The 144,179-nt window shown below is 42.5% G+C and overlaps 3 protein-coding genes, 1 long non-coding RNA gene and 1 other non-coding gene across 8 annotated transcripts; 4 read left to right on the top strand and 1 right to left on the bottom strand.

The window, feature by feature from the left end:
• Window positions 1-27,130: 27,130 nt before the first annotated feature.
• On the bottom strand, window positions 27,131-70,575 carry alg8 (ALG8 alpha-1,3-glucosyltransferase). Of its 2 annotated transcripts, none has more exons than XM_045716814.1 (13): window positions 70,426-70,575; window positions 69,663-69,741; window positions 68,053-68,246; window positions 57,194-57,303; window positions 56,657-56,724; window positions 46,224-46,350; window positions 45,851-45,954; window positions 41,382-41,502; window positions 38,926-39,065; window positions 33,042-33,181; window positions 32,677-32,774; window positions 32,468-32,540; window positions 27,131-27,810 (listed from the first exon to the last, which is right to left on the bottom strand). In XM_045716814.1, exons 3-13 carry the CDS (start codon window positions 68,154-68,156, stop codon window positions 27,585-27,587), a joined length of 1,311 nt encoding a protein of 436 aa, XP_045572770.1. In that variant the 5' UTR covers window positions 68,157-68,246; window positions 69,663-69,741; window positions 70,426-70,575; the 3' UTR covers window positions 27,131-27,584. The 2 variants fall into 2 exon arrangements, with proteins under 2 accessions (XP_045572770.1, XP_014051243.1); XM_014195768.2 differs by lacking the exon at window positions 70,426-70,575 and adding an exon at window positions 70,078-70,365.
• ccdc90b (coiled-coil domain containing 90B) lies at window positions 70,275-92,103 on the top strand. 3 transcript variants are annotated; one of them, NM_001141680.1, is made up of 9 exons: window positions 70,275-70,672; window positions 84,640-84,759; window positions 84,952-85,055; window positions 87,630-87,731; window positions 87,866-87,907; window positions 90,865-90,936; window positions 91,058-91,111; window positions 91,327-91,441; window positions 91,688-92,103. In NM_001141680.1, the coding sequence occupies exons 1-9, from the start codon at window positions 70,576-70,578 to the stop codon at window positions 91,741-91,743; spliced, it is 762 nt and encodes a 253-aa protein (NP_001135152.1). In that variant the 5' UTR covers window positions 70,275-70,575; the 3' UTR covers window positions 91,744-92,103. The 3 variants fall into 3 exon arrangements, with proteins under 3 accessions (NP_001135152.1, XP_014051158.1, XP_014051157.1); XM_014195683.2 differs by lacking the exon at window positions 70,275-70,672 and adding an exon at window positions 83,886-83,905; XM_014195682.2 differs by lacking the exon at window positions 70,275-70,672 and adding an exon at window positions 83,903-83,921.
• LOC123742441 (uncharacterized) lies at window positions 70,706-73,173 on the top strand. The gene is made up of 2 exons (XR_006769596.1): window positions 70,706-72,491; window positions 73,027-73,173. It is a non-coding gene; the product is annotated as an uncharacterized lncRNA (long non-coding RNA).
• Window positions 92,104-94,079: 1,976 nt separating the features above from the next.
• pcf11 (PCF11 cleavage and polyadenylation factor subunit) lies at window positions 94,080-135,749 on the top strand. The gene is given in 16 exon segments (XM_045716813.1): window positions 94,080-94,448; window positions 96,747-96,872; window positions 97,351-97,533; window positions 97,793-98,008; window positions 98,281-98,655; window positions 98,657-99,267; window positions 100,342-100,519; window positions 109,465-110,083; window positions 110,285-111,795; window positions 125,087-125,153; window positions 125,691-125,952; window positions 126,199-126,382; window positions 126,585-126,740; window positions 134,245-134,337; window positions 134,452-134,487; window positions 134,618-135,749. Coding segments are annotated over 16 exon segments (5,073 nt in total). The 5' UTR covers window positions 94,080-94,208; the 3' UTR covers window positions 134,834-135,749.
• On the top strand, window positions 133,999-134,132 carry LOC123742649 (small nucleolar RNA SNORA57). Its single transcript, XR_006769799.1, has one exon. It is a non-coding gene; the product is annotated as a small nucleolar RNA SNORA57 (small nucleolar RNA).
• Window positions 135,750-144,179: the final 8,430 nt, after the last annotated feature.

Here is a 144,179-nt window from a genome sequence, read left to right as displayed (position 1 = left end):
CTTCATTAAGTCAGGATTCCTATTTGACTCAGCCATGCCTCACTGCAACCTTAAAGGTCCTAAATGATGTCCCCATTGCCCTTGATTCGAAGCAATGTTGTGCTGCTATTTTTATTGACTTGGCCAAAGCTTTTAATTCCGTAGACCATTCCATTCTTGTGGGCCAGCTAAGGAGTATTAGTGTCTCTAAGGGGTCTTTGGCCTGGTTTGCTAACTACCTCTCTCAAAGAGTGCAGTGTATAAAGTCAGAACATCTGCTGTCACAGCCACTACCTGTCACCAAGGGAGTACCTCAAGGCTCGATCCTAGGCCCCGCGCTCTTCTCAATTTAAATCAACAACATAGCTTAGGCAGTAGGAAGCTCTCTCATCCATTTATATGCAGTTGATACAGTCCTATACTCAGCTGCCCCCTCCCCGGATTTTGTGTTAAACACTCTACAACAAAGCTTTCCTAGTGTCCAACAAGCTTTCTCTGCCCTTAACCTTGTTCTGAACACCTCCAAAACAAAGGTAATGTGGTTTGGTAAGAAGAATGCCCCTCTCCCCACCGGCGTGATTACTACCTCTGAGGGTTTAGAGCTTGAGGTAATCAACTCATACAAGTACTTGGGAGCATGGCTAGACGGTACACTGTCCTTCTCTCAGCACATATCAAATCTGCAGGCTAAGGTTAAATCTACACTTGGTTTCCTCTATTGTAATCGCTCCTCTTTCACCCCAGCTGCCAAACTAACCCTGATTCAGATGACAATCCTACCCATGTTAGATTACGGAGACGTAATTCATAGATCGGCAGGTAAGGGTGCTCTTGTGCAGCTAGATGTTCTTTACCATTCGGCCATCAGATTTGCCACCAATGCTCCTTACAGGACACATCACTGCACTCTTCTGTAAACTGGTCATCTCTGTGTACCCGTCGCAAGACCCACTGGTTGATGCTTATTTATAAAACCCTCTTAGGCCTCACTCCCCCTATCTGAGATACCTACTGCAGCCCTCATCCTCCACATACAACACTCATTCTGCCAGTCACATTCTGTTAAAGGTCCCCAAAGCACACACATCCCTGGGTCGCTCGTCTTTTCAGTTCAGTGCAGTTAGCAACTGGATCGAGCTGCGAAAAACACTCAAACTGGACAGTTTTATCTCCATCTCTTCATTCAAAGACTCAATCATGGACACTCTTACTGACAGTTGTGGCTGATGTATTGTTGTTTCTACCTTCTTTCCTTTGTGCTGTTGTCTGTGCCCAACAATGTTTCTACCATGTTGTGTGCTGCTACCATGTTGTGCTGCTACCATGTTGTGCTGCTGCCATGTTGTGCTGCTGCCATGCTGTGCTGCTGCCATGCTATGTTGCCGTCTTAGGTCTCTCTTTATTTAGTATTGTGGTGTCTCTCTTGTTGTGATGTGTGTTTTGTCCTATATTTTTCTTTTTTATTCCCAGCCGTCCCAGCAGGAGGCCTTTTAGTAGGACGTCATTGTAAATAAGAATTTGTTTTTAACTGACTTGCCTAGTTAAATAATGGTAAAAAAATATATGTTTTTAATTATGACACCGTTGACCTTAACAGGGGCCCTAGGATCAGTGGAAGCAAAACAGCCCCATAACATCAGAGTTCCACCACCTTATTTTACAGTAGGTATGATATTTTATTCTGCATAAGCATCTTTCTTTTGACACAAAACCCAGCACTGGAGTGTGTGGCCAAAGAGCTCTTTTTTCATGTCATCCAACAAATGTAAATACCTGGAGTTTGCTTAACAGCATTGGCACTTGAATTGGAACCGGCGCTATGGTCAGATGACATAAAAATATAACTCTTTGGCCATGCACACCAGTGGTGGGTTTTGCAAGTTGAGGAAGCTAAACTCCTAGGTATAACATTGGATGGTCAATTGTGACTGACCGCCTTGATTCAGTCGTATGTAGCAAAATTTGAAATTGTGTTTTTTACATTGGATAAAAGCAGAGACACAGAGCTAAAAAAATGGTATATCATACACTGCATCTGAGGAACAATGGGAAAGCAATTCTGCTTTGAAAGTTGATAAACTTGTAACCCCACTTTTGAGAAAATGGCCTTTGAATGTTTTGGTACCAACTGGAGAGCTCATCTTTGTCTACACCCACTCAGCATCGTTCACATCCTCTTAAGCTTTAGCCCGATCTTTAAGGGTTGATCCGAGGGTTCTGTACCAACAGCAGCAGTCAAGCACCGAAGCTAATTCGCTAACTTGCTAGCTACTTCCAGACACAAATTAGATAACAGCTCACTGAACATTACTCTCCCTAGCAGAGCTGGCTAGGCTGTTTTTATGTTATCCAGAGCGTTGGTGACTACAACTGTGCTGTCAGATTTTCCGTCTGTAAATTCAGAGGGTTGCGCTCTCGGAGCATTCAGAGAGCACACTGGACGCACTGGCCGATGAGTAGGGTTGATCCACGTGTTCTGACCTCACAATGGTAGCCAAGCACCTAAGCTAACATTGGCTTGCTTGCTAGCTACTTCCAGACACAAATGAGAGAACACCCCACTCTGACCATTTTACTCGCCCTAGCAGAGCTGGTTAGGCATTTTTCATGTTATCCAGAGCATTGGTGGCTGTAACTGTGCTGCTGGCAACAATTTAATTACACTTTTTTGCTGACGTTTACTGACACCAGCCATATTCAACAGGTGTTGAGTGTTTGTAAATTCATCAGTTATTCTGCGCTCTGGCACATTCAGACGAGAGTGCTCTGAAATCGGAATAGATGGCCCGACTGAATTTACGAACGCACGTTACTTGCATAGTGGAGTCTTTTGTTAAGACATGCAGCTAGATAGCTAGGTAAACAATCAACCATAATCCCAACTCATGACGTTACTACCCTCCATGAATCTGCAGGTAGCTAACCAAACAGGTTCAATGTTAGCTAGCTAACATTAGGCTATAACTAGCCAAGAAAATGGCTCTGACATATGAATAATAAGATCATACATGTAACATTAGCTAGCTAGCTAACAGTGCACTTTAATTTGAAATGAATACAACTTTGTCAAAATTATAAACATGTAATTTCTGAAAATGTAGCTAGCTAGACTATCTTACCCGTATACATCATGGTTGGACGCTTCTAGCTGTCACGGACGCCATGGTTGCCGCCCTTAGTGTGAAGATGTAATCCAGAGACAGGTGTTTTCTCTATCTCCTTAGCTATCTTGCTCTAATTCCACTGGTTTCAAAACTCGGTTCTCCAGAAAGTGGAGCGCAACACTTATGCAGTTCTACGAATCAATATATTTTTAAAAAGACAGAAGCGTGCTATATGGCAGACCAATCTGAACTCATCTCTCGGCATGTCCATCCCACTCATTATCTCAGGCAATGATGGCTAGCGGGAAGGTTGCTGTTTTTTTCTGTGACTAAACCAACTGGACTCATAATTTAACAATTGTATACGTATTTACAGATGGCATACAAGTTTCTTATTAAGGCACATGAAAGTTCACATGTTCCAGAAAGCATTTCTGGCAAAAAAACGCATTTTGATTAATAAAAAAAAAGATTACGTTCAAATGGCTCTCATGTGAAGTAGTGACCCACGACATACGCCTAGTTTCCTGAAACGGGTCACAATTATCATGGTCAAGTCATATTGACAAAGTTGTTGTGAAGATGTGGAGGGGTATGTCTGTTATATAAAAAAAAATCTGTGTATTTGACACAGATCAACTGTACAAGTTGTTCAGGCTCTAATATGGTCCCATTTTGATTACTGTCCAGTAATATGGTCAAGTGCAGCAAAGGAAGACCTAGCAAAGCTGCAGCTGGCTCAAAACAATGCAGCACGACTTGCCCTTAACAGCACATACCAAACTAACATCAACAACATGCATGACAGTCTTTCATGGTAGAGGGTTGATCAGAGATGAATTGCTTCTCTTATAGTTATGAAAAATATGATTATTTGCATTATCAAATAACATTCAGCTAAAATACCCATACATACCCAGCAAGACATGCTACCAGGGGTCTCTTTACATTACCCAAGTCCAAAACTAATTCACGGCAACGCACAGTATTATACAGAGCCATGATCGCAAGGAACTCCCTTCCATCTCCAATTACTCAAGCAAATAGCAAAATCTCTGGTGTATTTTGAACATTGAGACCAGGCTCCTGTAGTTAATAATACAATAATAACAACATTTACGTAATTCTATATATTTTTTTGCATCTTGGGCTCAGCCCCTGTCTCGCACAACTGACCAGTCACATTTATTTATTATTTAAACATGCAACATTTTCAAGGATTTTACAGTTCATATAAGGAAATCCTAAATGCAGTATCTGGTGTGACCACCATCACAACACATCTCTTTCGCATGGAGTTTCAGGCTGTTGATTGTGGCCTGTGGAATGTTGTCCCACTCCCCTTCAATGGCTGTGCGAAGTTGCTGAATATTGGTGTGAACTGGAACACGCTGTCATTAACATCAATCCAGAGCATTCCAAACATGCTCAATGGGTGACATGTCTAATGAGTATGCAGGCGATGGAAGAACTGCGACATTTTCAGCTTCCAGGAATTGTGTACAGATCCTTGCGACATGGGGCCATGCATTATCATGCTGAAACATGACGTGATGGCGGCGGATGAATGGCACGACAATGGGCCTCAGGATCTCGTCACGGTACCTCTGTGAATTCAAATTGCCATCGATAAAATTCAATTGTGTTCATTTACTGTAGCTTATGCCTGCCCATACCATAACCCCACCGCCACCATGGGGCACTCTGTTCACAACGTTGACATCAGCAAACCGCTCACCCACACAAAGCCATACACGCTTTCTGCCATCTGCCCGGTACAGTTGAAATCGGGATTCATCCATGAAGAGCACACTTCTCCAGTGTGCCAGTGGCCAGCAAAAGTGAGCATTTGCCCACTGAAGTCAGTTACGATGCCGAACTGCAGTCAGGTCAAGACCCTAGTAAGGTCGACGAGCATACAGATGAGCTTCCCTGAGATGTTTTCTGGTTCTTTGGTTGCACAAAACCACAGTTTCCTCAGCTGTATGGGTGGCTGGTCTCAGAGGATCCCGCAGGTGAAGAAGCTGGATGTGTATATCTTGGGCTTGCGTGGTTACACGTGGTCTGAGGTTTTGAGGTCGGTTGGACGTACTACCAAATTCTCTAAAACAACAATGGAGGTGGCTTATGGTAGAGAAATGAACATTAAATTATCGGGCAACAGCTCTGGTGGACATTCCTGCAGTCAGCATGCCAATTGCACGCTCCCTCAAAATTTGAGACATCTGTGGCATTGTGTTGTGTGACAAAACTGCACATTTTAAAGTGGCCTTTTATTGCCCCCAGCACAAGGTGCACCTGTGTAATGATCATGCTGTTTAATTAGCTTCTTGATATGCCACACCTGTCAGGTAGATAGATTATCTTGGCAATGGAGAAATTTGTGCACAACATTTGAGAGAAATAAGCTTTTTGTTCGTATGGAACATTTTGGGGATCTTTTATTTCAGTTCATGAAACATGGGACCAGCATTTTGTGTTCATATTTTTGTTCAGTATAGAATCTATGGTCTGTGGGGCTTTTTATCACTTCTAACTCTGTCACACCACCAATGCAATGAGGTCACCACCAATGAGGTCATTCCACCATTGAGGTCACAGCATGGGAGTTCCTTCCTGTCTCTCTCTGTGTGAGGGAGGGATTAGTTGAGCTCATCTCCACAGATTAAATAAGTGGCCTTGTTTCGTCCAATTTCAAGTTCAATCCAACTTACTTCTTTGAATGAATCTCCCTTGATGCCTTCTATTTTGACCATTTCAAAATAACATTTGAGGATTAGATTGGATGCCATTCAACTTTTTCCAGGAAGTTGTTAAATTAACCATTACTTTTTATGTCATGGGAAGTCACCAACCTGGTGTTTTTTGAAGTTTTTAAGACATGATGTTGATTCATGTTTAGAAGCCCTGATAAGCAGTGTTGTTGTACACTACTTGTTGTGGATATGGTTAGCAAAATAGAATAGCATTAGCCTTGCATGGTGATGTCACCCTGTCTTGAAGTCAACTAAGGCTAAGCTAAGCCTCTTGCAGCTTGCTCTAGTCATGCACACAGTAGGTTTCATAGTGCTGATGGGAGCATGGTAAAGAATCCTGGCAGGCCTCGTACATCCAACAAATACCTGTCCTTTACCTAAATTATTTAGTCAATTAGCATAAGACGTCAAGTAGCCTATATTACCGTGAATATGGTCTCCAACTCATCCTTGTCGATTTTCCCGTTGCCGTCCTGGTCAAACAATTTGAAGTACCACTTGAGTTTCTGGTTGATTTCTCCCTTCAGCATCAGACTGATGGCTGCGATGTACTCTACAAAATCTATGTACCCGTCCTAAAACAGAGATAGAGAAAGAGAGAGAAAGGGTGAGGAAAGGTTACAAACAACAATACTTCTGCATGCCATTGCAGCCATTTTGTCAAAACAATGTCTCCTCAGTGCACAGAATAATATATTTGATTTAATATATCTCACCTTCTGTAATTACATATATTAGATACATACAGAGCCATACTGTATTTCTAAATATATCTCTGGACACATGGTCTTAGGAACACTGGATGCACCATAAAGTTTAACCTAGTTTACCTGTCCTACTGTAGGTGGGTGTCATGTCCTGGGTTTACCTGTGTTCTGTCCGTCTTGTTCAACACATCCACCCACAACCCACCCCTGACGACAGCACCACCACTAAAGCTCTCTCCATCTGTACGAAGCTTTCCATTGAGCCCGTGCCAACTAAGAGACTTAGCTAATGACATACTTCGAGAACGGCACACTTAGATCACTCACCTGGTGGGAACAACCCCTGAAGGAGGAATCATAGTTTATCATACCAACATGTCCAGTCTGTTCTTGACAATGTCAGCGTACTGTAGGTCAATTAACTGTAGTCGGGTATGATCCCCAGATTACCTACAGTACATAGGTAGTTAAGGTAATTAGCAGGTTAATCTATTAAGTGTCTTTCTGTGATAACGTTAGAGCTGTGTCACTCCCTCAGCACGCAAATTTAAAGATCACAATCTCTGCTCCTACGTCTACTCAGCAGTTTTTGTGTCAGAAATTCTACTCCACTTGCCTGGTGCCAGTCTGTTTTTGCTCTCTTGCCAACTCCTTATTTAATTGCAACGTGGTCTCAAGGCAATTCATATTATTCTGTATGTAAATCTGTAACACTCCTTTTAGAATGATATCCTGTTAGGGCTAGGGGGCAGTATTTACACGGCCGGATAAAAAACGTACCCGATTTAATCTGGTTATTACTACTGCCCAGAAACTAGAATATGCATATAATTATTGCCTTTGGATAGAAAACACCCTAAAGTTTCTAAAACGGTTTGAATGGTGTCTGTGAATATAACAGAACTCATATGGCAGGCAAAAACCTGAGAAGATTCTGTACAGGAAGTGCCCTCTCTGACCATTCCTTGAGCTTCTTGACTCTTTTTATTGAAAACTTAGGATCTTTGCTGTAACGTGACACTTCCTACGGCTCCCATAGGCTCTCAGAACCCGGGAAAAAGCTGAATGATGTCGAGGCAGCCCCTGGCTGAAAAACATTAGCGCGTTTGGATAGTGGTCGGTCAGAGTGCTATGAGACTGAGGCGCGTGCACGAGGCGACCCCATGTTTTTATTTTCTCTCTCTTTGTACTAAAACACAGATTCCCGGTCGGGAATATTATCGCTTTTTTACGAGAAAAATGGAATAAAAATTGATTTTAAACAGCGGTTGACATGCTTCGAAGTACGGTTATGGAATATTTAGAATTTTTTTGTCACGAAACGCGTCGTGCGCATCACCCTTCTTTACACTTCGGATAGTGTCTTGAACGCATGAACAAAACAGAGGATATTTGAACATAACTATGGATTATTTTGAACCAAACCAACATTTGTTATTGAAGTAGAAGTCCTGGGAGTGCATTCTGACGAAGAACAGCAAAGGTAATAACATTTTTCTCATAGTAAATCTGACTTTGGTGAGGGCTAAACTTGGTGGGTGTCTAAATAGCTAGCCCTGTGATGCCGAGCTATCTACTTAGAATATTGCAAAATGTGCTTTCACCGAAAAGCTATTTTAAAATCAGCGAGTGCATAGAGGAGTTCTGTATCTATAATTCTTAAAATAATTGTTATGTTTTTTGTGAACGTTTATCGTGAGTAATTTAGTAAATTCACCGGAAGTTTGCGGGGGGTATGCTAGTTCTGAACGTCACATGCTAATGTAAAAAGCTGGTTTTTGATATAAATATGAACTTGATTGAACAAAACATGCATGTATTGTATAACATAATGTCCTAAGATTGTCATCTGATGAAGATCATCAAAGGTTAGTGCTGCATTTAGCTGTGGTTTGGGTTTATGTGACATTATATGCTAGCTTGAAAAATGGGTGTCTGATTATTTCTGGCTGGGTACTCTGCTGACATAATCTAATGTTTTGCTTTCGTTGTAAAGCCTTTTTGAAATCGGACAGTGTGTCTTTAAAATGGTGTAAAATAGTCATATGTTTGAGAAATTGAAGTAATAGCATTTCTAAGGTATTTGAATAACGCGCCACGGGATTCCACTGGCTGTTACGTAGGTGGGACGAAATCGTCCCACTGGCCCTAGAGAAGTTAAATTACGTTAGGTTACATTAGGAAAGTAATAGCTGTAGTACAATACCATATGAATTATAGTAGACGGTCATTGTAAAATAAGAATTAGTTCTTATCTGACTTGCCTAGTTAAATAAAGTTGAACAACGAACTCTTCATTGAGACAATGCTGAAACATCAATCCAAGGGCTAGGCAGTGACACATTTTAATTTGTGCCAAAATCAAAATGATAGAAAAGTTATCTAGCAAATTCAGAAGACTATGGTGTGAAATAGGCTTTTAGAAATACAGTCTTTATTTTATTACTTATCGTTAATGCCATCTTTGGTGTGCACCTTTTTTCCCACTCATATCGATATATTTGTTATTATTAGTCATACAGAAGTGTTACATTGCATGAAGTTTCAAATACATTCTGTCGTTGTGTAATGTGACATATTTTAACATTACCATTTTTTAACACACAAAAATAAAATGTATAAAATAATTAATCAGATGTCTTCTGCAAATGAAGGTGATGATGATGCAATCTTTGCAAGAGGGAGCTTGATTTAGATTTAGTTGGTCCTCAACTGGCGGATCAGCAGTTTAATTCAGGCTGATCTGGTGGACTCAATAAAATCCATGCTTCTTTTGTCAATTATGTCTGTTGGAGTGTTCCCCTGGCTATCCATAAATAAAAAATTAAATCGTGCCATCTGGTTTGCTTAATATAAGAAATTGAAATGATTTATATGCAATGATCGGGTCGTGGGCATGTGGGCTGGATTGAAATAAATCCAACCCAAGGAAAACTGTTACGGTACCCTTCATTCTGTGACATACCATTTTTTTCTTAATGATCTCACAAATCGCAGTTTGGACGAGACTGACTTTATGACAGAAATTATCCTATTTACACGTACTACATTTTGACTCTAGAATAAATGTTTCTGTCAAATATCAATGCCACATAGGCCATTTTCTACCAAATAAGTTATTGCCTTCAGTTGCTTTAACTCAGCTCATTCCTCACACATTCTCCTACAGAAAACACACCACACACAAATCTACTTAGAACACTATAAACACACACAGGCTCCGCTGAGGTATATTGGCCCTACACAGTGGCTCTGTAAGCACATTGGTGTGTGAGCCAATGGAAGCTCCTGTTCTCTCAGCTGACCGTTCAGCTCTTAGCTCTATATTAAAGCATGTTCGCATATTAGTGTTATAAGTGGCTCTGCCATCTTCCACATCTCACATGCTATAGTCTACAATTGAAAATGTCATCCACTCTGAAAATGCACTCCAATGCATTAAAACTGCAGATGACAGCAATTGCATTTCTGCATCCAATTCAATAGTGCAGTCTGCAGAAAGAAACTATGGCACACCTACTGTAAGGTCCTGCAAGCCTGAGTGCTAGTCTATTTATGCCTACTCCTTTTCATTAATTGTAATGCCAAACACATCATGCATAAACAGATCTGGGACCAGGGACCTGCAGCTCCAGTGAAAGCTAAGCAGACTGAGTAAGAGACAAAAGAGATAAAATAATAGAGAGAACTTAGAACGTAGCACCTGCAGTAACTCCAAACTCAAGACTGACCCAATTACCCCTGCTCTTCTCCCAACACACAGAATAGAATGTCAAAATAAAAGTCACATGATGTCACAATAGAGGTCCCACATTAACATACACTTGAAATACATTACTTATATTGGCTTTATACCATCCTAATGCACTGTCACTCCCAGTCCCTCTATAAACGTGTGTGTCTTCATCATCATCATCTCACCCCGTCCATGTCGAAGGTGAAGAAGACTTGGTCCACGTAGCTGGTAGCGTTCTCGTTCATCCCCCGCAGACCCAGCATGCCCTTGAGTTCGAACAGCGTGATGAGTCCTGACGGAGACTCCTTCATAAACTTGTTGTACCAGTGGTGCATATCCTCTGCCAGGATATCATCCAGGTTAGAGCCGTGGTTCCCCATGTCTGGGAGGTGGCGCTGGGCTGAGAAGAGGGACGGTCGATGGAGCCTCTCGCCTTCTGAGGGATGAGTACTGGTTACCGGAAAGCTGGGCTGAGATCAATGACCTGTAGAGGTAGAGTAAAGCCTATTTTCTCTGGCTGACTCTGCTGTCACCCTTTTGGGTGAGATAGGGTAGTTCTGCTGGATTAGGTTGGGTTCTGGAGAGCTGATGGATGCAGAGGTCCTGAGGTTCTCCCGTAGAGAAGGTAGGTTGCTAGGGGACTGAGGGAGCTGCAGTCCCTGTCCAACTCCCTGGCTCTGTGTCCCTCAGAGAACCAAGAGACAGAAGAAAAGAGTAGAGAAGATGTTGCAATGTTGCGTGAGGAGCTGCGTCCTGGCTGTGATCAGTCACTCCAGTCTGGCCCTGTACAGTACAGTATGGGACTTCAGGAAGGACATAGAACAGGACTCTTTAAACCTCTTAGTGTTGCTGCAGGACACAGAGCAGGAGGGAAACACATAACACCCTAATGAGATAACCAACCCATCCCAACCCCTTGCTAGACTTTGACATGCAAGGGAAGGATGGGGTACTGGCACTGAAACAGGGGTGATTATATAACTAACTAGCTACAGCAGCTGGACACAGAAGCTCCCCTCTGCTCTGCTCAGAGACATGACCTTCCGTCTCTACAGACCAAACAGACAAGACAATAACAGGAAGATATAAGACAAGGAGACAGGTACAGGGAGAAAGACCAGACAGGGAGAGAGACCAGACTGGGCAACAGGGACACAAGGAGACAGACCAGACAGGGAAACAGGGAGACAGGTACAGGGAGTCAGACCAGACAGGGAGACAGGTAGACAGACCAGACAGGGAGACAGTCCAGACAGACCAGACAGGGAGGCAGTCCAGACAGACCAGCCAAGGCGACAGACCAGACAGGAAGAATGGGAGACATACCAGACAGGGCAACATGGAGTCAGTCCAGATAGAGAGACAGGTACAGGGAGACAAGTAGACAAGTACAGGGAAATAGGTAGACAGACCAGACATGGTCAAAGACAAGACAAAGACACAGGTACAGGAAGACAGACCAGGCAGGGAGACAGAGCAGACATATAAGGGAGCACCCCTGTCCAAGTTAACAATGATATAAATTACAGTAATCAGGCTATTCCTAGAGGACCAATCAGTGCTTTACCTGGATCAAACATTACGTTATGGAGAAATTATGGTGACATTATGACAAAAGCTTATGTTAAAAGGTAAACGTTTGTAAGGTTATGGTGTTGGATATTATGTTGACATTATTTTGATGTAATGGGGACAAAATGGTGATGTTATCGGTACGTTATGAAGGCGTTATGGAGACATTATGGTGACATTATGACATAGGCCAAAGGTTATGACATTATGACAAAGGCTTATGTTAAAAGGTAAACGTTTTTAAGGTTATGGTGTTGGATATCATGTTGATGCAATGGGGACAAAGTGGTGATGTTATGGGGACGTCATGTTGATGTTACATAAAATGACCTTTAACAGAGAAAGCATGAAGTATTATCTCTTCTTCCCAGTCTAGCCCCGGTGCATTATTGAACAAACTGAAGGCACGTTATTCATCCACTCTTGAAGGAAAATGGCATCAAGCCTCAGAGTGCTGATCTCACACGAGAGGTGAAAAGGTGAAAGAAGTGCTGATCTCACTGCAGGGAAAGGTGAAGAGGTCACAGTTGTGACCTTGATGGGGTTGATGCTATAACAACAGCTTGTGGTCAAACAGAGTTAGTTCTCAACTGAAGATGTTTGTGATCCTACTCTTTCAGCACACACCCCAACTCAACTCTCAGATTATCCCTATGGGATCCTTGTATCTGGATTATATCCTTCCTTTTGATTTAATCACATCTGAACCTGTGGGTTTCCTCATGGCCAGGGATAGATATGTCACTACAGGGATCAGAAATTGTAGAATTATACTTAAGTTTGAAGCAGGAAACTGTAGGTGAGAGAGGAGAGAGAGGAGAGGGTGAGGAGGTGAAATACACATGGTTAGCAGATGTTATTGCGAATGTAGCGAAATGCTTGTGCTTCTAGTTCCGACAGTGCAGCAATATCTAACAAGTAATCTAACAATTCCCCAACAACTTCCTAATACACACAATCTAAGTAAAGGAATGGAATAAGAATCTATAAACTCAGCAAAAAAAGAAATTTCCCTTTTTCAGGACCCTGTCTTTCAAAGATAATTTGTAAAAATCCCCAAAATCTTCACAGATCTTCATTGTAAAGGGTTTAAACACTGTTTCCCATGCTTGTTCAATGAATCATAAACAATTAATGAACATGCACCTGTGGAACGGTCGTTAAAACCCTAACAGCTTACTTAATGTCACAGTTCTGAAAATTTAGGACACTAAAGAGGCCTTTCTACTGACTCTGAAAAACACCAAACGAAAGATGCCCAGGGTCCCTACACGTGAACGTGCCTTAGGCATGCTGCAAGGAGCCATGAGGATTGCAGATGTGGCCAGGGCAATAAATTGCAATGTCTGTACTGTGAGACGCCTAAGACAGTGCTACAGGGAGACAGGACGGACAGCTGATCATCCTCGCAGTGGCAGACATTTTACATTTACATTTTTGTCATTTAGCAGACGCTCTTATCCAGAGCGACTTAAAGTAGTGAATGCATAGATTTCATTTAAAAAAAATCCGTACTGGTCCACCGTGGGAATCGAACCCACAACCCTGACGTTGCAAACACCATGCTCTACCAACTGAGCCACATGGGACCATGTCTAACAACACCTGCACAGGATCGGTACATCCGAACATCACACCTGCGGGACAGGTACAGGATGGCAACAACAACTGCCCGAGTTACACCAGGGACGCACAATCCCTCCATCACAACTCAGACTGTCCACAATAGGCTGAGAGAGCCTGGACTGAGGGCTTGTAGGCCTGTTGTAAGGCAGGTCCTCACCAGACATCACCGGCAACAACGTCGCCTATGGGCACAAACCCACCGTCGCTGGACCAGACAGGAGGCCTGTACACCGAGGCCTGTACTCTGGAGCGAGATCGATTTGGAGGTAGAGGGTCCGTCATGGTCTGGGGCGGTGTGTCACAGCATCATCGGACTGAGCTTGTCATTGCAGGCAATCTTAACGCTGTGCATTACAGGGAAGACATCCTCCTCCCTGGTACCCTTCCTGCAGGCTCATCCTGACATGACCCTCCAGCATGACAATGCCACCAACCATACTGCTCGTTCTGTGCGTGATTTCTGCAAGAAGAATGTCAGTGTTCTGCCATGGCCAGCGAAGAGCCCAGATCTCAATCCCATTGAGCACGTCTGGGACCTGTTGGATCGGAGGGTGAGGGCTAGGGCCATTCCCCCCAGAAATGTCTGGGAACTTGCAGGTGCCTTGGTGGAAGAGTGGCGTAACATCTCACAGCAAGAACTGGCAAATCTGGTGCAGTCCATGAGGAGGAGATGCACTGCACTGGTGGCCACACCAGAAACTAACTGTTACTTTTGATTTTGACCCCCCCATTTGTTCAGGGACACATTATTCCATTTCTGTTAGTCACATGTCTGTATGTAAACATTATTAAAGTGGCATTATTAAAGTGACTAGTGATCCATTTATTAAAGTGACCAATGATTTCAAGTCTGAATGTAGGCAGCAGCCTCACTGTGTTAGTAATGGCTGTTTTACAGTCTGATGGCCTTGAGATAGAAGCTATTTTTCAGTCTCTCGGTCCCAGCTTTGATGTACCTGTACTGACCTCGCCTTCTGGATGGTAGAGGGGTGAACAGGCAGTGGCTCGGGTGGTGGTTGTCCTTGATTATCTTTTTGGCCTTCCTGTGACATCGGGTGCTGTAGGTGTCCTGGAGGGCAGGTAGATTGCCCCAGGTGATGCGTTGTGCAGACCGCACCACCCTCTGGAGAGCCCTGCGGTTATGGGTGGTGCAGTTGCCGTACCAGGCGGTTATGATGCTTTCAATTATGCATCTGTAAAAGTTTGTGAGGGTTTTAGGTGACAAGCCCAATGTCTTCAGCCTCCTGAGGTTGCACAGGGTGGGGTTGAGACCCAGGGCCTCAAGCTTAATGATGAGCTTGGAGGGTACTATGGTGTTGAATGCTGAGCTGTAGTCAATGAACAGCACTCTTACATAGGTATTCCTCTTATCCAGGTGCAATATGGCAGTGTGCAGAGTGATGGCAATTGCATTGTCTGTGGATCTATTGGGGCGGTACGCAAATTGAAGTGGGTCTAGGGTGACAGGTAAGGTGGAGGTGATATGATCCTTGACTAGTCTCTCAAAGCACTTCATGACGACAGAAGTGAGTGCTACGGGGCAATAGTAATTTAGTTCAGTTACAGGCCATTTTGAAGCATGTGGGAACAACAAACTGGGATAGGGAGAGATTGAAAATGTCTGTAAACACACCAGCCAGCTGGTCTGCGCATGCTCTGAGGACGCGGCTAGGGAGCTGGCAGCCTTGCCAGAGTTAACATGTTTAAATGGCTTACTAACGTCGGCCACGGAGAAGGGGGGGGGCGCAGTCCTTCTAAGCGGGCTGCGACGGTGGCACTGTATTATCCTCAAAGCGGGCAAAGAAGGTGTTCAGTTTGTCTGGAAGCAAGACGTCTGTGTCCGTGATGTGGCTGGTTTTGTAGTCCGTGATTGTCTGTAGACCCTGTCACATACGTCTTGTGTCTGAGCCGTTGAATTCTGACTCCACTATGTCTCTTTACTGACATTTTGCTTCTTTGATTACCTTGCAGAGGGAATAACTACACTGTTTGTATTCAGCCATATTCCCAGTCAACTTTCCATGGTTAAATGTGGTTGGTGGTTCACGCTTTCAGTTTTGCGCGAATGCTGGCATCTATCTACGGTTTCTGGTTAGGGTAGGTTTTAATAATCACAGTGGGTACAATATCGCCTATGCACACTGTTTGTATTCGGCCATATTCCCAGTCAACTTTCCATGGATATAAACGGTGGTTTGCGCTTTCAGTTTTGTGCGAATGCTGCCATCTATCCACAGTTTCTGGTTAGGTTAGGTTTTAATAGTCGCAATGGGTACAACATCTCCTGTGCACTTCCTAATAAACTCACTCACCGAATCAGCGTATAATCAATGTTATTGTCTGAGGCTACCCGGAATAGTCCCAGTCCACGTGATCAAAACAGTCTTGAAGCATGGATTCCGATTGGTCAGACCAACGTTGAATAGTCCTTGTCACAGGTACATCCTGTTTGAGTTTCTGCCTATAGGAAAGGATGAGAAAAATGTAGTCGTGGTCAGATTTCCCGAAGGGACAGCGAGGGAGGGCCTTGTATGCATTGCGGAAGTTAGGGCAGGCAGAGCACTACTCGGACACCTCAGGTGAGTCCGCACCAGGCTCTCCCAGAGCTCCCTGTCGGCCATATGCATGTATTGGTTTCTTTTCCTGAGTTTTCCCCTCATTCCCAGCATAAGGCGCTAGTCGATTCAGGCGCAGCAGGGAGTTTTATGGACCGTGGGTTCGCGATTAAGTTAGGGATTCCTTTGGTTCAGTTGGACCAACCCTTCCCCGTGCACGCCCTAGATAGTCGACCACTCGGGTCAGGGCTGGTCAGGGAGGCCACGGTTCCACTGGTCATGGTAACGCGGGGGAGTCATGAGGAGTGGATTAGCCTCTTCCTCATTGATTATCCTGCGTTTCCAGTGGTGCTGGGGATTCCCTGGTTGGCTTATCACAATCCCAAAATTTTGTGGAGACAGGGGGCTCTTAAGGGGTGGTCAGAGGAGTGCTCGGGTAGGTGTGTGGGAGTTTCCATCAGTGCGACTACGGTGGAGAGTCCGGACCAAGTCTCCACTGTGCACATTCCCTCTGAATATGCCGATTTGGCTAACGCTTTCTCTAAAAAGAGGCCGACCCAATTACCACCTCATCGACGAGGAGATTGTGCGATAAACCTCCAGGTTAACGCTGCACTTCCCAGCAGTCACGTGTATCCCCCGTCACAGGAGGAGACGGTGGCTATGGAGACATATGTCACTGAATCTCTGAGGCAGGGATACATTCGGCCATCCACGTCACCCGTCTCCTCGAGTTTCTTTTTTGTGAAGAAAAAGGAGGGAGGTCTGCGTCCGTGCATTGACTATAGAGGTCTAAATTCCATCACAGTGGGGTTCAGTTACCCGCTACCTCTCAACGCCACAGCGGTGGAGTCATTTCACGGAGCACGCTTCTTCACAAAACTGGATCTCAGGAGCGCGTATAACTTGGTGCGTATCCGAGATGGAGATGAGTGGAAGACCGCGTTTAGTACCACATCTGGCCATTATGAGTACCTAGTCATGCCGTATGGGTTGAAGAATGCTCCAGCCGTTTTCCAATCCTTTGTAGACGAGATTCTCAGGGACTTGCACGGGCAGGGTGTGGTGGTGTACATCGATGACATTCTGATCTACTCCGCCACACGCGCACGTGTCTCTGGTGCGCAAGGTGCTTGTGCGACTGTTGGAACATGACCTGTATGTCAAGGCCGAGAAATGTGTGTTCTCCAAACAAGCCGTCTCTTTTCTGGGGTATCGCATTTCCACATCTGGGGTGGTGATGGAGTGTGACCGCATTTCGGCCGTGCGTAATTGGCCGACTCCGACCACGGTAAAGGAGGTGCAGTGGTGTTTAGGGTTTGTCAATTACTACCGGAGGTTTATCCGGGGTTTTGGGCAGGTGGCTGCTCCCATTACCTCACTGTTGAAAGGGGGGCCGGTGCGTTTGAAGTGGTCGGGAGAGGCGGAGAGAGCTTTTGGTCGTCTGAAGACTTTGTTTACCAATGCTCCCATGCTGGCGCATCCGGACCCTCTTTGCCATTCATAGTGGAGGTGGACGCGTCCGAGGCTGGTATTGGAGCCGTGCTATCACAGCGCTCGGGCACGCCCCCGAAGCTTCACCTCTGCGCTTTCTTTTCAAGGAAGCTCAGTCCGGCGGAGTGAAACTATGATGTGGGGGACAGGGAGTTGCTGGCTGTGGTAAAAGCTCTGAAGGTGTGGAGACATTGGCTAGAGGGGGCGCAACAGTCTTTTCTCATCTGGACTGACCACCGTAATCTGGAGTACATCCGGGCGGCAAGGAGACTGAATTCTCGTCAGGCTAGGTGAGCGATGTTTTTCACCAGATTCCGTTTCACCATCTCTTATAGACCAGGTTCCCGTAACGCTAAGGCCGACGCACTGTCTCGTCTCTATGATACCGAGAAGCGGTCCATCGATCCCACCCCCATACTTCCAGCCTCTTGTCTGGTGGCACCGGTAGTATGGGAGGTGGACGCGGAAATCGAGCGGGCGTCACGGTTAGAACCTACTCCACCACAGTGTCCTGCGGGTTGGAGGTACGTCCCACTTGGTGTTCGCGATAGATTGATCAGGTGGGCTCACACGCTACCCTCCTCTGGTCATCCGGGTATTGAGCGGACGGTGAAGGTCTTGGAGGGAAGTACTGGTGGCCCACATTGGCAAGGGACGTGAGGGTTTATGTCTCCTCCTGCTCGGTGTGCGCTCAGTGTAAGGCTCCTAGACACCTGCCTAGAGGGAAGTTACAGCCCCTCCCCGTTCCACAGCGGCCTTGGTCCCACCTATCGGTGGACTTCCTCACCGATCTCCCTCCGTCACAGCGGAACACCACGATCCTGGTCGTGGTGGATCGGTTTTCTGAGTCCTGCCGTCTCCTCCCTTTTCCCGGTCTCCCTACGGCCCTACAGACCGCGGAGGTCCTGTTTACACACGTCTTCCGGCACTACGGGGTGCCTGAGGACATAGTTTCTGATCGGGGTCCCCAGTTCACGTCCCGGGTTTGGAGGGTGTTTATGGAGCGTCTGGGGGTCTCGATCAGCCTGACCTCGGGTTTTCACCCTGATATTCCGTTGCTTCGCAATTCCCCAGGAGTCATTGTTTCTGTTCCAGTTTCATGTCTGTGCATTGATTGTGTTTCTTGTTTTCATTAATAATATTACACTTCACTACATTACAACGGCTTGAGTTGTTTGATCTGAGCAATTCTTCTTAGCTAGCTACATAGCCGTCTTTGCATCAAAGATAATTGTGTAGTTTAGAGTAATTGAGTAATTATCGAGGCTAGCTATCTTCGTCCTCCTAACGTAGTCAACACTGCTAGCTGCTAGCTAGCTAGTCATCACTGCTAGCTAGCCAACTTCTACCGACTAGCAGCACTGTAGAAACTATTACATTACAACGTAACGACTTGATTAGTGTGGTGTTAGTGTTAGTTAGCCAGCTACATAGTTGTCTTTGCTGTCTCTGTATCTAAGATAATTGTGTAGTTTGAGTAATTATCGAGGTGAGCTAGCCAGCCGCGACGCGGCGCCAGACTTAGTCAACACACCTAGTCATCATTAACCCACTGCTAGCTAGCCAACCGTTACCGACTAGCAGCGCTGTAGATACTAATACTTTACAACGGAACGATTTGACTAGTGCAGTGTTAGCTAGCTAGCTACTTAGTTGTCTTTGTCATAGCTTGATAATTGTGTAGTCTAGTAATTACCGAGGTTAGCTAGCCAGCCATCGAGGTTAGCTAGCCAGCTATTTCCGTCCCCCGCGACGCCATTTTTCCTAACCCAGCCAACTATTACCGACGAGCATTGTAGATACTAAATACATTACAAGGAACGTCTTGATTAGTGTTATGTTAGCTAGCTAGCTACAAAGTTGCTTTGTATCATGACAAGGTGTAGTACTGAAACTATCGAGGTTACCTAGCCAGCTACACGTTCAAAGTCAACAACGCAGCCACTGCTAGCTAGCCTACTCCACCAGCCAGCAGTACTGTATCATTTTAGTCAATAAGATTTTTGCAACGTAAGCTTAACTTTCTGAACATTCGAGACGTGTAGTCCACTTGTCATTCCAATCTCCTTTGCATTAGCGTAGCCTCTTCTGTAGCTTGTCTACTATGTGTCTGTCTATCCCTGTTCTCTCCCCTCTGCACAGGCCATACAAACGCTCCACACCGCGTGGCCGCTGCCACTCTAACCTGGTGGTCCCAGCGCGCACGACCCACGTGGAGTTCCAGGTCTCCGGCAGTCTCTGGAACTGCCGGTGTGCGGCCAACAAGGCTGAGTTCATCTCAGCCTATGCTACCCTCCAGTCCCTAGACTTCCTGGCGCTGACGGAAACATGGATTACCACAGATAACACTGCTACTCCTACTGCTCTCTCCTCGTCTGACTACGTGTTCTCGCATACCCCTAGAGCATCGAGCCAGCGGGGTGGTGGCACTGGAATCCTCATCTCTCCCAAGTGGACATTCTCTCTTTCTCCCCTGACCCATCTGTCTATCTCCTCATTTGAATTCCATGCTGTCACAGTTACCAGCCCTTTCAAGCTTAACATCCTTATCATTTATCGCCCTCCAGGTTCCCTTGGAGAGTTCATCAATGAGCTTGACGCCTTGATAAGTTCCTTTCCTGAGGATGGCTCACCTCTCACAGTTCTGGGTGACTTTAACCTCCCCACGTCTACCTTTGACTCATTCCTCTCTGCCTCCTTCTTTCCACTCCTCTCCTCTTTCGACCTCACCCTCTCACCTTCCCCCCCTACTCACAAGGCAGGCAATACGCTTGACCTCATCTTTACTAGATGCTGTTCTTCCACTAATCTCATTGCAACTCCCCTCCAAGTCTCCGACCACTACCTTGTATCCTTTTCCCTCTCGCTCTCATCCAACACTTCTCACTCTGCCCCTACTCGGATGGTATTGCGCCGTCCCAACCTTCGCTCTCTCTCTCCCGCTACTCTCTCCTCTTCCATCCTATCATCTCTTCCCTCTGCTCAAACCTTCTCCAACCTATCTCCTGATTCTGCCTCCTCAACCCTCCTCTCCTCCCTCTCTGCATCATTTGATTTCCTCTGTCCCCTATCCTCCAGGCCGGCTCGGTCCTCCCCTCCTGCTCCGTGGCTCGACGACTCACTGCGAGCTCACAGAACAGGGCTCCGGGCAGCCCAGCGGAAATGGAGGAAAACTCCCCTCCCTGCGGACCTGGCATCCTTTCACTCCCTCCTCTCTACATTTTCCTCTTCTGTCTCTGCTGCTAAAGCCACTTTCTACCACTCTAAACTCCAAGCATCTGCCTCTAACCCTAGAAAGCTCTTTGCTACCTTCTCCTCCCTCCTGAATCCTCCTCCCCCTCCCCCCCTCCTCCCTCTCTGCGGATGACTTCGTCAACCATTTTGAAAAGAAGGTTTACGACATCCGATCCTCGTTTGCTAAGTCAAACGACACCGCTGGTCCTGCTCACACTGCCCTACCCTGTGCTTTGACCTCTTTCTCCCCTCTTTCTCCAGATGAAATCTCGCGTCTTGTGACGGCCGGCCGCCCAACAACCTGCCCACTTGACCCTATCCCCTCCTCTCTTCTCCAGACCATTTCCGGAGACCTTCTCCCCTACCTCACCTCGCTCATCAACTCATCCTTGACCGCTGGCTACGTCCCTTCCGTCTTCAAGAGAGCGAGAGTTGCACCCCTTCTGAAAAAACCTACACTCGATCCCTCCGATGTCAACAACTACAGACCAGTATCCCTTCTCTCCTTTCTCTCCAAAACTCTTGAACGTGCCGTCCTTGGCCAGCTCTCTTGCTATCTCTCTCAGAATGACCTTCTTGATCCTAATCAGTCAGGTTTCAAGACTGGGCATTCAACTGAGACTGCTCTTCTCTCTGTCACGGAGGCTCTCCGCACTGCTAAAGCTAACTCTCTCTCCTCTGCTCTCATCCTTCTAGACCTATCTGCTGCCTTTGATACCGTGAACCATCAGATCCTCCTCTCCACCCTCTCCGAGCTGGGCATCTCCGGCGCGGCCCACGCTTGGATTGCGTCCTACCTGACAGGTCGCTCCTACCAGGTGGCGTGGCGAGAATCTGTCTCCGCACCACGTGCTCTCACCACTGGTGTCCCCCAGGGCTCTGTTCTAGGCCCACTCCTATTCTCGCTATACACCAAGTCACTTGGCTCTGTCATATCCTCACATGGTCTCTCATATCATTGCTATGCAGATGACACACAATTAATCTTCTCCTTTCCCCCTTCTGACAACCAGGTGGCGAATCGCATCTCTGCATGTCTGGCAGACATATCAGTGTGGATGACGGATCACCACCTCAAGCTGAACCTCGGCAAGACGGAGCTGCTCTTCCTCCCGGGGAAGGACTGCCCGTTGCATGATCTCACCATCACGGTTGACAACTCCCTTGTGTCCTCCTCCCAGAGTGCTAAGAGCCTCGGCGTGACCCTGGACAACACCCTGTCGTTCTCCACTAACATCAAGGCGGTGACCCGATCCTGTAGGTTCATGCTCTACAACATTCGCAGAGTACGACCCTGCCTTACACAGGAAGCGGCGCAGGTCCTAATCCAGGCACTTGTCATCTCCCGTCTGGATTACTGCAACTCGTTGTTGGCTGGGCTCCCTGCCTGTGCCATTAAACCCCTACAACTCATCCAGAACGCCGCAGCCCGTCTGGTGTTCAACCTTCCCAAGTTCTCTCACGTCACCCCGCTCCTCCGCTCTCTCCACTGGCTTCCAGTCGAAGCTCGCATCCGCTACAAGACCATGGTGCTTGCCTACGGAGCTGTGAGGGGAACGGCACCTCCGTACCTTCAGGCTCTGATCAGGCCCTACACCCAAACAAGGGCACTGCGTTCATCCACCTCTGGCCTGCTCGCCTCCCTACCTCTGAGGAAGCACAGTTCCCGCTCAGCCCAGTCAAAACTGTTCGCTGCTCTGGCACCCCAATGGTGGAACAAGCTCCCTCACGACGCCAGGACAGCGGAGTCAATCACCACCTTCCGGAGACACCTGAAACCCCACCTCTTTAAGGAATACCTGGGATAGGATAAAGTAATCCTTCTAACCCCCCCTTAAAAGATTTAGATGCACTATTGTAAAGTGGTTGTTCCACTGGATATTATAAGGTGAATGCACCAATTTGTAAGTCGCTCTGGATAAGAGCGTCTGCTAAATGACTTAAATGTAAATGTAATGGGCAGGTGGAGAGAGTGAATCAGAATGTGGGCAGGTTTCTGCGGTCCTATTGCCAGGACCGGCCAGGAGAGTGGGCGAGGTTCATGCCATGGGCCGAGATGGCTCAAAATTCACTCCGCCACGAACCTGTCACGTTTCAATGCATTTTGGGTTACCAGCCGGTCCTGGTACCATGGCATCAGAGCCAGACCGAGGCTCCTGCGGTGGAGGAATGGGTGCAGCACTCAAAGGAGACCTGGAGAGCCGTCCAGGAATCCCTCAAGCGGGCCGGGGGACGGCAGAAGGAGAGCGCTGACCGCCACCACAGTGAGGCCCCCGTGTTCGCGCCAGGGGACAGAGTCTGGCTCTCAAACCAAAACCTGCCCCTCCGCCTGCCCTGCCGGAAGCTAGGTCCGCGGTTTGTGGGGCCATTTAAAGTCCTGAGGAGAATAAACGAGGTGTGTTATAGGTTACAGCTCCCCCCTTACTACCGTATTAACCCCTCGTTTCATGTGTCTCTCCTCAGGCTGGTGGTAGCTGGTCCACTGCAGGACGTTGAGGTGCGGGAGGTCCCTCCGCCCCCCGGACATCGAGGGGGCCCCAGCGTACACAGTCCATTCCATCTTGGACTCTAGGCGTCGGGTGGGGGGCCTGCAGTACCTCGTGGATTGGCAGGGGTACGGTCCGGATGAGAGGTGCTGGGTACCGGTGGGGGACATCTTGGACCCTTCACTGCTGCGTGAGTTCCACAGCCTCCATCCGGATCGCCCTGAGCCTCACCCTCCGGGTCATCCTCAAGGCCGGCGTCAGCATGCTGCGGGAGACGCGCGTCAGGGGGGGTACTGTCACGACTTCTACCGAAGGTGGCTCCTCTCCCTGTTCGGGCGGCGCTCGGCGGTCGTCGTCGCCGGTCTACTAGCTGCCACCGATCCCTTTTCCTTTTCGTTTGGTTTTGTCTGTCTTGTGTGTTTCACCTGTTTTGAGTTTAGGTTCATTAGTGGGTTATTTATTCTCGCACTGCCAGTTTGAGTTCGTGCGGGATTGTTTTGTTTTACCTGTCGTGGTTTTGGGTTGCGTTGTATTTTCTGTGTCTTTATGTGGACAGGCGCTCTTTCTGGACTGCATTCCGGACCTTTTTGGTGGACTCTATTTCGGGTCATGTGCCTGTTCATTTTTGGTTGGACTCAGGAATAAACGTTCTTCTCTTGCATATTTGGTCTCCTGAGCCTGACTTCACCCCCCCCTACCTCTCCTAGGGAGAACTGACAGAGTATGTTACAATCCCTGATGTCTCTCTGGAAAGCAACCCTTGCCGTAATTTCGTCTACCTGATTATCTAGAGACTGGACATTAGCAAGTAATATACTCGGAAGCGGTGGGTGGTGTGCTCGCCTCCAAAGTCTGACCAGAAGGTCGCTCCGTCTACCTCTTCTGTGGCGACATCGTTTTGGGTCAGCCTCTGGAATCAGTTCCAATGCCCTGGGTGGTTCGGACAAAGGATCCGCTTCGGGAAAGTTGTATTCCTGGTCATAGTCCTGGGTAAGTTGACGTCGCTCTGATATCCAATAGTTCTTCCCGGCTGTTTGTAATAACACTTCAGATTTTCTGGGCTGACAATGTAAGAAATAATACATAAATAAAACAAAATACTGCAAAGTTGCCTAAGGACTAGAAGCGAGGCAGCCCTCTCTGTCGCCGCCATCTGAGATTGGGAATGGATGAGTTCAGGGGTTGAGGTGAATGGGTTGGAAAGATAAGGAAGGGAAGGTGGGAGGGAAGCATGTGCAGAAAGAGGCAGAGGGATGAGAAGTGAGTGAGTGAGTGAGTGAGTGAGTGAGTGAGTGCTGGAGGCCAACCTCACATCAATTTGCAGCCGAGCTGTTTCCTGTCTGTCCTTGATGCTATGTCATTGAGAGGAGTTTCTGAGAAAGCAGACTCAGAGAAGGCAGACTCCTTGGTAGTGTATTAGGAAGTGTATAGTATTAGCCTTGGGAGCTGGGTTGTAAGGGCGACCCCTTGGCAGTGAGCTAGGTACAGTGCATTGGGTACAGGACAGTGCTGGCAGGCTTTCTCATGGCTGGGTGTTGGCAGGCTGTCAAGAGCTTTGCTCTTAGCTCTCAGCACGGCCACTGTTTCTATGCACACACACACTCTTCACGGGAACCCAGGGCACCCAAACTGCACAGTACAGTGGAACACCAACACAAACACTCATGCATACGGTCAGGTCCAAAATGATTGGCACCCTATTAGCAAAAAATACAAAAATAATTGAGATTGGAGAACACATTGGGAGGAATTTTTACATTTACATTTAAGTCATTTAGCAGACGCTCTTATCCAGAGCGACTTACAAATTGGTGTATTCACCTTATAGTATCCAGTGGAACAACCACTTTACAAAAGTGCATCTAAATCTTTTAAGGGGGGGGGTTAGAAGGATTACTTTATCCTATCCCAGGTATTCCTTGAAGAGGTGGGGTTTCAGGTGTCTCCGGAAGGTGGTGATTGACTCCGCTGTCCTGGCGTCGTGAGGGAGCTTGTTCCACCATTGGGGTGCCAGGGCAGCGAACAGTTTTGACTGGGCTGAGCGGGAACTGTGCTTCCTCAGAGGTAGGGAGGCTGAATCTTAGAGCATTCCTCCATTCAGAATATTTCCAGATTCTTGATATCCTTCGTCTGTGCTTATGGACTGCCCTTTTCAATTCAAACCAAAGGTTTTCAATGGGGTTCATGTGCGGAGACTGATATGGTAATAAAGCTCTTTGGCCACGCACACCAGTGGTGGGTTTTGCGTAGAAAGAAAGATGCATATGCAGAAAATAATCCCATACCTACTGTAAAATAGGGTGGTGGAGCTTTAACGTTATAGAGCCATTTTGCTTCCACTGGTCCTTGGGCCCTTGTTAAGGTCAACGACATCATACATTTTACCCAGTCCCGGGACATTTTAGCCAAAAACCTGGTTGCCTCTGCCAGGAGGCTGAAACTTGGCCCGCAAGTGGATAGGAGGTCAGAGACCTGGTCGTGTGGTGCCAGGACAACAAATTCTCCCTCAACGTAATCAAGACAAAGGAGATGATTGTGGACTACAGGAAAAGGAGGACCAGGCACACCCTCATTCTCATCGACGGGGCTGTAGTAGAGCGGGTTGAGAGCTTCAAGTTCCTTGGTGTCCACATCACCAACAAACTATCATGGTCCAAGCACACTAAGACAGTCGTGTAGAGGGCACAACAAAGGAGACTGAAAATATTTGGCATGAGTCTTCATCGAGAGCATCCTGACTGGTTGCATCACTGCCTGGTTCGGCAACTGCTCAGCCTCCGTACGCACTACTACAGAGGGTAGTGAGTACGGTCCAGTACATCACTGGGGCCAAGCTTCCTGCCATCCAGGACCTCTATATCAGGCGGTGTCAGAGAAAGGCCCTAAAAATTGTCAAAGACTCCAGCCACCCTAGTCATAGACTGTTCTCTCTGCTACGCACGGCAAGCGGTACTGGAGTGCCAAGTCGAGGTCCAAAAGGCTTCTTAACAGCTTCTACCCCCAAGCCATGAGACTCCTGAACAGCTAATCAAAGGGCTACCCACACCCCTCTTTTACGCTGCTGCTACTCTCTGTTTATAATCTATGCATAGTCACTTTAACTCTACCTACATGTACATATTACCTCAATTATCTCAACTAACCGTTGCCCCCGCACATTGGCTCTGTACTGGTACTCCCTGTATACAGCCTCGCTTGTTATTTTACTGCTGCCGTTTAATTATTTGTTACTTTTATTTTCTATTAACTTAAAAAAAATCTTAACTTCTTAAAGCCTTGTTGGTTAAGGGCTTGTAAGTAAGCATTTCACTGTAAGTTCTACACCTGTTGTATTCGCATGTGACAAATAAAATGTTATTTTATCTTCGGGCAAGACAATAACCCCAAGGACATATCAAAATCCACAAAGAAATGGTTAATTGACCACAAAATCAACATTTTGCAATGGTCATATCAGTCTCCGGACATGAACCCCATTGAAAACCTATGGTTTGAATTGAAGAAGGCAGTCCATAAACTCAGACTAAGGATATCAAGGATCTGGAAAGGAATGGTCTAAGATCCCTCCAATGTGTTCTCTAATCTCATAAAACATATCAGAAAAGGCTCAGTGCCGTTATCCTCGCAGGGTGAAGTATTGAAAACAGGGGTGAAAATAATTTTGACCCCTGTCTTTGTTTAACAAGTATTACTGAGCAATTGTATTAGTATAAAATAATATAATCTTCCCTCTTTTTGCATTAGACATAGCTCAGTATTTGTATTATTTATTATGTACAGTCTTTTTTGCTCATCTTTATCAAGGGTGCCAATATTTTTGGATCTGACTGTACATACAGTTTACGCACACACTGTGCACACAAAATAATCATAATACAAAATTCTGTTTATTATCTTTTTATTTGTAAACATAAGAAATACAGCATAAACTTCATCCCATTTCATACTATTTCCCCACTTTTCCATTGTCATTTGAGTTACATTTGGTCCAAGTTGTTTTTGTTTTCACACATTCAGACAGACATAATATTCATGCTATGATACATCCCCCAAGAGGATAAGTGACTGTTCCTTGGTGTTTCCCATCCCAAATCTACACTTATAGATGCACACTTGAAGATCTGCTCTGCATGGACACGTAACAGCATCGCAGAAAGTTTGAAACGCCACCTTTTTTCTTTACACACCAATGTAAGACAAAGAGTGCATCACAAATGACATTCTATATGGCCCTGGTCAAAAGTAATGCACTACACAGGGAATAGTATACTATTTGGGATACAACAAAGGGGTTGATTGTGAATTGGTCACTACTCACTAGTGTCTCTCTCTGTCTCATAGTTGTTTGTGTTTGTCTGTCCCGTCCTGCCTCAGTAGAGAGACGTAGAGGCGTATGAAGGAGTAAGAGACTCCCAGAGAGCAGTACACTGATGTCACCAGCAGGGGCACGAAGGGCAGGGTATGCTGCCACGGCGACAGAGGGTAAACAACCTCACAGAGGATCTCCACGGCAACCAGGCCCAGGAGGTAGGTGGTTTCCAGAGGGTTAAGGATGGAACCCCTGTAACAGAGTTAAGATCGTAGTGTAAACTCAAACAGCTTGAAATGTTTCTACTTGTGTTATTTCGATGGTGCAACTGGCTAGTACATTTTCAAACGGGCGGTCACATGTACCCGAGATCAAAACTGGTAAGGATTTGTGAGTGAGGAAGCTATAATGTTAAGCAGCACACAGTGACACTGGTTATACCAAGATAGGAGCTAATTATGCTCTGTCAAAAAGCAGTGCTCTTAGACAGGACCCAAACGCAAAAGGTATCAGTATTAGTAAACATGAATATTAAGTAAACTTACTTGCAGATTATCTCCTGATATACTTGACCAATATTGAAAACTCAATGCCTTCCCTTGCTAAAAATATTTTCAGAATTCTCTAAAATCTCATGAACGAAGAAAAAAACAAAATAACGGCAATAGGAAAAATAAAAAGAATAACTCATGATCTACAGCAATCCTTTAAGTGGACCACAAACAACAAATATATAAAGATAACTTTATCCCATTACTCAACAATATGAAAGCAGATCTAATTTAATGGAACAATCGTCACATACATTTTACAGGTAGAATAAACCTCTTCAGAATGGCATAGCTCCCAAAGCTTTTATATTTATTCTTGGTAATACCAATATCCCACCAAAAACATCCTTTAAAAAAAGTATACCTCAGTCATAACAGACTTTATATTGACAAATAAAAGTCATAGAATAAAAAATAAAAAAATGTCCCATCATCCTAAGTCTGAGGGTGGTTTTAACCTTCCACACTTGGAATTGTATCAACTCGCCACCCAAGGCTTTTACTTGCAACATATAGTTAAAAGCACAAAAGAGGAACAATAGGTACATATTGAAGATGTGCATGCTCATTCACCGAATCTTTTCAAGGGTCTATTTTAGGATAAAGTTAAGAACATTAACAACTTCATAGTTAAGAACACTATAACAACATGGAAGAAAATAAAACGGTTTCTACAAGAACCAATATCACTCCCTTAAAGCACAACCCTATGGAACAATCCTTGAATAGCGTTTCAGAATTCACTGATAAATTGGTCCACATGGAAAACTAAAGGCATAGAAAATGATTTGATTTGACATGGAAAACTAAAGGCATAGAAATTGTAAATGTCTTGGTAATAGGAAATACATTTATTTCCATGACAGAATTCAAAAGCAATTTGGACCGATCAATGTAGATATTTTCAAATACATGCAATTTAAAAGTTTGATATCACGGTTTTTCGATTTGAAATCTTTTAGACATCAGAGTAATCTTGAGGGAATCCTATGAGTCAGAAAAGGATATTCAAATGATAGATAAGACATACAAAACCTTGCAGAGAGCCTATCCAACTGACAACCTCTTGGAAAAAATATAAACTTAAAAAGAACTGATATTGGCAGAAGATGGAGGGAATGTTGGAACATAACTAACTAAATTACTGTTAACTAAAATGTACGCTTAATCCAGTATAAACTAATTTATAGAATGTATTTTACAAGAGACAAAAATCACAAATTTTACAGCACAACGACAGAGTCATGTCTTAAGTGTAAAACTATCAATGAGTCAATAATTTATGCCTTCGGGGAATGCTATGAAGTCCAAAAGTTGGCTGTCAGAAGTATCACAATGTAAATTAACTTTTAATCTGTCGGTCTCCATATTTCAAGACATGACATATGAGGGTGCAGTGAGATACCCAATGGGTTGGAAACTACTTTTCTCGTCAATCATCTTGAAAAAACATACACTTAAAAGCTGGAAAGGTCAAATGCTTTGTTATTTAAATGTTGAAAGGGCGTGGGCGATGGAATGAAGCAAAATGGTGTAGTTTGAGGCCTTGTGGCGGAAAGTGATGCGGGCGCTGGAGATGGGGGTGTGAGCAGGTGGGTCTGGGCAGGTGTGATGTCCTTGATGTTTGTGTGCATTTGTATGCTGTCATTTGTATGTGTAGAGTATGTTTGTATTGACTGAAAATTAAAAAAATAAAATAAAAGCAATGTTCTCAGATCAGGGTCCCAAACTCACAGGGCGCGCAGGGTTTGTTCTAGCACTTACACACCTGATTGAACTGTCAACTAATCATCAAGGACAGTGGTGTAAAGTACTTAAGTAAAAATACTTTAACTGGGCCCGAATGCATAAAGCATCTTAAGTGTCTCCTTTAAGGAATTATTTATTTATCTGTATACCGGGGAAATGTAAAAGGGTGTTATATAAAGCCCATCAAACATTTCCTAGGGTAAGGGCATCATTTAAGGGTTTTACGGTAGTTTGAAAGCATGGCAGCAGAAAAAGTATCTGGTTACCATGGAGATGACCTGATTCACTTAATGAACATCTCCTCAAAGATATATATTTATTTTGGGAGATAGCAAAATAGAACTTCTACATTTAAGACAGGAGAAACAAATAAATTCATAAGATAATAAAATACATTTCTTTGACTTACTTTTTCTCAACTTGTTTATATTACTTTCTTGCACGACAAGATAACTTACGGAGTAGGTAGCTTTGTAGCCATGGATTGTGTACCTTCCATTGTTTAGCAAAGTAGCTACCTAGCTAGCTAGGTGTTTTTCTTTTGAAAATAGGGCAGAGGACAGCAACATTTACCTCCATAAATGTTGTTTACATTGATATCCATACTGAATGAAGCACTTAAGGGACGTCATGGGCACCTATAACTTTTCACTTAATTTAAGGGGGACATTTTCCTTAAACTGACTTAAAACTTTTCCTTTAAAGTTAAGAAAGCTCATTACATTTTGAATGCTTAGCAGGACATATCATTTATTATTATTTTTTAAATGGTGCCATCTGGTTTGCTTAATACAAGGAATTTAAAATGATTTATACTTTTATTTTTGATACTTAAGAATATTTTAGCAATTACATTTACTCAAGTAGTATTTAACTGGGTGACTGTCACTTTTACCTCAGTCATTTTCTATTAAAATATCTTTACTTTTACTCAAGTATGACAATTGGGTACTTTTTCCACCACTGATCAAGGACCACCTTGACTGAGAGCATTACAAATGTATAATGATATAGTTAGTTGTCATCAGCTTGACATACAGTGCATTTGGAAAGTATTCAGACCCCTTCACTTTTTCCATATTTTGTTATGCCTTATTCTAAAATCAATCAAATAAAAAAAGTTCCTCATCAATCTACACACAATACCTCATAATGAAAAAGTGATAACAGGTTTTTAGAAATGTTTGCACATTTATTAAACCTAAAAAACATAAATAACTTATTTACATAAGTATTCAGACCCTTTGCTATGAGACTTGAAATTGAGCTCAGGTGCTTCCTGTTTCCATTGATCATCCTTGAGATGTTTCTACAACTTGATTGGAGTCCACCTGTGGTAAATTCAATTGATTGGACATGATTTGGAAAGGCACACACCTGTCTATATAAGGTCTCACAGTTGACAGTGCATGTAAAAACCAAGCCATGAGGTCAAAGGAATTGCCCGTAGAGCTCCGAGACTGGATTGTGTCGAGGCACAGATCTGGGAAAGGGTACCAAAACATTTCTGCAGCATTGAAGGTCCCAAGAACACTGTGGCCTCCATCATTCTTAAATGGAAGAAGTTTGGAACCACCAAGACTCCTCCTGGCCGCCCGGCCAAACTGAGCAATTGGGGGAGAAGGGCCTTGGTCAGGGAGGTCCAAGAATCCGATGGTCAATCTGACAAAGCTCCAGAGTTCCTCTGTGGAGATGGGAGAACCTTCCAGAAGCACAACCCTCTCTGCAGCACTCCACCAATCAGGCCTTTATCGAAGAGTGGCCAGACAGAAGCCACTCCTCAGTAAAAGGCATGACAGCTCACTTGGAGTTTTTCAAAAGGCATATAAAGCACTCTCAGACCATGAGAAACAAGATTCTCTGGTCTGATGAAACCAAGATTGAACTACTTGGCCTGAATGCCAAGCGTCACGTCTGGAGGAAACCTGGCACCATCCCTACGGTGAAGCATGGTGGTGGCAGCATCATGCTGTGGGGATGTTCTTCAGCGGCAGGGACTGGGAGACTAGTCAGGATCGAGGCAAAGATGAACGGAGCAAAGTACAGAGAGATCCTTGATGAAAACCTGCTTCAGAGCGCTCAGGACCTCAGACTGGGGCGAAGGTTAATCTTCCAACAGGACAACGACCCTAAGCACACAGTCAAGACAACGCAGGAGTGGCTTCGGGACAAGTCTCTGAATGTCCTTGAGTGGCCCAGCCAGAGCCCGGACTTTAACCTGATGGATGATCTCTGAAGAGACCTGAAAATAGCTGTGCAGCGACGCTCCCCATCCAACCTGACAGAGCTTGAGAGGATCTGGGACTGGGAGAAACTTCCCAAATACAGGTGTGCCAAGCTTGTAGCGACATACCCAAGAAGGAAGGAGGCTGTAATCGCTGCCAAATGTGCTTCAACATAAATTTGCAAACATTTCTAAAAACCTGTTTTTGCTCTGTCATTATGGTGTATTTTGTATAGATTCATGAGGGAAAAAAACAATTTAATCCATTTTAAAATAAGGCTTTAACGTAACAAAATGTGGGAAAAAAACAATGGGGGTCTGAATCCTTTCCAAATGCACGTATCAATACCACCCAAAATCTACTCTAACATGGAAGTTCACCCACCTGAACAGTTTCTTTAAGGAGGTGAAGCTGTAGAGCGTGAACAGCAGCATCAACAGGACCTTGATGGGCAGCTCTGTGACAACAAAGATTGAGAAACAAACATTAAGATCCTCATCAAACAATATGAAATTTCTAATTGCAAATAACAAAATGCCTTCTCAGAGGGAGCCCAAATGGCTCCAGTGGTGGCTAGTTGCAGAGGCTCTTACCTGCTGCAGTGAAGAGAAGTGGAAACAGAGAGTAATGCCCTGTGGTGGTCAGCATCAGGAAGATCCCAGCATCCTCTCTGCTCTCAACTGCCAGTATGCTGCCAAAAACAACACAAAACCCATTATAACAGGAAGAGGAGCTGTACAATAAAGACGTAACCAACTATGCCACAGAGTTGTATTCATTAGGCACCAAACAAAATAACATTTACTTAAACAGGGAGGGACTACCAGAGATGTCCAATAAGAAAGCCCAGTTTTCAGTTGCAAAACATTTTGCACCAGTGTACCCCAATGAATATGACCCAGTTTCAATCAACGGGTCAATGATAGCAGAATCTGATATCAACATGTCAGCAGTTCACCTGAAGGGCAGTATGGCCATGATGATGGCCTTCTCGTGGACATGCCAACCGAACATGAAGGAGCCCAGGGCACAGACCACCAGGCAGCGCAGGAACCCCCGGGCACCACGCGGACGATGCCAGATACTCAACACTGCAGGCTGAGGGGGTGGGGGGCAGGGAGAGAGGGTGGTATATTAACTTTAAACCTTTTACTTTAGGCTGGTGCACATTATCCAAAGCCATATATTAATTTCCAAATATATACAGTACCAGTCAAAAGTTTGGACACAGTTACTCATTCAAGGGTTTTTCTTTATTTCTTTTATTATTTTCTACATTGTAGAATAATAGTGAAGACATCAAAACTATGAAATAACACATATGGAATCATGTAGTGTCCAACAAGTGTTAAAAAAAATCTAAATATATTTTAGATTTTAGATTCTTGAAAGTAGACACCCTTTGCCTCGATGACAGCGTTGCACACTCTTGGCATTTTCTCAACCAGATCATGAGGTAGTCACCTGGAATGCATTTTAATTAACAAGTGGCCTTGTTAAAAGTTAATTTGTGGAATTTCTTTCCTTCTTAACCTGTTGGGGCTAGGGGGCAGTATTTGCACGGCCGGATAAAAAACGTACCCAATTTAAACTGGTTACTACTCTTGCCCAGAAACGAGAATATGCATATAATTAGTAGCTTTGGATAGAAAACACTCTAAAGTTTCTAAAACTGTTTGAACGGTGTCTGTGAGTATAACAGAACTCATATGGCAGGCCAAAACCTGAGAAGATTCCATACAGGAAGTGCCCTGTCTGACAATTTATTGTCCTTCTTTAGCCTCTCTATCGAAAATACAGCATCTCTGCTGTAACGTGACATTTTCTAAGGCTTCCATTGGCTCTCAGAAGGCGCCAGAAAGTGTAATGAGATGTCTGCAGTCTCTGGGCTAAGTACAGCAGCTCTGTTTGTTACTGGTCAGGCTGAGGACAGTGACACTGGAGATGCGCGTTCATGTGAATTCTCCATTTTGTTCTTTCAGTCTTTGAATGAATACAACGTCGCCCGGTTGGAATATTATCGCTATTTTACGAGACAAATCGCATAAAAATTAAACAGCGTTTGACATGCTTCGAAGTACGGTAATGGAATATTTTGAAATATTTTGTCACGAAATGCGCTCGCGCGTCACCCTTCGGATTGTGACCTGAACGCACGAACAAAACGGAGCTATTTGGATATAACTATGGATTATTTCGAACCAAAACAACATTTGTTGTTGAAGTAGAAGGGAGTGCATTCTGACAAAGAACAGCAAAGGTAATCCAATTTTTCTTATAGTAAATCTGAGTTTGGTGAGGGCCAAACTTGGTGGGTGTCAAATTAGCTAGCCGTGATGGCCGGGCAATCTACTCAGAATATTGCAAAATGTGCTTTCGCCGAAAAGCTATTTTAAAATCTGACACCGCGATTGCATAAAGGAGTTTTGTATCTATAATTCTTTAAATAATTGTTATGTATTTTGTGAACGTTTTATGCTGAGTAATTAAGTAAATTCACTAGAAGTTTGTATTGTGTAGGCTAGTTGCTAGTTCTGAACATCACATGCTAATGTAAAAAGCTGTTTTTTTATATAGAAATATGAACTTGATTGAACAAAACATGCATGTATTGTATAACATAATGTCCTAGGAGTGTCATCTGATGAAGATCATCAAAGGTTAGTGCTGCATTTAGCTGTGTTTTGGGGTTTTGTGACATATATGCTTGCTTGAAAAATGGCTGTTTGGTTATTTCTGGCTATGTACTCTCCTAACAATCTAATGTTTTGCTTTCGCTGTAAAGCGTTTTTGAAATCGGACAATGTGCTTAGATTAACGAGAGTCTTGTCTTTCAAATGGTGTAAAATAGTCCTATGTTTGAGAACTTTGAATTATGACATTTTGTGGTTTTAAATTTGGCGCGCTGATGTGTCACTGGCTGTTGAATAGGTAGGGGTGGTATACAGAAGATAGCCCAACCATAGTATGGCAAGAACAGCTCAAATAAGCAAAGAGAAACGACAGTCCATCATTACTTTAAGACATGAAGGTCAGTCAAGCAGGAACATTTTAATAACTTTGACAGTTTCTTCAAGCGCAGTTGTAAAAACCATCAACCGCTATGATCAAACTGGCTCTCATGAGGACCGCCACAGGAATAGAAGACCCAGAGTTACCTCTGCTGCAGAGGATAAGTTCATTAGAGTTACCAGCCTCAGATTGCAGCCCAAATAAATGTTTCACAGAGTTCAAGTAACAGACACACGTCAACAACAACTGTTCAGAGAAGACTGCATGAATCAGGCCTTCATGGTCAAATTGCTGCAAAGAAACCAGTACTAAAAGGATACCAATAAGAAGAAGAGACTTGCTTGGGCCAAGAAACACGAGCAATCGTCTGATGAGCCCAAATTTGAGATTTTTGGTTCCAACCGCCATGTCTTTGTGAGACGCAGCGTAGGTGAACGGATGATCTCCGCATGTGTGGTTCCCACCGTGAAGCATGGAGGAGGTGTGATGGTGCTTTACTGGTGATACTGTCTGTGATTTATTTAGAATTCAAGGCACACTTAACGAGCATGGCTACCACAGTATTCTGCAGCGATACGTTATCCCATCTGGTTTGCGCTTAGTGGGACTATCATTTGTTTTTCAAAAGGAAAATTACCCAAAACACCTCCAGGCTGTGTAAGGGCTATTTGACCAAGGAGAGTGATGGAGTGCTGCATCAGATGACCTGGCATTCACAATCACCCGACCTCAACCCAATTGAGACGGTTTGGGATGAGTTGGACCGCAGAGTGAAGGGAAAGCAGCCAACAAGTGCTCAGCATATGTGGGAACTCCTTCAAGACTGTTGGAAAAGCATTCCAGGTGAAGCTGGTTGAGAGAATGCCAAGAATGTGCAAAGCTGTCTTCAAGGCAAAAGGTGGCTACTTTGAAGAATCTAAAATAAAAAAATAATCTAAATATATTTAACACTTTTTTGGTTACTATGTGTTATTTCTTAGTTTTGATATCTTCACTATTAATTTAGAAAATAGTACAAATAAAGAAAAACCACTGAATGTGTAGGTGTCAAAACGTTTGACTGGTAATGTAGCTCTGATATTATCTGTTCAAAAACAACTGCATTATTACATGAACATACAGTAGATTAAGTTTGCTTGGTTGGGCTGGGGTTGGTGTCACGTCTGCTCCCGCTCTTCCCCCCTTGGCGCTTGAGGGCGCCAGGCTGCCCTGCATCACTCACTCCTATCATCTATTACGCACACCTGCCTTCCCTCGTCACGCGCATCAGCGATAATGGACTCACCTGGACTCACTCATCTGTTTATTTCCTCCCCTATATTGGTCAGTTCCCTTGCTCTGTTCCCTGCTGCTGCATTAATTGTTTTTTTTGGTTTGTGTTACCAGTTAGCTAACGCTGTTCCTGTCTCGTTCTATGTCCGTTATATACAGTTGAATTCGGAAGTTCACATAGACTTAAGTTGGAGTCATTAAAACTCGTTTTTCAACCCCTCCACAAGTTTCTTGTTAACAAACTATAGTTTTGGCAAGTCGGTTAGGACATCTACTTTGTGCATGACACAAGTAATTTTTCCAACAATCGTTTACAGACAGATTATTTCACTTATAATTCACTGTATCACAATTCCAGTGGGTCAGAAGTTTACATACACTAAGTTGACTGTGCCTTTAAACAGCTTGGAAAATTCCAGAAAATTATTTCATGGCTTTAGAAGCTTCTGATAGGCTAATTGACATCATTTCAGTCAATTGGAGGTGTACCTGTGGATGTATTTCAAGGCCTACCTTCAAACTCAGTGCCTCTTTGCTTGACATCATGGGAAAATCAAAAGAAATCATCCAAGACCTCAGAAAAAAATGTAGACCTCCACAAGTCCAGCTCATCCTTGGGAGCAATTTCCAAACGCCTGAAGGTACCACATTCATCTGTACAAACAATAGTCCGCAAGTATAAACACCATGGGACCACGCAGCCGTCATACCGCTCAGGAAGGAGACGCTTTCTGTCTCCTAGAGATGAACGCACTTTGGTGCGAAAAGTGCAAATCCATCCCAGGACAGCAGCAAAGGACCTTGTGAAGATGCTGGAGGATACAGGTACAAAAGTATCTATATCCACAGTCAAACGAGTCCTATATCAACCTAACCTGAAAGGACACTCAGTAAGGAAGAAGCCACTCCTCCAAAACTGCCATAAAAAAGCCAGACTACAGTTTGCAACTGCACATGGGGACAAAGATCGTACTTTTTGGAGAAATGTCCTCTGGTCTGATGAAACAAAAATAGAACTGTTAGGACATAATGACCTTTGTTATGTTTAGAGGAAAAAGGGGGATGCTTGCAAGCCGAAGAACACCATCCTAACCGTGAAGCACGGGGGTGGCAGCATCATGTTGTGGGGGTGCTTTGCTGCAGGAGGGACTGGTGCACTTCACAAACTAGATGGCATCATGAGGGAGGAAAATTATGTGGATATATTAAAACAACATCTTAAGACATCAGTCAGGAAGTTAAAGCTTGGTCGCAAATGGGTCTTCCAAATCGACAATGACCCCAAACATACTTCCAAAGTTGTGGCAAAATGGCTTAAGGACAACAAAGTCAAGGTATTGGAGTGGCCATTAGAAAGCCCTGATCTCAATCCTATAGAACATTTGTGGGCAGAACTGAAAAAGTGTGTGCGAGCAAGGAGGCCTACAAACCTGACTCAGTTACACTAGCTCTGTCAGGAGGAATGGGCCAAAATTCACCCAACTTATTGTTGGAAGCTTGTGGAAGGCTACACGAAACGTTTGACCCAAGTTAAGCAATTTAAAGGCAATGCTACCAAATACTAATTGATTGTATGTAAACTTCTGACCCACTGGGAATGTGATGAAAGAAATAAATGCTGAAATAAATCACTCTCTACTATTATTCTGACATTTCACATTCTTAAAATAAAGTGGTGATCTTAACTGACCTAAAACAGGGAATTTTTACTAGGATTAAATGACAGGAATTGTTAAAAACTGAGTTTAAATGTATTTGGCTAAGATGTATTTAAACTTCCGACTTCAACTGTATTAAATGTTTTACTCCCCTACCTGCTTCGTCTCTCCAATGTGACAGTTGGAACCAAAATGATTTTCCAATTGTTTCTTTCTGAACAGAACCATTATTATTTTTGTTCTGTTCCATTGTTCCGACTTGTAAAATAAAGTTCTGAACCGGTCCCAACCCCCAAAAAGCACTGGTTTATATCGTTCCTTTCTGTTCCTTTTTAAACCTCTGAAATCGTCATTAAATTACGTCACCAATCAGTGCGGATAGAGCAGCTTGCTATTGGGCTACCTAAGTTGTTTACATGCACAATGTGACTGAAATTTTGCGGGTGGGGAGAGAGCGAGAGAGGGTGGAGGGTGAGGCTTGGGTTGAAGCGCTGGGCACCTTGTTATGACATGCATTATCTGAATTAGGCCCACATAATTATACCTACGGAGGAGCGGCTTCTATGGAGGAACTTTGAATGTCTACACATGCACACACACTGGCAAAGATTTTCAGCCGGCAGGCAGACACAGAAAGTAGATGCCTTGTTATGTTTTTTTTGTGGGACTGAAAAAATGCCTGGAACGTAAAATAATGTTATTAAACGGTTCCCATTCAATGAAAATAATGGTTCTGTTCCGGAACAGTATAGCTAGATCACTTTCGTTTCCGGTTCTGATTCTGTTCCTCGAAAAATGTTGACCAGTTTTTGATTCTGATCCCTGAACCAGTTCCAACCCCTGGTCTTTAGTGGTGATTCTGAACAAGGCTGCAGAATTATAGCCTGAGATAATGCTCACCATTATGGAGAGCAGAGTGCAGATGAGTGTAATGGAGGGAGAGACGGAGGGGAGGATGGAGTGCTGGAACTCCTGCACCAATCCACCAGTCATTGAGGCTTTGGGAAGCTTTGCCACATCCAACAGCTTCAGACGCACACCTGAGAAACACACCAGCCATTAAACCCCTGTTAAATCCCCTCAAATACCTTCAAACCAGTAATATTATTCCATGAGTCGGTGACTCTCCAGCCCATAATAAATACAAATACTCTCCAGCCCATTAATAGGCTACTTTCTAGCAATCCAACATTTTCTCTGACAAGCCCCTATTGAATTTGGCCTTTACTACTATATCCCATTGAAACACATTGAATAACACATTCATAAATGTAAAAAGAAGGTATTGAAGTGTCTAGGAGATATAAGAAAGCTCAATAAAATATATATTTTTTACTGTATTTTACCTCTTTTTATGGGTAAGCACAAAACTACCTACATACTTCTATTCATTTTTTAAAACTGGTACCGGTTACTTTCAGACGAGTCCCCTTTCCACAGTGGGGTCACATTAGTTTGTAGCCCAAACGGTTTGGACGCTACAAACAGAAGTTGGCACATCGACGGTACCGACTTCAGATGAGTCCCCTGACACTTGTGGGGGTCGCAGAGCAAAACGGAGACCACCGTTGTGTTCGTGATTCATAACACTACAGACGTTTTTGTGAGAAGACCGATTTTCGAGATGTCTCATGGTCTGACGAACACCGCTCTAGCTCTGCCACCTTTCACCGCAAATGCGGTGCAACATCAGAAGTTCCACATCGGCAGATGTGCTGGATTGAGATGCATCCGATGCAAAACATATCTCTAGCTTAACTTCTCTTGGGTAGGGGGCAGTATTTTCACGGCCGGATGAAAAACGTACCCAAATTAAACTGCCTACTACTCGGGCCCAGAAACTAGAATATGCATATTATTAGTAGATTTGGATAGAACACTCTGAAGTTTCTAAAACTGTTGGAATGATGTCTGTGAGTATAACAGAACTCATATGGCAGGCAAAAACCGGAGAAAAATCCAACCAGGAAGTTGAAAATCTGAGGCTGTAGTTTTTTTTAAAATTAATTCCCTTTCCAAACTACAGTGACTTAGGGGTCATTTTGCACTTCCTAAGGCTTCCACTAGATGTCAACAGTCTTTAGAAAGTTGTTTGAGGCTTCCATGGTGAATTTTGAGGGAATAACAGCCGGTTCAAGCAGTGGACTGTCTGAGGTCATGTAGTTACTTCATGCGCGGGTACACATGGCTAGCATTTTTTTTCTTGTTCTGTAATGAATACGCTATTGTCCGGTTGGAATATTATCGATTATTTATGTTAAAAACACCCTAAGGATTGATTGTAAACATCGTATCGTGCCTTTGGAATAGTGTTCTGGACGAGCCAACAAAACGGAGGTATTTGGACATAAATGATGGACTTTATCGAACAAATGAACATTTCTTGTGGAAGTGGGAGTCCTGCGAGTGCATTGGGCCGAGGATCAGCAAAGGTAAGGAAAGATTTATAACACTAATTTTGAGTTTTGTTGATGCCAGAACTTGGCGGGTAACTGTATAGCTTGAATTGATGGCTGAACTCTGTACTCAGAATATTGAACAATGTGCTTTCTCCGTAAAGTTATTTTGAAATCTGACACAGCAGTTGCATTAAGAAGTAGTATATCTATAATTCTTTAAATAATTGTTATATATTTTGTCAACGTTTATGATGAGTATTTCTGTAAATTAATGTGCACATTCACAGGAAGTTTTGGGAGGCAAACATTTTCTGAACATCATGCGCCAATGTAAAATGCTGTTTTTGGATATAAATATGAACTTGATCGAACAAAACATACATGTATTGTGTAACATGGTGTCCTATGAGTGTCATCTGATGAAGATCGTCAAAGGTTAGTGCTTAATTTTAGCTGTATTTCTGGTTTTTGTGACGCCTCTCCATGCTAGGAAATTGGCTGTGTGGCTTTTCTTGTTTAGGTGGTGTCCTAACATAATCTAATGTTTTGCTTTCGCTGTAAAGCCTTTCTGAAATCGGACAATGTGGTTGCATTAAGGAGAAGTGTATCTTTAAAATGGTGTAAAATAGTCGTATGTTTGAGAAATTTGAATTATGAGATTTTGGTCGTTTTGAATTTGCCGCCCTGCTATTTCACTGTCTGTTGTGAGTGTGTCCCGTAGGTGGGACGGTCACGTCCCACATACCCAAGAGAGGGTAAACTGACTGATTTTTTATATATATATATATAAAACTTAGATTGACGCACCGGTGTGTCAATCGACTCTAGGGGTTAAATCATAATGCATAAGATTATATGGACAGGGAGGACCTGATCCTAGATCAGCACTCCTACTCTGAGACACTTTGTGAATACGGGCCCATACTGAAGTCATAGAGAGAGTAAACAGTGCCTTACCCAGCACAGACAGAGCTTTATCCACCATGTTGTAGAGGGCCCAGACGTTAGGGGCCCAGTAGGCGTGGCACAGGCCCCTCTTAAAGGGGAAGAGTCTGGAAAGGACCTGGGGTAACTGGCCCTGAGAGAGAGAAATTACAGTCACTAAACTATCCCTTTATTAAGACAGCAGCAGATACCCAATCACATTCACCAGTACATTAATTATTTGAGCTGGCTCAGTGCGTCACTAATACAAAATAACTGACAGAGCAGTTAGATAAAGTACAACAAAAAGTTAATATATTTTATGTAATCTTTATTTTATCAGAGTCATACTGAGACCAAGGTCTCTTTTACAGGAGCCCTGAATTACATAAATTACAGAAAATACACATCAATAGAAATACAAAATGCAAACAGAAAAAACAACATGGTCATAAAAAACAAACACATTCATCAGTTATAAAGGTACTCAATCAGCTTTCTGAATTCCCCTAGAGGCACCAAAACATCAAATTTAAGAACAATTTTAAGATTTCTTACACCTTACTGGTGGAACAAACTAAAAGCTGATTTGCCTAACTCAGTAGAGACCAAAGGAATTTCCAGAGTTAGCCATCCCGGAGACCGGGTGCGGAACTCGTATGTCTAAAGTTTAGTAAAGATGTTAGGTACAAGGGCTTTATAAATGAAAACAGCAATGTATCAACTTACGTGAAATCAAATAGGGCCAACCAACTTTCTGGTAGAGAATGCAGTGATGAGTACTAAAATTCCCACCTGTAATAAACCGCAGGCGCTATGATAAACTGCATCTAATGGCTTTAATGAAGTGGCAGCTGCGTTCATGCAGATGATGTCGCCATAGTCTAGCACCGATAGGAACGTCGACTGAATAACTACTTTCTACTATTTAGCGAGAGCCAGTACCTACTTCTATAGAAGCCCAATTTTATTCTCAGCTTCTTTACTAACTCATCAATATGCTTTTTAAAAGAGAGCTTTTTATCTATCCAGACACCCAGATATTTGTAAGCAGGGACACAATCAATATGGACACTATCTAAAGTATATATTTTTTGCGCTCTAGAGAACAACATATACTTACTTTTACCTGCATTCAGTACTAATTTCAGGTCAATAAAGTTTTTCTGTAATAAAATGAAGGCAGACTGTAGTTCAGATAGATCCTGGTCAACTGTGGGGACAATAGCATGCACAACAGTATCATCGCATACAAGTGCAGGTGACAACTTTTTACAGACAAGTCGATATTGTTAAAGTGAACAGTCAAAAATACAGGACCCAGAATCGACCGCTGTGGGACACCTTTCGTAATAACCAGGAAACCTGATTTAACACCATCAGTATAAAGAACTCAATATGCATCTGTCAAGTCATTTTTAAACCAGTTACATGCAGCCTGGTCTAGGCCAATTGAGGAAAGCTGCTGAATTAGCAGTGAGTGATCAACAGTATTGAAAGCCTTTGACAGGTCAATGAAGAGGGCAGCACAATGTTGACTTTTATCCATACAGTTAACCACATCATTTATAACTAGGGATGCAGCAGAGATCTGGTCTAAAACCCGACTGATGTACATTTAGAATACATTTCAAAGACAAGAAATATCTTGGCTGAGAATGAATTAAGGATTGTAATATTTTAGCTAGGCAAGAAAGTTTAGAAATAGGGCAATAATTATTTAGGTCACAAGGGTCACCATCTTTATGAAGTGGGCTTACCAAGGCCACCTTCCAAACCTTGGGGATATTACCAGATATATATCGGCAAAATATGGGTTAATGATTCAGCAATCAGGGGGCAGAGAGCTGCAGCAAAAATATAAGGGGTCTAATTAGCTTCCAGAAATCTGCATTTTAAAAAACAGACCAAAAATAAATCTGTGTTTTTAACTATTTCAAGTGCGTTCTATATTGAAAGTCAGTGTTTTTTTGTTTTTCTTCAATAGAGTGAGAAAGGGCGTGAAACTATGTTTTTTCTTCACACAACATATTTTAGTATGATTTCATCGAATGACAATAAAAGTGCAATGCTATTTGGCTAGCAGCCACACACTACATGACCAAAAGTATAAGGACACCTGCTCGTCGAACATCTCAAAAAAAGGGCTAAGGTTTCCCTTCACCAGAACTAAGGGGCCTATCCCGAACCATGAAAAACAGCCCAAGACCATTATTCCAGCTCCACCAAAAACTTTACAGTTGGCACTATGCATTCGGGTAGGTAGTGTTCTCCTGGCATCAGCAAAACCCAGATTCGCCCGTTGAACTGCCAGATGGTGAAGCGTGATTCATCACTCCAGAGAATGCGTTTCCACTGCTCCAGAGTCCAATGGCGCGAGCTTTACACCACTCCAACCGACGCTCGTCATTGCACATGAGGTGATTTTAGGCTTGTATGCAGCTGCTCGACCATGGAAACCAATTTCATGAATCTCCAGATGAACAGTTATTGTGCTGACGTTGCTTCCAGAGGAAGTTTGGAACTGTAGTGAGTGTTGTAACCGAGGACAGATGATTGTTACACGCTACACACTTCAGCGGTCCCGTTCTGTGAGCTTGTGTGGCCTACCACTTCGCGGCTGAGCCGTCGTTGCTTCTACTTTCCACTTCACTATAACAAAACTTACAGTTGACCGGGGCAGCTCTAGCAGGGCAGAAATTTGACGAACTGACTTGTTGGAAAGGTGGCATCCTATGACAATGCCACGTTGGAAGTCACTGAGCTCTTCAGTAAGGCCATTCTACTGCCAATAAAAGTAGATACTCAGAGCTAGAAAATTGTATATCATACACTACAATTAAGAAACAAAGGGAACGTAATTCTTTGAACGTTGATAAACTTGTAACCCCACTTTTGAGAAAATGTCCCTTGAATGTTTTGGTACGTCTATCGACATGTCTGTATACAGTTGTCGCAGTGACATCATGAACGTTCTATTGTCGTCCGACATCAAACTTGTTGTTGTCGTTATGAAAAGATATGACATCAGCAGCCTGGTGGTCCATAACTGGCATAACTGGTGTGTTTTAACACCAATAAACCCACCCGTTTAAAAATGAATTTAGTATATGTCAATCTAGCAAACAAGGCAACTAAAAGCAACTTCATAATAAAATAAAATAAATAGTTTCTAGCTTGTTAGCTAGCTAGCATTAAGTTTAAGGCTCCCGAGTGGCGCAGCGGTCTGAGGCACTGCATCTCAGTGCTAGAGGTGTCACTACAGACCCTGGTTCTATCCCGGGCTGTATCACAACCGGCTGAGATTGGGAGTCCCATAGGGCGGTGCACAATTGGCCCAGCGATGCAGTGTCTTAGACCGCTGCACCACTTGTGAGGCCCCTAACTTTATATCCTAATTTGACATCGGTGCAGGTCATGTTGTTCTTCACATTACCATCTCTGGTAAACACACACTATATCAAACCAACTAGGTTCAATGTTAGCTAGCTAGCTAACATTAGGTTTTAACTAGCAAGGCAAATGGATCTGAGATACAAATAACATTACTACATAGACCATACACGTAACGTTAGCTAGCGAGTAAGTCAGCTAACGTTAGCTAGCTAGCTAACAGTATGCTTTTACTTGCAATGAAAACGATTTTCTGATCAAATTAGAAACTTATAATATCTGAAAATGTAGCAAGCTAGACTCTCTTACCTGTATACATAAATGAACGCTTCTCCCTCGCTGTCACGGATGCCATGGTTGCCCTTAGTTTGAGGATGTTATTCGGGGACAGGTGTTTTATACAAAAGCCTTCTGTGTTCTCTTTTCGACTCCCTCTGCATTTGCAATGAGACGCCTGAATTTTCTCCATCTCCTTAGCTATCGTAATCTGCTTCCACCGGGCATTCCACTGATTTCAAAACTCGGTCCTCCAGAAAGTGGAGTGCCTTAGCAACACTTTTGCAGTTTTTCATATCTTTCAAAAAAGCCGAGTTAGAAATGATTATCTACACATACTGAGCAGCTCATGCTATAGACAGAAGCGCTACATGGCAGACCAATCCGAACTCATCTCTTGGCATGTCCAGCCCATCCATTATCTCAGCCAATCATGGCTAGCGGGAAGGTTCTAGTCTTTTTCCGTGGGTAAACCAACTAGGCTCGTAAATTAACAATTGTAGTCGTATTTACAGGTGGCATACAAGTTTGTTATTATGGCACATGTAAGTTCACATGTTCCAGAAGGCATTTCTGCCCAAAATGCATTTGAATGAAATGCCTCTCTTGTGAACTAATGACACGCGACATACGCCAAGTTTCCTGAAACGAGTCACATTTTAGATGTGCATTTACAAAATGCAGCAAGTGTTTTATCTTTCCTTTTCTGGGTGAAAAATGCCAAATCCTGCATTAATGCGACCCTGACAGAGGTAAAAATAAACCTAAATGGTATCTACATCAGCATGCTCTGCTAGAATTCTGCTGTTGTACTGACAGAGTACCTACTGTACCATAGCAATGAATGGACCAAAGGACAGGGCGCAGACAGAGATCACGATAGATCCCAGGGCTACCAGACGAAGAGGACTGAAACTGCTCCATCTCACTGAGCCATCTGAAGGAAACACACAACAGAGAGGAACTGAGTGAATAAACTGTCTGGTTGGATATAAAATCTTTGATCAGTGAGTTTATTACAATCATATTATCTCATTATTCAGAATCAAATTCATTTGAGATGCCATCAACCAGTATTCAAGCTTACTGTTACCCAGGTAACGTCTCTGGTGTTTCTCCTGAAAATGTTTATTTTCTGTTTTTCACCCAACAGCTAACTCTGAGTTACCCTGTGTAACCTGCTAGCTCTGGTGTTATCTCTGTTACCTGTGTTGTCCTCGGTGAAGCAGTAGCTCCGCAGCAGGAAGATCCCATAGGCAGGAGCAATGTACAGGTAGATGTGTTTCAGGTTCAGGAGAACAGCGAAGAGCAACGCCCCCTCCAGGTGCCTGCCCTGCTCAACCAGAAATAATGTCATAAAATAGCTTCAAATGTCTGTATGAAAAGACAGTAATCCGCTTATAAAGAAAATCCCGCTACGCCCTCCTACAAACCATCAAACAGGCAAAGCTTCAACACAGGACTAAGATCGAATCCTACTACACCGGCTCGGATGCTCATCGGATGTGGCATGGTTTGCAAACTATCTTGGATTACAAAGGGAAACCCAGCCGCGAGCTGCCCAGTGACACGAGCCTACCAGACGAGCTAAATGCCTTATATGCTCACTTTGAGGCAAGCAACACTGAACCATGCATGTGATCACTCTCTACATAGCTGATGTGAATAAGACCTTTAAACAGGTTAACATTCGCAAGGCCAGACGGATTACCAAGACACGTACTCAAGAGCATGCACTGACCAGGTGGCAAGTGTCTTCACTGACATTTTCAACCTTTCCCTGACCCAGTCTGTAATAGCTAGATTTTTCAAGCAGACCTCCATAGTCCCTCTGCCCAAGAATGCCAAGGTAACCTCTCTAAATGACTATCGTCCCATAGCACTCACATCTGTAGCCATGAAATGCACTCCAAGCTCATCACTAAGCTAAGGACCCTGGGACTGAACAACTCCCGCTACAAATGGATCCTGTCTTCCGGACAGGTACCCCCAGGTGGTGAGGGTAGGCAACAACACATCCGCCATGCTGACCCTCAACACGGGGGCCCCTTTAGGGGTGCGTTCTAAGTCCCCTCCTGTACTCCCTGTTCACCCACGACTGCAACACCATCATTAAGTTTACCGACGACACGACGGTGGTAGGCCTGATCACCAACGACGAGACAGCCTATAGGTAGCAGGTTAGAGACCTCGCAGTGTGGTGTCAGGACAACAACTTCTCCCTCAATGTAAGCAAGACAAAGAAGCTGATCATCCTCAACTAACCGGTGCCCCCGCACATTGACTCTGCACCGGCACCCCCCTGTATATATTGTTATTTTTAACTGCTTCTCTTTCATTACTTGTTACTTTTATCTCTTATTCTTATCCATGTTTTTTGAAACAGCACTGTCGGTTAGAGGCTCGTAAGTAAGCATTTCACTGTAAGGTCTACACCTGTTGTATTCGGCGCATGTGACGCATTGATCTGCAGGAAACGACGGGCCGAGGACGCCCCCATTCACATCAACAAGGCTGTAGTGGAGCGGTTCGAGAGCTTTAAGTTCCTCGGTGTATACATCACTAAGGACCTATTATGGTCCAAACACACCAACACAGTCGTGAAGAGGGCACGACAACACCTCTTCCGCCTCAGGAGGCTGAAAAGATTTGTCCTGGGCCCTCAGATTATCAAAAAGTTCTACAGCTGCACCATTTTTAGCATTTTGACTGGTTGCATAACCGCTTGGTATGGCAACTGCTTGGCATCTGACCGCACTACAGAGGGTAGTGTGTACAGCCCTGTACATCACTAGGGCCGAGCTCCCTGCCATTTATACTAGGCGGTGTCAGAGGAAGGCCCAAAAAATTGTCACAGACTCCAGGAACGCAAAGACCGCTCTCTCTGCTACCGCACGGCAAGCGGTACCGGAGCGCCAAATCTGGGACCAAAAGGCTCCTTAACAGCTTCTACCCCCAAGCCATAAGACTGCTGAACAGTTCATAAAATGGCCACCCGGAGTATTTGTATTTACCTTTTTTTGTTGCACAGACTCTCTTGGACTGGCTCTATGCACATTCACTGGACTCTACCCACACATACTTCACTGCCATCTAACACACACACACACACACACACACACACACACACTACTCTGTTGAGCTATCCTGATTGCCTAGTCATTTTTACCCCTACCTACAGTGCCTTCAAAAAGTATTCACACCCTTTGACTTTTCCCACATTTTGTTGTGTTACAAAGTGGGATTGAAATGGATTTAATTGTCCTTTTTTTGTCAATTATCTACACAAAATACTCTCTAATATCAAAGTGGAAGAAGAATTCTAACATTTGTAAAAAAAAAAAAAATAAATAAAAGAAAGGTAATGAGAAAAAACACTAATATATCTTGATTAGATAAGTATTCAACCCCCTGAGTCAATACATGTTAGAATCACCTTTGGCAGCTATTACAGCTGTGAGTCTTTCATTTGCCCATTATTCTTTAAATTCTTCAAGCTCTGGCAAGACCATTTCCAGATTGTGCGATAGATTTTCTAGCAGATTTAGGATGACCATCCTACCCATGCTAGACTACGGAGCCGTAATTTATAGATCGGCAGGTAACGGTGCTCTCGAGCGGCTAGATGTTATTTACCATTCGGCCATCAGATTTGCCACCAATGCTCTTTATAGGACACATCACTGCACTCTATACTCTGTAAAATGGTCATACCTGTCGCAAGACCCACTGGTTGATGCTTATTTATAAACCCTCTTAGGCCTCACTCCCCCCCATCTGAGATACTTACTGCAACCCTCATCCTCCACATACAACTCCCGTTCTGCCAGTCACATTCTGTTAAAGGTCCCCAAAGCACACACATTCCTGGATCGCTCCTCTTTTCAGTTCCCTGCGGCTAGCGACTGGAACGAGCTGCAAAAAACACTCAAACTGGATGGTCTTAACTCCATCTCTTCATTCAAAGACTCAAATCATGGACACTCTTACTGACAGTTGTGGCTGCTTCGTGTGATGTATTGTTGTCACTACCTTCTTGCCCTTTGTACTGTTGTCTGTGCCCAATAATTTTCACCATGTTTTGTGCTGCTACCATGTTGTGCTGCTGCCATGTTCTGCTACCATGTTGTTGTCATGTTGTGTTGCTACCATACTGTTTTTTCATGTGTTGCTGCCTTGCTATGTTGTTGTCTTAGGTCTCTCTTTATGTAGTGTTGTGGTGTCTCTCTTGTCGTGATGTGTGTTTTGTCCTATATTTTTATTTTTCATTTTTAATCCCAGCAGGAGGCCTTTTGCCTTTTGGTAGGCCGTCATTGTAAATAAGAATTTGTTCTTAACTGACTTGCCTAGTTAAATAAAAAAAAATGTAAAAAAGAACAAGACAAAACTGTAACTCGGCTACTCAGGAACATTAATATTTTCTTCTCTTCTCTCCCCAATTTCGTGGTATCCAATTGGTAGTTACAGTCTTGTCCCATCGCTGCAACTCCCGTACGGACTCGGGAGAGGCGAAGGTCGAAAGCCACGCGTCCTCCGAAACACAACCCAGCCAAGGTGCACTGCTTCTTGACACAATGCCCGCTTAACCCGGAAGCAAGATGCACCAATGTGTCGGAGGAAAAACCGTACACCTGGCGACTGCGTCGGCGTGCATTGCACCTGGCCTGCTACAGGAGTCGCTAGAGCGTGATGGGACAAGAACATCCCTGCCGGCCAAACTCCCTAACCCGGAAGATGCTGGGCCAATTGTGCGCCGCCCCATGGGCCTCCTGGTCGCGGCCGGCTGCGAAAGAGCTTGGACTCCAACCAGGATCTCTAGTGACACAGCTAGCACTGCGATGTAGTGCCTTAGACCACTGCACCACTTATATTTTCTTCTTGGTAAGCAACTCCAGTGTAGATTTGGCTTTGTGTTTTAGGTTATTGTCCTGCTGAAAGGTGAATTCAGCAGGACAGTGTCCGGTGGAATATTTTTATTCTGTATAGGCTTCCTTCTTTTCACTCTGTCAATTAAGTTAGTATTGTGGAGTAACTACAATGTTGTTGATCCATCCTCAGTTTTCTCCTGTCACAGACATTAAACTCCGTAACTGTTTTAACCTGTTAGGGCTAGGGGGCAGTATTTGCACGGCTGGATAAAAAAAATGTACCCGATTTAATCTGGTTACTAATCCTACCCAGTAACTAGAATATGCATATACTTATTATATATGGATAGAAAACACTCTAAAGTTTCTAAAACTGTTTGAATGGTGTCTGTGAGTATAACAGAACTCATTTGGCAGGCAAAACCCTGAGACATTTTCTGACAGGAAGTGGATACCTGATGTGTTGTATTACCTTTAAACCTATCCCATTGAAAAACACAGGGGCTGAGGAATATTTTGGCACTTCCTATTGCTTCCACTAGATGTCACCAGCCTTTACAAAGTGTTTTGAGTCTTCTGGAGGGAGATCTGACCGAACAAGAGCCATGGAACGATGATGGCCCATTAGACACCTGGCGCGCGAGTTCATGTTGGGTACCCTCGTTCCAATACGTTATAAAAGAGTATGCATTCGTCCACCTTGAATATTATTCATGTTCTGGTTAAAAAAGGCCCTAATGATTTATGCTATACAACGTTTGACATGTTTAAACGAACGTAAATATATTTTTTCCCCTCGTTCATGACGAGAAGTCCGGCTGGCTTAGATCATGTGCTAACAAGACGGAGATTTTTGGACATAAATGAGCTTTTTTGAACAAAACTACATTCGTTATGGACCTGTGATACCTGGAAGTGACATCTGATGAAGAGAATGAAAGGTAATGGATTATTTACATAGTATTTTTGATTTTAGATCTCCCCAACATGACGTCTAGTCTGTATCGCAACGCGTATTTTTCTGGGCGCAGTGCTCAGATTATTGCAAAGTGTGATTTCCCAGTAAGGTTATTTTTAAATCTGGCAAGTTGATTGCGTTCAAGAGATGTAAATCTATAATTCTTTAAATGACAATAGAATATTTTACCAATGTTTTCTAATTTTAATTATTTAATTTGTGGCGTTGACTTGACTGCCGGTTATTGGAGGGAAACGATTTCCTCAACATCAATGCCGTAGTAAAACGCTGTTTTTGGATATAAATATGAACTTGATAGAACTAAAAATGCATGCATTGTCTAACATAATGTCCTAGGAGTGTCATCTGATGGAGATTGTAAAAGGTTAGTGCATCATTTTAGCTGGTTTTATGGTTTTGGTGACCCTGTCTTTGAATTGACAAAACATTACACACAACTCTTGTAAATGTACTGTCCTAACATACTCTAAATTTATGCTTTCGCCGTAAAACCTTTTTGAAATCGTAAAACGTGGTTAGATTAAGGAGATGTTTATCTTTCAAAGGGTGTAAAATAGTTGTATGTTTGAAAAATTTGAATTTTGACATTTATTTGGATTCAAATTTGCCGCTCTTGAAATGCACCTGCTGTTGATGGAGTGCACCACGGGGGGGACGCTAGCGTCCCACCTAGCCCATAGAGGTTAAAGTCACCATTGGCCTCATGGTGAAATCCCTGAGCGGTTTCCTTCCTCTCCGGCAACTGAGTTAGGAAGGACGCATGCATCTTTGGAGTGAATGGGTGTACTGATACACCAGCCAAAGTGTAATTAATAACATCACCATGCTCAAAGGGAAATTAAATGTCAGCTTTTTATTTTTACCCATCAACCAATAGATTCACTTCTTTGCGAGGCATTGGAAAACCTCCCTGGTCTTTGTGGTTGAATCTGTGTTTGAAATTCACTGTTCGATTGAGGGGCCTTACAGATAATTGTATATGTGGGTGTCATGACGTTGCCCTCTGGGTTTTCCATGCACCATCCCCCGACCTCTATACTTCTGACACAAGGCTGTGTGAAGGCGGTCGTAAAATTCCAAAGGAGAATGTCCTGCCTCATGGCCCCAGTATAAAGAGACAGTGTTTTCATGGAGAGAACAAAGGATTCTTCCACCTCACAGAATTGGAGAACCGAACAACATTTACGTTCTGGAGAAGGTATAAAAAAATCGGTGAAGAATCCAGCTACGAACTGGTCCGCTTGGTACAATTTTGTGATACTCAGAGACAATATTGCCATATTACCAAAATAAGGTTTATATAATAGCCTCAGCTATGGGACTTGCATCTAAATGGTTGTATGCAATGATTTAATAAGATTAAAGCTATTTGGAATATGTTGAGACGCTGCTAAGATGTTAATGTGAGAGAATTGTATTTTCTGTTTAAAAAGTTTTACCAAGTCATCGGCACGCCCCCATGAACAGACGAGACCTGGCGTCATGAGACAGCCTTTTTCTGTCATTCTGAATAAAACCCCCACCCAGGGTTTCTTTCAGGAGACCCTGCTTACCTCAGAAGAGAGAGCCAAGGTTTGACCATGCATTCCTCTACTGAAGTTTAACCATACCACGTGGTTAAACTTTTAGACTATCGATAGCGACAGAATAATAACAAGTCTTTGATATTAATTAATAGTCTGCAGCTAGAAATTCAATATCATCGAACGCGAAGACCGACGATTAATGAATGTCGCTTTGAAAGATCCATTCTAACCGAGAGAGAGAGAACGCGGACAAAAACTCTCCAACAAGGATCCCGATGACACACTGAGCGTAAATATATATTGATTGCAATTGTTCCCGAATGAGTGAGCGTTCATGTGCAAAGGATTAGCATATCAATTGTTAATATTTATCAACTCTGTGTGCCTTCTCCGCTGCCCCCAACCCCCTTGTTTGTTTAACACGCCGCCATGCCGGTTTAGCCCACTAGGGCACATTACTCTACCAATTTTATGTGACGATAACTACTGTTTGTATGCTTTCTGTGAATTACTTTGTTTAGTAAATAAATGATTTTAAGACAGTTGATGTATGGATGACTTAGTGAAGACTGGGTCTGTGCAGATACAACAATTTACGACGTTTGGAATGAGACTGGACGAGGTAAAATACACCATTTAAACCATAAGATAATCGGTCAGATACTATAATATAATATATAATGTTATAATATAGGAAAGTTATATCTTTGTAATCTGAATATTTTCCTTGGTGCCCCGATCTCCTAGTTAATTAGAGTTAACCTCTATGGGCTAGGTGGGACGCTAGCGTGCCACCCGTGGTGCACTCCATCAACAGCAGGTGCATTTCAAGAGCGGCAAATTTGAATCCAAATAAATGTCAAAATTCAAATTTTTCAAACATACAACTATTTTACACCCTTTGAAAGATAAACATCTCCTTAATCTAACCACGTTTTACGATTTCAAAAAGGTTTTACGGCGAAAGCATAAATTTAGAGTATGTTAGGACAGTACATTTACAAGAGTTGTGTGTAATGTTTTGTCAATTCAAAGACAGGGTCACCAAAACCATAAAACCAGCTAAAATGATGCACTAACCTTTTACAATCTCCATCAGATGACACTCCTAGGACATTATGTTAGACAATGCATGCATTTTTAGTTCTATCAAGTTCATATTTATATCCAAAAACAGCGTTTTACTATGGCATTGATGTTGAGGAAATCGTTTCCCTCCAATAACCGGCAGTCAAGTCAGCGTCACAAATTAAATAATTAAAATTTGAAAACATTGGTAAAATATTATATTGTCATTTAAAGAATTATAGATTTACATCTCTTGAACGCAATGAACTTGCCAGATTTGAAAATAACCTTACTGGGAAATCACACTTTGCAATAATCTGAGCACTGCGCCCAGAAAAATACGCGTTGCGATACAGACTAGACGTCATGTTGGGGAGATCTAAAATCGAAAATACTATGTAAATAATCCATTACCTTTGATTCTCTTCATCAGATGTCACTTCCAGGTATCACAGGTCCATAACGAATGTAGTTTTGTTCAAAAAAGCTCATCATTTATGTCCAAAAATCTCCGTCTTGTTAGCACATGATCTAAGCCAGCCGGGCTTCTCGTCATGAACGAGGGGAAAAAATATATTTACGTTCGTTCAAACATGTCAAACGTTGTATAGCATAAATCATTAGGGCCTTTTTTAACCCGAACATGAATAATATTCAAGGTGGACGAATGCATACTCTTTTATAACGTATTGGAACGAGGGTACCCAACATGAACTCGCGCGCCAGGTGTCTAATGGGACATCATCGTTCCATGGCTCTTGTTCGGTCAGATCTCCCTCCAGAAGACTCAAAACACTTTGTAAAGGCTGGTGACATCTAGTGGAAGCAATAGGAAGTGCCAAAATATTCCTCAGCCCCTGTGTTTTTCAATGGGATAGGTTTAAAGGTAATACAACACATCAGGTATCCACTTCCTGTCAGAAAATGTCTCAGGGTTTTGCCTGCCAAATGAGTTCTGTTATACTCACAGACACCATTCAAACAGTTTTAGAAAATTTAGGGTGTTTTCTATCCATATGTAATAAGTATATGCATATTCTAGTTACTGGGTAGGAGTGGTAACCAGATTAAATCGGGTATGTTTTTTTATCCAGCCGTGTCAATACTGCCCCCTAGCCCTAACAGGTTAACACTATTAATGCACACAGACTTGTTAACCTCTTGGGGCTAGGTGGGACGCTAGCGTGCCACCCGTGGTGCACTCCATCAACAGCAGGTGCATTTCAAGAGCGGCAAATTTGAATCCAAATAAATGTCAAAATTCAAATTTTTCAAAAATACAACTATTTTACACCATTTGAAAGATAAACATCTCCTTAATCTAACCACGTTTTACGATTTCAAAAAGGTTTTACGGCGAAAGCATAAATTTAGAGTATGTTAGGACAGTACATTTACAAGAGTTGTGTGTAATGTTTTGTCAAGTCAAAGACAGGGTCACCAAAACCATAAAACCAGCTAAAATGATGCACTAACCTTTTACAATCTCCATCAGATGACACTCCTAGGACATTATGTTAGAGAATGCATGCATTTTTAGTTCTATCAAGTTCATATTTATATCCAAAAACAGCGTTTTACTATGGCATTGATGTTGAGGAAATCGTTTCCCTCCAATAACCGGCAGTCAAGTCAGCGTAACAAATTAAATAATTAAAATTAGAAAACATTGGTAAAATATTATATTGTCATTTAAAGAATTATAGATTTACATCTCTTGAACGCAATCAACTTGCCAGATTTAAAAATAACCTTACTGGGAAAATCACACTTTGCAATAATCTGAGCACTGCGCCCAGAAAAATACGCGTTGCGATACAGACTAGACGTCATGTTGGGGAGATCTAAAATCGAAAATACTATGTAAATAATCCATTACCTTTGATTCTCTTCATCAGATGTCGCTTCCAGGTATCACAGGTCCATAACGAATGTAGTTTTGTTCAAAAAAGCTCATCATTTATGTCCAAAAATCTCCGTCTCGTTAGCACATGATGTAAGCCAGCCGGACTTCTCGTCATGAACGAGGGGAAAAAATATATTTCCGTTCGTTCAAACATGTCAAACGTTGTATAGCATAAATCATTAGGGCCTTTTTAAACCAGAACATGAATAATATTCAAGGTGGACGAATGCATACTCTTTTATAACGTATTGGAACGAGGGTACCCAACATGAACTCGCGCCAGGTGTCTAATGGGACATCATCGTTCCATGGCTCTTGTTCGGTCAGATCTCCCTCCAGAAGACTCAAAACACTTTGTAAAGGCTGGTGACATCTAGTGGAAGCAATAGGAAGTGCCAAAATATTCCTAAAACACTGTGTTTTTCAATGGGATAGGTTTAAAGTCAATACAACACATCAGGTATCCACTTCCTGTCAGAAAATGTCTCAGGGTTTTGCCTGCCAAATGAGTTCTGTTATACTCACAGACACCATTCAAACAGTTTTAGAAACTTTAGAGTGTTTTCTATCCATATATAATAAGTATATGCATATTCTAGTTACTGGGTAGGATTAGTAACCAGATTAAATCGGGTACATTTTTTTTATCCAGACGTGCAAATGCTGCCCCCTAGACCCAACAGGTTAAGCAAATTTTGACTCCTTTGCCATAAGAAAGGGGTTGAATACTTATTGACTCAAGACATTTCAGCCTTTCATTTTTAATCAATTTTTTTAAATTTCGAAAAACATAATTCCACTTTGACATAGGATATTGTGTGTAGACCAGTGACCAACAAATCTCAATTTAATAAATTTTGAATTCAGGCTGTAACACAAAAAAATTTGGAAAAAGTCAAAGGGTGTGAATACTTTCTGAAGGCACTGTACATATTACCTCAACTACTTCGTACCCCTGCACATTGACTCGGTACCGATCCTCCTTCTACATAGCCTCGTTATTGTTATTCTTTTGTGAAATTTTTTCACATTTTTTAACTCTGCATTGTTGGGATAGTAAGCATAAGTAAGCATTTCACGGTAAAGTCTACACCTCTTGTATTCGGTGCATGTGACAAATACAATATTATTTGATCAATACTACATTCAAATGAAGAACAAAATGGCATAACCATTCATGTTTCTTAAACGAATCTAAATAAAGGATCTTAACTTTGCACATGATTCAGCATGGTTGAGTTAAGCAGGAATCATTGGTGTTGTGGAGAAGGATGGTTGGGTAAGTACAGTACCTGTAAATGTCTTGCCACTGATAGCAGTAGTATTCCAAACAGGAATCCATTGTACTGGAAATGAATGTCTGGATGGAAACACTAAGGACTTGAGAGACTAGCTGGTTAATACCTGTTATGGTAGCTAACAACATTAAGTGATCCCTATTAACCACTTATTTTTCTAGCGTTAGTTTCTCTAGAATGCTTAGTTACAGCTCTGTAGAGTTGAATTGCCATAATGAATTAGGTCATGTAAGCTCCTTGACAACACAGTTGGGTCATGTTCATTAGGGCAGTTGGTGGTCTTACCTTTTGACCTGATGAAGATCCTTGTGGATCAAAAAGTAAATTAAGGTGGTAATTGGGAGCATATTCAGTGTGCAGGCCTTTCGCTTCTTTTCATGTTCATAAGGGCACACCGTTTCAAAACATGAGTTTTATATGAGTTTCTTATTGGACAGGTCTCAGTAATCCTTCCATGTTTCAGTGTGTTGTCTTTCATTTTGGAGGCCTAAAGAACACAACCCAGCTCTCAGAGTAGTGAGTGAAGGATACGGTCAACGATGAGGAGGCCAAAGTTCCACAAAAGCAGAGCTGCCAGGATGAAAAATGGATGCCCCAGGAGGTCCTTGGAACCCTTCTCTTCTCTCACACTTCTACAGCATCTGGAGGAAGAGAGAAAAACAGTGGTTATAAATGGGGGACTGAAACACACTGTACAGTATATACAAAACACAAAAAAGAAACATTAACAAATAAAATCCTTAAAAGAGGCAGTGCAGTCAAAAACAAGATTTTCCTGTGTGTTAAATATATTTCCACACTATTAGGTTGGAATAATACTATGCAATTGTGAAAATGATGCCCTTTTAGTGTAAGAGCTGTTTGAAAAGTACCTGAAATTTCAGCTTGTTTTGCATGGGTGGGGTTTGCTATAAATGATCAGACCAATAACAAAGACAGTGCCCTCCTCTCTGCCAATAATGTACAGTTATGAATATAACTACTGTTCCCTGAATGAGAGAACAAGGTATAACATACTATGGGGAGTCAACGACCAATCACATTCACCTGAAGAAAACTAAAACATACCCAATGGGCTAATAAATGCAGAGCCTGCCCTTGCAAGCCCCGCCTTCCTAGCTATAACACCAGCACTCCCATTACTTTCCTCAATTCAGTACTGCTCTTCAGCAAGCCCGAACCACCTGACGGTGCGGGCCAAAATATGTTATACCTCGTTCCCTCCTTCAGGGAACAGTGGGTATATTCATAAATGTTCCCTTTCAGTCGGTCCAAAACAACAGAACACCTGTCGTGACTTGGTAAAGCGCACATGCACGCTGCATAGCATCGACCAGAGTCGATGAACCACAGCAGCCCGAGGCTCAAACCCACAGGAAGCCTGCAGTAACCTGGAAACTGTGTACTCACGCGCTCCCATGACAGCACAAGGCTCAAACCCGGATAAAACACTACCTAACATCGACCACGGCGGCCCAAGTCCATAGACCTTACTGGTTCCAAAAAGGCTTGCACAGAGACCCAAGGAGTCTGGAATGTCAGAACTCACACAAGGAACCGCAAGTCCAAAACAACAGGACACCTGCTGTGACACGATAATGCACATTCACACGCAATAATGCGCACCCCCCGGAAAGTATATCCGCAGGGTATGTCACCCTGAGCGATGGGAAATGCGCACTGCGCCCTAAGAGCATATAATGGGTTAGGAGAGAGACTGCCTGTTGATGTACGCCACCGACGTCATGCTCACCCTGCGGGACACTACCCGGCCCATGGGAACCCTCTGCGACAACAAGGAGTCAACGCCCTCAGGCGCGACTGGGATACCTTGAGGAACTGATGGCAATGGCGAGATGCGTCCAGATGTTTATCTACAGTGCCTTCAGAAAGTATTCACACCCTTTGACTTTTCCAACATTTTGTTGTGTTACAAAGTGGGATTAAAATGGTTTAATTGTTTTTTTTTGTCAACGAGCTACACAAAATACACTAATGTCAAAGTGGATTTTTTTTTTTTTACTGTTAAGAAATTATGAAAAATAAAACTACTATATCTAGATTACGTAAGCATTCAACATCCTGAGTAAGTACATGTTTGAATTACCTTTAGCCGCGATTACAGCTGTGAGTCTTTCTGGGTAAGTCTCTAAGAGCATTCCACACCTGGATTGGGCAATATTTGCCCATTATTCTTTAAAACAAATTCTTCAAGCTCTGTCATATTGGTTGTTGATCATTGCTAGACAACCATTTTCAGGTCTTGCCATAGATTTTAAACCAGATTTAAGTCAAAACTGTAACTCAGCCACTCAGGAACATTCACTGTCTTCTTGGTAAGCAACTCCAGTGTAGATTTGGCCTTGTGTTTTATATTATTGCTCTGCTGAAAGGTGAATTTATCTCCCAGTGTCTGGTGGAAAGCAGACTGAACCAGATTTTCTTCTAGGATTTTTCCTGTGCTTAACTTGTTATGGATAGGGGGCAGTATTTTCACGGCCGGATAAAAAAACGTACCCGATTTAATCTGGTTATTACTCCTGCCCAGAAACTAGAATATGCATATAATTAGGAGCTTTGGATAGAAAACACTCCAAAGTTTCTAAAACTGTTTGAATGGTGTCTGTGAGTATAACAGAACTCAAATGGCAGGCCAAAACCCGAGAAGATTCTGTACAGGAAGTACCCTGTCTGACCATTTCTTGGCCTTCTTTGTCATCTCTATCCAAAACAGAGGATCTCTGCTGTAACGTGACACTTTCTAAGGCTCCCATAGGCTCTCAGAAGGCGCCAGAACGTTGAATGATGACTTTGCAGTCCATGGCTGAAAAACAGTAGCACATTTGGATAGTGGTCGATCTGAGAACAATGAGACGGGTGAGACGACTCCCGGTCGGAATATTATTGCTATTTTACGAGAAAAATCGCATAAAAATTGATTTTAAACAGCGTTTGACATGCTTCGAAGTACAGTAATGGAATATTTTGACATTTTTTGTCACGATACGCGTCCGCGCGTCACCCTTCGTTACCCTTCGGATAGTGTCTTGAACGCACGAACAAAACACCGCTATTTGGATATAACTATGGATTATTTGGAACCAAACCAACATTTGTTGTTGAAGTAGAAGTCCTGGGAGTGCATTCTGACGAAGAACAGCAAAGGTAATCCAATTTTTCTTATAGTAAATCTGAGTTTGGTGAGTACCCAACTTGGTGGGTGTCAAAATAGCTAGCCTGTGATGGCCGGGCTATCTACTCTGAATATTGCAAAATGTGCTTTCACCGAAAGCTATTTTAAAATCGGACACCGCGATTGCATAAAGGAGTTCTGTATCTATAATTCTTAAAATAATTGTTATGTTTTTTGTGAACGTTTATCGTGAGTAATTTAGTAAATTCACCGGAAGTGTTCGGTGGGAATGCTAGTTCTGAACGTCACATGCTAATGTAAAAAGCTGGTTTTTGATATAAATATGAACTTGATTGAACAAAACATGCATGTATTGTATAACATAATGTCCTAGGAGTGTCATCTGATGAAGATCATCAAAGGTTAGTGCTGCATTTAGCTGTGGTTTTGTTTTTTGTGACATTATATGCTAGCTTGAAAAATGGGTGTCTGATTATTTCTGGCTGGGTACTCTGCTGACATAATCTAATGTTTTGCTTTCGTTGTAAAGCCTTTTTGAAATCGGGCAGTGTGGTTAGATAAAGGAGAGTCTTGTCTTTAAAATGGTGTAAAATAGTCATATGTTTGAAAAATTGAAGTTTTCGGATTTTCGAGGAGTTTGTATTTCGCGCCACACCCTATCATTGGATATTGGAGCGGTGTTCCGCTAGCGGAACGTCTATTAACTCCATTCCGTTTCTTTTTCATCCTGAAAAACTCCCTAATGTCCCTAATGATTACAATAATACAGATAACATGATGCAGCCACCACTATGCTTGAAAATATGGAGGGTGGTACTCAATGATGTGTTGTATTTTCCCCAAACATAACAATTTGTATTCAGGACAAAAACGTTTGCAGTATTAATTTAGTGACTTGTTGCAAACGAGATGGAATACAGTGTCTGAGGATAATTTGTATTCTGTACAGGCTTCCTTCTTTTCACTCTGTCAATTACAGTGGGGGGGAAAAGTATTTGATCCCTTGCTGATTTTGTACGTTTGCCCACTGACAAAGAAAGGATCAGTCTATAATTTTAATGGTAGGTTTATTTGAACAGTGAGAGACAGAATAACAACAAAAATATCCAGAAAAACGCATGTCAGAAATGTTATAAATTGATTTGCATTTTAATGAGGGAAATAAGTATTTGACCCCCTCTCAAATCAGAAAGATTTCTGGCTCCCAGGTGTATTTTATACAGGTAACGAGCTGAGATTAGGAGCACACTCTTAAAGGGAGTGCTCCTAACCGCAGCTTGTTACCTGTAAAAAAGACACCTGTCCACAGAAGCAATCAATCAATCAGATTCCAAACTCTCCACCATGGCCAAGAGCAAAAAACTCTCCAAGGATGTCAGGGACAAGATTGTAGACCTACACAAGGCTGGAATGGGCTACAAGACCATTGCCAAGCAGCTTGGTGAGAAGGTGACAACATTTGGTGCGATTACTCGCAAATGGAAGAAACACAAAAGAACTGTCAATATCCCTCGGCCTGGGGCTCCATGCAAGATCTCACCTCGTGGAGTTGCAATGATCATGGGAATGGTGAGGAATCAGCCCAGAACTACACGGGAGGATCTTGTCAATGATCTCAAGGCAGCTGGGACCATAGTCACCAAGAAAACAATTGGTAACAAACTACGCCGTGAAGGACTGAAACCCTGCAGCGCCAGCAAGGTCCCCCTGCTCAAGAATACATATACATGCCCGTCTGAAGTTTGCCAATGAACATCTGAATGACTCAGAGGACAACTGGTGGAAGTGTTGTGGTCAGGTGAGACCAAAATGGAGCTCTTTGGCATCAACTCAACTCGCCGTGTTTGGAGGAGGAGGAATGCTGCCTATGACCCCAAGAACACCATCAAACATGGAGGTGGAAACATTATGCTTTGGGGGTGTTTTTTCTGCTAAGGGGACAGGACAACTTCACCGCATCAAAAGGACGATGGACGGGGCCATGTACCGTCAAATCTTGGGTGAGAACCTCCTTCCCTCAGCCAGGGCATTGAAAATGGGTCGTGGATGGGTATTCCAGCATGACAATGACCCAAAACACACAGCCAAGGCAACAAAGGAGTGGCTCATGAAGAAGCACATTAAGGTCCTGGAGTGGCCTAGCCAGTCTCCAGACCATAACCCCATAGAAAATCTGTGGAGGGAGCTGAAGGTTCGAGTTGCCAAACGTCAGCCTCGAAAACTTAATGACTTGGAGAAGATCTGCAAAGAGGAGTGGGACAAAATCCCTCCTGAGATGTGCGTAAACCTGGTGGCCAACTACAAGAACCGTTTGACCTCTGTGATCACTTTTCACAAGGGTTTTGCCACCAAGTAGTAAGTCATGTTTTGCAGAAGGGTCAAATACTTATTTCCCTCATTAAAATGCAAATCATTTTATAACATTTTTTACATGCGTTTTTCTGGATTTTTTTGTTGTTATTCTGTCTCTCACTGTTCAAATAAACCTACTATTAAAATTATAGACTGATCATTTCTTTGTAAGTGGGCAAACGTACAAAATCAGCAGGGGATCAAATACTTCCCCCCCCCACTGTATGTTAGCATTGTGGAGTAACTGCAGTTGTTGATCCATCCTCAGTTCTCCCCTATTCCAGCCATTAAACTCTGTAACTGTTTTAAAGTCACCATTGGCCTCATGGTGAAATCCCTGAGCTGTTTCCTTCCTCTCCGGCAACTCAGTTAGGATGGATGCATGTATCGTTGTAGTGACTGGGTGTATTGATACACCATCCAAAGTGTAATTAATAACTTCACCATGCTCAAAGGGACATTCAATGTCTGCTTTTATTTTTACCCATCTACCAATAGGTGTCCTACTTTATGAGGCATTGGAGAACCTCCCTGGTCTTTGTGGTTGAATCTGTGTTTGATATTCACTGCTTGACAAAAGGACCTTACAGATTGTATGTGTGGGGGTACAGAGATGAGGTAGTCCTTAAAAAATCATGTTTAACACTATAATTGCACACAGAGTGAGTCCATGCAACTTGTGACTTGTTCAGCAAATTTGTAAAAATGTATAAAAACACTATTCCACTTTGACGCCATGGGGTACTTTGTGTAGGCCAGTGACAAAACATCTACATCTAAGACTGTAACACAACAAAATGTGGAATAAGTCAAAGGTGTGAATACTTTGTGAAGGCACTATACGTAAACCAATTGCTGGGACACACCGACTGTACTAGCCACTGAAGTGTGAGCATTTTGAACTTGCACTCCTTGAGGTGCTTGTCCAAACCACACGTCCAGGATGGGACACAGCGTTCCACTGCTGTTTGGAACTCGGAAATACAGGTTGTACCAACCACTCTGTGCTTCCGACATGGGAACCACCCGAATAGCCCAAAGAGAGGAAATCTTCTCTCTCAAAACAGGCGATAGGACACACCCACGGTGATGCCTTGAATGCCCGCCACTGGGCGGAGCATGCGGTCAACCAACTATACATTGTCATCTGAAGGGGTTGAGCACCACCCTGAGGACTGGGATAATGTGGTTATTTTGTCATGTCCTCACACACCTGCCACCCTTGTGCCTGAAGAGAGTGATTTATGCTCACATATGGGTGATACCATACTTTCGATAACCTCGGACACCAGAGAGGCCTTGGGTAAAAGGGTTTGGCAGGTGTAGGCCGTCATTGTAAATAAGAATTTGTTCTTAACTGACTTGCCTAGTTAAATAAAAAAAGATTTAACAAAGCACTGTACATACTACTTACTGCAAGTCCCTCTGGATAAGAGTATCCACCAAATGAACAAAATGTAATTGTTCAATGTCACCATTGACAGCCATTCTCAGTGGTGCATGACATTGAAGCCCAGCATATGAAAAAGATTGGAGTCCAGATATCATACCCAAGTCTCCTAGTCATAAACCAGAGTTGGACGGGCATGCACGTGAATTTTCCTAGAAGGAAGGTGATATTGCACAAGTTCCCAACATGACTTGAACACAGCAAGAAAGCACTGCTACTTATTGTTTTTGCTTCTGCGTGAACGTGCCTCAGGCATGCTGCAAGGATGCATGAGGACTGCAGATGTGGCCAGGGCAATAAATTGCAATGTCCGTACTGTGAGACGCCTAAGACAGCGCTACAGGGAGACAGGACGGACAGCTGATCGTCCTCGCAGTGGCAGACCACGTGTAACAACACCTGCACAGGATCGGTACATCTGAACATCACACCTGCGGGACAGGTACAGGATGGCAACAACAACTGCCCGAGTTACACCAGGAACGCACAATCCCTCCATCAGTGCTCAGACTGTCCACAATAGGCTGAGAGAGGCTGGACTAAGGGCTTGTAGGCCTATTGTAAGGCAGGTCCTCACCAGACATCACTGGCAACAACGTCGCCTATGGGCACAAACCCACAGTCGCTGGACCAGACAGGACTGGCAAAAAGTGCTCTTCACTGACGAGTCGAGGTTTTGTCTCACCGGGGGTGATGGTCGGATTTGTTTAGCGTCGAAGGAAAAAACGTTACACCGAGGCCTGTACTCTGGAGCAGGATCGATTTGGAGGTGGAGGGTCCGTCATGGTCTGGGGCGGTGTGTCACAGCATCATCGGACTGAGCTTGTTGTCATTGCAGGCAATCTAAACGCTGTGCGTTACAGGGAAGACATCCTCCTCCCTCATGTGGTACCCTTCCTGCAAACTCATCCTGACATGACCCTCCAGCATGACAATGCCACCAGCCATACTGCTCATTCTGTACGTGATTTCCTGCAAGACAGGAATGTCAGTGTTCTGCCATGGCCAGCGAAGAGCCCGGATCTCAATCCTATTGAGCACGTCTGGGACCTGTTGGATCGGAGGGTGAGGGCTAGGGCCATTCCCCCCAGAAATGTCCAGGAACTTGCAGGTGCCTTGGTGGAAGAGTGGGGTAACATCTCACAGCAAGAACTGGCAAATCTGGTGCAGTCCATGAGGAGTTGCACTGCAGTACTTAATGCAGCTGGTGGCTACACCAGATACTGACTGTTACTTTTGATTTTGACCCCCCCCCCTCCTTTGTTTAGGGACACATTATTTCATTTCTGTTAGTCACATGTCTGTAGATGTCTCAGTTGTTGAATCTCAGTTGTCTCAGTTGTTATGTTCATACAAATATTTACACATGTTAAGTTTGCTGAAAATAAACACAATTGACAGTGATAGGACGTTTCTTTTTTTGCTGAGTTTAATGTGCATGTACGCTGCAGCCTCTCTGTGCAGTCCTTTGGGGAAATTGGTTTGCCCAAAACACATTCCCCCCGCTCCGGTATGCTATTTATGACACTGGTCCACCGAAACCAGCCGTGCTCTATTCGTAAGCGAACGACTAAGATTACCCTCCGAGATGAGGTGGCTCGCTAGCTTCACATAACGGCATGCAAACTAGACGCGCCTCCAATAAAACAGTTCCACTTTCATGCAACTTGGCTGAATGCGAGTTATTCCAGGTAAAAAAAAAATACAGAGTCTAGCTCTACAGCAGTCATCACAGGTTGTAAAACTTTACCCAGGAGGAAAGCCATAGCGCCGGGTTGCTGCTCTGCAAGCCCAGCGCAATAGCCATGGCATAGATATAAAGCTGCCGGAGCTAGCTCATCCATCTCTTTCTCGGAACCAGTCAGAGATACAGTACCACATCCTTTCCAGAATGCGGTTCCCAAAAACCTTCAGCGAAGCAGAGATTCCAAGTCCCTCGCATGACAGGCGGGGAACAACGCCGACCCGTCTCCGGCAGCCTCAGTAACACCGTTCTTTTCAAAGAGATGCCCTTCTCCAGTAAACCTTCCTAAGAAGTCAGCATAAAACAGTCTGAACTCAGCTGGTGACACCGGTCACACGAGCTGGTCCGAGCCAAGGCAGCCTGAGGGTGTTTCCACCCCCGGCAAACAGGACAGTACTTGTGAGTATCTTTACATTTTCATTGTGAAACCACATGCCCTATGGCATGGTCGGAGGTTCAAATCTGACTGGTTAGCCTTTTTGAACATACTCTTACCACGGGTCATCTTAAGGAAGCACTGGCTACACAAGCAGAGCAGAAGAGGTAGGCTTTTGGCAAACACAAATCCTACCTAAGCAAAGAAGAATTAGCTACACAAGCAGAGAAGTAGTTAGCTTTTAGCAAACACAAACGATACCAACACCCAAAACACGCAATATCTAGGGGGACAAGTACTCTCTCCCCACTAACAGACACCCAAGTTGGAGCAGAATCCAGTAGACTTGAAAAATTGCGTGTCACGTTTATGGGGTAAATTTCACGCCATATGAATTGAATTCTAAATAAAATAAATTGTGAACATGAAAAATAAAGTTGAATGTAACCATTATATTTTCGAGGACGGGTGGATGTTGGCTGTTGAAATCAAAAACCAAAACAATTGAAAGCAAAATGTATAGAATTGTAAACAAAAATAAGACATCAAAACCAAAACTTGTAAGCAAATAATTTTAAAGCCAGTGCAAAACTCTGACAAATGATTAAAACATATATTTGAAAATGAATGCAAAAATCGTTTTCGGTGAAACTTTCCCAGCAACCAATCCTATTGAATACATTTTGCCTGTATGCACTAACTTTTGGTTTCGCTACTCGTATCTTTGCTATCAATGTCTGTTTCTTTGCTTTCACTGCCAGTCTTTTCGATTGCGAGTTTTGGCATTATTTTCCCGTGAAGGGCAGGGTTTAGAGGGAGGCGTAGACAATGCGTCTCCATTGGTCAGCTAGTTTTGGAGTGACGGTTCGTCTTAACCCAATCAATGAACATGAGAGACCTTTTTTTTTATATTGCCAACTTAAGTAGACGGTCAGACGTCACCTCGTTTAGGGTTTTGCTAACGTACTTCAAAATTGTCAGTCACGGGTCAATAATGTACGGATATCAGAAGCATGTCTATCTAATACATTTAATGACAAACCATCTAACTACTTAGGTAAACATATGAATTACCTGTTGCACAACGTTCGGCGCAGGTGTATGGCGAACCAGTTACCAACACCTGCGCCGAACGTTGCGCAACAGGTAATTCATATGTTTACCTAAGTAGTTAGATGGTTTGTCATTAGATTTTTCTCCGCAACCTGACCCACCCACATAGAATTGTTCCGAGAACCGATCGGTGACCCGCCAAATAACATTAATTTATTAGCCTATTCCAGAATCAAATAGGCTATAGACTGCAAAAATAGCCAACATTTATTTAGTAGGCTATTGTCTACTCAAACTTTTACTAACCGACACAGGTTTAAGCTTTATATGGCCTGCTTATGGTTTAAATGAAGGAAAGCCTGAAGTAATAATTAACTGAATTATTTGCAAATATCTGCTTGCACTTTTGCAGGCTGTGTATCCATCTACCGGGTTGTTGTCCTCCTTGTCCACAATGACTCCAAAATCCTTCCAAACTGGGGATTTCCCTCACACCATTGTGGAAACATGTGCTGTGCATCTCGCCATCATAACCTTTTTTATTTCTCCTTACATTAGCTATTTTCACTTGAGCTAAGAGCCTGGAAAAATAAACTTGCCAATGTATTGTCATGTGGTGGAAGGGAACATAAGCTCTGCAGGTGGACATATTAGGAATGTTTCAGAACCACACAAATAGCCTACTAATGGACAGTTCCCTGCTCCACTCTCTCGCTGGGTGGCTGGTAGCCTAGGCCATATCTGCCTCACCGCTCACAAAGCCTAATGGAAAACACAACAAGCTCCTGGGTTTGTAACATAATATTATCTTCATTTAAAACATTTCCGAACTGCAATATAATTGTTCTGAATCGCAAGCCGACCTGCGAGTTGAAATAATGTTTTCATTCCACCTGCCAGCTGATTTATTTGCAGCTCAACTGCAGGAAAATCATGTGTATCAAACCCGATGCAGGACTCTACATCAATCAGACTACTCCCAGACAGTCCTAGCAAAATTATTGCTTTTGAAAATGCTTTCTGCTAAGAAGATATTTTTGTTTATTTTTGACCATTTCAATTGAAAACAATCACAGAAAGCACTTAATTGCTACCCAGAAAAGATAAACACAGCTGCCTTATACCTTAAAAGTCTGAGCATGACGACCAATGAAGTACATGTCTATTTATGATACTTTAATACTTAAGGCATCCTCCATGCGTAAAACATATTTATTTGCAATTCTTTAGCTTCTCCCTTTCCCCTGGAGAAAACACTCACTCTTTGACAGCGTAAATGAAGACCATGTCCGTCACGATGACAGAGAGCCTCTGGAAAAGGACGGTAGCAGGACTGGTGTAGTTGAGATTCTGCACCACCAGCATCTCCTTGTCAAAGTGCTGAGCCACGTGGGACAGGCCATACTCAAACCAGGCAAACAAAGGAGGGTAGTCCAGGGTCCACTCTGAGGTGTTCTACACAGAAAGACAAACACACAGTCATAAACATTTCTATTCTATAGGTGAAATTTGACTTCCGACAGGCAATGCTCCCTCTATTTTGTGGGGGCAGTGAGCAAATTTCAGGTCTGATGAGCGCAAACTTGAACATTGTGAAAATTCTGTGCATCTTCCAGCGTGTGTTTACTGTGAACACTGAAGCTGTACCCACTTTAAGTTACAGTTTCAGAAAGTGGTCAAGTAGGCTCCTGGGTATGATCATAATGTAGGCCTACCAGAGTGGCCTACCATCAGAAACAATAGAGAAAATGCATTCCATAACATGGAAATAGCTGTTCTATCATTCAGCCTACAGTGGCCAATGTATGGTGTTCAATGTAGGCCTACTTTCCCTGAAACTTTTGAAAAAAAGCATGCAGGGCTTGACATTAACCTGTTAATCCACTTGTTCTTCAGACAAGGAGGTGATTGACAATGTTGTTGTGTTGTTTGATTCAAGAAACCACTTTACAAAATAAAATGCATTATTCCCATACCATTATTACAGTGAATCAGACAAATGATGCTACCCTCTGCTTATTGGCTACTTAGCTTATTCATGCCTGTCTCAAAATACAACACTGACCCATTAAGACAAAAACAAAGCTCTTTACCTGATTCGCTTTTCAAAGATGTCTAGAAATGTACACATTTTGTGCTCTTGTAAGAAGCAATCACTCCCCCATTGCTTACTACAACGTATCTATAACTGGGCTAATAACTCACTAACTAGCAAAGGATATGAACAAATGTGCACACGTGGCTACATGCAGCTCTTGCTTTGATCTCAAAACAAACTAATCTAATCACGACTACTTATGCAGTAAACACATTCCAGTTCAAAGTGAATGGCACAGATGCATTATGGCAATGGTCTATTTGCATATAGGCCTACTGCAGCTCTGATTGGTTATGGCGCACTGGTCTATGTAGAGTACAGGCCTGAGTCATGCCTGTCAATGCTATAGAATCCCCCTCCAAAGCGTTCTGCCGACAACAAAATCTCTTGCTTAGTTAGTTTTGCAGAGTTTTGGTATGTTGCATTATGTTTAAAGTCTGAGCGTGATGACCAATGTTGTACATGTCTATTTATGAGAAAGTGGCTAATATTGCGTTGATTCCACCACTGCCTACATGTACATATTACGTCAATTACCTCGACTAATGATATTTTAGAGGGAACATTGCCGACAGGTGGCATCACTCTTCCCTCAATCTCCGTGTGAATTCATCACGCTATCTGGCGTAAAATAATGATTTAGCTATAGGATTTGTAGCTAGAAATAGCACTTAAGGGGTGAGTGACACACTTTTATACATGCATAATACATGATTTGTTTGTATGTATGTATGTATGTATGTATGTATGTATGTATGTATGTATGCACAAACCTCATGGTACCATTTTGACACAGGAAAGCTGTGAGCGATGGCGAGCCAGTTCCTGTGAACCTCAAAATCTGTGGAATGACTGAAATATCCAGAAAACACGGTAATAGTCAACGACACAACACAATGTACCTCACGTTACACAGATAATTATAGGAAAGTGTAGTTAGGAGGTTTGATGCTCTTATGACACATTTTCCTGATGAGAATAAATGCCCTAAACACTTATTTATAGTTAGTTATGTGTGTAAACGTGTATGGTTGAATAACTTTTTCAATACAGTGGCAAAGCTGCCAACGCAGTTATCAAGCTAACGCTAGCCAGCGACACAACTAACCAATGAAGTGAAACAGATAAGATACGTTGAAATATACATGTTTAGAAATCTATTATAAATTATTTGAATGTTTCACTTACTATGTGTTTATCAAAATACATTTCAGGAAAGAAACGCCGAGTGCTAATGCAAGAAACCAACTCCAGTCGTCTACTCTGGGCGTCGCCATGACAGTTTTTGGGGTGGGTTTGAAAAAATAAACTTTATTGAGATGTACAATATTTTGATGTACAGTATCGGTTCTAGACTGTTACGCGGTCCTCCCCGCAATCACATTGTCAAATTAGCACATTCAATTATACAAACAAAGCAAAAGAAGACGAGTAGAAATATTGAATTGTTAGCTAGATATGGACCGTTACCGTGCGTAAATTGTCAAATGTTGCCCAACGTTGAAGAAAAACCTCGTAAACTGCAATCTTACGTACCATCCGGTGTCATTAACGCTTGCTTGGCTTCTGTGTGTGAGTCGATGTGGGATAGATAACACACGTGTAATACAACTCAGATCGTAAGAGTGTTGTAACTAAAAGAGAATTTGTTGCTCCGTGAGTTTCAAAGTCTCAGTGTCAGGGGCGATGATCAGTGTAAACAGAACTCTTTTCCGGTCAGTATTTCGGCACTGTCAGAGGCATCTGAACAATGGCACATACAGGGGAACACAGAGTTGGAGAGGTAAGCGTTTTGGTATATTAGTAGTCTTGCAGGTAATTACTCGATACCTGTGTACTAAAGCTGATTCAAAGGGGTTGTGTTAAATGCGGAAGACACATTTCAATTTAATGAATGCATTCAGTTGTGCAAGGTATACTCCTTTCCTTTGCTATTAACCATTGCAGGCCTAACTTTTGTTTACTACACAAGTGGGCACAAGTTTATTATCCTTAACAAAACGTGTGTCTCTGTGTGCCAAGAATTCTCAAATCCACACTGCTCAATGAAGTTGAGTGGCAAGGCGTTTAGTTAGATTAGATTCGTTTTGGCGGAGTGTAGTTAGCCTCCCAGCTAGCGCAGTGGATCTGGACCGATTCCGGCTGAGAGTCCGGGCACCCGGCTGAGAGTCAGGCTCGGCCGACGTCATGTGGCCCGAATCTGGGCCACTTTAGGCATATTACGTATGGCTAAAATGCGGGGATTGAGCTCCGGCTGATTCCGGTGAGAGTTATCTGGCCCAAATATATTACGTGGGGCTCGGGCAGATTGAGGCTACTCTATGGCAGATGATTACACCGGCTGCTTTATATAATTAACATTTCATTCTTTATTTTTTCCATATTTTCTCATTGTTTCTGTGATCAAAATATACAATTAACAATTAAATTATTTAAGATTCCTGTTTAAGTAGTATAGTATTTTGATACTTTGTGAATGGAGCCTCCAGAGTGGTGCAGCGGTCTAAGACGCTGCATCAATGCATTCGGAAGAGGGCCGCTTCAGGGCCAATTCCTCATTGCTAGCTGGGCTACCAATGACTACATTGAGACGTTATTATTCAATGCTTGTAAAAATGCCCATAAATGTTTTTTGTAAGATTTTATAAGCAATACAAAACAAATGACAACATCATACATCAACTATCACACCTGCCCAAACCCACTAGCACACACCACACATCTCCAGCCCCCACATCACTTTCCGCCACATGGCCTGAAACTGCACCATTTTGTTTCACTCCATAGCCCACGCACTTTCAATATTTCAAAACTAAATCATAAGATTTTTCCATTGTGTTAATGATGGTGGGTTGATTGATTTCTACGGTTTTAGTATACATTTTTTCAAGAAGAGAATCGTCCAGCCCATTGGGTATCTCACTACACCCCCATAGGCCATGTCTTGAAATATGCAGACAGTAAGTTTACATAGTAATACTTCTGACAACCAACTTTCTAGCTCCGTCTACAACATCCAGATTTGATTTACTAATTTTCAACAGAAATATGGGTGTGGTCTGTTTAGGTTTTTTATGGGGGATTTAAGCACTTCCGGCCAATAGTTCGCAGCTAGCTAGCTCACTATTTATTTATTTGTATTTTACTTCACCTTTATTTAACCAGGTAGGCTAGTTGAGAACAAGTTCTCATTTGCAACTGCGACCTGGCCAAGATAAAGCAAATCGCTATCGCTTCTCACAACTTCCCAAACATGGATTCATGCACAACTGGCATTTTATGTTCGGTAAGGGGATTCCACAATAACTGGCATAAATGGAAGCTGTTCATGGAGGAGTGTTTTGACCACAATTTTTTTGGGAGTGAGTGCAGTTGTTAGGTGCCTTTTGATTTGCACCCACCTCCTAAGGAGGATGAGTCTCTTTGGCTTTGGCTCAAAGCATTGAACTTGAAGAAACCACCAAACTGACCCAACGTCTGTTCCTATCACTTCGTGGACAAGAGGCCAACTGAAGAGCATCCCTTCCCTGAGAAGTGGCTGGGCTATGATACTCTAGTACAAACCAAAAGGTGCCATCTCATCAGGTCATCAACACATACAGGTAGTTGTTAGCTAGCTGCTACTTGCTAGCTATTGTCACAGATGGGGTGTCCTGAATCAAGCAGAAGTTAGCTAACTTAACTAGCTAGGTTAGCGAACTATGTTAAGACTCCTAAGTCTTAACATACTGTAGCTATATCATTGTTACCTAGCTAACTCACTTAGCTAGCTAGCTTGAGGGCAGTCCAACTGATAGTGTTGCTAGCTTACTAGCCTAGCTAGATAAAAAAAAAATATATATTTAACCAGGTAGGCTAGTTGAGAACAAGTTTGTCTAACTAACATAGTTGGTCCCTATATTGTTAGCTATCCAACAACTTCTGTCTGACAATGTCTCCCCATGCCATGATTATCCCCATCCTTGCTGGCATGCCACTGGTGATGCTCATGAAATGTCTGTAACTACCCAAATTATTAAACATTATCTCAAGTCTTTTCTTTTTTTAACCTAACCCATGACCAGCACGCTGTCTGTGTAAGTAGGCTGTCTGTGTATTTTATTTAGTTAAACTTGTGGTCTCTTGTTTTTTTGATAGATGAAGACAACTCTGGTGATGCAGAGTCTCTGATCTGAGTGTGCCAATGCCACCGCAGTGTAAAGATGCTGATACTCAATGGGAAGTTCCAGCACTGACTGATCACAGCTAAGTGTCAAGAGAACCAGTCAACAAGCCCACCTGCCACAAACAAACCCAATGTGGTGGTGCAGAGCCATTGACCCACACCATCCTGAAGAATGACACTAACTCGGTGTTGTATAGTGGCCATCCTTTTAGTGTTTTCTTTGACCGTGTAGCATTTCTGCAGAGTGCATATCACTGATCAAATACTGATAACCTTGATGAAGCTGAAGCTCAATCTACTCGAGGGTGATCTTGCTGAACGCTTTGTTGTGTCCCAGGGAGTAGTGAGCAGAATCCTTTCCTACTGGATTGACACAATGGAGGAGCACATGAGGATCTACATTCCATGGCTGCCGAGGGAGACGATCCAGAACACAATGCCTTAGTGCTTCAAAGAGAAGTTCCCCAACACCACTTGCATCATCGACTGCTCTGAAACCACTCTTCAGAAAGCACACAACATTGATTCCAGAGGGAAGTCATACAGCCACTATTAGACCAGCAATACTCTCCAGTATTTGGTGGCCATTGCTCCATGTTAGTTTCTCCTGCATATGGAGGCAGATGCAGTGACAAGTTCATCACCCAAAACTCTGGCTTCCTGGAATACCTTAGGCCTGGCGATGAAGTTATGACAGACAGGGGCTTCACCATCCGAAATCTGCTGAATGAGAGGCAGGTAAACCTTGCCATACCAGCCTTCACTCAGAAAGGAAGCCACAAGCACGAGAAGGATAGCTAATGTGCGTATTCATGTTGAGAGTTATCAGACAACTCAAGGTCTTCAAAATCCTCTTCCAGACTCTTCTCATCAACCTGACACACAATGGACAAAGTCCTCAGAATCTGTGCAGCACTTGTTAACATGCAGGGTGAGATCATCCATGAGGATGCAGAGTGAGGAGTGACAATGTTCATACATCTGAAATGTAACTTTATACACTAATTTCATCCACATGAGATACTGTGTGTGTACAGTGCATTTGGAAAGTATTTAGACCCTTTGACATTTTCCACATTTTGTTACAGCCTTATTCTAAAATTGATCAAATGTTTTTCCTCTCTCGATCTACACACAATAGCCGACAATGACCAAGCAAAAACAAGTTGTATACATTTTTGCAAATGTATACAAAAACAACAACTGAAATATCACATTTACATAAGTATTCAGACCCTTTACTCAGTACTTTGTTGAAGCACCTTTGGCAGCAATTACAGCATCAAGGTTTCTTGGGTATGACGCTACAGGCTTGGCACACTACTATTTGCGGAGTTTCTCCCATTCTTCTCTGCAGATCCTCTCAAGCTCTGTCAGGTTGGATGGGGAACGTCGCTACACCGCTATTTTCAGGTCTCTCTAGAGATGTTGCATCAGGTTCAAGTCCGGGCTCAGGCTGGGCCACTCAAGGACATTCAGAAACTTGTCCCGAAGCCAATCCTGTTGGAATGTGAACCTTCACCCCAGTCTGAGGTCCTAATAGCTCTGGAGCAAGTTTTCATCAAGGATCTCTCTGTACTTTGCTCCATTAATCTTTCCCTCGATCCTGACTAGTCTCCCAGTCCCTGCCGCTGAAAAACATCCCCACAGCATGATGCTGCCACCACCATGCTTCACCGTAGGGATGGTGCCAGGTTTCCTCCAGACGTGACTCTTGGCATTCAGGCCAAATAGTTCAAATCTTGGTTTCATTAGACCAGAGAATCTTGTTTCTCATGGTCTGAGAGTCTTTAGGTGCCTTTTGGAATTCTCTAAGCGCGCTGTCATGTGCCTTTTAGTAAGGAGTGGCTTCTGTCTGGCCGCTATAACATAAAAGCCTGATTAGTGGAGTGCTGCAGAGATGGTTGTCCTTCTGGAAGGTTCTCCCATCTCCACAGAGGAACTCTGGAGCTCCAATCAGAGTGACCATCCTGCTCTTGGTCACCTCCCTGACCAAGGCCCTTCTCCCCCGATTGCTCAGTTTGGCAAGGTGGCCAGCTCTAGGAAGAGTCTTGGTCTTTCCAAACTTCCATTTAAGAATGATGAAGGTTACTGTGTTCTTGGGGACCTTCAATGCTGCATACATTTTTAGTACCCTTCCTCAGATCTGTGCCTCGACACAATCCTGTCTCGGGGCTCTATGGTTTTTGTTCTGACATGCACTGTCAACTGTGGGACCTTATGTAGACAGGTGTGTGCCTTTCCAAATCATGTGTAATCAATTGAATTTACCACAGGTGGACTCCCAAGTTGTAAAAACATCTCAAGGATGATCAATAGAAACATTGAGCTCAGGTGCACCCTTTCAAGTCTCATAGCAAAGGGTCTGAATACTTATGTAAATAAGGTATTTCTAGTTTCTTTTTAATAAATTAGTAAACATTTCTAAAACTGTTTTCACTTTGTCATTATGGGGTATTGTGTGTAGATTGATGAGAAAAAATATTATCCATTTTAGAATAAGGCTGTAACCGAACAAAATGTGGAAAAAGGGAAGGGGTCTGAACTTTCCGAATGCAGTGTATATTGTTTACTATTTAATCAGAATAATTTATGTTCCTACATTTGAAATGTACTGTAACTTTGCATGTTTCTGATAATTAATTACAGGCATCCACTAGGTGCTGCTATCATGCCTTCTCAAAATATATTTATAATACATTTTCTTCAACACCAAAATGTCTCTAACAGACCAAGACGGAAGACAACTGTTTATAAAGTGCCACGCTGTTTTCTTAATTTGTGCACTTGAAACCCAAAACCAGAATCAAACAGAAAACACATTTGAAACCCTTCGACATGCCTCCTTGTCCTTCATTTCAAAAGGTTAAGTATCAAAGAAAATGTCAACAGTGCAATTTCAGTGTTTTTTCTTAACACCATCATTTTCCAAGAGTAAGATGAGTTATGGTATGTTTGCATAATACGTTAATGAAATGTCATTATGAAAAGAGCTATACAAGGTACAATACAAATATATTCATAAAGCATAAGGAGTTATCCTTAGGCATTAGATAAACATGTATGAAGAGAGCTGTACAAGGCAAGGCAAAAAAAAAAGAATTATGCAAATATAATCAGGTAAATGTGCATATGAAGAGAGCTGTGAAAAAAAAAAAACGCCAATCAAGAGTTCTGCTTGGATAATAAGGTAGAGCTGACAGAGAGCTTTACAATGCTCAAAATATAAGAACTATTAAAAAACGCAAAGTATTAGGCCCGAGCCTAAATACAACAGATTCATATATTTGGACCAGAGAGTTAGTCTGCCTGACTAAAACTCATCTACTATCCTTGGAAGCATATGTGTGAAATAGAATACCTTCAGTTTAGGGATAACATCAGCACAGAACTTCGCATCAAACAGCACATCAATAACAACCTGCTCGGATGGAGCCAGACAAGCATTTTGCATCTCACCAGTCCTGTGCAGAACATTTCCATTTGCACCTACATGTAATACCCAAGGGCTCCATTAGGTTGCAGCTGAGGAACCCCATCCATCACATCTGTTAGTTAGCCAGAGAACAGTTTAGTCAGAGACTCACACTTCTTACTCAGAACAGGACATTTGATTTCTAGAAGTTCTTGAGAGTTTAACACTCCATCTGGGCTTGCAGAAAGCCATGGCTCCTAGACACTCACTACTGTGCCTCTACTCTCCCTCTACTCTCCAGACTAAACCCACAGCTCTCCATCCATGTGTAGGACACCTGATTGTTCTCCTTGCCATATGTGGTTGCTGAGTTCCCATGGAACCTGGAGAAGAGATGCTCCCGCATAAAGTTGTCTGGATTTGTTGAGGTGCACACAGGAACCTTTTCTGACTACCACGCATGGGAGGCACTCTGTGCTTTAGTGACCTAAAGGCTGGCACATTTACACTCCTCCAGCTTAACATCAACGTCATAAAATGACAAGCATTTCTGACACTGCATGTTGATGCCGTGTTCACCATGAGGCTGCTGGAGCTGTGTGGCTGCTGCTGGAACTTGATGACTGTTTGGTTTAGCTTTGATACACTTGTGCAGAATGCTCCCGCCTGGAACATTGGCCCCTTCCAAACTTTTTAAGTATGTTGTGTGAGTGGTACACAGGTTGTATGTAGAGATGGAGTGTGCTGTCAGAGAACTTGTCACTTGGTTTGTGACGTTTGCCACAGATCTCGCTCAACCTTTTTGGGATAGATTTGGCTGCGTCGCCGAGTTCCACTGGCATTGCTCATTTGTACAGGACACCCCTGTCAATCCTCCACACACAGCATTCTGCACTTTCAACAAACAACTACTGTTAGAATAATCAATTACAGTACAGAACACCCCTGTCAATCCTCCACACACAGCATTCTGCACCTTCAACAAACAACTACTGTTAGAATAATCAATTACAGTACAGAACACTAGTTTACATGGTGTTCACGGTTGACTAGTAGGTTTAGGTTATGTTGGTAATTTCCTATTTGATTGTAAAATTCACCTTGCTTCTGTACCTACTTCATTGCCTTTTGAGATTAGACTGATATACTTACACAATGAGCCATTGAAACCAAGAACCGTGTGTGCATGTTGTAATTGTTAACGTTATCAGTTCTGGTCAGTGATATGGTATCATCACATTTAGTGAGCTAACATCAAACTTATCATTCATAGAAAGGGCAAGTTATGATAAACAAAAAGCCATTGAGTTAGCTACTTTCCATAGCATTGCAGCTGCATGATTGCAAGACTTTCCCTGCCCTGCAACACAAGAACACCCCACAGTCTTCACTGTACCGACAGATGATACAAGAATCCAGGCAGAATGTTGGTGTGTTTCGCTCTGACTGGGCTGGACACCTGCTTTGAGGAACACCCAGGTTGTCATCCTAAAGACAGTGAATTAACACCCACCTAACTTTCCTGCTTTGGAGGTATTGATATGCCTCTGTGCTTTTGTAGTTCCTAATTTCTGACCCATCCACACCAATAGACAAAACAAAATAATTGAAGATGTCTGAGTAGGTGATAGCATTTTTTTTCATATCGTTATCTCACTCTTAAATAACCAGCAGATGTGGCACAGACTTGCCACTCACTTGTAATGTTTTTTCTTGGTATGATCCCACAACATTTTGAGCTAGCTAGGTAACGTTCGCAAAACGGAAAGAACGCCACAACGGAAGTCCTCCACAAAACAGAACGTTCAGACATTGTTTTGTTTCCGGGTTCTTAAATAAAGTGAAAAACATTCCCAGAAAGCATGGATTATTGAGTCATGACAGTAGCGGTGCATAGGTAAAATCTATGGGGAAGCCAAGCCAGGCAATTTTTTTTACAATTTATATTGTGATAATTGTGTTTTCTCTATAACCCATTAGAAAGTGCCGTATAAATGCATATCGTAGCCAATATAAGGCCAATAAGCCATAGCCTACATCATTTACAGACAGTTCCAAAGTACAAGTGTCACAGTGGTGGCATAAATTCAACCACATACGTTTGTGTTTCATCACAGTTAAAACTGGAGAGTATCATCTGTCCTGTTTAAGTACACAAAGAAAATATTGCATGCAACAAACAGTTACATGACCTACACAGCATGGTCAAATGCAAGTTAAAGTTAGTTGGCAAAGTTAATTTCACTATTGGTTTGCTTAAGTGATAACATCCTTACTGAAATGTTTCCGAAGTAGCAAGATTAGTCTAATGGGAAATGCAACCGCAATGCACTTCAACATGTTGTAGGCTAATTATAGGGAGAAGCCCCCGTTCAGGTCCTTTTTCACAAGTGATTGCAGCAGCTCTCCTGGTGGTTTGTGGAAGGAGGCATCAGCATAGACTATCTGCAGCTCATTTTCCAACCTCTTGTTGTTTAAAAAGGGTACGTCTGGAACAGCAGTGTGACTTCTGTCAGGAAACCCCTCTTGCTTTGAGTACTCGGGAAATGAACCATGATCAAGAACACGTACAAAGTTGAGGCTCTTCATGTCAGCAAACCTCTGGTTATGTGTAGTATGATTCCATTGAGTATTTCGAAGTGCAGCCATCGGTATCTGTCCAGGAGGCCATATCAAGAAGCTGATTAAACAGTATGATCTGCACAGGTGCACCTTGTGCTGGGGACAATAAAAAGCCACTCTAAAATGTGCAGTTTTGTCATGCAAAACAATGCGACAGATATCTCAAGTTTTGAGGGAGTGTGCAATTGGCATGCTGACTGCAGGAATGTGCACCAGAGCTGTTGCCAGAATTGAATGTTCATTGCTCTACCATAAGCCGCCTCCATTGTTTTGGAGAATTTGGCAGTATGTCCAACCGACCTCACAACCGCAGACCACGTGTATGGCGTCGTGTGGCCGAGCGGGTTTGCTGACGTCAACGTTGTGACCAGAGTGCCCAATGGTGGTGGTGGTGGGGCTATGGGATGGGCAGACATAATTGAACAATGAACACAATTGCATTTTATCGATTTGAATGCACAGGGATACCGTGACGAGACTGTGAGGCCCATTGACGTTCCATTCATCCGTAGCCATCGCCTCATGTTTCAGCATGATAATGCATGTCCCCATGTCGCAAGGATCTGTACACAGTTCCTGGAAGAGTCCCAGTTCTTCCATGGCCTGCATACTCACCAGAAGTGTCACCCATTGAGCATGTTTGGGATGCTCTGAATCGACGTGTATGACAACCGTGTTCCAGTTCCTGCCAATATCCAGAAGTTTCGCACAGAGGAGTGGGACAACATTCCACAGTCCACAATCAATAGCCTGATCAACTCTATGCGAAGGAGATGTGTCACGCTGCATGAGGCAAATGGTGGTCACACCAGATACAGACTGGTTTTCTGATCCACGCCCCTACCTTTTAAAAAAAAAAGTATCTGTGACCAACAGATGGATATCTGTATTTCCAGTCTTGTGAAATCCATAGATTAGGGCCTAATGAATTTATAAAACATTTCTGATTACCTAATATGAACTGTAACTCAAAATCCTGAAAATTGTTGCATTTTGCGTTTATATTTTTCTTCAGTATAACACCCTTATTCTTGACATAGCGTGCTATGAAAGTCAATTGACATTTGCAGGATATGTCTGTGGGGTCATCCACCTGGACTGCAATGTAGGGTGCTGAACCGACCTCACTGTCAACAGGGTTGGGTAGGTTACTTTTTAAATGTAATCCGTTAGTTACCTTTCTAAAATTGTAATCAGCAATGTAACTTTTGGATTACCTAAACTCAGTAACGTAATCTGATTACTTTCAGTTTCTTTTGGATTACTTCACCCGTAAAACATAAGAAAAAAATATTACCAATTTAACAACATTTATTGCAGAACCGCATTAGAACACATCACAAAACATTGACACAAATGTATTTAAGCCCTGTATACCTGCCTCTAACATGCGTCCTTCGTCCTGATCTTGTCCATTTACACTTATCTGATCACAGTCAGACCACGATGCATCTTTTAATTGTGTACACCTGCCTAAAAATGTGGGTACAAACACAATGTGCAGGACAAAGTATACATGTTAAAACCAGGTAAAAGTAAGGGCTTAAGTAACATGGATGGTGCTAAACACTTATCCCACGGGACACCAGTACAAAAAAGTATGAAAATGTATGCACTCACTAAGTCGCTCTGGATAAGAGTGTCTACTAAATGACTAAAATGAGAAATAGAAATATGAAAAAATATATATATATATATATATTTTTTTACACATTTAGTCCAAGCTTAAGCAAAAAAAAGTGGAGCTAGGTGCAATAAACCAACATATCAGACATGGCATTGCAGTAGGCCTATTCTGAAGCTAGCCTACTCAGATGATTGAAGGCAGAAATTGCTGTTGTATTGCAGCAAAAGGACATGCTCTAGATGAGCATCAGGCATCCTGTTTCGATGAGGGATGAACAGGTTTCCACCATAGCTGAAAAGACGCTCAACTGGGGCACTGGAGTGTTGTACTTCAGAAACAAGTTCTGGACTATGGGAAACGATTTCAAGGAGTCCAAAGACTTGTCTTTGAGGTACTTCCTCACCTTATCCTCTGCAGTGCCACTGGCCCTAGTTGTTGCACCTCCAAAGAAAAAAAATATATATTCTGACTCAGACTCGTTCTGTGCTCCCTCATCAACCTCTTCGGCGTGTGTTCTACATAGAAGCCGTTTCTTGAACTAATGTGCTCTGCATCTCCGCTCTCTTTCCAGGGTTGTGCCAACACAGTCGAAACGTTGGCACTGTAGCAGGTGCCATTTTTGCTTCATGGGTGCTTAGCATAGGTCCAAACCGGCGGTCTATAGCCTCAATGACTGCAGTGATGATGTGTACAGAGAATGTCGCAAGAGGTATTTTCTCTGAGAGCTTAGACTTCAAGCTAAGGATTGTTGGGATAAGAAAGCCAAGAAAACACTTCTCTCCCTGAAGAATATCAATAGAGGATGCGAGTGGCTGTAGGACTGTACTGTACTCCTTGAGAAAAGCAATCTCACGAGGATGTAATTTGCTGCTCACACCCAGGTCTTCACAGATTTGCCCCAGCTGGTCAACTCTGAGGGCTATGAGTTTGGAGATGGCACGGTACTCTGAGCTCCATCTTGTCACACATGGAAAAGCTACTTTCATGCTTGCAATGTCCTCTATTGCCTCAAGCTAATGTGGATCTCTGTGCTTTGTTCCAAATGCAGGAACATTTTGACATTGCAGTTCTGTACAATTTTCGTGATTGACCTTGGGATGCTGCTTTGTCCACATCATTGGTGGCGATGAGGTTGAGGGTGTGTGCCACACAACGTTGATGTGGAGGGAGAAAAAAGTTCAGTTCTTGCTCTACCTCCTCAGGAATCGCACCCACATCATCAAACCTTACTCCATCATCCGTCTCATCTGGCTCCTCTTCATTTCCACTGAACTCCCAGAATGAAAAGGGTTGCACATACTCTACGATTAAGCCAAATACCAGGTGATTAACCCGGCTTTGTGAGGTGTGTGTGCGTGGTCCTCTAGGTTGTAGTTTTGCTTGTTTCAATGGTGTTCAAAATGTCCCTTTTTGGCCATCTGTAGATGCCTGTGCATCTCTGCACTCCTCCATGTCATCTGGCTGCCATTTCCTGCTCAGGGCCTTCCATTGATTGTTATGCATCCTCTGAAAAAACTAAATGTAATTACTTACCTCTGACACTACAGTATAAGTAAAATAACAGTGAAGTCAGCACCTTGTTATTTTTTCAGTTAAGGATTGTAGCTTTACCCAACTTTTGTCCACCCTTTTGAAACATATGTTTCACTTTCTATAGCCTGCATGTCTGATAAACACAGGGCTGGGGTTGGAACATGTGACCAATCACACATGGACAAAGCTGTGAATGCAAGGATGTCTATGGTGGTTAATATTGTTTGTCTAGAAATACTCAAATATAAAATTTAAAAAAACAATTGACTAATACAGTATTATACTTTAAGTTATGATGGAATAATACAGGCATTTATTTGGGTTGAAAAAAACAATTGAACAGCAAGAAAACTGGGTGTGGCTTTTTTTGATTTGGGTAGCATGTTACTCTGAAATCATAGCTACCTAGCTAACTAAGTTAGCAACAACCCTGACAGTGAGCATCTTATGTTGGTTTGCAGAGTGCAACTAGTTTTCAAAAAAAAAAAATTTAAATGTACTTTTGATTTAGCTAGCTAACTAGGCTATGTAGCCCAGTGAATCTCACCCAACTATCTGCAACTGATTTATCTTAGCTAAAATAGATTTACTTAGCAAATTGTTAACAAATTAGCACATACCATACTTGCTATGGTATCTTGCTAACTACAGTAGCTAGCAACCGACAGAGCAACCTTAAGTGAGCAGCATACCACATAGTGTAGGAGAGTTGGCAAGCAAATTAAACAGGCTAGCTAGCTTGAAATCTGACTAGCTAGCTAGTACTCTCTGAAGTCTCCGACCTATGCTAGAACATTGGTAACATTGTGAAGACAACCTGTCTGTCGTGTCACACCTGCCATCCTTAACTCCAAGTGTTTAATCAGGTTCGAAATCAAGTCTCTGGATGTCACGGCCGGTTGTGATACAGCCTGTATTCGAACCAGGGTGTTTGTAGTGACGCCTCTAGCACTGAGATGTAGTGCCTTAGACCACTGCGCCACTCGGGAGCCCAGACTAGTTTTTCATGACTCTGCCGTTGTGCTGTAGAATTAGTTAATTTTGTCTCTTCTATGAAATTCGATACATTATGTTATATTGGATTAAGTATACGTTTTTGTTATCTGTAATTGTCAGTTGGATATGCTCTCTGCAAAGTTTTGTATATCTTCCCTATCATATGAACATCCTTTTCTGACTCAAATAAGATTCCCTCGCATGCTGTTGCAGTAATGCACCTTAAAGTTTGTTGTCAACCGCCATATAAAGTCCACAGAGGAAAAAGAAGAACTAGGTGAGATTACTAGAAACTAACTTTGTTTCCCTTTTTATCTGTGGATTAATTGTCATAGTAGAGAGCACATGATTTTGTGTGACTCAAAATGGGTCAAAATTCTACAAAGATCCAGCAACAACAAAAAAAAGGACCTTGTACATTTCAGGTAAAATAACAACCCAATGTTTATATTCCAGAACAAATTAACTAGCAACAGCAAGCTACATAAATGTCCATGAATGTTTCAAGTGTGTTTCGACCTGGCCCCAAATTAATATAGTTGGTTCAGAATTCGTTTTGATATTTCAACCTGTGTCATGATCGCGTCTGGTGGGGATAGACAAACTCACCATGCGCACAATGGTGCACACGCGGAGCCGGTTTGGTCATAATGTCAAGGTTGCTCTTCAAAATTGTGTGATACGTAACTTTTAAATTCAACTTTTAAGTTTTCATTTTAAACTATATTTGTCAGTCCAAAATTACTTTTTAATTCTGTAATTGAAATAATGTATTTCCTGTGACAAAATGATTTACAGTTTCTATGCCTTTAGTTTTCCATGTGGCCCAATTTATCGGTGAATTTTGAAACGCTATCGAAGGATTGTTCCATAAGGCTGTGTTGTTAGGAAGTGATATTGGTTCTTGTAGAATGTTTCATTTTCTTCCATTTTGTTATAGTGTTCTTAACTATGAAGTTGTTAATGTTCTTAGCTTTATCCTTTGTAAATAGACACGGAAAAATCTGTACATTCTTTCATGCGTACATTTGTACCTATATTTGTCCTGTGTAACTGCATTTATTTTCTTTGGGTACTGCAATCTGTCGTTTTTACACAAAAATAGCATTTTACGTGAACCCCCTTCCAAGGGAGACGTTGTTTGTTAACGCAGAAGGAGCAGCCCTGTCATTGCATGCCGCAATTTGACAGAGGTCACATAGAATTAAGTTAAAATACTACGGATTGCGGCATTCAAAGAAAAGAACGCAGTTACACCGAACAAACGTAGGTACGCATGACAGAATGGACATTTTTACAAGTATCGACTGATACTGACTTGATGTAGTCAGAGGTAGGCTACACTCCTCAGTCATCACCTCGCCACTCAACTCCATCTGTCTGTCTGTACAGAGTTCCACGTTGCAACACCTGTAGCAGCGTACGACCTGAGGAAAGTGGAGCTGACCCCTCTGGAACAGAGGAAACTGACTTTCGACTCTCATGCCATGGTCATTGAGCTGGAGAGCAATGGTGGGTGCATCATTCTGGACTTGATCTGTAATTCTGCATCTGTGTTGCCTTTTCTGAATCCTATTCTGAAGTGTAAGTCACATCCAGACCAGGATAGGGAAATAAGGTGATAATTGATCCACAGTGTAATAAAGAAACTGGACACTATTGTAATGCTGATGATCAAATCTTTAATGATTTCTCTATTTTCAGGCTTTGAAAAGCGTCAAGCAGAAATCATAGTAGCAGCTCTGGTGACTCTGACAACAGCCAACATGGACATAGTGTACAAAGACATGGTGACTGGAGCACACCAGGTACCACACACACACACACACACACACACACACACACACACACACACACACACACAGAGCACACAGAGCACACCAGATACCACACACCACACCAGGTACCACACACACTACACTCACAGGACACCAGGTACCACACACCAGGTACCACACTCACAGCACACCACACTCACAGCAGTCCAGGTACCACGCACACCACACTCACAGCAGTCCAGGTACCATACGCACAGCACACAAAGGTACCACACACACACACTCACAGCAGTCCAGGTACCACACACACACCACACTCACAGCAGTCCAGGTACCACGCACACCACACTCACAGCAACCCCGGTACCACGCACACCACACTCACAGCACACCAGGTACCATACACACAGCACACAAAGGTACCACACACTCACAGCAGTCCAGGTACCACACACACACCACACTCACAGCACACCAGGTACCACACTCACAGCAGCACCAGGTACCAACCACACTCACAGCAGTCCAGGTACCAACCACACTCACAGCAGTCCAGGTACCAACCACACTCACAGCAGTCCAGGTACCAACCACACTCACAGCAGTCCAGGTACCAACCACACTCACAGCAGTCCAGGTACCACACTCATAGCAGTCCAGGTACTACACTCACAGCAGCCCAGGTACTACACACACACACCACACTCACAGCAGTCCAGGTACCACACACACACCACACTCACAGCAGTCCAGGTACCACACTCACAGCAGCCCAGGTACTACACACACACATCACACTCACAGCAGTCCAGGTACCACACACACACCACACTCACAGCAGTCCAGGTACCACACTCACAGCAGTCCAGGTACCACACTCACAGCAGTCCAGGTACCACACACACACACACACACACACACACACACACACACACACACACACACACCCACACTCACAGCAGTCCAGGTACCACACACACACCCACACTCACAACAGTCCAGGTACCACACACACACACACACCCACACTCACAGCAGTCCAGGTACCACACTCACAGCAGTCCAGGTACCACACACACACACACTCACAGCAGTACAGGTACCACACTCACAGCAGTCCAGGTACCACACACACCACACTCACAACAGTCCAGGTACCACACACACCACACTCACAGCAGTCCAGGTACCACACTCACAGCAGTCCAGGTACCACACTCACAGCAGTCCAGGTACCACACTCACAGCAGTCCAGGTACCACACACACACCACACTCACAGCAGTCCAGGTACCACACACACACCACACTCACAGCAGTCCAGGTACCACACTCACAGCAGTCCAGGTACCACACTCACAGCAGTCCAGGTACCACACTCACAGCAGTCCAGGTACCACACTCACAGCAGTCCAGGTACCACACTCACAGCACTCCAGGTACCACACTTACAGCAGCCCAGGTACTACACACACACCACACTCACAGCAGTCCAGGTACCACACACACACACACACACACACACACACACACAGCAGCACAACACACACACACACACACACACACACACACACACACACACAGCAGTCCAGGTACCACACTCACAGCAGTCCAGGTACCACACTCACAGCAGCCCAGGTACCACACACACACACACCACACTCACAGCAGTCCAGGTACCACACACACACACCACACTCACAGCAGTCCAGGTACCACACACACACACCACACACACAGCAGTCCAGGTACCACACACACAGCAGTCCAGGTACCACACTCACAGCACTCCAGGTACCACACTCACAGCAGCCCAGGTACTACACACACACACACACACACACTCACAGCAGTCCAGGTACACACACACACACACACACACACACAGCAGTCCAGGTACCACACACACAGCAGTCCAGGTACCACACTCACAGCAGTCCAGGTACCACACTCACAGCAGTCCAGGTACCACACTCGCAGCAGTCCAGGTACCACACTCGCAGCACTCCAGGTACCACACTGGCAGCATTCCAGGTACCACACTCGCAGCACTCCAGGTACCACACTCGCAGCACTCCAGGTACCACACTCGCAGCACTCCAAGGTACCACACTCGCAGCACTCCAGGTACCACACTCGCAGCACTCCAGGTACCACACTCGCAGCACTCCAGGTACCACACTCGCAGCACTCCAGGTACCACACTCGCAGCACTCCAGGTACCACACTCGCAGCACTCCAGGTACCACACTCGCAGCACACCAGGTACCACACTCGCAGCAGTCCAGGTACCACACTCGCAGCACTCCAGGTACCACACTCACAGCACTCCAGGTACCACACTCACAGCACACCAGGTACCACACACACCACACCCACAGCATCCCGCTTGCTATCCAAGCTAAAGAAGACCAGCCTATCACTTACACTTGTGACTGCTGGTATGTATGACAGTGTGTGCTTCAGTTACACCCATGGAATTGCAATACTCTGAACCTTCACCCCCATATTATACCCTCTTTCAACCACTCTCTTGTAGGTTGTTCTGTTGTAAGACACCCCCCGCACCCCTTCTCTCGCTCTCTCTCCTGTGTATCTTGTTTAGGAGATTGCGCTGCAGCAGATCATGGCTCACCTGGACTCCATCAGGAAAGACATGGTGATCCTGGAGAAGAGTGAGTTTGCCAACCTGCGCTCAGAGAACGCTGTACGTACAGAGAACCTTTCCTCCTCCACACAATCACTGCCTGTCTATCTCTCCTGATCTAACAAGTGCACTAGGGATCTATAATAATAACAATAATATATGCGTTCTACATAAACCTGTGTATGTCTCTGCAGAAAATGAAGACAGAGTTGGAACAGATAAGGAACAGGCTGATGGTGAGAAGTGATAAGAGATCCCAAAAAATACTACTATTATAAATATTTGTGTATTTTTATTGATGAACATATTACCTTTCTATACAGAACATCTGCCCTGGCTGACTCAGCAAGTAGAGCTCTATAGGAAAAACTAAAACAATCAAAGATATTGGTTATGCCACGTATTCCAAACTGTATCAGACATGCGTGTGTCCTGTTCTGGACTATTCAGCAGGAGTGTGGGGTGCTAAGAGGTATTTTAAAAATGAACATGTCCATAACAGAGCAGTACGTTACTTTTTAGGTGTCCACAAGTTTGCACCTATACTTGCCATAACTGGGGACATGGGCTGGGGAACCCTGTGAGGTGAGATGGAAGGCATGTGTGGTGAGACTTTGGAATAGACTGTTGGATATGCCAACTGCCAGAATAGCCAGTAAAGTTTTTCAATGGGATCTATCTATAGGGGGACATGGACAACTGAAATGTTTGACCTTTTTCAACAGTCTGACTGTGAACATCTTTACAAAAAACAAATTAAGGGAGACATGGATATGATTATAAAACAACTGTTGATGCAATATTTTTTTTTTAAATGGGTGGAGGGGATTAATCTTAAACCCAAGTTGAGAACCTTTTGTTTTATTAAGGGTGAATTTGTGTGTGAGTGATATATTATGTATAACCTACCTAAAAGCAAGAGATCGCTATGTGCACAGGTAAGATCAGAGATATTGCCTCTGCGTATTGAAACAGGTCAGATCAGGGATATTTCCTCTGTATTGAAACAGGTCAGATCAGGGATATTTCCTCTGTATTGAAACAAGTCAGATCAGGGATATTTCCTCTGTATTGAAACAGGTCAGATCAGGCATATTGTCTCTGCGTATTGAAACAGGTTAGATCAGGGACATTTTCTCTGCGTATTGAAACAGGTCAGATCAGGGATATTTCCTCTGTGTATTGAAACAGGTCAGATCAGGGATATTTCCTCTGTGTATTGAAACAGGTCAGATCAGGGATATTGACTCTGCGTATTGAAACAGGTCAGATCAGGGATATTTCCTCTGTGTATTGAAACAGGTCAGATCAGGGATATTTTCTCTGCGTATTGAAACAGGTCATATCAGGGATATTTTCTCTGCGTATTGAAACAGGTCAGATCAGGGATATTTCCTCTGTGTATTGAAACAGGTCAGATCAGGGATATTGACTCTGCGTATTGAAACAGGTAAGATCAGGGATATTGTCTCTGCGTATTGAAACAGGTTGGTATTGTGGTGAAATGGAAGAGGAAAGACTGTAACTATTGTGACCTAGAAGAAATAGAAAATAAAACTCATTTTATCCTCTATTGCCCTTTCCACCACGATATACGCTTGCTCTTATTCCAGAAAGACCACCAGATATACCCTGGCATTATGTGGCTGAGCGATGAGGAGTAACTGAAATGTTTTTTTTATCCATTGTATATTTCCGTTTGCGAAATATTTAGATAAAGCCTGGAATAAAATGAAAAAGGGCTACCTATAATTAAATTATAAAAAATATTTAGATTCTATGTGGTAAATGGCACGTGTGTATGTAGATTGTATATAGGCTTGTCTCCCACATGAATCTTCTCTTTGTGCCAGACTGGGTTCAAATGCCTTCTGTTTATTTTTTCTGTATTTATTTATCTCTATATGTTATGTTATGTATGTACACTACCGTTCAAAAGTTTAGGGTCACTTAGAAATGTCCTTGTTTTTAAAAGAAAAGCAAAAAAAATGTATCCATTAAAATAACATCAAATTGATCAGAAATACAGTGTAGACATTGTTAATGTTGTAAATGACTATTGCACCTTGCTCAGTATGGCACCAGGGGCCTCCCACTACTCTTTCTATTCTGGTTAGAGCTAGTTTGCGCTGTTCTGTGAAGGGAGTAGTACACAGTGTTGTACAAGATCTTCAGTTTCTTGCCAATTTCTTGCATGGAGTAGCCTTCATTTCTCAGAACAAGAATAGACTGACGAGTTTCAGAAGAAAGTTCTTTGTTTCTGGCCATTTTGAGGTAATCGAACCCACAAATGCTGATGCTCCAGATACTCAACTAGTCTAAAGAAGGCCAGTTTTATTGCTTCTTTAAATCAGAACAACAGTTTTCAGCTGTGCTAACATAACGAAAAATTGCAAAAGGGTCTTCTAATGATTAATTAGCCTTTTAAAATGATGAACTTGGATTAGCTAACACAACGTGCCATTGGAACACAGGAGTGATGGTTGGTGATAATGGGCCTCTGTACGCCTATGTAGATATTCCATAAAAAATCTGCCGTTTCCAGCTACAATAGTAATTTACCACATTAACAATGTGTACACTGTATTTCTGATCAATTTGATGTTATTTTAATGGACAAAAAAAATGTACTTTTCTTTAAAAAAAACAAGGAAATGTATAAGTGACCCCAAACTTTTGAAAGGTTGTGTGTGTGTATTATTTTACTGCTATATGTATATATTTGTTTGGATAACCTTTACTATTATTTATTGATTTTTACCTTACATTTTTTTCTCTCTTTATGTGATGCGCAATGAATTATTGTAATGTTTGTTTGTGTCAAAAATAATCCCATAAGGGATGGGTTGCCAATTGGTGATTTGACACGAAAATAAAATGGAATTCATTCATTCACTGTATTATTACTGTATGTTCTATATGTAATTCTGAGTTATTTCATCTGTTTATTGTTAAACTATTACATGATTCATAACAATTATAGTTTATCAGTAATCTCTGTGGTGCTATGAAATCGCTCAGTGGTTTCTCACTCAGTACGTCATGTGACTTGTGTTGATACATCCAAAATGGCGCCCTATTCCCTACATAGTGCACTGCTTTTGGGCCCTGGTCAAAAGTAATGCACTATAAAAGAGAATAAGTTGCCATTTGGGATGCAAACAATAACTTGTGTTTCCTGTTTTCACTTCAGGAGGAGAGTAAGAAGGTCCGAGCTGAGGCCAAGCTGGACATCAACCTGGAGAGGAGCAGGGTCACTGACATGGTGTGTGCGTGCACATACGCGTGTGATTGATTATTACTCCTGAGACCTTGAATTGGCATTCTGCCACATGCTTTCTCTCTCTCTTTCTCACAGGGCATCTGTCTATTTGTTTCTCTATCAGTTTACTGAGCAGGAGAAGAAACTTATGGAGAACAGCACAGAGTTCCACAGGAAGGTATAATGCCATCTTGTCCATGATGATATTTCTATACTCCCACCACAGGCTATAACAGCTGCATTTCTTTATGGGGCGGATTCCCAGAAACAGATTAAGCCTAGTCGTGTATTAAAAAGCACATTTTAGTCCAGGAGGACTAGGCTTATACCATGTCTGTGAAACCAGCCATATGAGTATAGTAATATGATTCCCTATGTTAATGTTCTCCTCAGAACGCAGTCATTGACCACGAAACGATGGAGACGACTAAAAAGATTGATCTAGAGGTGGCCTCCCTGAAAACTTTACTGGAGTCGCTGAAGCTGGAGACCATCCGCTACCTTGCAGGTACTGTGTGTGTGCGCGCGCGTTTGTATGCCAAATCAAATGTTATTTGTCACATGCTTCGTACGCAACAGGTCTAGACTAACAGTGAAATGCTTACTCATGGGTCCTTTTCCAACGATGCAGAGTTAAAGATATGTGCTTGTGTGTGTTTGTTGACATATTTCTGTATATTCAACTATTCTTTGAAATATGCTATGAATTTAAGTGGGATCATGATATACCCCCCTCTGCTTTTCTTTTTGGTAGCATCCGTTTTCGCCTGCCTAGCAATTGCCTTGGGATTTTACCGCCTTTGGAAGTGACCGTCTCTGCTGTGGGGGTTTGATTACATTGTTCATAGATCCCACTGGGTGCACACTGGTTAAATCAACATTGGTTTCATGTCATTTCAATTTCTACTTATGTATTTCTACTTTAATTGCAATCTAGAGTACATGGAGAGCTAAGACTAAGGCCAAACATGAGTCATTAAATTAATCAACCTATTAAACAAAGTCAATCAGATATTTTGAACATAACTGTTGAGTGATACAATGTACAATAAACGTATTTATAGGCACTATATCTATAGTTTATACAAATGGCTCAATACTTCCAAGAACTGTATTTGGATATGGATTCCACATGACTTGGAAATAAACAACTTTTCTCAATGAACCACATTTATTGAATACTTAAGTCATTGTCCATTCCTGATTTTGATTTCAGTTCATCTTTAATTTCCAAGCAACCGAGAGTCTGTTGCACCACTAACAATTCCCCCTCCACCATACTCGACACCCTTGACCCACTACACAACGCCCTATCCCACCTGGACAAAATTAAATACCTACAGTATGTGAGAATGCTGTTCGACTACAACTCAGCTTTCAACACCAAAGTGCCCTCCAAGTTCGTAGCCTTGGGTCTGAAGTCCTCCCTGTGGATCCTAGATTTCCTTATGGGCCGACCCCAGGTGGTGAGGGTAAGTGAACAACACCTCCCCCGTGCTGATCTTCAACACAAGGACCACCCGGGTACCAACCAGTACTCAACCCTGCACCTTAGGGAAGCAGTCTGTAATTAGTCATTGAACACTGGTCACCTAAAAATAAATTACATACTGTTTTAACCAATGATGTATATACTGTATTCTAGTCAAGGCTCATCCTATATACACTTGATATACTGTAAGTCCAAATATTTTACAGTGGGTACATTGCAAAGTTCTGGGAATAAACACTCTGCCAGGGTAGTTCACATATCCCATCTGCACTCCGATTTGGAGAAACATACAAGAACAGACAAACTTCTCCTTCCTGCCATTTACCATGCAATTTATTTTACATACTTCGACCACTCCATTAATCTTTTTCATTAGAGCAATGTCGAATTCTTCTGTACTCCAGAATGACTCGTTTGACAGGTTTCCTGCTTCGTAAATCGAAGCACAACACATCCATCAGTTTGCGTGAGATCCAACATGTTTCTTCTGACCAACAGATACAACAACAAAAAATGCACTTCTAGTGATTTTCAGATTTAACTTTCTTCACCAGTTTTGATATTTCAAACGGATCCACGAAGTTTGGCATATCTTGTTTACCCCAAATCGTATTCCTACTATATAAAATGGGGAGTCTGCAGAAGTAGATGTATTTTTCACAACAATTTTTGGACGAAAGTCCATTTATCCTCATTTCCACCGCCATCAGATTCAAGCTCCAATTCCGCTTCCACCATTGACCTGGCTGCAGCGGCGCTTTCGTGACGTAGTCAGCTAACATGCTGTCCAAACCACCTGCGTTGCTTGCGAGAGCATTGTAAAATAAATGTACATGTTATTTAATCATTTCATCCAAACTGCTCACTCTATTGCATAGCCAGGTGCATAGCTCGCAAATCCTGCCTCTCCCAAATATTTGTTTTATAACTAACCCAAGATGGACCAGAACCTGTAATTTCCAATTGGAGCAAATTATTCATAGTGGGCAGAATAAACACGGAGGTGGGCAGAGCCAAGCACGATCTAGTGAGATCATATTGACTCATTCTAGCATTTACTTGCTTATTTCCGTTAGGGAACCCCTACTCTGTGAAGTGCGCATGTGCAATAACTCAATTTACCCTTGCACTCCTAAACAATGCAATTTTTACAACATTTGGCATAGGGTAAAGTCTACTAAATGCAGCCCACTAGGTTACAGATTCTAGTTTTGGAAACAGAAAACTGTATGGAGATCAAATGTTTGATCAATGAGAAAATGTGCAGAATCTCGGCCCAAATCCATCTCGCTCCATCTTCTCCCACTGCCGGCCACTATCTCCTAAAACAAATTAGCTAGCTAAATACCATAAATATTTCGACCCCTCCCCAAATTCATATAGTTGGTTTTGGTACTTTAACCTGCGAGTCATGGACGCTTCTGGGGGACAGACAAAACAACATGCGCACGCGAGGAGCCGGTTTGGTCAGCATGTAATCCGTCTATTATGCAATGCATTCGAATTTGATTGGCTAACCTGAGATGTTAACATTTTGACCAATTAGGTTGAATGAATGAGTCGTTCGCAAAAAGTTCACGCGCACGCAACTCAAACTATCCAATAGGAGAACACCAACTGAGGCTGTATAAAAATTATTTTGTATGACGCGTTTAGTTGATCGCGTTGCAGCCGCCATCTTCTGACATAAAAAAAGAAGAGTGGAAACGTCGATTACAGATGTAAAGGGAATACAAAATAATTCGTAACGAGTTGGAAAATAAATATAAAGTCAAATGTGTTTATGGACTGCCTCGTAATAAATGGTTATGTTTCTGATAAGATTGGTTTAGTATTTGATCGATCAGACATCGCAAAGATGGACGACGCGGCGAGGGAAGATGCCTGCCGAGAGTATCAGTCCTCCCTCGAAGATTTGACATTCAACAGTAAACCTCACATCAACATGCTGACCATTCTGGCAGAGGAGAATCTGCACTTCGCCAAGGATATCGTCGCAATAATTGAAGCACAAATCACCAAGGTTTTTATGAATATAGAATTTTCAATTTCAGCTATTAACTTCGATGAAGAAAGCTATGTGTAAGCTAACAGTAGCCCTGAAACAGCTGCCCATGGCAACATCATGGCGGCAACACTGTTGAATCGCTGTTCTTGTTGTAGCGACATAACGTTGGCTATCGTTTCTTGTCAACAGTACCAGTTTCGTTTCAACAAAATATTAACGTTATAGCAATTCATTTCATGCTGATACATTTAGAAAGATAATGTAACATTATCTACGGCTAGCTAATGTTATCCCCTGAGCTAGCTAGTTAACGTTAACATGCCATTTCGGAAAGCCGATTGTCGTTTGCTAGGAAATAATTCAGAAATTCAGTCGCCAGATCAGGGTAACGATAGGAAGCCAACATTATTTGTCAGATCTTATATAAAGACGTTAAGCTGTGGGATATTTTTCACATTTCAGAAGTTGACGTTATTTGGAAAGACGTTAACGGTACCGAAACCGAATCAAATATGGCGACATGACGGAGGAAACTTAATGTTGGCTATTTCAGTTAGCTAACGCTAGCATGCCAGTGCAAAGCATTCCACAAGTTTGACAGGTTTACACACGTGGTTTGGCCACATCAATTGCCAAATTTAAACCAGTACACACAGGCCTACCAAACAATGCTAAATAGTTATTGCATACATTTAGGCCTTGTTTCACTTTCTACATAAATGACTTGAACCAGAATCTGGGTTTACAGGAGACGTTGAATATGGGGATTCTCCTTTAAGGCCATGAAGCAGATTTTCAGGCTTAATAATGTAAAAAAAAAGTCCGCTACTTACCAAAGAATGGAGTTTCGCTGAGCAACTATTGTAATCACTGCCGGTGCACGGGTCGATCGGCTGATCCAGAATCAGTTAAGGTCATTTGTTTGTAACTTCAGGTGGCCTACAGGCCTAACGTTACTGCTGGTTAGTTATTGTTCGACAAAAGTATCTAGCTAGCTGAAGTAATAATAACAAAACAAATAATAGGTACACACAGATGCAGACCGAATATGTAGCTGTTGAAATATAGAATAGTGTCAATAGTTTTCTTGTGAAAGTAAACTGGTCTCTTTCAATTTGACTTATCAGCTGCCTTTGATCTTATCTATTTGAATTTTGAAATGTCAATGAATGGTAAAATGTGATAATAAAAAATATGAAATATACTTTTTGTCTTTTTTATTTCCCAGTGTAATTTATTGGTACAGAATCAGATCTCTGGTTATTGCCTGATTGGTGTTAAACTCCGTTTTTGATCAATGTGATGATCATTGTCACTTATCAGAATCAAGGCGTTCACCATTTATATGGGAATGTCTATTGGCTTAAATGCAGTATATTTGTATAGTTTGAGTTATTTTGTGTTTTATTGACATGTGAATTGGGTTTACAACTGAAATTGTCATGTTTACTCGTGACCATTTATCAAGTAAAGTCCTAGTGATTTGCTTTTCATGGCACATTGTTCAAGACTTATCTTGCAATTGCACATTTTAAATGAACCCCCCCCCCCCCCCCAACAACAAAAAAATCCTGCTCTATTCTTGTCGACTTCCTCTTAGTATGTTACATCCTATTTTTGTTCTAAAAGGGAGATAATACTTCTTCAAATGGACTGCCCCTCAGTGGGATGTCATAACTGACTTCATTCAATAAAACGGGAACGGTACATGGAGTGATCTCTCTGCCAGAGACACTCTTTGGAGGTAATAAAAAAAGAAAACTTTAACCATTTCTTCTGGATGGACAATATTTTTATTTTTTTTTCCTGCTCCCAATACAAGACACAAGTAATAGTTGAACAAAGTACTTTTTATGGACATTCAATGTTTTGATCCAGAATGAAGACACCTCACTATTTGGGTTTAGTGTATTTATTTTTTTGGACCGGTATTTTCCTTTTGGAGAAAAAAAAAAAACTTGTTCCTGTAAGCAGTGCATTGCACAACAGTTCATGTGAAAATAGCCAGATTTTTGTATCAGTTCCCCCCCCCCCCCCCACATGACAATTGTTTTGCAACTCTTTTTTTTCCCCTACAATACATTTTCTTTTCTGATCTATCATGCCACGGACAATCGATTGATTTTTACATTTTTTTTTACTTTTTACAATTATTACCCAAGACTGACAAGAATTTTTTCCCTAGCCCAAACACTTCTTACGTGTTAACTTTTTGCTTAACTAATACATAAGGAATGTGATGCCTTTTTTATCTGAAATGTTGGTATTAACCCCTGTTGTTTTCTAAACTTGTTGAGTTTTCTATTACCCTAGGCTCCAGCTGCCGAGAAGCTTCCAGTTTTGTACTTAGTGGATTCCATAGTGAAGAATGTTGGAGGCGAATACCTTGCAGTGTTTGCTAAAAACCTAGTCACTTCATTTATATGTGTTTTTGAAAAGGTATATACTACTTTAAATTTTTGTGCATTCTTGAAGATTAATAAGCACCTTTTTATAAAATTAGCTGACCACTGTACTGCTTGCTTTTAATGTCTAGTCTCTTCTATCTCGTGCCTTGTATAATGCATTTTCACAAATAAAATGGTGTTTGTGTGGTTCCCCTTTGATTTGGGGAAGTGCTTGATTGGAAAGTGCTTGATTGGAAAATATCCAAGTCATTAATTGTCTTTGCATTAAAATGCAGTGTGGTATACAGAATGTGTAATATTTCACACTGTTTAATAACGGTTAATACAAAGCACCTTCGTTAGTGTAATTAGACACATTTTCCAAGTGCCTTCTTGATCTTGCCTGAATTCAATGTACTGGTAAACTATAGGCCTTTGAAGGTAGAATGTGTTCGTTTGTGAAGTGCTGTGTACTGTGCTGCAGGTCTTTGAGTTGAGCTGTGGTCCAAGCTGTGTCCTCTGTTTTGTAGGTGGATGAGAACACTAGGAAAAGTCTGTTCAAATTACGCTCCACCTGGGATGAGATCTTCCCGCTGAAGAAACTCTACGCTCTGGACGTGCGAGTCAACTCTCACGACCCGGCCTGGCCCATCAAAGCACTGCCCCCTACTGTGAACGCCAGCATTCATGTCAACCCTAAGTTTTTAAAACATGTGAGTAAACTGTCTGTATATCTGTATGTGTCCGAAAGGAGGCTCTGCTGTTCTGAAAGCATCTGTGGATAGAGGAAAGTAGAAACTGCGCCAAAGTTATTCAAGTTTTGCTGTTTATTGCACATCCTTCGTGACAATATGATCCATAAAGTAAAAGACATCCTGACCCTTTGCAACACTGGACATTTCTACACACACACATTCCGCTATCTGTCGACCTGAGTCCTTCCCATCCCTGAATGTTTTCTCCCCGCTCCAGCCTGAGGAGGTGACCTCCCCTAGGGCCCTGTCCCCCGCACCTCTAGTCCGCGCCCCAGCCCCTGCTCCCCAGCCTGCAGTGGTCCCCAGCGTCAGTGAGAAGAGCATCACCCAGGAGCAGGTGATAAGGCAGCAGCTGCTGGCCAAGCAGAAACAGCTACTGGAGCTACAGCAGAAGAAGATTGAGCTTGAGCTGGAGCAGACCAAAGCACAACTGGTGAGACTCACTATTGTACCCATTTCCCCCTTTTGAAAATCTAATTTAAATATATATATTTTTTAAATGGTTTGGTCCGCAGGGAGCAAACCATTTAAAAAAACACTTTCAGAAGTGTTGGTGTTTTGTAACTTATTAATTTAAAATCTATTAATAATACAATTTTAAACAGGTAGGTAAACGGGTGTTATATTTTCTTCATGTCTTCTGGTGCACTGTCTCGTTTACTAAACACAAGATGTTCTCAGTCCTGCCCCTCTTTTACATTTCAGGCTGCTAACGTGGTGCTGTCAACTCCAGCAATAGTGCCAAAGGCCACCCTGCCTCCCTCTGTCATCAAACCCTGCATCCCCCCTGTCTCTGACCCCAAACCCCCCACCAGGGACCCCCGCCTCAACCGGGCCGGCCCAGGGGCCCCCCAGGCCAAAGAATCAACCAGCCATAAGAAAGAAGGCCATGTTATGGGAGGACCAGCACACACACCAGAGAAACAGCTGCCAGAGCGACCCGGCAGGCCCGAGAGGACACGGCCCCCCAAGAAAGAACTTCTAGAAGTGAAAACCAAGTCCAAGTCCCTCTCTCCCATGGCTAAAGGGGTGCTTGGGAAGAGCAAGCACTATGAGGCTGAGAACGTGAAGACGACAGCGGACGCCCCCGGGCAAGAAAGACCCCAGGCTGAGGAAACATCTCCATGACAAGGCTGACCCGAAAGAAGAGGTGAAAGAGAAGAAGAAATGCACTGATAAGGACAAAGAGATGGATGAGGCAGTGATGAAGGCATCAGGCAGGGGGAAGATGGCCAACGGCTCAGTCAGCAAACCGGAGCGTGAGAAACCGGAGCCTGTAGAGAAACCGGAGAACCAGATCAGAGGGAATGCCAGGACCAACGCCAGGAAACGCTCCCGTTCCCCCTCGCTGCACCTGCACTCACCTAAGAGGAAGACTGAGAGGAGGTCCCCCAAGAGGAGAGCCAGGAGCATCTCCCCCTCTCCTCCTTTACACAAACCTGGGAAAGGAGGAAGGCAGTCAGGAGGCAAGCACTCCTCTCACCACGAGGACTTCCCCCAGCACGGGACCACCAGAGAGGAGAGGGTAACCCCCAAGAAGAGCTCGTCTGAGCCCAGGAGAACCAAGAGGCCGGCTGAGGAAAGGCCGGTGGAGGCCAGGGACACGCATTCCTCCCCCCGCACTACCTCAGAGGGCAAGGAGACCAAGGAGAATGCCAAGCGCTGGAGGAGTGGCTGGGAAGAGAACAAACAGTGAGTAGACTGATATATCCTGTGAACTGTCTGTCTCCCAAATGGCCCATGGGGCTCTGGTCAAAAGTAGTGCACTATGTAGGGATTAGGGTGTTATTAGGAATGTCCCGAAGTCTTGATATTGGTATGTTCTCAGTCTGCTGTGTACTAGTTTGTTGCGTCACGTCAGTGTATTCTTATCCTTGCTAATGGTATTTAGTGCCTTGAAAAAGTATTTGCCCCCTTTCTAATTTTTTCTACTTTATATTTTGATATTCTCTTTATTTTTGATACTGAATGTTATCAGATCTTCAACCAAAATGTCATTTTAGCTAAAGGGGACCCAGGTGAACAAATAACACAATTGCGTACTTATTTAATCAATAAAGTTATGCAACATCCAATTCCCCTGTGTGAAAAAGTAATTGGCCCCTTACACTCAATAACTGGGTGTGCCACCTTTAGCTGCAATGACTGCAACCAAATGCTTCCTGTAGTTGTTGATCAGTCTCTCACATCACTGTGGAGGAATTGTGGCCCACTCTTGCATGCAGAATTGCTTTAACTCAGCTACATTTGTTAGTTTAAGTATGAACTGCTCGTTTCAAGTCCTGCAACATCTCAATTGGGATTAGGTCTGGACTTTGACTAGGCCATTCCAAAACTTCTAATTTGTTGCTTATTAACAATTTTCACGTAGACCTAGGTTTTGGTTAAAGGTCTAACATTCTGTATCAAAAATATGCAAAAATAGAGAATTATAAAGGGGGCAAATACTTTTTCACGGCATTGTATCTGCCTCTGAACCTCAGACACATATAGTCAGCTCATTATCTGGTGGTGTTAGTTAGGGTGTGTACCTGTATAATCTGGGACAAGGTGTGTTCTCACTCCTAACCACTGCTCTTACATGTGTCTGCATATCTGTGTATTTTCGTACTCACAAGACTGAGGCAACTAAGGGGTGGTTTCTCAGACAGATTGGGCCTAGTCCTGGACTAAAAAGCGTGGTCAATGGAGAATCTCTGTGGTCAGGAAACTGCCCACATGTATTTGAAAGTTGGCAAATAAATTAACTAATTCCTAATTCATCAGTCTGAAGTTGTCGTCAGAGGAGGCTCATGGGAAGGGGGCAGGTCCTCCACAGAGACGGCCGTCATACTCCAGCAGCAAGAGACCTACCACCCCCAAACAGCATCGCCTTAGTGTCGATGCAAACCTGCAGATCCCAGAGGTGCTTCACTCTGCCAGCAAGAGAGACCTGCTCAAAAAGGTACGCCCACAAAATTGAATATTTATCAGGGTGTGTTTCGGTCCTTAAATGAGGTCTTAAATGTCTTATATTCCATTTTCAAAGGTCTTAAAAAATGTGATGGAGATGATTAGTGTTTCTATATTGTGCTGCTGCTTAATTGTTTCAACTGTGGCAAATTGAGGCGCACTTTCAAGATTTTTATTTTTTAGGTTCGAAAACCATTATTTGGTCGACAGCAATGTTCATTAACCTGCTTCCTGCAATGAAAGTATCTGCCCTGTCCCTGTTTCGCTGCTGGCTCTCACCCCCGCTCCCCCCTTTGCACACAATGTGAAGGGAGAGATGCATTCTGATAAGCGACAGCATACTGACATGACAGTTGAGCGACGTTTTGAAATGTAATTCCGAGTATGACCGTTTCTAAAACAAACTACTGTTGCTGTTTTCAAAAGGAGGAGTCTCAGCTTAATGTGAATAATAATTATTTCTTAACTGTCAATAAAGGAAATAACACCACTGTACAGTGTAGTTGATGATACGGAGCGAGCCATTTGCGTTGAATAGGCCTACATCAAGTAGCCTATATAGGCCTACCAATGGAACGTTTTTTGTAGGATTACATTTACTGTTAGATCAATTTCATTGCCATCTAGCAATACTATCCAATTTAGAGTTAGCAATTTAGATAATGTGTTTTGAGTTCCCACTTCCTCAGTTGGTAAATCATGTAGCATAGGCCCTACAGCCATAGCCTCGGCCAGGGAACTAGATTCAGGCGCTGGACGATTTTTGTCGAAACTAACAGAAAATAATTTGAATCATTTGTACACTGCTAATTGACAACTAAGCCCCAAAATAGATTGTATTGTAAAATAATAATTTCATACCTTGATTACATTTTTTGGTGGGAATATATATTTCCTAAATAAAATGTATTTTTTGCTGAAAACCTGGTGATTTTAGTATTTTTTTTGTCCAAAACGCATGCAAGCAAAATCATTTCTAAAGAGCCCAAAATATCTAATTGTTCTGGATCCCATTTTGACATGTTGCACATCAAAATATCCAGCATTCCCTGAACCTATTAGATGAAAGGGCCAACTTTCATGTCTTACTTGGCACTGGAAAAAAGTCTGTGTAGAACCCTCCCGCTTAACTACCTTGCTTTGAAGTATAGCCATTTGATACCTGAATGAGGGAATTATTTTATTATACTTTTTGGTTGTAGGCTAATGTATGTTATAGCACAGAGTTGGCCAAACTTTTTGGCTCAAGGGCCACATTGAGCTTTTCAAACCACGTGAACGGTCACATACTTGACAAAACATTTGAAGCCTTTGTTCACCTTGACACAACTACTAGTGTACTGTAGGTGTACATATGCTGCTAAGATTGCAGAACCATTCTACCCTTATAAAGTACAATCAGACTCAAAGCCACAAAGTGCAAAATTTTGTGTTAAAAGGTTTGACTGGAGACGTGTATTAATAGGTATATATGACAGATAAAATAAAACATCTCCATTACTAAAGTACAATCTGAATGACACAAATAAGAGCAAAAAGTCAATAATCTCAGTTCTATTGAATAGCCTGTTTGACAGCATATTATGGAACAGTTCTCACTTCACCTCCACTCTAAAAAATAACATAGGCATATATCTAAAACATTTGGCTTCATGATATGAATGGAGCTAGATGAAATCCGATTTACTGAACAGTTCTCAAATAATCCCAGCCAAATAATGTACAATCTGAGCCATTGTAAGTGTTCTATGTCAAATGAATGGGGGCAAGGCCAGTGTCCAAGTGCACCACTGGATAGTGCTGTAGTTCTCACATACTTTGTCTTGTAGTCTTTTTAGGTTTTGGGAGCCATCTGTTGTGACTTTTGTCAGTTTGCTCCACGGTAGAAACATTTTTTTCAAGCAGGCAGACACTGTTGTGTATGTCCGAAGCCTCTTGGTTGTCCAATCATCAACTCCATTGCAAGAAGTTCCTCTGTTATTTCAAAGTTATCATTCATTCCTCTGACAAAAATGTGAAGTTCAGCGGTGTCTGTCAGTTCTCTCATCCAGTGCGATAGAAAAAAGATTGAAGCCCTCCGTTTTCTTTTTTAGCTCTGAGGTAAGCGCCTCGCCTATCACTTACGCACGCCGGTGATGGATCGGTGTGATAAGCACATTTTCTCCACTATCCGGACAAAGTATGTTTGCAGTCTCCACCATAGTCTCACAAACTCCTCTTCGGTGAAAGGCTTTCTTTGCGTTGCAATTTTATGTGCCACTATGTAACTTGCATTATTTACCAATTCTTGAGTAGAGGACAGTTTGGTAAAAATATTTTGTTGGGCTTGCATGTTCAGAGACCTAGCTTGCCTTTTCCTTGGAGGACAGATTGCTAGCGTAGTTATTAGCACGCTGGCAATGTTATTTTTTTACTGAGGTTGTATTCCTTCAAAACGGCTATACTTTCTTGGCATATCAGACTGCTTTCTTTCCCACATAAGTGAAAAGGTATTTTTGATTCCACTGTTCTCTTTTGACGCACCAATTTTTCATTTGGAAGAGTCAGCTTTTTAAACCAACATGGCTCAGTTTAAATTGGACTGCATGGACAGTGAACGTAGATTCGAATTGAGAGCGTAAGCACCGAGTGACTGTGAGTGACTGTCTGAATGTACGCCTAATACCAGCAGCTGCAAGGCTACAGGACCATCTATCTGAGTTTTTGTATAGCATGGAAGAAGTACATTTTAGGCCAGAAAACGCAATTGAAATAAAAAGACATGTTCATTTTTAAAATGGCTCACCGGCCGCATTGAAGTGCCTGTAATTTGCCCCCTTATAGCATATTACCTCCAAGAGAGCTACTGGGTGTATAGAACAGGGTTTCCGTTAGCTGGTAATTGCTTGCTTTTGCCCATAAAGAAATGGGTTCTGATTAATTGGCCGGGAGAAAAAACAATGGTAGGCAGGTTACCCACCACTTTACAATGCGAGCAGGAGGCAGTATGCATTTTGAAAATACATTTTACTATATATTATGAGGTATGTCTTACCATGCTTGAAAATCCAACCATAGAAAGGTGCAGGCAAATATTTTAGAACATTTTACATTTAAGTCATTTAGCAGACGCTCTTATCCAGAGCGACTTACAAATTGTGGAACAACCACTTTACAATAGTGCATCTAAATATTTTAGGGGGGGGGGGTTAGAAGGATTACTTTATCCTATCCTAGGTATTCCTTAACCTGTTGGGGCTAGGGGGCAGCATTTGCACGTCTGGATAAAAAAAATGTACCCGATTTAATCTGGTTACTAATCCTACCCAGTAACTAGAATATGCATATACTTATTATATATGGATAGAAAACACTCTAAAGTTTCTAAAACTGTTTGAATGGTGTCTGTGAGTATAACAGAACTCATTTGGCAGGCAAAACCCTGAGACATTTTCTGACAGGAAGTGGATACCTGATGTGTTGTATTGACTTTAAACCTATCCCATTGAAAAACACAGGGGCTTAGGAATATTTTGGCACTTCCTATTGCTTCCACTAGATGTCACCAGCCTTTACAAAGTGTTTTGAGTCTTCTGGAGGGGAGATCTGACCGAACAAGAGCCATGGAACGATGATGTCCCATTAGACACCTGGCGCGCGAGTTCATGTTGGGTACCCTCGTTCCAATACGTTATAAAAGAGTATGCATTCGTCCACCTTGAATATTATTCATGTTCTGGTTAAAAAAGGCCCTAATGATTTATGCTATACAACGCTTTGACATGTTTGAACGAACGGAAATATATTTTTCCCCTCGTTCATGACGAGAAGTCCGGCTGGCTTACATCATGTGCTAACGAGACGGAGATTTTTGGACATAAATGATGAGCTTTTTTGAACAAAACTACATTCGTTATGGACCTGTGATACCTGGAAGTGACATCTGATGAAGAGAATCAAAGGTAATGGATTATTTACATAGTATTTTCGATTTTAGATCTCCCCAACATGACGTCTAGTCTGTATCGCAACGCGTATTTTTCTGGGCGCAGTGCTCAGATTATTGCAAAGTGTGATTTCCCAGTAAGGTTATTTTTAAATCTGGCAAGTTGATTGCGTTCAAGAGATGTAAATCTATAATTCTTTAAATGACAATATAATATTTTACCAATGTTATCTAATTTTTATTATTTAATTTGTGACGCTGACTTGACTGCCGGTTATTGGAGGGAAACGATTTCCTCAACATCAATGCCATAGTAAAACGCTGTTTTTGGATATAAATATGAACTTGATAGAACTAAAAATGCATGCATTGTCTAACATAATGTCCTAGGAGTGTCATCTGATGGAGATTGTAAAAGGTTAGTGCATCATTTTAGCTGGTTTTATGGTTTTGGTGACCCTGTCTTTGACTTGACAAAACATTACACACAACTCTTGTAAATGTACTGTCCTAACATACTCTAAATTTATGCTTTCGCCGTAAAACCTTTTTGAAATCGTAAAACGTGGTTAGATTAAGGAGATGTTTATCTTTCAAATGGTGTAAAATAGTTGTATTTTTGAAAAATTTGAATTTTGACATTTATTTGGATTCAAATTTGCCGCTCTTGAAATGCACCTGCTGTTGATGGAGTGCACCACGGGTGGCACGCTAGCGTCCCACCTAGCCCCAAGAGGTTAAAGAGGTGGGGTTTCAGGTGTCTCCGGAAGGTGGTGATTGACTCCGCTGTCCTGGCGTCGTGAGGGAGCTTGTTCCACCATTGGGGTGCCAGAGCAGCGAACAGTTTTGACTGGGCTGAGCGGGAACTGTGCTTCCTCAGAGGTAGGGAGGCGAGCAGGCCAGAGGTGGATGAACGCAGTGCCCTTGTTTGGGTGTAGGGCCTGATCAGAGCCTGAAGGTACGGAGGTGCCGTTCCCCTCACAGGTCCGTAGGCAAGCACCATGGTCTTGTAGCGGATGCGAGATTCAACTGGAAGCCAGTGGAGAGAGCGGGGTGACGTGAGAGAACTTGGGAAGGTTGAACACCCGACGGGCTGCGGCGTTCTGGATGAGTTGTAGGGGTTTAATGGCACAGGCAGGGAGCCCAGCCAACAGCGAGTTGCAGTAATCCAGACGGGAGATGACAAGTGCCTGGATTAGGACCTGCGCCGCTTCCTGTGTGAGGCAGGGTCGTACTCTGCGAATGTTGTAGAGCATGAACCTACAGGATCGGGTCACCGCCTTGATGTTAGTAGAGAACGACAGGGTGTTGTCCAGGGTCACGCCAAGGTTCTTAGCACTCTGGGAGGAGGACACAATGGAGTTGTCAACCGTGATGGCGAGATCATGGAACGGGCAGTCCTTCCCCGGGAGGAAGAGCAGCTCCGTCTTGCCGAGGTGGTGATCCGTCATCCACACTGATATGTCTGCCAGACATGCAGAGATGCGATTCGCCACCTGGTTATCAGAAGGGGGAAAGGAGAAGATTAATTGTGTGTCGTCTGCATACGGCATATAAAAGAAAGACTTTATATGCCGTGCTTGAGTTTCAAGTTTGGGGAAGCAAATAAATTATCTTACCATTTCTACCGATCTGCGTGTCAGTTATGATTTTCATTGAACAGTTTCATTTCAATAACATTTTTGTTTCTCAAAATCATTGTCAATGGTTAATCATAAATCTTTGTTAAAATTCTACTAATGCAAGAGCACCAGCCTTTGCCATATGGACACACTGATATACCATGATTATTGGCACCTGAATGGCCTAAATGAGCACATGGAACTCAGATGGCTAATGCAGCCGTTGGCCTATAACTTCCATTGTCAACTAAGTAAAAGTAGCCTACATAAAGCCGTCAAATAAATAATACAGAAAATATACTGAGGAAAATTCCACTTCTTTCAATAACATTTATCTCTCTACTCAGTCTGTTTGATTCCCTTTCTATCTGTCTTGACTTGAGTTATCGCTAGTGAAGTGCAACATTGTGTCAACTGGATCTGTCCTGTAGCTGTCGCTTGCAACATTTATTAACTAGCCTTATTCTGGTCCCAGAGTTTCCCATGCCATTGAGCACTGGACAGACATCTGTTTTTGCGCAAGGGAAAGATGTATTTTATGACATTTCCATTGGATGTATGTGATCATTAGATTATATTTTACTCTTTCACACAGGGACTTGGTGCTTATCGAGGAGGAGATTTTTGGAAAGATTTTTCAAATAGACCTACTGTGAGGAACTATTAGGCCATCATTCGCAATGGCTGTAAACATTTTTTTTTTTTAAAGATTTTGTTGACTTACTGTGAAGTGAAGAAAAAATGGCTGAGAAGCTTATTAGTGGTGAACATGACGATCAGAAATCAAACATCCCATATGGGCACTAACCTAGAATTGCGCGCAGCAGGCCAGCTAGGCTACTTCTTTGCTTGCTCAGGCGAGCGTGCTCCCTCAACATTAACAAGACAGAGAAACCTAACCCATGCTCATTGCTCACATGGAGCACTCCAAAGAAGACAATGAAAAAATGTACAACTCGTAAATTTATTATGAAATAAATCAAAACTTGTTTCTCAAGTGTAGATGTTTGCGGAGTTCACAACCTATGTTTCCACTCTGAGACTGAGAACGGTAAATGACTGTAGGCCTAATTTATTAAGTGAAAAAAATGTATGTATGACGGGGGTTAACAGTTCCGGTACATTTACTACTGGTGACAAATGTTTTTTTTTATTTATTTTTTTTAACGCTCAAAGAGCAAACAATTCACGTGAAACAATGAACCCACAAGAATTGTCGGGAGACAGCTGAGTGGATGCATTCTGGAAAGACGCCTATAGGCTATCTTTTCCACAACCCCCTTCCCTTTTCAACGTTTGAAATTATTTTTAAGACACATTATCTTCACACATTTTAGATGCTTTTCATTGACAGCTGCAATTCAAATCAGCTAGGCATTTTGCCATGCGTGCTGTCTAATGACACTTCCTCATGACGTTTCTTTCGTGTTTCATTGTTGTCCAGAAGCCAAATGCATAATCCTAGTCATATTAGCAACCCTTCATCCTAGTTGTTGCATCTTTATATTAACCTCAAATTTAGAAATAGGGTGTTCACCGCATCAGGTGCGCTGTTTTATAATGGTGTTTTCCCTTTTTCCTGCGAATTGCAGTTTGGCATAATTTTTGTTAAGATGAATTACCAGAAGTGTGATTTTTTTTTTTTTTTTGTGTCATTCTGAGCAGCGTGGATGGATGCTCTGAGTAACACACCCAATGCAGAGAGGACAGTATATCCTTCATGGCCGGTATATTGAAATCTTTCCGGTCACGTTGGCCAGGGCAACGTTTCCTAATGGAAACCCTGGTGTAGACTTTTGTTCCAGCCCTACTCTCACACCAGATTATACAAATCAACTGCTCCACAGGACCTTGTTAAGCTGACTCGGGTGCGTTTTAAGCAGTGATGGATAAAAAAAACCTGCACACCCAGTGACCTAGCTCTCCAGGTGGAGAGTTGACCACGTGTTTTATACAGTAACCGTGCTGTATATTTGACTTTAAAAATTACCGTCCCACCTGCCCAACATCCAGTGACATTGCAGAGCGCCTAATTCAAAATACAGAAATAGTCAAATTAAACATTCATAAAAATACAAGTGTTATACATCGGCTTAAAGATGAACTTCTTGTTAATCCAGCCGCTGTGTCAGATTTCAAAAAGGCTTTACGGTGAAAGCATACCATGCGATTATCTGAGGACAGTGCCCCGCTTACAAAAGCATACAAACATTTTACAACCAAGTAAAGGAATTACAAAAGTCAGAAATAGCGATGAAATGAATCACTTACCTTTGATCTTCATATGGTTGCAGTCACGAGAGTTCCTGTTACACAATAAATGTTCGTTTTGTTCGATAAAGTCCCTCTTTATGTCCCAAAAACTGTTTTGTTCAGTAATCCACTGGCTCAAAGGCGGTCAATACATGCAGACGAATACATCCTAACAGTACCGGTAAAGTTCGTCGAAACATGTCAAACGATGTTTATAATTAATCCTCAGGTTGTCTATTGTCTAAATAATCAATAATATTTCAACCGGACAATAGCGTCTTCAATAGAAAGGAAAAACAACGAACGGCGCGCAATCGGTCACGCGCAAACTACCTCTGGTTCATTCTAGAGTCCACTGAAAGAATGGTCTCATTCTTCCTCATTTTTCAGAATACAAGCCTGAAACAATGTCTAAAGACTGACATCTAGTGGAAGCCATAGGAACTGCAATCTGGATCATAACCATTTAGATACTGTATAGGCATTCAATAGAAAAGTACCCACATCAAAATATCCCACTTCCTGGATGGATTTTCCTCAGGTTTTTGCCTGCCATATCAGTTCTGTTAAACTCAGACATTATTTTAACAGTTTTGGAAACTAGTGTTTTCTATCCAATACTACCATGCATATCCTAGCTTCTGGGCCTGAGCAACAGGCAGTTTACATTGGGCACCTCATTCATCCAAAATTCTAAATACTGCCCCCTACCCAAGAGAGGTTAAGACGTTTCTTTTCACTGTGGTATTGAATATTATTATACTAAGCTGGCATTGGTATGAAGCCACAATTCTGATACTTCATTTGTGATCTAGTTATTGATTAGCCCATTGGGTTAGCCTAAACAAATGCAGATGGGCAACCCAACCCCATGCTTCAGCCATCTATAGCCAAGCCACTATGCTACTACATCCATTAAGCTACAGGAGAATGCTCATTGCTAAAATGGTACACCTGCCCGATAATGAGCCATACAGGCGATAGCCTTTGAAAGAGCCAACATGAGCTCATTTCTGGAGAGGAATCTTAGCAGGGTTGTGGTGCACGCACACCTCAAAATTTGTATTAAATTGGGACAAAGTGAACTTATTCTACTAGATAAAAGAGAACTTAATCTTCTTCCCTTTCTCCCTGTAGGCCAGTAAGCATCTGGAGAACGGAGAGATCAGCCATGATGACTTCCTGAACGTGGCTCACCAGATCAAGCAGCTGTTCCAGTACCAGGAAGAGAAGCAGCGAGGAGGTGACTCCTGGGAGGGCTCCAGTGAGGATGGCCACGGACACGCCCACCCACACCACCTCCCACCAACCAGGAAGAAGCCCCTGCTGGCCACACCCACAGGGGGAGTGTCCTCCGGGGCAGACTTGTCCGACGCAGAGCTCACCTACTATGAACACAAGTCCAAGCTGAGGAGGACCCAGGTGATGCTGTGGCAGCAGGAGCAAGGAGGGGAGGGCTGGGACGGAGAGGACAGCCAGGAGGAGGTAGAGGGGGTGCTGGGGAGGCCCGGGGAGGGCCCTGGGGGTGCCAAGACTGAGGTTAACAGGGAGACTAACGCCCTTCCTTCAGGGATGAAGTTCACCAGGCTTCCTAAGGACAGGCTGAAGGAGGTAGAGGAGGAGCAGCCCACCCCAGCAGCCATCATCCAGGAGTACAGCCACGGGAACGAGTTCCCCAGGCTCAAGTCTCTGCCAGGGCTACGCTTCAGGAGGATACAAGACCCCAGGGAGTCCACTGCCACCGACAGACTCAAAGGCAAGTGGAGTTTCATGTCTAATGATGGGACAAATTTATGGATACGTTTTGTTATACGCACACATGGTTGGACACCCAAGCCAAGGGAATATATTATGAATCAGAAGTATGTCTGTAAATGCAGTGCTTTATGACTTAGTTTTATTACTATCCGATGATAAATGGTTCCTGTTCTCATTTAGTATTGTTTTTATTTCTTAGCTGGTGAAAGAGAGCGGAACTCCCCCCTCAGTGAGCGGCTGCCCAATCACAGACCACCGTACGATGAGAGGGAGGAGCCTAAGAGTGGCTACAATGCCCCTCCCAGGCGGTACGGAGGAGGTCCGCTGTCTGAAGACCACTCTGTCAAACCTCCGTACCCCCGTTACGACGACCCTCGCAAACACGAACGCATCCCCCCCAAACCCCCCAGCGGCCCAGTGCTCCAGAACTCAGTCAGCCTGGCACTGGACGGCCCCATTAGGAAGTCCCCGGTTCCTTTACCGGCACCAGCATACGAGCGGGAGCGCCTGTCCCCGTTACAGCAGATGGATGCGGCGGAGATGAGCCCTGTCCCACGCTTTGAGAGCCCCAACAGCGAGCACTCGTGTGACGAAGGGCCCCTGGACACCCCCCCTCTACCCAGACCCCACCACCCAGGAGGACCCCCCCGCGGGCCCGCACTCTCCTCAGTACGCAGCAAACACGGTGAGTCTCCAGGACACACCCCTCCTCACACCGCAGATGGGCCCCAGAGATACGACGGTGGTCCCAAAGGAGGACCACCTTCGCCACGCTACGACGGACCCCACAAGGGCACTCAGTCTGGGTATGATGGGCCTGGTCACATAGGTCAGCCTGGCAGGCCTCACCCTGGGGGCCGTTACGAGGGCGTCCAGGGGCCCGGTAGGTACGATGGACCAGGGTGCTCCTCACACGGCCCATCAAGGTATGATGGGCCCTACCCTCAGGGCCCCGGCAGGTTCGATGGCCCCCCTCTACATAAAGGACCAGAGAAGTTTGACGGACCAGGAAGATACGACGGCCCCTCCATGCCTCACGTTCCAATGAGAGGGGACCCACAAGGCATTGGGGGAAGGTTTGATGGCGGCCCGCCGCCTCCGCAGCAAGGTAGGCCATCGGGGCGATATGATAGTAGATTTGACGGACAGGGGCCTGGGCCAATGCGTTTCGACGGCCCCATGCAGTCCAACCGCTTCGACGGTCCAATGAACTTCAACAACTCCCACATGCAGCCCGGCCCTGGAAGGTTCGAAGGACTAATGAGGTTCCAGCAAGGCCCCATGAGATTCGACGGCGCTCCCAACCAGCCAGGCCCGATGCGTTTTGATGGCCCAGTGAACCCCTCCACCCCAATGGGCCAGCCTGGCCCCATGCGCTACGACCCCCTGCCCTCTCTGCCCCCCCAGGGCATGCCCCCACGCTTTGACTGCCCCTCTGGCCAGCAGGTGTCTCCCAGGTACCATGCCACTCCCAACCTGCAGCCCCCACTGCGGCCACTAGGGACACCCATGTATGACCCAGTCAACCCCGGAGGCCCTCAGCAGTTCCAGACGTTCCCAGTGCAACAGAACGTGGTGGGCCAACAGGGGGCTAACTTCACGGTGTCTCCCGTCCCTGTGTCCCAGGCTGGGTTCAACAACTCCTACGTCAGACCTCCGTTCTACACCCCTGGTGTGCCTCTGCCACCGGCAGGGAACATGCAGCAGCCGGTGAGAACCTCTTCTTGATTTGGGACATACACCACATAGTGATTATCAGAAAGGTTGAGTAGGTTGAAAAGTACAATAGACTTTAATGATTTCATCAATTGTGAAGGTTTCATATTTGTGTGTGCACGTACGTGTATCGTTTGGTGTCTTTGTGTGGTTAGTATTTTATTAGGCTAACACTGCTGCTAACACAGCAGCTACTCTTCCTGGAGGGATCCACAAAAAGCATGAATGATACAAAACATCAATAGACAATAACTCAACGACATGGCTACATACATTTTAAATAAAAATACACACTTTTATGCACTAAGGCTACTCTGTCACTATAGTCAACACATAGCATTCACAACGCACAGCGCTGCTCTAACCCGCATTCAATCATACATTCACATTTACGCCGTCACATACATACACTTTAACTATCCTGCTTATAGATCGTTCTATAAATAATGGGGCCAATGTCTGACATTGGGATACATTTCAGTTTGAAACAAAAATAAAATAATTTTTATATGCAGATTAGCCCATTACTCCACTTATACAACAAGATAGGATTATGCATCCTTGAATTTGACTTGCCAGTGTCTGTATGAACCCTGCTTAACTTCTTAATGGCTCAAATCCCGTTAGCTGGATCGATTTGACAACAGCCAGTGAAAGTGCAGGGCGCCAAATTCAAACAACAGAAATCTCATAATTAAAATTCCTCAAACATGCAAGTATTATACACCATTTTAAAGATAAACTTCTTGTTAATCCAACCAGTGTCTGATTTCAAAAAGGCTTTACTGCGAAAGCATACCATGCGATTATGTTAGGTCGGCGCCTAGTCACAAAAAAACATACAGCCATTTTACAGCCAATGAGAGGAGTCACAAAAAGCAGAAATATAGATAAAATTAATCACTAACCTTTGATCTTCATCAGATGGCACTCATAGGACTTCATGTTTCACAATACATGTATGTTTTGTTCGATAAAGTTCATATTTATATCCAAAAATCTCAGTTTACATTGGCGCGTTATGTTCAGTAATGTTTTGCCTCCAAAACAGCCGGTGATTTTGCAGAGAGCCACATCAATTTACAGAAATACTCATCTTAAACGTTGATGAAAGATACAAGTGTTATACATAGAATTAAAGATATACTTCTCCTTAATGGAACCGCTATGTCAGATTTCAAAAAGCTTTACAGCGAAAGCACACCATGCGATAATCTGAGTACAGCGCTCAGCCACCAAAACAAGCCATACAGATACCCGCCATGTTGTGGAGTCAACAAGTCAGAAATAGCGATATAAATATTCACTTACCTTTGATCTTCATTGGAATGCACTCCCAGGAATCCCAGTTCCACAATAAATGTTTGTTTTGTTTGATAGTCCATATTTATGTCCAAATACCTCCTTTTTGTTCGCATTTAGTTCACTAATCCAAATGCACAAGGCGTGAGCACAAAGTCCAGACAAAGTCAAAAACGTTCCATTACAGCTCGTAGAAACATGTCAAACGATGTATATACCGTAATTTCCGGACTATTATGCGCACCTGAATATAAGCCGCACCCACTGAATTAAAAAAAATTATTATATATATATTTTAAACATAAATAAGCCGCACATGTCTATAAGCCGCAGGTGCCTACCGGTACATTGAAACAAATGAACTTTACACAGGCTTTAACGAAACACGGCTTGTAACAAAAAATAAAATTAGCAGTAAGCTTTAGTTGTCTTTTTGCACTGAGTCAATTCCTCACGCTGCTGTTTCCAACGTCTTATCATCGACTCATTAACCTGTTAGGGCTAGGGGGCAGTATTGACACGGCTGGATAAAAAACATACCCGATTTAATCTGGTTACCACTCCTACCCAGTAACTAGAATATGCATATACTTATTACATATGGATAGAAAATACCCTAAAGTTTCTAAAACTGTTTGAATGGTGTCTGTGAGTATAACAGAACTCAAATGGCAGGTCAAAACCTGAGAGATTCCTTTACAGGAAGTGGCCTGTCTGACCATTTCTTGAACTTCTTTTCCATCTCTATCTTTTACTAAGGATCTCTGCTCTAACGTGACACTTCCCACGTCTTCCATAGGCGCTCAGAGCCCGGGAAAAAACAGAATGTCGTCATCCCAGCCCCAGGCTGAAACACATTATCGCCTTTCTCAAGTGGCCGATCAAGGGACTCTGGGCTTATGCGCGTGACCCGACCGCCCCCGCCTTTGTGATTTTTTTTTTTCCTCTGTTTGCCGAAAAGGAGATTCCCTGTCGGAATATTATCGCTTTTCTACGAGAAAAATGTCGTAAAAATTGATTTTAAACAGCGGTTGACATGCTTCGAAGTACGGTAATGGAATATTTAGAATTTTTTTGTCACGAATTGCGCCATGCGCGAGACCCTTCTTTACCATTTCGGATAGTGTCTGGAACGCACGAACAAAACGCCGCTATTCGGATATAACGATGGATTATTTTGGACCAAACCAACATTTGTTATTGAAGTAGCAGTCCTGGGAGTGCATTCTGACGAAGACAACAAAAGGTAATCAAACTTTTATAATAGTAAATATGATTATGGTGAGTGCTAAACTTGCCGGGTGTCTAAATAGCTAGCCCCGTGATGCCTGGGCTATGTACTTAGAATATTGCAAAATGTGCTTTCACCAAAAAGCTATTTTAAAATCGGACATATCGAGTGCATAGAGGAGGTCTGTATCTATAATTCTTAAAATAATTGTTATGCTTTTTGTGAACGTTTATCGTGAGTAATTTAGTAAAATGTTAGCGAATTCCCCAGAAGTTTGCGGGGGGTATGCTAGTTCTGAATGTCACATGCTAATGTAAAAAGCTGGTTTTTGATATAAATATGAACTTGATTGAACAAAACATGCATGTATTGTATAACATAATGTCCTAGGGTTGTCATCTGATGAAGATCATCAAAGGTGAGTGCTGCATTTAGCTGTCTTCTGGGTTTTGGTGACATTATATGCTGGCTTGAAAAATGGGTGTCTGATTATTTCTGGCTTGGTACTCTGCTGACATAATCTAATGTTTTGCTTTCGTTGTAAAGCCTTTTTGAAATCGGACAGTGTGGTTAGATTAACGAGAGTTTTGTCTTTAAATAGCTGTAAAATAGTCATATGTTTGAGAAATTGAAGTAATAGGATTTTTAAGGTTTTGAAAATCGCGCCACAGGCTTAAAGTGGCTGTTACGTAGGTGGGACGAATTCGTCCCGCCTAGCCCAGAGAGGTTAAGACCAAGCTCCCGTGCAGCAGCTCTATTTCCTTTTCCAACAGCCAGATCAATCGCCTTCAACTTGAAAGCTGCATCATATGCATTTCTCCGTGTCTTTGCCATGAGGGTGACAAAATGACTACCGTAATCAGAATGATGGAAATTTGAGTGCGCTCGATTTAATCTAAACAGTAAACAAAAAAAGTTGTTTGACCTTAACCCGTTCGGCAATTTCATTGGTCTAATGAAAGCTTCATGCCGCCAAAAAACTGAGCACGTCACAGAATGTTTTTTTTTTTTCATTTTTTTTTTTAATTGAAAGCGGGAAAAATCCATATATTAGCTGCGTCATTGTTTAAACCGCGAGGTTCAAAGCGTGGGAAATAAGTTGCGGCTTATAGTCCGGAATTTACTGTAATCAATCTTTAGGATGTTTTTAATCATACATCTTCAATAATATTCCAACCGGACAATTCCGTTGTCATTAGAAAGGGAACGGAGCTCGCGCTCAAGGCTGCGCGCGATCAACAACTAAAGGCCTTCAGCTGAGCCATCTACTGTGACTGGTCTTATTCTCTCCCCTTTCAGAATAGAGGCCTGAATCAACGTTCTAAAGACTGTTGACATCTAGTGGAAGCCTTAGGAACTGCAATCTGACCAAATTTACACTATGTTGGATAGGCAATCACTTGAAAAACTACAAACCTCAGATTTCCCACTTCCTGGTTGGATTTTTCTCAGGTGCCATATGAGTTGTTATACTCGGACATTATTCAAACAGTTTTAGAAACTTCAGTGTTTTCTATCCAAATCTATCAATTATATGCATATCCTAGCTTCTGGGCCTGAGTAGCAGGCAGTTTACTTTGGGCACACTTTTCATTCGGACGTGAATATAGCGCCCCCAAGCCATAAGAAGTTAAAGCACAATTGTGGTTTTCAAGGACCTCAATGTTATACAATTGTATAATTTATAGAATTGTACATATCTAGGCCTAATATAGAACCTCCCCCCCAAAAGCATGCAAAAAGTGTGTCATCCTCATAATAAGCGCACATGGATATACTGCAACAGAGCAGCGCAGCACCCTTTAGCGGGAAACAAACGAAAATGGACACATCTGTCACAAAAACCGATAAAAAATTAAATCACAGATAATTATAAGGGAGTAGGAGTACATAAATTGACTACAATTACCATAACTTTTAAAGCACCAAATTGAGGAAATGTCTGATTTAGAAAGGTAGGCCTATTCCGGTACTTGAATTTCTGAGCTACTTCCAATTTTATTTGTCACATGCGCCGACTACAACAGGTGTCGACCTTACAGTGAAAGGCTTACTTACAAGCCCTTAACCTCTTACATCTAGACGTTCCGCTAGCGGAACACCTGCTCCAATATCCAATGATGGGCGTGGCGCTAATTACAAATTCCTCAAAAATACAAAAACTTCAATTTTTCAAACATATGACTATTTCACAGCATTTTAAAGACAAGACTCTCCTTTATCTAACCACACTGTCCGATTTCAAAAAGGCTTTACAGCGAAAGCAAAACATTAGATTATGTCAGCAGAGTACCAAGCCAGAAATAATCAGACACCCATTTTTCAAGCTAGCATATAATGTCACACAAACCCAGAAGACAGCTAAATGCAGCACTAACCTTTGATCTTCATCAGATGACACACCTAGGACATTATGTTATACAATACATGCATGTTTTGTTCAATCAAGTTCATATTTATATCAAAAAACAGCTTTTTACATTAGCATGTGACGTTCAGAACTAGCAAACTTCCGGAGGAATTTGCTAACAATTTACTAAATTACTCACGATAAACGTTCACAAAAAGCATAACAATTATTTTAAGAATTATAGATACAGACCTCCTCTATGCACTCGATATGTCCGATTTTAAAATAGCTTTTGGTGAAAGCACATTTTGCAATATTCTAAGTACATAGCCCGGCATCACAGGGCTAGCTATTTAGACACCCGGCAAGTTTAGCACTCACCAATATCAGATTTACTATTATAAAAGTTTGATTACCTTTTGTTGTCTTCGTCAGAATGCACTCCCAGGACTGCTACTTCAATAACAAATGTTGGTTTGGTCCAAAATAATCCATCGTTATATCCAAATTGCGGCGTTTTGTTCGTGCGTTCCAGACCACTATCTGAAAGGGTAAATAAGGGTCGTGCGCATGGCGCAATTCGTGACAAAAAAATCTAAATATTCCATTACCGTACTTCGAAGCATGTCAACCGCTGTTTAAAATCCATTTTTATGCCATTTTTCTCGTAAAAAAGCGATAATATTCCGACCGGGAATGTCCATTTAGCTAAACAGAGGAAAGTAAACAAAGCTTTCGGTCGACGAGGGCACGAGCCTGAGTCTCACAGTACTGTAACCAAGCCACTACCCAAACGCGCTACTTTTTTTCAGCCAGAGCCTGCAAAGCCCCGATTCTGCATTTTGCCGCCTTCTGAGAGCCTATGGCAGCCGTAGGAAGTGTCACGGGACAGCTAAGATCCTCACTCTTCAATAAACAGAGACAAGAAGAACGACACCTTGTCAGACAGGCCACTTCCTGCATGGAATCTTCTCAGGTTTTTGCCTGCCATATGAGTTCTGTTATCCTCACAGACACCATTCAAACAGTTTTAGAAACTTTAGGGTGTTTTCTATCCAAAGCCAATAATTATATGCATATTCTAGTTACTGGGCAGGAGTAGTAACCAGATGAAATCGGGTACGTTTTTTATCCAGCCGTGAAAATACTGCCCCCTAGCCATAACAGGTTAACCAACAATGCAGTTTTAAGAAAAAATACCCCCCAAAAATAAGAAAAAAGTAACAAATAATTAAAGAGCAGTGGTAAAATAACAATAGTGATGCTATATACAGGGGATACCGGTACAGAGTCAGTGTGTGGGGGCACCGGTTAGTCTAGGTAATTGAGGTAATATGTACATGTAGGTAGAGTTATTTAAGTGACTATGCATAGATTATAAACCGAGAGTAGCAGGAGCGTAAAGGGGTGGGGCGGGGCAATGCAAATAGTCTGGGTAGCCATTTGATTAGATGTTCAGTAGTCTTATGGCTTGGGGGTAGAAGCTGTTTAGAAGACTCTTGGACCTAGACTTGGCCCTCCGGTACCACTTGCCATGCGGTAGCAGAGAGAACAGTCTATGACCAGGTTGGCTAGAGTCTTTGACAATTTTTAGGGCCTTCCTCTGACACCGCCTGGTATATATGTCCTGGGTGGCAGGAAGCTTGGCCCCAGTGATGTATTTGGCCATATGCACTACCCTCTGTAGTGCCTTGCAGTCGGAGGCCATGACGTTGCATACCAGGCAGTGATGCAACCCGTTAGGATGCTCTCAATGGTGCAGCTGTAGAACTGTTGTCATCTGCAAACTTAATGATGGTGTTGGAGTTGTGCCTGGTCGTGCAATCATGAGTGAACAGGGAGTACAGGAGAAGACGCACCCCTGAGGGGCCCCCGTGTTGAGGATCAACGTGGCGGATGTGTTGTTACCTACCCTTACCACCTGGGGCAGTCCGTCAGGAAGTCCAGGATCCAGTTGCAGAGGGAGGCGTTTAGTCCCAGGGTCCTGAGCTTAGTGATGAGCTTTTGAGGGCATTATGTTGTTGAATGCTGAGCTGTAGTCAATGAATAGCATTCTCACATAGGTGTTCCTTTTGTCCAGGTGTGAAAGGGATGTGTGGAGTGCAGCAGAGATTGCATCATCTGGATCTGTTGGGGCAGTATGCAAATTGGACTGGGTCTAGTGTTTCTGGGATAATGGTGTTGATGTGAGCCATGACCAGCCTTTCAAAGCACTTCATGGCTACAGACATGAGTGCTACGAGTCCTGCATCCTTGTGAATGTTGACCTTTTTAAAGTTCTTACTCGCATCGACTGCGGAGAGCGGGATCTCACACTCGTCTGGAACAGCTCATGCTCTCATGCATGTTTCAGTGTTACTTGCCTCGAAGCGAGCATAGAAGTAATTTAGCTCATCTGGTAGGCTTGTGTCACTGGGCAGCTCTCGGCTGTGCTTCCCATTGTAGTTCAATAGTTTAAGTCCTGCTTCATCTTACGAGCGTCGGAGTCGGTGTAGTATGATTCGATCTTAGTCCTGTATTGACATTATTGCCTGTTTGATGGATCGTCAGAGGGCATAGCGGGATTTCTTATAAGCTTCCGGGTTAGAGTCCCGCACCTTGAAAAAGGCTGCTCTACCCTTTAGCTCAGTGTGGATGTTGCCTGTAATCCATGGTTTCTGGTTGGGGTATGTACGTACAGTCACTGTGGGGACGACGTCATCGATGCAGTTATTGATGAAGCCAGTGACTGATGTGGTGTACTCAATGCCATCGGAAGAATCCCGGAACATATTCCAGTCTGTGCTAGCAAAAAAGTCCTGTAGCTTAGCAAGCCCCTTATATTTTTTTAAATTGCAGGTCTAACATGGGAAGCTAAATGTATTTGTCATGTTATTTCATTACCTGATCATATTTTGAATAAGCTCACTTGGCTTATGTTTTTTTAATTTTTTTAATATCCAGAATAATTTGTTGGAATAGCGTTGGGTGTTGCTCAGTAGTCTATTCTACACAATTGAGCACAGTTGACTGTCCAATCCGAGTCTTGAAAACATGAACTCATGACTTTTTCTGTTAAATCTGACGGCCTGCTCTAAATCAAGCAGACAACAACAGATGATTATCATCAATTCGCTAGGGATGTTTTATCCCATGTGGATCCAGTCACAATTATCTTCACCGGTGTAACAAATGAGACTATTCTGGACATTCCTCACGAACACTTTTTTTTCTTCTTCTGCAGCTGATGCGTTGCATGCATTATCACAACAGATGTTTGTCACTTGACTATCATTCGGAACATTCCTTCCTGTATCAGATTATCACGATTTAATTAACCTCTCTAGGCTAGGCGGGACGAATTCGTCCCACCTACGTAACAGCCACTGCTATCCTGTGGTGCGATTTTCAAAACCTTAAAAATCCTATTACTTCAATTTCTCAAACATATGACTATTTTACAGCCATTTAAAGACAAGACTCTCGTTAATCTAACCACACTGTCCGATTTCAAAAAGGCTTTACAACGAAAGCAAAACATTAGATTATGTCAGCAGAGTACCAAGCCAGAAATAATCAGACACCCATTTTTCAAGCCAGCATATAATGTCACCAAAACCCAGAAGACAGCTAAATGCAGCACTCACCTTTGATGATCTTCATCAGATGACAACCCTAGGACATTATGTTATACAATACATGCATGTTTTGTTCAATCAAGTTCATATTTATATCAAAAACCAGCTTTTTACATTAGCATGTGACGTTCAGAACTAGCAAACTTCCGGGGAATTCGCTAACATTTTACTAAATTACTCACGATAAACGTTCACAAAAAGCATAACAATTATTTTAAGAATTATAGATACAGACCTCCTCTATGCACTCGATATGTCCGATTTTAAAATAGCTTTTTGGTGAAAGCACATTTTGCAATATTCTAAGTACATAGCCCAGGCATCACGGGCTTGCGATTTAGACACCGGGCAAGTTTAGCACTCACCATAATCATATTTACTATTATAAAAGTTTCATTACCTTTTGTTGTCTTCTTCAGAATACACACCCAGGACTGCTACTTCAATAACAAATGTTGGTTTGGTCCAAAATAATCCATCGTTATATCCGAATAGCGGCGTTTTGTTCGTGCGTTCCAGACACTATCCGAAATAGTAAAGAGGTGTCACGCGCATGGCGCAATTCGTGACAATAAAATTCTAAGTATTCCATTACCGTACTTCGAAGCATGTCAACCGCTGTTTAAAATCAATTTTTACGACATTTTTCTCGTAGAAAAGCGATAATATTCCGACAGGGAATCTCCTTTTCGGCAAACAGAGGAAAAAATCCCAAAGGCGGGGGCGGTCGGGGTCACGCGCATAAGCCAGTGTCCCTTGATCGGCCACTTGAGAAAGGCGATAATGTGTTTCAGCCTGGGGCTGGAATGACGACATTCTGTTTTTTCCCGGGCTCTGAGCGCCTATGGACGACGTGGGAAGTGTCACGTTAGAGCAGAGATCCTTAGTAAATGATAGAGATGGAAAAGAAGTTCAACAAATGGTCAGACAGGCCACTTCCTGTAAAGGAATCTCTCAGGTTTTGACCTGCCATTTGAGTTCTGTTATACTCACAGACACCATTCAAACAGTTTTAGAAAATTTAGGGTGTTTTCTATCCATATGTAATAAGTATATGCATATTCTAGTTACTGGGTAGGAGTGGTAACCAGATTAAATCGGGTATGTTTTTTATCCAGCCGTGTCAATACTGCCCCCTAGCCCTAACAGGTTAACCTCTCTAGGGGAGGTGGGACGCAATCGTCCCACACTATTCAACAGCCAGTGAAAAATCAGAGCGCCAAATTTAAAACCACAAAATGTCATAATTCAAAGTTCTCAAACATAGGACTATTTTACACCATTTTATAGATGCACTTCTCCTGACTCGAACCACGTTGTCCGATTTCCAAAAGGCTTTACAGCGAAAGCAAAACATTAGATTATGTTAGGAGAGTACATAGACACAAATAACCACACAGCCATTTCCAAGCAACTAGCATGCATCACAAATACCCATAACACAGCTAAATGAAGCACTAACCTTTGACGATCTTCATCAGATGACACTCCTAGGACATCATGTTACACAATACATGCATTTTTTTGTTCGATCAAGTTCATATTTATATCTAAAAACAGCATTTTACATCGATGCGTGAATTTCAGAAAATATTTTGCCTCCAATACTGCCGGTGAATCAGCGCTACAATTTACAAAAATACTCGTCATAAACGTTGATAAAATATTAAACTGTCATTCAAATAATTATAGATGAACATCTCCTTTATGCTAACGCTGTGAAATATTTCTAAATAACTTTACTGGGAAAGCACACTTTGCAATAATCTGAGTACTGCGCTCAGAAAAATACACTAGGCAATACAGATAGCCGCCATTTTGGAGTCATCTAAAATATTAAATAGCATAATAAATATTCACTTACCTTTAATCTTCATCAGAAGGCACTTCCAGGAATCCCAGGTCCACAATAAATGTTTTGTTCGATAAACTCCATAATTTATGTCCAAATAGCTTCTTGTTGTTCGCACGTTCAGTTCAGCTACTCCAAATGTAGGAAGCGCACCGAAAAGAAAAGTTTTTTTAAAAAAGTTTTTAAAAAAAATCTATTTACGTTCGTTCAAACATGTCAAACGTTGTAAAGCATCAATCTTTAGGGTCTTTAGAACGTGAGACTTCAGTAATATTCCAACCGGACGGTTCCTGTCTTGAAAAAAGTTTTGGAACACAGGTCCCTTCTCACATGAATGCACGCCAATGAACTGATGGGTCTACAACTTCCCAGCCTTCTTGTTCGGTCTCTGTTCATCATAGACGCCTCAAACAACTTTCTAAAGACTGTTGACATCTAGTGGAAGCCTTAGGAACTGCAAAATGAACCCCAACTCACTGTGTGTTCCATTGGCAATGACTTGAAAGGACTACAAGCACCAGAATTCTCACTTCCTGGTTAGATTCTTCTCAGGTTTTTGCCTGCCATATGAGTTCTGTTATACTCACAGACATCATTCAAACAGTTTTAGAAACTTCTGAGTGTTTTCTGTCCAAATCTACTACTGGGCCCGAGTAGTAGGCCGTTTAATTTGGGTACGTTTTTCATCCGGCCGTGAAAATACTGCCCCCTACCCTAGAGAGGTTAACCTCCCTGGGCAAGGTGGGACGTTTGCGTCCCACCTAGTCAACAGCCAGTGGAATCGCGTTGCGCGAAATACAAATACCTCAAAAATGCTATAACTTCAATTTCTCAAACATATGACTATTTTACACCATTTTAAAGACAAGACTCTCGTTAATCTAAACACATTGTCCGATTTCAAAAAGGCTTTACAGCGAAAGGAAAACATTAGATAATGTCAGGAGAGTAACCTGCCAAAAATAATCACACAGCCATTTTCAAAGCAAGCATATATGTCACAAAAACCAAAACCACAGCTAAATGCAGCACTAACCTTTGATCTTAATCAGATGACACTCCTAGGACATTATGTTATACAATACATGCATGTTTTGTTCAATCAATTTCATATTTATATCAAAAACCAGCTTTTTACATTAGCATGTGATGTTCAGAACTAGCATACCTACCACAAACTTCTGGTGAATTTACTAAATTACTCACGATTAACGTTGACAAAATACATAATTATTTTAAGAATTATAGATACAGAACTCCTTTATGCAATCGCGGTGTCAGATTTTCAAATTGCTTTTCGGCGAAAGCACATTTTGCAATATTCTGAGTACATAGCCCGGCCATTACGGCTAGCTAATTTGACACCCACCAAGTTTGGCCCTCACCAAACTCAGATTTACTATAAGAAAAATTGGATTACCTTTGCTGTTCTTCGTCAGAATGCACTCCCAGGACTTCTACTTCAACAACAAATGTTGTTTTGGTTCCAAATAATCCATAGTTATATTCAAATGCATTTCGTGACAAAAAAATGCAAAATATTCCAATACCGTACTTCGAAGCATGTCAAACGCTGTTTGAAATCGATTTTTATGCTATTTTTCTCGCAAAATAGCGATAATATTCCAACCGGGCGACGTTGTATTCATTCAAAGGATGAAAGAAAAAAATTGAGAATTCTCATGAACGCGCATCTCCAGTGTCACTGTTCCCAGCCTGACCACTCACAAACAGAGCTGCTGCCTTATCCGGCCGTGCAAATACTGCCCCCTAGCCCCAACAGGTTAACTGACTTGCCTAGTTAAATAAAGGTTAAATAAAAAATCAGCTGGATGCCAAGTGATCATTGTTGGATGCGCATATCTATTTAGGTTTTAAGTATCAAGGTAAGATGACTTTTGGTTAGAAGCCTTCGATTTTGCAATACATACATTATTTTGGATTTGTGTGCACATGAAGAAGAAAAAAAAAAAACGTTTTCACCCTATAACAACATGAGACATGAAATGTTACACTGCATTTCTGAGATCTCTAAACTAAAAACTGTCTGACAGCTAGATCCAGGATTCTTACAGGGTTCAAGCTCGAGGTCTAATTTAACGTAATGCTTAATATATGGTATAACAACTTACACTGCCATTAATTCACAGACACAAGTAATGTTTTATGTCACAAAATTTGGGATAAATCCATCAAGACGCCAACCATGATAAAAGGTTAATTATACGTAGCTACGATCCCCCTTGTATCTTAATTAAACATAGCTATGATCCCCTTGTATCTAAATGTAATGCCATGGGGGGGAAAAATCGAAGCATTTTTATGACTTATCAACAGCTGTAACATGTTGTCCAGTGAAAGAAATCCTCACTGGTGCCCTAGTTTATAGAACTAAACAAAATGGTGAAACTCCGTCTGATGCACTTAAGGTCATTCGCTCCCATTCAGTTCATAAATGAGCAGAACAATTAATTGGATGGGACTTCACCAAAGTCCTCCACCCCCCCAGCTGATATAGAACAAAATATTTTGGCTCATTCTGTGTTAGTTACCACCCACAGTGGGTTCTCTTTACGGTGAAATGTAGCTTGGTGAAGCACTTCATAAAAATTAAAGAGTAACACTGGGGTGGAGCCATTCATATAATGAACAGAACAATTCATTGGATGGAGAGTGTTCCTCCCAGCTAAAGCTTCAGCTATAGTTTTCACCTCTGCAATCTTGAATCTCTTAAACTTCATAATATGGAGCGTGACCGAAGTCCTTACTCTACTGAGGCTTTGCTTAAAATTATTTTTAAGGCCCTGATATCCTAATGCCAAACGAACATCTTATATTTAACTCAAATGCCAGATGCGCTCAGGAGGGAGAGGACTGGATACAAGCTATTTAGGTCAGTTGAAGGCTAAATGTCTGTTTTGTCCTTGTTCCAGATGAACATGCTTTCTAACCTTGGCCAGCCCTTCATCCCTCCCAGCACAGTGCCTTTCAACCAGCCTGGTAAGATCATGTTCTTTTTTTATTTCACCAAGATCTACTTTCTGTTCTCAATGTTGTTGTTGTTTGATAAAGGGCTCTTTATTTCATGTTACAGCATTTGGTATCATGATAGTCTTTCATCCTCTTCCTTTTGAAGTGATTCATCTTGATTAGTTGATTAGAAATCTGGGAGATATCTGGATGACTTAAAAACAAAAACAAATTGACATTCTCAATGTAAGAAGCATTTTAGTCCAGGAGTGCTTAATCTGGGTCTGTGAAACTGGCCTTCTGAGATCAGATGAATCGCATGTCCAGTATGAGTACCTATTGCTGTAAATCCATCACTGGGTAAGGATCAAATCAAGTTTGTCATGTACATCATACAGCGTAGTGTACGCAGTACAATTAACTGCTTACTTGAAAACACCTCTCAAACAGTGCAACAGATCTAAAATATTCAATGGAAGTAAAGTACAGAGGGGGAAAAAACACACAATACAAGTGTTTGGTAATTGCTTGATGTCAGTTGATTTCTGGTTTGTCATTCTTCCCCAGCTCCCCAGTTCCCTCCTCCAGAGAGTCACTTTGGGCAGGTAGATGTAAACGACCTGCTGTCCAAGCTCATTTCCACCGGCATCATCTCTACCGGAGGCATCAAACCAGCTCAGAGTACAGACACTGCTGCAGCACCCAGCGGTACAGAGTCAGCCGCCACCCAACCTACCCCTCCCATGGTAGAAGAGGAGGAAGAGGAAGAGCAGGAGGAGGATGAGAATGTCCCAGACCTCACCGGCTTCGTCATCGAAGACATGAAACAGTACGTTTGCTGAAATGCACCATGCTGGTCTGATTATGAAGATGTCAATCTACCATTGACATAAATGAATGCTTCACTCTCGTTATTTATGCATTAGAATTCTCTAGTTATGCTTTGTCCAGTGATCCTCTGAGTAAGATAAATAAAATGTATGGTCCACATGTGTTCATAAAATGGTAATGTATTTGTCTTTATATGTAAAATGTATGACTATTAACCACTGGTTCTGTTTGTCCCTTTCCCCAGGCGGTATGACAGCGTGGTGACTAAGCTGTACACAGGGATCCAGTGTTACTCCTGCGGCATGCGTTTCACCGCCTCTCAGACAGACGTCTACGCTGACCACCTCGACTGGCACTACCGGCTGAACCGTTCCGAGAAAGACATCAGCAAGAAGGTCACACACCGCCGCTGGTACTACAGCCTCACGGTAAGAGAGATGGACATGCACACACTCTCACAGCTAGAACTACCTCATTGTAAAACCATTACCTTCTACCCCAATATGAACAATACCTACTCACTTTTTTACAATGAGAATGATTAGTTATCGCCTTGTAATAAAAAGCTGATCATGTTTTATCAAATTATTTCTAACCCTTGCCCATCATCTGTCTCTTCCCCATCCTCAGGACTGGATAGAGTTTGAGGAGATAGCGGACCTGGAGGAGCGGGCCAAGAGCCTGTTCTTTGAGAAGGTGAATGAGGAGGTGGTGCAGAAGACCCAGGAGGCCGCCAAGGAGAAGGAGTTCCAGAGTGTTAAAGCAGCTGCAGATGTGGTGGATGAGGTGGGTAGCAACATATACTACATGACCACAACTATGTGGACACCTGCTTGTTGAACATCTCATTCCAAAATCATGGGCATTAATATGGAGTTGGTCCCCTCTTTGCTGCTATAACAGCCCCCACTCTTCTGGGAAGGCTTTCCACTAGATGTTGGAACATTGCTGCAGGTCCTTGCTTCCATTCAGCCACGAGCATTAGTGAGGTCGGGCACTGATGCTGGGTGATTTAGGCCTGGCTCGCAGTCAGCGTTCCAATTCATCCCAAAGGCATTCGATGGGGTTGAGGTCAGGGCTTTGTGCAGGCCAGTCAAGTTCTTCCACACCGATCTCGACAAACCATTTCTGTATGGAACTCTTTGTGCATGGGGGCATTGTCATGCTAAAACAGGAAAGGGCCTTCTTCAAACTGTTGCCACAAAGTTGGAAGCACAGAATCACCTAGAATGTCATTGTATGCTGTAGCGTTATGATTTCCCTTTACTGGAACCAATGTGCCTAGCCCGAACCACGAAAAACGGGCCTAGCCCGAACCATGAAAAACGGGCCCAGACCATTATTCCTCCTCCCTACGTGCTTCAGCACTCGGCGGTCCCATTCTGTGAGCTTGTGTGCCTACCATTTCGCGGCTGAGCGTTGTTGCTCCTAGACGTTTCCACTTCACAATAACAGCACTTACAGTTGACCAGGGCAGCTCTAGCAGGGCAGAAATTTGATGAACTGACTTGTTGCAAAGGTTGCACCGTCATAGGATGCCATGTTAAGTCACTGAGCTCTTCAGTAAGGCCATTCTACTGCCAATTCTTCTCTATGGAGATTGCATGGCTGTATGGTCGATTTTTATTTTTTAATTATTATTTATTTATTTATTTTAATTTTTTTATATACACTTTTCAGCTAGTGATGCACCGATATGACATTTTTGGCCAATACGATATCCAATATTTTCCTTGACAAAAAAAAAAACAATACCGAAAACCAATATTTAACATTTTTGCGACCTTTTTAAGCATTCTAGTACAGCAAATAGTTAACACACACACACACAAATGAATGCAGGGGTCTCAGGTACTGCATCTCAGTGCAAGAGGCGCCACTACAGTCCCTGGTTCGAATCCAGGCTGTATCACATCCGGCTGTGATTTGGAGACCCATAGGGCCCGAGCAATTGGCCCAGTGTCGTCTGGGGTAGGCTGTCGTTGTAAATAAGAATTTGTTCTTAACTGACTAGCCTTGTTAAATAAAGGTTACACACACACACACCACACTGACCAAAAAGTTATTTTGTTGGCATTTACGTATGTTCCCATTACCAGTAAAACATAATCAAAACCTGTTTCTTTCACTTACTTGCTGTGCTGTTTCGTTTTTCAGTTGTTTCATTCTCAACCAGGATTTCTATGGAACGCCGTTTGGGTCTTTGGTGTCCAAAAAATATCAAAATAACACTATTTGATGTGTCAGATAAGCTTGTTGACCAATCAGGACCTGGAAATGACTGCACGTCACATAATAATTGAACACGTTCATTAATTTTTTACGTAGTTATTACACACTATCACTCGTATTTCATATGTCACAACGATTCATCGATACGTGAACTTCTTCCCCAAAAACAGCAAAATCTGTTTCAGTAGCTATAGTTAGCTAGCTAACTATATAGCTAGGTGTCATCTAAAATAACCCTAATTTATAACAGTTCTTATTTGATTAATGGTGGTCGGACCCATCTATGTAAAGCTTGTCACAATAAGGATTAGCCACAATAGTGAACTTTGCAGTTGGCCTTCAAAATAAAAGTATGTCATTGACAGTGATGCAAATGAATACAAATAGAATTATTCAATAATTGAATAGATCATGCTAAACGAGGTTGAAATGTTATATAAAATCAACAAAAGACAATCATTTGTTAATTTGACAAAAAGCTTTTGAAATCACACTGGATGTATTAGACTTTAGAATTGCACTGGGGGCATACTTATTCACTGTACAGCCTTACCTATGGATTGTGGATCAATGACATGGGGTATCAGTCTACTCCGTGACACCCAGAGAACATTAGCGTCGTAGCTCTTATTGCGGGACTCTGAAACAACTGTGAATCGAGCCACATTTGTCTGTGTATTGAACACTATTCCAGAGGAAAACCAATGCTGCGTGGATGTTTTGGAGTCTGATAACTCTGAGGAGGATGTTGGGAAAAAATATATTGGGTATTGAGTAGACTGATACCCCATTTCATTGATCCCCAATACTTAGGTAAAGCTGTACAGTGCAATATGAATGTCAATACACACAATAGGCTGTCTGGGGAGGTGATTTCTACAGTCACAGTCCTGTGATAAGAGCTACAACGCTAATATTTGCGTAAACTCTTGTGTTCCGTGGGTGTCACCGAGTAGACTCATACCCTATTTCATTGCTTCACATTCCAACCTTGTTTAACATTATCTTGTCTAAATATGGCATAATTCCACCAATTGTAACCTTCATCACTTTCAAAAAGGTACTTTTTTTATTTTGAAGGCAAATCGCAAATTCCACTTGTGCCTAATCCTTATTGTGGCTAGCTTCACAACACAGTCTGGTCGAGCCTCACTAGCCAGATGAAGCTAGCTGGCTGCTTATAATGTTAGCTTTGGGCATGAGGGTTAAGTGGCTGGCTAGCTATTTATTTTCATGAACTGAAGTTCAATTTCAATAGGTGAACAACAAGTAGCTACCTAGCTAATACTTACTCACAAGGATTGAAAATGACTGCAGTTTCTACTGGGTATTTGTTTTCCGGCTGGTTGTATTGTTGCTAGCTAGGTACCAAGCTAAAGCTAGCTAGCTACCTCAGAAGTTGCAGTCGAATGAATAATGCTTTATTACCAACGCGGTATTGTAAACACATCGTTTGTGGCCAGTGTTTGCTTGTTTGCAGACATTTTTGTACAGCTTTGACAGTGCTACTGATAGTTGTGGTGGCGCTTACCTTGCATGTGCAATTCTGTAATAGAACTGTTATTTGACGTGTCAAATTAAAAGTTTAACGCGTCAAATTGTGTTATTGTCAAATAATTTTATTTGACGTATTATTTTTGACATGCAAAGACCCAAGCGGCGTTCCATAGTATGTTGTGATGCTAATAGCAGTGACACTATTACTGTGCAACTCCGGTAGGGCAACAACTGAAAAATAGCTCACTTGGTAGTGTGTACCGGTGCTCCACCAGTCGCGAAAGCTAACACACCCACGACAGAGAACGGTTGATTTGTCAAGGGCAATGAATACCATTATCTTGGCGTTAATGGATTGTCTCGCTGGAATTTTTTTACTCTTTCAAATGACTGCTCGATTTGTTGACTGCTCGATCCACACAGCAGACATTGTGGGCTAGGTTAGGAATGCTGTGTTGGACGTGTAGTGAAATTTTACGTGCCGTCATTACGTCATGTACCTATGTTATATACGTATGCACTTCAGCTTTGACATTGGTTTTGAGCATCGCCGTTTAACTAGACATCGGGCTGATACCGATGTTGGCATTTTTAGCTAATATCGGACGATTTTGTATTTTCACCGGTATATTGTGCATCCCTACTTTCAGCAACAGGTGTGGCAGAAATAGCCAAATCCACTAATTTGAAGGGGTGTCCACATACTTTTGTGTACCGTAATTTCCGGACTATTGAGCGCACCTGTACTGAAGCCGCACGAAACACGGCTTGTAACAAAAATAAATAGACTTTAACCTCTCTAGGGTAGGTGGCACCAAATCGTCCCACCTACGCAACAGCCAGTCTAATCCCGTGGCGCGATATTCAAATACCTTAAAAATGCTATTACTTCAATTTCTCAAACATATAACTATTTTACACCATTTTAAAGACAAGACTCTCCTTTATCTAACCACACTGTCCGATTTCAAAAAGGCTTTACAACGAAAGCAAAACATTAGATTATGTCAGCAGAGTACCCAGCCAGAAATAATCAGACACCCATTTTTCAAGCTAGCATATAATGTCACATAAACCCAAACCACAGCTAAATGCAGCACTAACCTTTGATCTTCATCAGATGACAACCCTAGGACATTATGTTATACAATACATGCATGTTTTGTTCAATCAAGTTCATATTTATATCAAAAAACAGCTTTTTACATTAGCATGTGACAGAACTAGCATACTAGCAAACTTCCGGGGAATTTACTAACAATTTACTAAATTACTCACGATAAACGTTCACAAAAAGCATAACAATTATTTTAAGAATTATAGATACAGACCTCCTCTATGCACTCGATATGTCCGATTTTAAAATAGCTTTTTGGTGAAAGCACATTTTGCAATATTCTAAGTACATAGCCCAGCCATCACGGGCTAGCTATTTAGACACCCAGCAAGTTTAGCCTTCACCAAAATCAGATTTATTATAACAAAAATGTTATTACCTTTGCTGTTCTTCGTCAGAATGCACTCCCAGGACTTCTACTTCAATAACAAATGTTGGTTTGGTCCCAAATAATCCATCGTTATATCCAAACAGCGGCGTTTTGTTCGTGCGTTCTAGACACTATCTGAAATGGTAAATCAGGGTTACGAGCATGGCGCATTTCGTGACAAAAAAATTCTAAATATTCCATTACCGTACTTCGAAGCATGTCAACCGCTGTTTAAAATCAATTTTTATGCAATTTATCTCGTAAAAAAGCGATAATATTCCGACCGGGAATCTGCGTTTCGGTAAATAGAGGGGAAAAAAGAAAGACTGGGGCGACCAGTGCACACGCCTAAGCCCACTGTCCCCTGATCGGCCACTTGACAAAGGCGATAATGTGTTTCAGCCTGGGGCTGGAATGACGACATTCAGCTTTTTCCCGGGCTCTGAGAGCCTATGGGAGCCGTGGGAAGTGTCACGTTACCGCAGAGATCCTTTGTTTTGGAAAGAGATGTCAAAGAAAGCCAATAAATGGTCAGACAGGCCACTTCCTGTAAAGGAATCTCTCAGGTTTTTGCCTGCCATATGAGTTCTGTTATACTCACAGACACCATTCAAACAGTTTTAGAAACTTTAGGTTTTTTTTCTATCCATATCTAATAAGTATATGCATATTCTAGTTACTGGGTAGGAGTAGTAACCAGATTAAATCGGGTACGTTTTTTATCCGGCGGTGTAAATACTGCCCCCTAGCCCTAAGAGGTTAACGAAACATGGCTTGTAACAAAAATAAATAGGCTTTAACGAAACACGGCTTGTAACAAAAAATTTAACAGTAGCCTACCAAGAAAGTCATTGGTCACTATCTTCCTCCTCCTGTGCACTGAAACCACTGAAGTAATCTCCTTTCAAAAAAATTTGAAAGCGGGAAAAATCCATATATTAGCCGCGTCATTGTTTAAGCCGCGAGGTTCAAAGCGTGGGGAAAAAGTTGCGGCTTATAGTCCGGAAATTACGGTATATATAGTTAATGTAAATATGGCTCACTCTCAGGGCTACAACCAGGGGTATATTCTTTATGCTGATTCTGTTGCACAACATTTATTAAATGGAAGCAAACGAAACCAGGAGGGACATACCTGAATTTGTCCAATATAAACTCTTGTTTTCTTCGCATAACGCAACTGTTAGGACTAATGGTTACATCCCAGATATCACACAGGGCCTCCCCTTAACCTGTCTGGGCCAGTGGGACGCTTGCGTCCCACCCTAATCAACAGCCAGTGGAATCGCGTCGCGCTAAATGCAAAACCTCATAAATGCTATAACTTCAATTTCTCAAACATATGACTATTTTACACCGTTTTATAGATACACCTCTCCTGAATCGAACCACGTTGTCCGATTTCAAAAGGGCATTACAGCAAAAGCAAAACATTAGATTATGTCAGCAGAGTACCCAGCCAGAAATAATCACACAGCCATTTTCAAAGCAACTAGCATGCATCACAAATACCCAAAACACAGCTAAATGCAGCACTAACCTTTGACAACCTTCATCAGATGACACTCCTAGGACATCATGTTACACAACACATGCATTTTTTGTTCGATAAAGTTCATATTTATGTAAAAAAAACTGCATTTTACATCGGCGCATGACGTTCAGAAAATCTTTTCCCTCATGCTTCCGATGATCAGCGCTACAATTTACAAAATTACTATTCGAAAACATTGTTAAAATGTAATATTGTCATTCAAAGACTTATAGATTAACATGTCTTGAATGCCATCTCTTTGCCAGATTTAAAAATAACTTTACTGGGAAATCACACTTTGCAATAAACGACGTGGTATGCCCAGAAAATAAGTCTATGTTGGAGCCATCTTGGAACGATCAACCATCAAAAATACTATTGTAAATAATCCCTTACCTTTGATTATCTTTATCAGAAGGCACTTCTAGGAATCCCAGGTCCATAACAAATGTAGTTTTGTTCAAAAAAGTTAATAATTTATGTCCCAATAGTGTTAGCGCGCTCCGAAGGCTAGTAAAAATGTACCGTGTGCGTCTGACTTGTCGTCAGGAATGAGCAAAAAAATATATATTTAAGTTCGTTCAAACATGTCAAACGTTGTATAACATAAATCTTTAGGGGCTTTTTCAACCAGGGCTTCAATAATATTCCATTGGGACGGTTGCATTGTCTTTCAAAACGTTTCGAAAAGGGAGAGTACCCATGGGCGCCGACGTCACAATGGTAATGGCCCATCCCCTGTGACCAAGGTAAACATCCTCTCTTTCAGTCAATTTTGATGGTAGGAGGCTCAAACCACTTTGTAAAGACTGGGGACATCTAGTGGAAGCCATAGGAAGTGCTAAATTAATTGCAAGTCCCTGTGTGTTTCAATGGCAAATGTTTGAAGTGATATCCACACATCAGATTTCAGTTTCCTGTCAGGATTTGTCTCAGGGTTTTGACTGCCATATGAGTTCTCTTATACTCACAGACACCATTCAAACAGTTTTAGAAACTTTAGGGTGTTTTCTGTCCAATCAAACAATTATATGCATATTCTAGTTACTGGGCAGGAGTAGTAACCAGATTAAATCGGGTACGTTTTTTTTATCCGGCTGTGCAAATACTGCCCCCTAGCCCTAACAGGTTTTAAGGCTACAACTGACTGTTTTCATTGGCTTGTAATAGTCTTGACCCATACTCAGCTCAAATTTCATTGGATCTTTGTTTTGTTGCTGTTTTTATCATTCTAGAAGTTAAAACAGCTAAAGCTTCAACCGTGAAGATGAACTTATAGTTAAAGTTGATTGAATCTCCATTCTTGGCATGCATGCTGTTCCTTTTTACTTGTGTATGTGTTATGGAGGTAGAACAAGTCCAGTGCCGTGGCTTCGGTGGCAGAATGTTCCCTGTCTTCTGGTTCTATCCTCAGTAGCTGGGGCATTCTCGTATCATGCTGCTGTAGCCTGTATATTGCCATATTATTTTGATGGTAGACACTGCACATTGTCAGAATGTTGTAAGATTCCATTCTTCCCCCCCCCCACTGTCTGTGTAGACGTGTGAGATCTGCCAGGAGCAGTTTGAGATGTACTGGGAGGAGGAGGAAGAGGAGTGGCACCTGAGAGATGCCATCAGAGTCGACGAGAAGGTGGGTGTTCACTACAAAGATCACTCGTAGCATGAGCCTGCTGTTAGCGAAATCGTCCTCTTTGTAAAGGAAATACTAATCAAATATTATGTTTTTGACTATCTTTTTCCGCAGACATATCATCCTTCATGTTTTGAAGATTACAACAATGTAAGTAACCACTTGGTCACTTGATGTGTTTGTTTAATTTGGTCTGTGAAATTGTGTTCCAAATCTTTCTATGCTGCTTTAACTGATCATTTCTCTTCCTCCTTGTCAATCGCCTCTCTTCTCCCGCCAGACATCTTCGTTCCTGGACGTCACCCCATCCCCCATTAAGCTGATGGAGAACCCGCTGGGTGCGTTCATAAAACGTGAGAACGATGAGGTCACTTCCTGCTGTGCTGCGGTGAAACAGGAAGTGGAGGCTTCGTTGTCCGAGACGGGCGGTGAGGCTCAAAATGTGAAGGATGAAGTTCAGGTGAAAATGGAGGGAGAAACGAGTGCAATTTCCTGAAAAACAAAGAAAAACCATGCTGCTTTTTCTTTTCCTCTTTTACGGGCTGCTCTCCCTCCATTCCTCCCTTTGTTTTGTAAGGAAGAGGTATTTTTTATATTTGACCACCTCTGAGGCAGGGCCCTCAGCCATAACTTTGAATACATTTTTGTATTTGGAATCTGCCTGTGAATGTCAGGTGTTTTTTTGCTGTGTAAATGAATGAATGATGAATGCCTGAACTTAAACATTTTACCTTTGCAAAAATATGTACTTTTGGGGAAAAGATGTATGTGAAAGATTTAATTTATAAATAAAGCTATTTTTGGTATTCTTTTGTTGTAATATTGATAAAAGGGGGTGTGACTTAAGAATCCCAGAAGATTGCTTTAATGAGTTTGTCCTTTCCTCCCAAGTAAAAATTATTTGTGTATATATAAATAGATTTTGGTTGCCATTGAGGCAAGGAATTGATGGAGAGAATTAATGAATTACTAATTTGGCTTCTGAATTAGCCTTAATAGTAAATTAATTTCAAAAGAAGCAGTCAATGGTTAGTTTACAAAAGGTAAGGAGGAATACTTTTCCGACCATCTCTACACTGCTGTGTACATACGGCACGACATGGCTAGCAACTAACATTTCTACACAATTCTGTGATCCTGCTTTCTAATCGCTTTCAGTTGGATATCTTTTTTTTTAAACTTGTTTTGCAGGGTTTCTTTTTTTGCAGAGGTTTGAGGGGGAAAAAAATGCAATTTTGCTTGGTAATGCGGAATATCCAATAAAAACAAATCTGAAAATGTGTTTGTGTGAACAGTGATTGGTGTGGCTTTTCTGTATTGCTTCTCCCTGGTTTCCCCTACCCCTTATAGAAAGTTAGCTTTTTAATTTGTCACTTTGGCTTGAATTCTAAATAAAGTTCTCTAGAATTAAAGTAGTTTGTCTTTTCTCTTATTTCATGCGATTATAGATCATTGTATTTCAAATCAAATTTTATTGGTCGCTTACACATTTTGCAGCTGCTTATGTACCTAGCTCCAAAAGTGCATTAATACCTAACAATACACTCAAAATAAATATTAGTCAGGAATATAAATGTGTATGGACAGTACATTAATAGAAAGTGTGTAGAGCAGTAGTTATATGCAGACAGGAGGAGCTGAGATGTGGGATATGTAGGAAAGAGCATTATGAAGGAGATAGTGGAAGAATGGAAAATGAGAAATTTACACGGAGATCATGAAGCGAAATCTGTTGAATGCCCTTAGAGGGTGAACGAAACGGGTTGCAAGAAATTAGGGCAGTTGAGTCTCATTGGGAGGTTGTCAAAAGGGTGGAACGATCTAGTAGCTTTGAAGGTCCCATGCTGGTGGATAGACCTGCACTGCAACCTGTAGAGAGTTCCTATCACCAGCAGGACACAGAAATTCTTATTGTGAAGAAGATGGACTGTGTTACTTTTAGAGCAATGGTGATAAATGGCACTGCTCAAGTAGAGGAAAAAAAAAGTATAGGAAAATTGACATCGTTTCTGATGCTGAACAATTTTGAGGAGTTAAAGATTGCACATACAAGGAGCTACATTAAGTTGTGCTGTCCCACCTGCCCCAGAGCCTGTGTAGGGAGTTTGAGTTTTTGAATGACTGAAGGAGTGGGATTTTTTTGTATTTTAAAATATGTGTAATAGAATTGACCTTTTTTTTCCCAGTTGGTGGTGCCAATACAATAGTTGTAATTATCAGTCCATTGTCCTTGGTATTATAGATAACAAAATACATTGTGGGGAAAAGCAGTTCAATTATGTACGGTGAAAACTTCCAAAAATCTGTTTGAGCCACATGAAGTGTTGGGCAACGCACCGTTTACAGGAACTGCGTTACATAGGTTGTATTAAAACAATTCATAAGGAAAATGCCAATACCCCATTCTGGATCAAAACATTGAATATCCATAAAGTACACTGCTCAAAAAAATAAAGGGAACACTTAAACAACACAATGTAACTCCAAGTCAATCACACTTCTGTGAAATCAAACTGTCCACTTAGGAAGCAACACTGATTGACACATTTCACATGCTGTTGTGCAAATGGAATAGACAACAGGTGGAAATTATAGGCAATTAGCAAGACACCCCCAATAAAGGAGTGGTTCTGCAGGTGGTGACCACAGACCACTTCTCAGTTCCTATGCTTCCTGGCTGATGTTTTGGTCACTTTTGAATGCTGGCGGTGCTTTCACTCTAGTGGTAGCATGAGACGGAGTCTACAACCCACACAAGTGGCTCAGGTAGTGCAGCTCATCCAGGATGGCACATCAATGCGAGCTGTGGCAAGAAGGTTTGCTGTGTCTGTCAGCGTAGTGTCCAGAGCATGGAGGCGCTACCAGGAGACAGGCCAGTACATCAGGAGACGTGGAGGAGGCCATAGGAGGGCAACAACCCAGCAACAGGACCGCTACCTCCGCCTTTGTGCAAGGAGGAGCAGGAGGAGCACTGCCAGAGCCCTGCAAAATGACCTCCAGCAGGCCACAAATGTGCATGTGTCTGCTCAAACGGTCAGAAACAGACTCCATGAGGGTGGTATGAGGGCCCGATGTCCACAGGTGGGGGTTGTGCTTACAGCCCAACACCGTGCAGGACGTTTGGCATTTGCCAGAGAACACCAAGATTGGCAAATTCGTCACTGGCGCCCTGTGCTCTTCACAGATGAAAGCAGGTTCACACTGAGCACATGTGACAGTCTGGAGACGCCGTGGAGAACGTTCTGCTGCCTGCAACATCCTCCAGCATGACCGGTTTGGCAGTGGGTCAGTCATGGTGTGGGTGGCATTTCTTTGGGGGGCCGCACAGCCCTCCATGTGCTCGCCAGAGGTAGCCTGACTGTCATTAGGTACCGAGATGAGATCCTCAGACCCCTTGTGACACCATATGCTGGTGCGGTTGGCCCTGGGTTCCTCCTAATGCAAGACAATGCTAGACCTCATGTGGCTGGAGTGTGTCAGCAGTTCCTGCAAGAGGAAGGCATTGATGCTATGGACTGGCCCGCCCGTTCCCCAGACCTGAATCCAATTGAGCACATCTGGGACATCATGTCTCGCTCCATCCACCAACGCCACATTGCACCACAGACTGTCCAGGAGTTGGCGGATGCTTTAGTCCAGGTCTGGGAGGAGATCCCTCAGGAGACCATCCGCCGCCTAATCAGGAGCATGCCCAGGCATTGTAGGGAGGTCATACAGGCACGTGGAGGCCACACACACTACTGAGCCTCATTTGACTTGTTTTAAGGACATTACATCAAAGTTGGATCAGCCTGTAGTGTGGTTTTCCACTTTAATTTTGAGTGTGACTCCAAATCCAGACCTCCATGGGTTGATAAATTGGATTTCCATTGATTATTTTTGTGTGATTTTGCTGTCAGCACATTCAACTATGTAAAGAAAAAAGTATTTAATAAGATTATTTCATTCATTCAGATCTAGGATGTGTTATTTTAGTGTTCCCTTTATTTTTTTGAGCAGTGTATTTTGTTAAAATATTACCATAACTTTGGTGTCTTGTATTGGAAGTAATGATATAATTAACCGATGCCAATGAGATAGATGGACACTGAAAATACAATATAAAAGAGGGAATATAGCATATAAGTCAATAATTGTCAATACTTGTACTATGGGTGTGTGGGTATGTGTCTGTTCATATGGATGGGAGAGTGAAGGAGGATGAATGTGTAGGAGGCATAGGGTATATGTTGTGTTTGAATGAAGGAGAATGGATGAGTAAGTGGATGTATAGAGGGGTATAAATGTCTGAGAAGAAGGGAGGGGTGGGTAAGAAAGGGCAAGGATGGAAGGTGGTGATAAGCTTGGCTTGGGGGGCATGTTGGGTAAGGATGGGAGGGTGGGACAAGCTTGGTTTGGGTGTGATTAAAAAAAAAGGTTGGAGAACTGGGAAGGGGTGGTGGAGAGGGATGGATTTGGTTTGAGAGAGAGGGAAGGAAGGAAAGACAATTATACTACAATGTAATTGTATTTCTTATTTTATGATGTAAACCTGTTGTAAAATGAATAAGAGTTCTGGACCGATTAGGATAGGATGTCGAATCATTATTATTCCTTGTTTGTCATTACAACTAAGATATAATGGTGGTTATTGGTGAGAATTGAGAGGTGCTATATCTGGGGGATTGGGATGGGGTGACTGGGAGGGCATCAGACACTTCTCTGAGGTGTGCGTGGGGCCTCCACTCATCCCATTTCAGTCTCTCGGAGGACCCACTCACCCCAAGTAGACCCTCACCAGCCACTATACTTTAATTTCTAAGGCAATACAAGCTAACCACAGTACGTAAGTGGCAGTCTTTCTTCAAATGTATGTACAATGTATGTATCCACAGGTTGTGTTGGTACATTAAGAGAGCAGTCGGAGATAAAAAGGCATAGCGCCTCAAATACAAAGACATACTTTGCTCCGTTTTTTTGTTTTTTTGTTAAATGTCTGCTCAAATGTTTTATTTGGTTTTTCAATGATAGATGGAACAGATGAGGTTAACTTTGATTCTATACAAGACCAACAAAATCCAATTTATCACATGGAATGTGCACAGGCTCCATGATGGGGGGAAAAAAGGCCTTCTGTTCTCGAACACTTAAAGATATTGTCAGCGGATGTGGTATTCTTGCAAGAGTTATATTTTTTAAGAAAATGAGAAATTGAACCTTTAAAGAGGAGCTGGGTTGGAGAGGCCTATGCTGGCACCTACTGTAGTAACAGCAGAGATGTAGGCATCCTGATAAATAAGAAGACACCATTTTCCCTTATATTGCAGCACATGGATCAAGAAGGCCGTTTTCTAATGTTGAATTGTACCTTACATGGTGAAAAATACACATTGATTTCATTGTATATCCCAGCAGGGGCAAATCCGACCCGCGATATAATTTGGGATGCCTTTAAGGCGTACATTAGGGGAATGATAATCTCATACTCGGCAAAAGTAAAATCGGATTTAGAAATTAAAATTAATGAAAAATAAATCACTATCTTCAAAAAAGCCCATAAAAAATCTTTACACGATAAAGAAGAAAATGTCTGAACTTAAGCAGGAATACAGATGTATATACATCTGAATTAAACAGTCGGACAGATCTTATAGCCTTCTTAGACTCAATAACTGAAGCAATTGTCATCAGACAAAAAAGTAATCATTTAAAAACTGAGATCTCGCAAAAATACATTTTAGATGCTGTTAAAACATTTGCACAGAGAAATGGCATCAGGAATGGATGGCTTTCCCATATAATATATATTTTTTCTGCGATTTTATTTGTACTTTTATAAACATCATACCAACATCAACTTCATCAGACCTGCCCAGACCCACTAGCAGACACCCCCCCATCTCCAGCATCCTCATCACTTTCCAACACATGGCCTGAAACTGGATCATTTTGTTTCCCTCCATAGCCCACCCACTTTCAATTCTATTCAACATTTTGGGACAACATTAAATATTGTTACTTCGACAGTCTGCATCTGGGTCTTACTTTGATTCCTGATATTGGTGTGCTTTCCAATTGTTGCCTGCCGTATAGCCTCCTGCTGCTCCACCGACAGCGCCATGCCAGCCAGGATGCCTGAATGCCCCAGGTGCTCTTTTTTTTAACAATGCCCGGTACAGACAGAGATGACAGGGAGGGTAGGGGTTATTCTGGCTCAGGTTCAAGGAGACATGCCATTCCACTGAACCTGAAGATTGTAGTCTTTGGCCGGGTACAGGTCCTCCACTGACTGCACCTGGTCAATGCATGACTTTGAACACCTTAAAATGCATTTGTTGTAATGTGCTATATAAATAAAGTTTTGATTTGATTGATGACATTACAGCTGTAGAATATTTAATATACTGTAATTTCCACGAGGAAGTGAAAATGCAGTGAAGGAAGTGCCGTTTTTAAGTTATCAATTAAACGGCTTTATCACTTGACATCAATCACATAGTGGGAAGAATGATATAAATCAAGACTGTGTGAATGCATGTACCACTCCGAATAAATAAATACTGTGCCTTTGAAGATTTGTCTCTTGTCATAAAACTACAACATAGGGTGTCTAAACAAACTCAATTCTGAATGTCAATAGATTTTTTGATTCATTCTCATCAATGACAACATTCTAGAAATGAGTTATCACTCATCGAAGTCTGGTATCCGAGGTAATAGGGTTAATGATTACATAATTGATTAAGTGGCTTTTTCCTTGTAGAATGTTGACAGCTGTATAAAACACATTATTTTGCTAAGATGCTCAAACTTAACTTAATAGCTGTACTCACCGACACAGGAAAAACGTAATCCCACATGTTAGCCCTGACCAAACCGGTAAGTTGCCCCTCACATTCAGAAAGTATTCAAACCCCTTGACTTTTCCATACTTTGTTACGTTACAGCTTTATTCTAAAATTTATCAAATAATTTTTTCCCCTATTCAATCTACAGACAATACCCAATAATGACAAATAGAAAACAGGTTCTTAGAAATGTTTGAAAATGTACTATAAATAAAGAACTGAAATACTTTATTTAGATAAGTATTCAGACCCTTTGCTATGAGACTCAAAATGTAGCTTAGGTGCATCCTGTTTCCATTCATCATCCTTTAAACTTTCCTACAACTTGATTGGAGTCCACCTGTGCTAAATTCAATTTATTGGACATGGTTTGGAAAGGCACACACCTGTCTATAGAAGGTCTCACAGTTGACAGCGGATGTCAGAGCAAAAACCAGACCATTAGGTTGTAGGGATTGTCCGTAGAAATCAGAGACAGGATTGTGTCGAGGCACAGATCTGGGGAAGGGTCCCAAAACATTTCTGCAGCATTGAAGGTCCCCAAGAACACAGTGGCCTCCATCATTCTTAAATGAAATAACTTTGGAACCACCAAGAATCTTCCTAGAGCTAACCGCCAAACTGAGCAATCGGGGGGGAGAAGGGCCTTGGTCATGGAGGTGACCAAGAACACAATTTTCACTCTGACAGAGCTCTAGATTTCCTCTGTGGAGATGGGAGAACCTTCCAGAAGGACAACCATCTCTGCAGCACTCCACCAATCAGGCCTTTATGGTGGAGCGGCCAGACGGAAGCCACTCCTCAGTAAAAGGCACATAACAGCCCGATTGGAGTTTTCCAAAAGGCACCTAAAGACTCTCAGACCATGAGAAACAAGATTCTCTCGTCTGATGAAACCAAGCGTTACATCTGGAGGAAACCTGGCACCATCCCTACGGTGAAGCATGGTGGTGGCAGCATCATGCTGTGGGGATGTTTTTCAGTGGCAGGGACTGGGAGACTAGTCAGGATCGAGGCAAAGATGAACAGAGAAAAGTACAGAGAGATCCTTGATGAAAACCTGCTCCAGAGTGCTCAAGACCTCAGACTGGGGCAAAGGTTCACCTTCCAAAATGACAACGACCCTAAGCACACAGCCAAGATAACGCAGGAAGGGCTTCGGGACAAGTCTCTGAATGTCCTTGAGTGGCCCAGCCAGAGCCTGGACTTGAACCCAATTGAACATCTCTGGAGAGACCTGAGAATAGCTGTGCAGCAACTCTCCCCATCCAACCTGACAGAACTTGAGAGGATCTGCAGAGAAGAATGGGAGAAATTTCCCAAATACAGGTGTGTCAAGCTTGTAGCGTCATACCCAAGAAGACTTGAGGCTGTAACCACTGCCAAAGGTGCTTCAACAAAGTACTGAGTAAAGGGTCTGAATACTTATGTAAATGTAATATTTCATTTTTTCATTTTTTATAAATTTACAAATATTTGTCAAAACCTGTTTTTGCTTTTCATTATGGGGTATTGTGTGTTGATTGAGGGGGAAAAAACAATTGAATCAATTTTAGAAAAAGGCTGTAATGTAACAAAATGTGGAAAAAGTCAAGGGGTCTGAATACTTTCCGAATGAACTGTATATATATATATAGTTTGGGGGCACCTAGTCATTCCAGGGTTTTTCTTGATTTTTACTATTTTCTACATTGTAGAATAATAGTGAAGACATCAAAACTATGAAATAAAACATATGGAATCACGTAGTAACCAAAAAAGTGTTAAACAAATATATTTTCAAAATATATTTTATATTTGAGATTCTTCAAAGTAGCCACCCTTTGCCTTGATGACAGCTTTGCACACGCTTGAAATTATATATATATTAAATTACATATATATTAACAACCCCACCCACTCTGTCATCACAACAGTTAGCATTATTATATTTAATTTTCATTCTAATCTAGATGTTGGCTTTGGATTTGTGGCTACACAATAAGACGTCAATTGTTCCAGAAAAAGATATACGAAATCCAAATATGTTGACTAACCCAGATTGTCACGTCCTGACCAGTAAAGGGGTTATTTGTTATTATAGTTTGGTCAGGACGTGGCAGGGGGTATTTGTTTTATATGATTCGGGGTGTGTGTGTATGTAGAGGGGTGTTTGGTTTATGTATTCTGGGGTTTTTGTCATTGTTCTATGTTAGTGTATTTCTATGTTCTGTCTAGTCATTTCTATTTCTATGTGTAGGTAATTGGGGTTGGGGCCTTCAATTGGAGGCAGCTGTCTTTCGTTGCCTCTGATTGAAGGTCCTATAAATAGGAATGTGTTTGTCATGGGATTTGTGGGAGGTTGTTCTTTGCATAGCTGTGTGTTGACTGCAAGACTGTTTGTCGGCCGTTTATCGGTTTCGTCTTTTGTTTATTAAGTGTTCACATTAAAAGTTAAATATGAGCACTCAACCCGCTGTGCCTTGGTCCATCCATTACGACAACCGTTATACAGATCTTGTTGGGAAAGCCAAATGGGTCACAGCATGGAAAACCTCACTACATGATGCCAGGGTTTTGGCTATGTTAGGTTCTAAATAAACAGAGTAAAAACTACAGGACAACTAGGTTCTAAATAAACAGAGTAAAAACTACCGGACAACTAGGAAAAGCTCAAACCAAGTATATTAACCCAATGGGTCAAACAGCTGAAAAGACAAAGACATGTTTCCACCAGCACAAGTATTTTATACCCCCCTTTAGGCAGAGTCTCCTCCTTGCACCTCTAAACACTACATCTTTGTCGCTAGGCAGGAGGTTAAGTGATGTGGGTCATAAACTGTTCCTTCTCCCTTCATGTGATCTGACCTGACCTCGGCCCCCATTCCTCACTTATCCACAGCTATGCACCCTTATCAGTGACTGCAACCATGTGATTGCCTTTTCCCCTCCTTAGTAACTCTCCAAGCCCATGGCTCATATACAACCTCAACTGATCCCACCATATACATTCCTCCTACCATTAACTTCTGGTGT

Source organism: Salmo salar, chromosome ssa04 (genome assembly GCF_905237065.1).
Source record: "Salmo salar chromosome ssa04, Ssal_v3.1, whole genome shotgun sequence".
NCBI lineage: Eukaryota > Metazoa > Chordata > Actinopteri > Salmoniformes > Salmonidae > Salmo > Salmo salar.
Note: the sequence above shows the minus strand (reverse complement) of the source record. Positions and strands in the feature narration are given on the sequence as shown.

What these genes read in the sequence shown, in the direction of transcription:
- alg8 (XM_014195768.2), bottom strand. Translation starts at nt 70,166, where the DNA reads ATGGCGACGCCCAGAGTAGACGACTGGAGTTGGTTTCTTGCATTAGCA. An exon ending in TGTATTTTGATAAACACATA is followed by an intron (nt 69,742 to 70,077) that starts GTAAGTGAAACA and finishes TGGATATTTCAG; the next exon opens with TCATTCCACAGATTTTGAGG. An exon ending in TGGCCTCCTCATCGTTGACC is followed by an intron (nt 56,725 to 57,193) that starts GTATCCTTCACT and finishes GTTTCCATCCAG; the next exon opens with ACATTCATTTCCAGTACAAT.
- ccdc90b (NM_001141680.1), top strand. Translation starts at nt 70,576, where the DNA reads ATGATCAGTGTAAACAGAACTCTTTTCCGGTCAGTATTTCGGCACTGT. An exon ending in CATTGAGCTGGAGAGCAATG is followed by an intron (nt 84,760 to 84,951) that starts GTGGGTGCATCA and finishes CTCTATTTTCAG; the next exon opens with GCTTTGAAAAGCGTCAAGCA. An exon ending in GCACAGAGTTCCACAGGAAG is followed by an intron (nt 91,112 to 91,326) that starts GTATAATGCCAT and finishes TGTTCTCCTCAG; the next exon opens with AACGCAGTCATTGACCACGA.